Below are 144,179 nucleotides of genomic sequence, written 5' to 3'. Positions count from 1 at the left end.
GGAAGCCACTAAGTGATAGGTACTGGACCAGATTCTGGGTATACTAATACAAAAGCAAGATAGCTTCTTTCTTCAAGAAACTTACATTCAAGGAAAAAAACCCTGGAATGGTAGATAAAGAAGGGTATTTTGTTTTGGGAAATAATAGTGCTGGTCATTGGAACATTAAAGGAGATAAATGACATACCCTTCCAGAAGCAATCATAATATTGATGTGATTATTATTTCCAAAAGATGAAGTAAAAGGCAGGAGAAATGGGGAGATAATGTATGTCAGCAGAATAGAGAGCAAGGAGATGCCTGAATTGGATGCATATTTCAATTTAATTCAAAATTTAAGTTTAAAGACAGGCCTGTGAGAATGTAAGCTATTGGGATAAAATCTACTAAATGTCTTTGGAATAGGTATTAAATATACTTGTGTACATGTGTTTCCCTCCCTTCCTTCCTCTCTCCCTTCCTCCCTTCTTTTTTTTCCTTCCCTTCTTCCCTTCCTCCTTTTTTCCCTCCCTTTCTTTCCTTCCTTCCTTTCCTCCCTTCCTTCCTCCCTTCCTCCTTTCTTTCCTTCCTCTCTTCCTCCTTCTCTTCCTCCTTTCCTCCTTCTTCCCTCTCTTCCTTTCTCCCTCCCTCCCTTCCTTCCTCTTTCTACACTTCCTTACTTTTTTCTTTTCAGTGTTTAGAGGAAATCAGAGGGAGAAAAAATTAATTTTTGATAATTGAGAAAAGTAAACAAGAAGCAATGAACATGTTGAAGAGATGTAAGGAAAGATTTATATGAAATGCTGCAAAGCGAAATAAGCAGAATCAGGAAGACGATATACCTATACAATGACTATAATAATATGTATGTGTGAATATACATATACATTTAACTAGATGCTATACTGGATTCAGTGCTGGGTCTGTCAGGTAGAATCATCTTCCTGAGTTCAAATCTGACCTCAGACACTAGCTGTGTGACTCTGGACTAGTCACTTAATCTTGTTTGTCTCAGTTTCCTCATCTGTAATTGAACTGCAGAAGGAAACAGCATATCTCACCAATTTCTTTGCCAATAAAACCTCAAATGAGGTCTCAATGAGTTAGACACAACTGAAATAACTCAACATGCATGTGTATATGTGTGTACATATGTATGTATATGTATGTTATATGTGTGTATAAAACAAAAAACATAAGCAAAATTGAATGCAGTAAAATCATAATGATTAGTCTTAGCTAGGAAAATAAAGATGTGAGATTCCTTTGTACAAATGGAGATACATAAATGTGGAATAGCATATATAGCAACAATATGTTTTGTTATATGTTTGCCTAATTTTATGGAACTTATTCTTTGTTTCTTCCTTTTCTAAAAAAAATCCTTATTATAAATAATACCTCTCTTGGAGTGGATAAGGGAAGAGATATAGTAGAAAATTTAAGTGATATTAAAATAGAAATAAAATAGAAGTGATATTAAAATAGAATTAAAATTAATAAAAATTTATTTTTCAAAAACAGAGTTGAAGACCCAAAAATGTTCAGTCCTAACAATTCTAGCTTTTAACATATCAGCTTTAGCGTTGAGAGCTAGGAACATAAGAATTTCCTACCCAATTATTTATTTTCTTCTCAAAAATAAATTGTTATTGACATATTTTGTTTTTACATCACCTACATTTCCCAAGGTATCTACTCTTCTTCCTTTCTCAGAAAGTAATCCCTTATAACAGACATGGGAGGAGGGGAATCAGTTCAATAAAGCTAACCAACATCTAGCAGAGGTTGGTATTATATTCAAATATTTTATGTCTGTGGTTCCCTTGGATTGATGTTAAGTCTTTTCAGTCATGTCTGACTGTCTGCGTTTGAGGTTTACAAGCAAGGAGATAACTGATGAGTTAAAATCTTTCTCAGATGATGAGTACCAGTGTGACCCTAGGCAAATCACTTAGTCTGCTTGTTTCAGGTTCCTCATCTGTAAAGTGGGAATAATAATAATACATTACCTCTCAAAGTTGTTGTGACGATAAAATAAGATGATTTGTAAAATGCTTTGCAATCCTTAAAGCATTATGTAACTGCTAATTATTATTATTGTTGCTGTAATTATTTTTATTATTAATTCTAAAGGGTTTCCCTAGTAAGGGAAGTATCACACTTGATGTGATTTGGGTTCTTCCCTCAAAAGCCTGTCATTCATGTTGCTTCATACAGGTCACTTGTCTTCTTGGACCTAAATTTCCTCATGTACATCCTATAGTGTCTTATTTCTGAGATTAAGATTTTATATACATATATACATAATCTATAATACATATCTATGTTTGTGTATGTACTATATAGGACTAAGATGCATATATGTGTATTAATATACCTATACAGACACTGGCATTTTAAAAGGTTTGAGAGATATTTTTGGGGTAATTCAATCATTTTATTAATAATGCTAGCATTTTAATAAAGGGATGATCATTTGACTATCTCTCCCTTAGAACAAAGACAATTACAGCAGGAGGAAGAGTGTTTCTGAGGTTGGCAATCAATTCTGATTGATTAACAATTAATGAGGGGTGGACTTTACAAAGAGAAGTGAGATCACTCCATGAGAGTCTGAGAGTGACATCATGTCACTCTTGCAGAGATTACCCTATAACCCTATTATTCCCAGCCTTGGACAATCTAGACAAAGGATCTATATTCCTCATCCAAATCTGTATTAGTTGGGTGGAATAGCAATATCCAGAATGAGAATGTTAATCTCACCTTCTATCAATAATCCCTGTACTTGAGAGATTGGACAAGGAAATAGGACAGAGAAAAGAAGCCCGGTTCTTCCCAGTTTTAATAATTGATCATTAATATGATAGAGAAATAATAATTTTTCTCAATACCTTTCCCATTCTTAGGTACAAAATGAGTGTATCTGTCTCTATCTCTCTGCTTCTAGCATAACTTTCTTATACTTAGACTTTCATTCTTTCTGTTCTCTCTATTCTCTCTATCTCTGTCTCTGTCTCTCTGTCTTTCTTTTTCTCTCTCTCTCCCTCTTCCTCCATCCCTCCTTCTCTCTTTTTCTCCCTCCCTCTTTCTGTCTCTATCTCTGCCTCTGTATCTCTCTGCTTCTGTCTCTCTCTGTCTCTGTCTCTCTGTCTCTGTCTCTCTCTCTTTGTCTCTCTGTATCATAACTTTCTTATACTTAGGCTCTCTCATTCTCTGTCTCTATCTTTATCTCTGTCTCTCTCGTTTTGTCTCTCTCATACAGACACTTTGGCTATCTTTTTGCCTATCTCATCTATTTGCCTATCTACCTACCTACCTACCTATCTGTCTACTCATCTATCATCTATCTACCATATCTTCTCTATCCTGTGACACAATATCAGTCAATTATTATTGTCTAATTTTTTTTTGCTTATTTAAAGGGCTATTTTTATAACTGTTAATGAATTAAGAGTTCTATGTTTAAGCTTGAATTAGCCACCTGTTGGGTAAGTCCATGTGTCCAGTTCTAAGAAGTGATTTCCCCCTGCAATCCCCAACCATTTAAACACTACCAGAGAACTAGAGAGCGTTCGAAGGATTTTTTTAAAGCTTAATTTCATAAGTGTCAAAATTCTGATGTGGATTTGGAAAAAAATTTTTAGTCCTGCTGGAGCAATCCTGTATTAAGAATAATTACCTGAAGAAATGACCAGTAGGATGATTTCAGAAATGAGCAAGAGCAGAAGATCATTATATACTTCAACAACAATACTATATGATGATCAATTCTGATGGATGTGGCCATCTCCAGCAATAAGATGAACCAAATCAGTTCCAATAGAGCAGTAATGAATTGAACCAGCTACAGCCAGCGAAAGAACTCTGGGAGATGACTACGAACCATTACATAGAATTCCCAATCTTTCTATTTTTGTCCACCTGCATTTTTGATTTCCTTCACAGGCTAATAGTATACTATTTCAAAGTCTGATTCTTTTTGTACAGCAAAATAACTGTTAATTCATGTATACTTATATTGTATTTAATTTATACTTTAACATATTTAACATGTCATCGCTTCTCGGCCTTTTGGCTAAGATCAAGTGTAGTAACATATTTAACATGTATTGGTCAACCTGCCATCTGGGGGAGGAGATGGGGGAAAGGAGGGGAAAATTGGAACAAAAGGTTTGGCAATTGTCGATGCTGTAAAATTACCTATGCATATAGCTTGTAAATAAAAAACTATAATTAAAAAAAAAGAATAATTACCTGAATAATTTGGACTCTTCCCCTTCTGACAAATTATTATTGTGAAAGCTTTTAAAGCTTTTGTATATCTGATGTTTAAGGGTATATACCAGAATGTTATAGGGTATTTTGATTTGGTGAAAGTAGTTCTCCAGTGTTAAGATAAAAAGATTTAAGAAATATGAAAATATATTAATTAAAATTCTTTGAGAAAAACTTTAAATGAAATTTCAGTGAATGTGAAAAAAGTCAAAAAGGAATTCTTATGTATTTGAATGGAAATTCAAAGTCCACCTTAACATAATAATTCAGAAACATTTTCGATTCTGTTTCATATTAATCCTAATTAACGGATCAGGATTTGAACCTACATCTTCTTGACTAGAGATCTAGCAGTCTATCTCCTGTGTGACCAACTGTCCCCTTCCTTGCTAAGTACTGAGATTCTGCCTACTACTCTATATTGCAGTTAAGTTAGTGGTTTTTAAAACAGCTTAAAAGTTCAATTGCTTCTCATTTAATTTTTCTACATATAATCAATTTTTATTAATTTAATTTTTTTCCTTTCACATATTCCTGACATGACCAGCCTCCTAACACTGTCCAACAGAAATGTTGTGGAGGCATCATGTTCCAGGGAATTCTCTGCCTGTTTATGAACTTTGTAAATTTATATATCAAGGAGTTTATTTATTTTGAATATTTTTTCTATAAGAGAAATAAAGTTATCAGAGACCTTCCCTCAAATGGGCAGATGTAATTTTATAACAGTTTTTAAAATTCACTTAATTCTAAATTCATGCAAATCTTCTAACAGCTTAATTGAGTATTCAGTGTTTCCTTTGATGACCCCAAGGTAAAAGTATAGAAGCTCTCAAAAATAAAGCAGATCCTAAGAACTGAGAATATTTCAAAATATAATCACGATTAAAAAAATGAGGTAGTTATTTGGTGTTTAAAAGAAATTATTGGCACCAATATAATATTAAATTATAATAAATAGTTGTCACCATGGCACAAACTGAGATCATCTCTTGAGATGGCCCAAAATTGCCACTGTTCATGGCCTCTTAGGTAGCTTATGCTTCAGAGGTGCTAGATACTAATCAGGCACACAAAGTACAGAAGATAAATAGACAAGGGGAATTGGAATTATGATCAGTGATCCCTAGGGTAGTCTGGAGATCTACCAAATAACTGCATAAATTCTAACTCCTCCTCTATAGGACTGGGTTGGAGGTGATAAGCCCTTTTGGGAAAATGGCTTCATTTCTAGCTTCTTCTTTCCTCAAAAGATAGGAGAGAATTTACACTGTCGGGGGAAGTCCAAGTCTACTTTGTAAACTGGACAATTTGTAATTGCACTGGTAATAATACTGCTACTGCCCATTTTAGCCATGCAAAAATGAAACAAATCTCCTTCCAAAGTCTTTAATGCAGAAGCACCTCCCCCATGATTAGTGCAATGTTAACAATCCTAAATCAAAAGAGTGCGTGATTTTCTTTGAGGTAAACTCCCAAACCTGCATTTATGAACACCATTCTTTGACCTTGCTTTCCTGGTTCAATGAATACCCTTTTGATCTGGCTCAGGTGACAAAACAATCAAGCATATGATTAGAGGAAGTTGGACAGGCTGGAGGGAGGAACAAAGCCCCACTTACTAAAAGAGCTAGTTAAAGATACTCATTTTCTTAGCTAGAACTGTCTACCTTTGGGAGTATGTCCCAGTAGGGACTGACTGACTGGGAAGACTTGGTAAGATATGTGGCGATTTTCATAATAGGGTTAGTTTGGTCATAGCTTTGCTTGAAACATTTTTCCTTTGGTATTAAACAATATTGAATGTGTAAATTGGGTCTATACACCTGTTTATTGATCCTGAAAAAAATCAACAAAAAACAGATGGCTATAAGAAGTAGAGAGTGTGAAGAGGATAGAAATGACATAATGGCTTGCTGCCATTTTGGTATATTCTGTCATCTCTCATTCGGTTTTGGAGAAAGATATATTCATTATGTTCTTAATGTCCCATCTCCTTACCAATCAGCTAATAGACTTTTAAAGGTGAATCTCTCTATTAATTATATCAATAGCTAGATTTTATGTCGTGCTTTAAGATTTGCAAAGTAATTTATGTCATCTCATTTAATTCTCACAAAAATCCTGTGACGTTATTACCTCCATTTTGTAGATGAGTAAACTGAGATTGAGAGGAGTTAAGTGAGTTGCTGAGGGTCAAACATCTAGCAAGAGTTCGAAGCAAGATTTGAACTAACTTCCTGACTCCAACTCTAGCATTCTATCCACTGTACCACCAAGGTATCTATTACTTTTTTTTTTTTTTTTTTTTTTTTGCTGAGGTGATTGGGGTTAAGTGACTTGCCCAGAGTCACACAGATAGGAAGAGTTAAGTGTCTGAGGTCAAATTTGAACTCAGGTCCTCCTGACTTCAGGGTTGGTACTCCATCCACTGCGCCACCTACCTGCCCCAACTATTACTTTCTTTTTAAAAAATTTTTCTTTTTCATTTTCGATTCCAAATTCTCTCTTCTTTTCCCGATCTATACCCATTAAGAAAGGAAGAAATACATTACCCCTTATACATATATCGTGACTATTATTTTCTATGCCACATTTTATAAAACTTTTTCTTTTCTTGTTATTAATTTTTCCTTGGTATGTGTTATGATGATTATATGGCATATTGTATATGAATAAAATGTAGAACCAGAAACTTAGAAAGAGAAGAAAAGAGCTGGAAGTTTCAAGAGACAGTAAGACTTTAATGGACACCAAGGATGGAGAGTCTCCTGATTGTAATAATTACCTGATTCCATAGCTATAAACTAACTGAATGCAAACATGGATATTTGTATGGAAACAGATAATCAACCATATATTTGTACAGATAACATAAAATTTCTTGCAACAGTTTTAACTGAGAACTTGCTATATATAATGAAATCCTCTAAGATTATAAATATATTTTTGTCTATTCAACTGTGATCATTTTTGATCCTGGATTAGACACTTTTTTCTTTTTTTAAATGTTCTCATATGAACAAATTAATAATCCATTATGTAAGAGAAGAAGATGATTAGGGGTTTTACTAGTCTTCTCTGAGTGGTATTCTGAATATTAAATATATGCATGGTGGATAAAGAGGATCAGTGGTAAAGACTGGTAAATGATTGGGTGATTTCAGGATTTCCCCAATTTATTCTTCTCTGTTTAATTTCTCTTGAAATAGGGTAACCCCAACCTGTTTGATGATGGACCAAGCTATTATATGGTTTAATTGTGTTAAGCTTTCACGTATGAACTATTCTAAATCCTATACATTACCTGATATCAAATGGTCAAATGAGACCAAAGGTTAACACCTGTTAAATATCAGCCTATAATTCTCAGATCCAGACAAGTATCCCTCTCTCCTCCTAGAAAGTTTTTTTTTTTTTTTTGGTCCTTAAAGATATCCAACTGTGTATAATAACAAGCATTGGGGCAATTGATTAATTGGCAATACAGTGATGTCTACAAAGCAAGGCTAAGCCAAAAAAAAAAATTAGAAAAAACAGTATATTTAAGAAATGCCTGCTTTTGTTCTTACAAAAATGTCTTCTTAAAACTGGCTTTTACCCACATATATGTACAAATATTAACTTGCCTTCTGATGCTCAAGGGTGCAAATGTATAACATGGAGTCCATCAAGGGAAAATGACAATTGGACCTGAAATCCATGAAACTTAATGCACCCTGAATTTTGCTCTTTTGACTGCCATATTACTACTGACTCACATTGAACTTGTGATCCACTAATATACCGTCATATCTTTTCCAGAAAAACTCATTTCTAGCCCTGCCTCCCATATGATGAAATGGAAATGAAAGTGAACAATTTTGCATTTAATCTTACTGAATTTCTTATTTCACTCAACCTAACATTTTAGCCTCTTGAGATCTCTTTAGTTGATGATTGTTATCCAGTCAGTCAGCCAGTCAAGAAGCATTTATTAACTGCCTGCTCTGTGCTACATATACTGTACTGAGGATTCAAAAAGAAGTAAAAAACAGTTGAGATGCTAGGAGGATGAACAATCATCAGTCCAGGAAAGGATCATAACTTAATCCTGACAGGATAGGGGTCAAGATAAGAAGGTCACAGACAGACAGGGAGGTGAGGGGCAATACTCAAAAGGAAAGAGAATTATCCTAGCAATGATTAAGATAAAGCATCTGGAATTTATGACACAATGGAATGTAAAAGTTGTCAGAACGTCAAGGTTTTTCCTGAGTTCTTTTTTTTAAACCCAATTTCCAGTCCTAATAGCAAGGGAAAGGAGGTGGCTATGACCCTAACATATCCAGCACCCGACAGTAGGAAAAGTGAGATATTAATGCATTGTTGTAAAGTTGTGCACTGATTTCAACCATTCTGAAGAGCGATTAGGAACTATTCCCAAAGACCTATAAAACCATGCATATTCTTTTAATCTAGCAATATCACTACTAGCTCTGAATCTCAAGAGAGATTAAAAAAAAGAAAAAAGAAAACGACCCATATGTACAAAAATATTTAGAGCAGCTCTTTTCTGGGGGCAAAAAAAAAAAAAAAGGAAATTGAGTAGATACCCATCAATTGGGGAAAGGTTGAACAAATTATAGTAGTGATTATGATGGAATACTATTGTGCTATAAGAAATGAGGACAGGTTGCTTTCAGAAGAACATGGAAAGATTTATGTGAATTGATACAAAGTGAATTGTACCATATACAAAGTAACAGTAATACTTTAAGATAATCAGCTGTGAGTTTCTTAGCTATTCTCAGCAATGCAATGATCCAAGACAATTCTGAAGGACTTACGCTGCAAAGTGCTATCCATCCCCAGAGAAAGAACTGATAGTATCTGACTACAGATTGAAGCATATTTTTAAAAATTTTATTCTCCTTGAGGTTTTTTTCTTTTTTGGTTTATGTTTTCTTTCACACCATGACTAATATGGAAATATTTTGCATGTAGCCATGTATAACTGATATCAAACTTTTTGCCTTCTTAGTGGGAAGTGATGGAGATTAGGAGGGAGAAAATATTTGACTAAATCAAAGTTTTAAAAACAAATGTTAATAACTGTTTTTTACATGTAACTGGGGAAAAATAAAATACTAAATAAATTCAAAAAAATACATCTCCTATGCAATAACTATGATAGGCATATGATCTGGGACTTTTCCTAATTTTTGTTTATAGTTTGATCTTTAATAATAAGATCAAATAATCATTTAGCATGTATTATGGAATATGTTGTAAGGTGTTAGTCTATACCTAATTTCTTTCACACTGATTTCTCCTGAGTTTTTAATTAATTTTTTTCCTAGATAATTTGTTTTTTACTTTATCAAAGACTATTAAAATCTATTGTTAAAAAAAAAGTTCTTTGGAATTGTGGGGGAATCATCATATAGATCAAAGTTTCTAATTTTTTTTTCACAATTGATTATCTTTACAATATTACTGTTGTTATGTAAATTCTCTTGGTTTTACTCACTTCACTTTGTATCGGTTCTTATAAATCTTCCCAGATTTTTCTGAAACTGTCGACTTCATTATTTTCTATGCCACGATAGTATTCTATCACATGAATGAATATGAGTATATACCTCACATTGTATAAAAGTATTTATATGTATATATGGATCCTTTTCCTTTTTCATTGCCCTCCTTGAGGTATACATTTATTGGTGGTCTTTCTGGGTAAAAGAGTAGGCACAGAAAGCAAAATTAAAAAAAAAAATAATCATCTAGGTCAGTACCTGTTCATCCCCTCTCTACAATTCCCTGAGACACTGTAGGAATTAAGTGATTTGTGAAAGTCACATAGTCACTGTGTGAGTGAAAGCCATGTGAAATGGATAAAGAATGGGGCTCTCCAGCAGGAGCATTTGAATTGAAGTCGTGCCTCTGATATATACTAGCTATGTGATAATATGCTAGGATAATTCTCTTTCCTTTTGAGTATTGCCCCTCACCTCCCTGTCTGTCTGTGACCTTCTTATCTTGACCCCTATCCTGTCAGGATTAAGTTATGATCCTTTCCTGGACTGATGATTGTTCATCCTCCTAGCATTTCAACTGTTTTTTACTTCTTTTTGAATCCTCAGTACAGTGTATGTAGCACAGAGCAGGCAGTTAATAAATGCTTCTTGACTGGTTGATTGACTGGATAACAACTTTTCTTCTCTTTCTAAGTTTCTAGTTCTACATTTTATTCATATACAATATGCCATATAATCATAACATACCAAGGAAAATTAATAACAAGATCATTACTAGTTATTCATAGTGTTGCATATTTGAATGTTTAAGTCTTTCCTTACAGGGAAAGTATAACAGTACTTTTAAGTCATATAACTGCTTCATATTTTAAGTCTTTGTCAATGCCAGCTATGAGACTTTTGTGTTACTCATTATATAATTTTGTTGCTGTGTACAATGTTCTTTTGGTTCTACTCACTTTACTTAGCCTCAGTTCATATAAGTCTCTCCAGTCTTTCTGAAATCATACTGCTAATTGTTTCTTATAGAACAATTATATTCCATTACATTCATATACAATAACTTATTCAGCCATTCCCCAAGTGATGGCTATCCACTCATTTTCCAGTTCCTTCCATTACAAAAAGGGCTGTGAATAATTTTCTAATCTCCATTTTGGGGAGGCCTCAGACATGAGCCAAATTTAAAGATTTAAATAATATTCCCTGCAGTTCTGAATAGAAAAAAAAATCAGGGAAAAAGCTTTGATCTTCTTTTAAGTGATCAGACTTCCTTAAGAACGAATCCAGTGAATAAATGCTCAGTCTAGAGTTGAGAGCAATCCCTTAGTGGAATAGGAACAAGCACAGCTTCTAAGTCTCTTATGTTGCTTAATGTTTTTTACTGATAAATATTTAAAACAAAAGGATTTGATTATGCAGTCTACTTGTGTTCCTAGAAATTAGAGGGAAGGATAGCCAAGAACTAGAGTGATAATAACAAAGAGAAAGAAAGTAAACTTATGTAGTTAATTGCTAAGTAGAATTCTTAAATTGGTTTCTAATTAATTTTATATCGCATGTAATAACTTGCATTCATATTACTTATTAACATTACTACTTCAGTTGAGTCATCTTTAAAATGAAGCTAATAATATGGGCAGTAGCTCATAAGAAAATTGGGATGTTTAATATTTATAAATTGCTCTGGGAACTTCTGATAAAAGCATTATAGGATTATAGTAACTATTCTTGTTATATGGGATCTTGTATTTAGAGAGATCCTATAGGATCCCGTTAATACTGACTGAATCTAGAATTATTATATCACTCCCTTTTTAAAAAAAATCTTCCACTTTTTGGGAAAATCTACTATTATAGACTTTATAATTCTATATAATTACAGATTTCTGAACAAGTAGACAACAAGATAGCCTCTTCAAATTGTATATGTATGTATGCATGTGTATTTTCATCATAAGGCACAAAAACTAGTTGTGTAACCAAAAAACTTAAATAGAAAGGTGGTGATTATATAAAATTAAAATAACCTAGGACTATGGGCTTTGGAAAAAGCCACAAGATGTGGTTGTGGCCTTGCAATCAGGAGTCATGCAGTTTTCTATATAATCCAAGCCTCCATTGCTTCTATAAGATAAATTTGAATTGTGTATAATACATTATAGATTGCAAACATGTAAGTAAATATATTCTTATTTATAATTATTGAAAATAGCATTCCTATTGTTAGAATACCATGTTGATTTTAGTTAATAGCATGTTCTATGTTTGCAATAAAATGACCTAATCATTTTAAAAAGGCATAACCATACCTATTAAATGTGTGTCTATATACTTACAGAATGGAGGATGCTTTAATTTACATGAAAATAACCCTAAGTTTTTAAAGTCTATGACAGTGAAGTAGTGAGCTCTGAGAGGTTCTACCATGAAAGGAAATGAAACTACTCCTACTACTAAATAACAAATTTAATGACAGTATCTTTATTTTTTTTAATTTAAATTTTATTTTATTTAATAATAACTTTGTATTGACAGAATCCATGCCAGGGTAATTTTTTACAACATTATCCCTTGCACTTGCTTATGTTTCGTTTTTTCCCCTCCCTCCCTCCACCCCCCCCCCAAGATGGCAAGCAGTCCTATATATGTTAAATATGTTGCAGTATATCCTAGATACAATACATATTTGCAGAACCGAACAGTTCTGTTGCACAAGGAGAATTGGATTCAGAAGGTAAAAATAACTCGGGAAGAAAATCAAAAATGCAAATAGTTCACATTCGTTTCCCAGTGTTCCTTCTCTGGGTGTAGCTGTCTCTGTCCATCATTTATCCATTGAAACTCAGTTAGGTCTCTTTGAATGACAGTATCTTTAAAAGATGTCATAGTACTGAATTAAAATAATTTGCAAACTATATGGAACTAAAAGCTTTCAAAATATAGGAACCAAGAAAAAGAAGAAATCAAAATCATGTCACATTTCATCTGCATTGTTCTTTCTATTAATGAGATCATTCTGTCTATGAACCTACAGCCCCATACTTTTAGTAAATTTAAAAAAAAAAACTATTTTCTCTACCTGTATAACAGTCCACCAAAAATTAAACATAAAAGAATAATAATAGGATAGTGACTTGCCCAAGAAAAGTTTTTATCTGAATGCCATCAAACAAAATGAAAAAAAAAATGATGTGATGATCATAAACATGTTGTTTGTGATAAATTTGTATCATATATTAAGGATTAAAAAGCACTTTGTGTCTATTGTTTGCCTCTGGATTTTGAGAACTGTACTTAAAACAAACTAAGTCTGCTGTTCTAGGATCAGCTTGGCTAAGTACCAAGATATTCATTACATAGGCTGGCTGATAGGTAAGGAGTAAAATGTCCTTTAGTCCTCAATTCCTTTCTGTTTTTGCATTGAGATGGCAAAGTAGTAGAAAAGAAAGTGGCGAGGAATAAGAATCACAGTTTTCTGATTATCTGTCATCACTTATTTTATAAATACTCTAAATATGAGATACTTTACCAATGACCAGCAAACTGATGTTGAAAGGTCTGAATCACATCAATACCCATATCTTGTGATAAATTAAAATGGAAGAAAAAAGGAAATTGCATCTAAATAGTAGGTCATTCCATGCTCAGCTTATCATCAGGAGATGCCTTGCCCTTTGCCATATTTGGATGGGGCTTCAGAGCTCTTGGCCACAAGCAAAGTGAAAACAAGTCTGGCCCCAGCTGAGCCTACCCTCAAATACTGTAACATGCAGTATATATATATATATGTATGAGACTTTTGTATAGATGGCTTGGTAGAATCTCTTATCTCAAACACATACATCTCCAAATTATAAGGCTCTTGAGGCCTTTGATGAATCTAATATAACAAACAAACAAAAGTGTCATGATAAACATGTTTTTGATGCATATTATGCATTTTTGGGGAGCAGATTTGTGATTTCCTTAAAATAATCCTAATGCAGAAACTCCTTTTATTAATCTAGGTCAGTACCTGCTCATCCCCTCTCTACAGTTCCCTGAGACACTGGAGGAATTAAGTGACTTGTGAAAGTCACATAGTCACTGTGTGAGTGAAAGCCATGTGAGATGGATAAAGAATGGGGCTCTCCAGCAGGAGCATTTGAATTGAAGTCGTGCCTCTGATATATACTAGCTATGTGATAATATCTACTCTTTCCCACTGCTAAACAATTATTTTTTAAATCTAGTACCATAAAGTTTAAATAATCTCTTATTATTTGAGATCCAAATGCCAAATCCCCTTAATTCATGATTTTCTTCATTATTTCCCTGAGTATTATTGATGTTTTAATCTTTCATGTGAACTTTAAAAAAAAATTAGAGGCAATTGGGATTTTTGTCCAGTATTACATAGTTAGTAAGTGTCTCAACTGGATTTGAACTCAGGTCCTCCTGACCCTAATACTCTATCCACTGTGCCACCTACTTGCTCTTTCATATGACTTTTCTTTTTGTCTTCATAGGTTTTATTTATTTATTTAGTACATTTAATAGTATTTTAGTTTTTCCAGTTACATATAGTTTTCAACATTCATTTTTATAAGAATTTAAGTTCCAAATTTCCCCCCTCTTTCTCTTCCCTCCCTCCTTCCAAGATAGCAAGTCACATAATATAGGTTTATACATGTACAGTCATTTCATGACTTAAAATTTTATTTTATTTTTAATTTATGTAATGAAATATAGTATCTTTTTTCATGAAAGTCTCCAAATGGAAACTAAGTGGATATCTTTCTGTTGGGAATGGTTAAACACATTGTGGTATAAAAGTAGAATGGCATAATGGAATATTATGTCATTAAAAAAAAGAACTGTACAATTTTAATGAAAATTGGATAAATTTTTATAAACTAATACAGAGCAAAGTGAACAGAATTAGAATAATTTGTACAATGGTAATGATACAATGGAGAAACACAACTTTGAAAAAACTTTAGAACTTCTGATTAGTACAGTGATAAACTCCAGGTCCAAAAGAATGAAGATGAAACATGTCACGTATGTCACTGATAGAGAGGTGATGAATTGAAATGTAAAAAGAAACATATATTTTCAGACATAGCTAATGTAGGGATTTGTTTTATGATACTATACTGCTATGTATTGAAGGATTTGTTTTGCAAGTTTGTTTTTTCTTTTAATTTGCTCAGTTGAGAAATAGTGGGAATTAAAAAAAGATAAGTTAAAAAGAATTTTTATTTGAAAAATTTTTTACTTGAAAAATAAACATGACAAATTGTAAAAAATAAATGCTACTTTCCTATCTCCTGGATTTTAGTAGCATGCCAAATGATTTTGTGAATTTCACTGAAGCAATTGTCTCTATTAATTTTCTTTTGATTTTTAGTTTCCAAGTGAATCATATCAACATGTATCATGAATATAATTTTACCTCCTATTTGCCAATGCTTACTTGTGGTGGTCTTCTTTTTTATAATATAATGGTTCTCTCTGAGAGCAGGTTTCTTGGGGAGGTTCTCTGGAGGCAGCCTTAGTTTCAGTTCCAAGTAATAATCACCTCAAATACAGCCAGGTGTTAAAATCCAATCCTTTATTGTGTCCTTCAAAGTCTTGAGCTTCAGCTCTTAGCTTCCTCCGAATGTCTCCAGCCAGCACAAAGGTGAATATGGAATGAATCTGTCTCCACCTCCGTGAGTCCTTTTTGGCCCTGAGAGCTTCTTGCTTATATGTTGTACACTGAGTATGCACCAATCATTATATCACTGGGAAATCATTATTTGTTGTAGGATTAAATCACTTCTAAACTAGATTTAAACATTGTCTCCTCAATTCCACTTAGTACCTTGTTTCGAGTTCTGGCCCATAACATCTCCTTGTAGGATCAGATCAACCATACTGAACCATGCTAAATTAGATAATTATTGTCTCTATCAATTCTAATGACTTAACACTTTATAAGGATTCCAACATTTACTCACTAGATTTCTTTTTTTATATTATTTCTAATACAATGTCAAATTAACAATGACTCTGGATATACTTTTTCCTGATCTCACTGACAAAGCTTCCAGTAAATTTTCTGTATTACACATAATGCTAACTGAATGTTTTTATAGAATTGTTTTTGATCACATTAAAAAAAGTGTTCTTATTCCCATGCTTTTTTAGCATTGTTAAAATAAATGAAAACTGAATTTGTTTATGTCTTTTCTGCATCAATTGATAAAATTATATCACAGTACCCTGGTGCTAGGCCTAGAGGCAGAAAGACCTGAATTCAAATCTGGCTTTACACACTTAGCACTTACTTGACTTTGAGTATATCACTTAACCACTATCTTCCTAAATATTCCCATAAAATGGGGATAATAACACCCACCTCTCAAACTTATTGTAAAGATCAAATGAAATAGTATGTGAAAAGCACTAAGTATAGTTTCTGGTGCATAGTAAGCACTTATACATGCTTATTCACTTAAATTTTTTTGTTATTAATATGACTTATTCTTTGAATTTTTCCTAATGTAGAACTAGTCTCCAACATGGTCATAATGAATCATTTTAAAATATATATTGCTATATCTCTTTGCAAATATCTTATTTTAAGTGTTTGTATCAATTTTCATTAATGATATTGAACTATATAGTCCTCTTGCTCCACTTTATATCTCTGGGTTCTGTATTTCAAAACCATTGTTTATCTCATAAAAAGAGGTTAATAGAGTGACGATTTTCTCTGTTTATGAAAGAGTTATATGGAATCATTTTATTTCTAAAACACATGATGAAATTTCCTTGAAAATCCATCAGAATCTAAAGGTTTTTTGGGGGTAGTTCTATGATTTTCAATTTTTTCTTGATGTTATCTATGGCTTGATTTGGGGAATTTGATGTTTCATATTTTTTATAGACATTTATTCATTTTGTTTGGGTTTCCCATTTTATTGTCACAATGTTTGGTAGTAGTTTCTTAAATTTTTATTTATTTCTTCTTCATTTGTTGTGAATTCCTTCTTTTCATTTTTGCTTTTGACTTTCATTTTTCTTTTTATAAAATCAGCTAATGGGTGACCTTTTAAAGATCAACTCTTTATTGGTTCAATTGTTTTATCTTGTCTTTAATTTTATAAATCTCCTTGTGGTAAGAACAATATTTCCTAATATCCTGTCATGAGGTCTAAGGGTCTATATCATGAAGTCTAGCCTAGTTTTTCCTTAAAAGGTACTGAAACCACCCTCAGCATTGGCCCAGAGGATTAAAATTTATGACATAACCTCCTGGTGGCCTAAATTAAAAGCTTGCTTATAAGGATTCAGTGGTTCCATGGATCAGTACGGCCAACACAGAGGCAGGGAAGTTGTACTTAACTGAAACAAAGTTCTATTCTTGCTGAATATTCTTTTCATGCTGTAGCTAAATCAACTTCCTTTTCTTAACTGTTAGTTGACTTTTACAATGGCTCATTTCATTTCATTCTCAAGCCTGAACTACCAGAACAGTCTGAGGAATAAGGTCTAGCCTATACTGTTTGTAAGTTGTTGGATCTGAATGATTTTGGTAAAGTAAGAGAAGTGTGGTACAGAGGAAAAAGAACTTCAGAGGGCCAATAGTTTCTCATGGTGCTTCTGAGGATGTAGTCTGCATGCGTATTGTGAATCCCTCATTGACCTGAAAGAATTAAAGAGTAAACTGAAGAGAGATATGAAAGTTCTGCATCTTTGCAAACTGTGCCATAAAAGTAAGACCATTGAAATGTAGCTAGGAGGTACAGTAGATGGAGTGCCAAGCCTGGAATCAGAAAGACATCTTCCTGAATTAAAATCTAGCCTTAGATACTTACTAGCTAAGTGACCTTGGGCAAGTCACTTAACCCTGTTTGCCTCGGTTTCCCCATCTATAAAATGAGCTGAAGAAGGAAATGGTAAACCATTGCTATCTCTCTGTCAAGAAAACCCCAAATGGGATCACAAAGAATTTGATGACTGAACAATAATAGCAACAAATTGAATTTCCCTAATTTTTGCTTTTGGTGATGAGAGTAATCTCCAGATTAGTGCTCTGTATTGGGCCCAAGTCCTTCCTAAAACTATAACTTGGGGATTATTTCAGAACTATGATAAATGAAATGCTTGGGACTTTTTATATGACATCAAGAGATCTTTAATAATTGTACCACATGTACTTCATTGAAACTCTTTGATAAAAGACACTATAGGAGGTGCTTGAAAATATAATGATTGAGTCTTATTTCACCTCCAGAGATCCTCCTGGAATTGAGAACATGTCCAAAAGTGCCAAATCTACCTTAAATGATTTGTTGAAGACAGGCGGGTATATTAAATAGTTAAAAGGGAAGCGCTCTCACTCTTTATAACTCTACTGTTCTTTTTCTTTGAGACTTCTTGTGAAGGGCCCCTAAGGAATGGGCCCTAGCACAGGCTTCAGGATATATATAATGCTCATGTCCTAGCATTTGAGGAGGAGGGGAATGTTCTGATCCCAGAAGAGAGTAGAAGCACTAAGCATCAGCATAGTCCTAAAAGCATCAGATATCCACTGGTGTTAGATATCCAGTGCTCAGGCTTTGGCAAAAGCATTACTAGGTCCTAGAACAGGAAGACTGGTACCTTTAAATCCAGGCAAAGGCAGTCAGTGGCTACACCCATAGTAGCATTTTGTCCTAAGAGAGGGGGAGCAGTCTTCATGCCCCAGCATAGTAGCACATCTCTGAATCTAGAGATAAAGGGAAGAGGATTTTTCAGACTCTGATCCAGGAATAGCACAGGAATAGCAGCAGCGTCAGGGGGAATTGGTAAAGGCCTCAGAAGCAGCAAAAAAGCAGTGGCCCAATGGCAACCGATAGTGATGAGACCCGTGGCAGAGACATTACTTCAGCAGAATGGCATTGGCTTAAGCAATGGGAAAGGCAGGTTCAGTATAGTCCTTTGCTATAAATTAGAAGTAATGGAACCTCTCCACATTGCTACTACTGCAGTCACTGGACCATACCTTTCTAAGAGGGCTTTGTTAATCCTGAAATAGAACTGGGAAGTGGCTTGTTTTCTTATATTTCTGCTTTATCATTTTACTCTAAGTTTACTACTCCATTCTTTTCATGGATATTGTGTGCATTTGTGGAAGAAGTTTCCCCAAGTTTATGGGAAGAATGTTTTATACCTACCATTCTTATTATGCCATCTTAGTGCCTTCACTCAATGCTAATTGAATCTACTGGCTGATTGTTAATTAAAATCACATTGGTAAGGGCTTATGAGCTGGATGTTAGAAATGGAGGCCCACAAGGACTCCTTTCACAGATAGAAACAAATTAGAATAGCATTTAATTATCAAAAAATAATGTTAAAACAGAAAGGTACCAGATAGTATACTTCTTTCTCCTACCTTGTCCCAGGAGAGTTACTTCTCAACGTAGCCTATCTTTCTCTTTTCAGTAACAATCTCTTCAATTAAGACCTAGAAGTATCCCAGAATTTATCTCCTTTCCATAGAATAGTGTCCTGAAGTCTAGAGTTTTTGACTGAGGGTTGCCTATCCCATGTTTTTCTTATTGTATGTCCCAAGACAGTTATAACTCTGCCCATCATTATTTATACTTCTTGGATTAGTAATTTTATTCATATGAATGTTCTGCATAAATGGAAATATATTACTTAGTAGAAAGTCTTTGAAATTTGCTGGAAATTCATTAACCTGAGGCTAACCAAGTAATGAGACTATCTGAACTTTGATTTTTTTCCTCAACAAAACAAAACATCATCAGTCACCATCATAATCATCATTATCAATATTTATAGAATATCTACTATGTACCAAGCACTGTGCTAAGTGTTTTATAAATGACATCTCATTTCATTCTCATAACAACCCTGCATACTATTGGGTTTTCATTCTAATTTTTTTTCTTCTGCTTGGCTAAAACCTGTCAAAAGTTTGCTCACCTTTGCATCATTTAAGGCATTGGAATAGCTCTTTAGGAGGTTTATAATTTTTGATAAGTAAAATTCTTCCAATCAAGTGTTTTTTGAATATTTATTATGTACATAGCCTTAGGGAGAATAATACTGTCCTTGTCTTGAGAAGAATTTGTACTTCTTAGCATGCTGTTATGTGGTGCTCTTAACAGACAATGCCGAGTGTTTTTCACCATATATTTTTTTATTTGCTGAGGCAATTGAGGTTAAGTGCCTTGCCCAGGGTCACACAGCTAGGAATTATTAAGTGTCTGAGGCCAGATTTGAACTCAGGTCCTCCTGACTTCAGGGCTTATGTTCTATCCACTGTGCCATGTAGCTGCCCCTTTCCATAATTTTTAATAAGTTCTTCCTTCCCCAGTCCAGCTTACCAAAGTAATAGGTGTTCTGAGCATCCAATGTTACCTCAGAGAAGAGCAAGAGACAGAATAGGATTAGAGTTCATCCTTGGTTGTGTAGCAAAAAATCAGAATAACCACTAACTATTTTATTAATATAACATGCTTTGTGTTAACAGGGTAGCAGAAGCACTGGTCCAGGCACTGATAGGCAGAGTTCCAGCATTTCTTGCCTTCCCTTACACATTTCCTCCATGTTTGCTCCCTCTTTGGACTCCAGGGCCTCCAGTCACTATGGTCTTGTGACTATTATGTCCCTTTCCTGAAGCCTGCTATCCCACTAAAGCAGATTCCCTTCCCCACTCCTCTCTATAAACGCATTAACCTGAGAATCCAGAGTTGCTTGGGATAAGCGCAAGATCAGCAAGATGACAATCATAGGGAAAGCCACATGCTAGTCAATCCCTTGCTCTTATTGTAAATTTGGCCCTAGCCTTTCCCAGTTTCTATCTTCTTTTAAATCCCTTTCTACTTTGCCTTCTAAAACTTTTTTATCTTTAGCAAACTCTCCTTCATCCTAGATCTCTTCCTCTTACATTTCTTTCCTCTTCTCAAATTCATGAAAATCTAACTTTCTTCTAAGGACAGTAAGACGTGGGCATCTTCTCTAAGACTGACATTTGTTGTCTCCTTATTCCTGACATACAGAGTCATGTATACATGACATACAGAAATGTAGATTTTTATCCTAGAAGGGATATTAGGGGTGATGTGACCCAATCCTCTCATTTTACATGTAATCAGGCTCTGGTGCATGCACAGGCTCAGTTAACTGACTTGGCTAATGCAAATTTTCACAATATGGAAAGACCTAAGCTTGTTTACAGAGAAATGTTGAAGAATAAGAGAAGTGTCCTAAGGAGATTATGAAATCTGCATTTTACCTTCTGTAATTGGTTCTAATCAACTGTGACATACAGGAAACTCTTTGGCTAAAGAAACATTTAAAAAAAAAAAAAAAAAGCATGTTAGCCTTGGCCAAGGCTTTTGGCCATTTTCTCTTTAACTGCACTCTGCTGGTGTGATCCTTTTGTCCACAGACACTAAAATGTAGTAAGGGAAAAAGTCTTAGGGTATTTTTTCCCTCTGAGGCCAGTAATTTTGAGAAATAGGCCTTGGTCCTTGGCTCTGTTTTTCTTTTCCATTTTAGTTGGAAGGAATTGAAGTCTCCAGCCTTAAAAGTTAGAAAGATATGGAGGGAGCATCAGCAAGCTGGCATTCAGAGTCTGGCTTTGCAGCCAATGAAGTATTGATTCAGCCTCAAGGATCAAGGAAAGATTTTACAGAATTACTTTTTGCACCCAGACCAGGGATGAGATGAAGAATCATTTAGCAACTATGCTTCATCTGAACAGGGACTTGATGGTACCAGTGCTATAAAGGAACTATACTAAGTTTTGAGTGTACTCTTCCCCAGAGACTAAGATGATGATGATGATGATGATGATTTTTGCTGAGGCAATTGGGGTTAAGTGACTTGTCCAAGGTCACATAGCTAGGAAGTGTTAAGTGTCTGAGTTCAGATTTGAACTCAGGTCCTCCTGACTTCAGGACTAGTGCTCTATCCATTGCACCACTTAGCTGCCCCTAAGATTATTCTTACTTAAAGTAAGAGTCTGCCCTTGAGGGGTTGGGGCAAATGTTTGTACATTTTTACTTACGATTTTTAAAGTTAATATCTTTTTATAAAAGCTAGTTGATATAAAATGGTTAAAATGAATTAGTAAACTAGATTGGTATCTAATAATAGGAAAAATACAGCCAGTGGGGGCTCAAATCAATGGATTAGGGAAGAAATATGCTCCAACCCTTCAAGATACTCTATAATGCTGAATGGCCAATGGAGCAGTAACTGCTAAATATAATGAAGGAAAATGAAGTCCACAGGGGGTGGGGAAAAGATTTGCTCATGTTACTAAAGTTACGTGGGAGAACTAGGATTTGATCTGAGTTACCCCGACTTCCAAATCTAGTACTCTATCTCTATACTAAGCTGCCTCCAAGAACTAGTATGTTTTTTGCTCTAACTCAATGCTTTTTCATAAGCCCACTCTGCTATCACCAGTTAGCAACTATGTCTGCTCTTTTAAAGTTCACTCCTTCCTGTCTAGATCATTGTTGCCAATATCTATGGACCTTTATGCAAATGACTCTTTTCCTTCATAACTTCTTGGTTTCACCTATAAGTCCCATGACTCCTGTCTATTGATTACTTCAACAAGACACAAGAAAAATCCCACCTTAGAGGCCCCCTTTTCTCCTTTCCATCATATTTAGCTGATTTTGTCCCAAGTGCTAGAATTCCTACAGCTTTACTACTTAACTAATCCAGGTGTTAAATGACTGTTTTGTACCTGTGGGAAAAATTTTCAACTTTTGTTCTCTAAGTTTAGAAAGTGATAATTATTTCAAATGGTCCCATTAATAATCATCTGTCTAAGCATGCATAATAAAGGCTCTTTGTTATCTACGGTCAAGAACCCTCAAAAACCTGTTGGAGAGTTTGTGTATAAAAACCTCACTTTATAAACTACATGATCCATCCAATGTAATAGTCCTTTCCATCTCTTCTCATTTGGATGCACACTTGAAGTTTCATTAATTTGCCCAGTTATTGGTTGATGATTTTGAATGTGTGTGTGTGTGTGTGTGTGTGTGTGCATGTGCGTGCACATGCATGTGTATTTCTATGTTGGGGAGGGTAGAGTTTAGAAATAGGAATTTGATAAAGAGGGTAAGATTATGTCTTTGGGTAAAATGTTTTATTTGGAGGATAGATTAGAGGAACTCAGATCAATCCAGATCTACTTAATAAAATTACAACAGGTAAGTGGCAGATAACAGAGACAATGAGGGCTCTATTTCTATATAAAAGATTCAGAAAATTAATTTGAGGTTTGGAACAAACAATAGATTTGCCCCTGCTTGTGTTTCCTCATTCATGTTGGTAAAATGAAAAAATTGAGAGCTTAAAAAGTAGAAAAAGCAGCTATGTTAGTAATTAGGCTGAGGAATTAGTTAAGAGGAAAAGTTTATTATGGAGGAAAATCCAACTCTCAATAAAGACCTTCATCTTTTCATGGACATCTTTTGGAGAATACAAAAAAGGAAAAGAGATTTCTTTCTCCTTCCAGCTGGCTATTAGCAATGAATACAATACAATAGAAATTTAGGCAACATCCTATGGATTGGAGTACTGCTATGGAATCAAGCTGGCAAGAATTATGAAGCTGAGATCTTGCTAGGAAGATGGAAGCCAGGCTCCAGCATTGATTTCATTGTCACACTACAATCTTGAGAAAAGGAACAAAAGTGAGAGAGGGGAAAAAACCCCATTGAACAGAAATTTTTTTTTCTTTCTTTTTTCCCTTCCTTCTTTTTCTTTCTTTCTTTCTTTCTTTTCTTTCTTTCTTTCTTTCTTTCTTTCTTTCTTTCTTTCTTTCTTTCTTTCTTTCTTTCTTTCTTTCTCTCTTTCTCTCTTTCTCTCTTTCTCTCTCTCTCTCTCTCTCTCTCTCTCTCTCTCTCTCTCTCTCTCTCTCTCTCTCTCTCTCTCTCTCTCTCTCTTTCTCTCTTTTTTTTTTTTTGTATGTTTCCCGAACTAGTAGATCTTATATTAACCACCACTCAATTCTAGGACTGAATTCTCTGAATGAATTTTTCTGGGAGCAATGAAAACTTCATAAGTTGTGACATTTTAGACAAATTGAAAATTCTTTTTGTATTTTTATTTGGGGGGAGAGGTGTGATGTATTTTGATTCAGGCTTGGTTCAGGCTCAGAACTAGAACTAAAAGAGATACTGGTAGAAAACATAACATCTTACCAAAAAAATTACTAAACACTATCATGGAAAAGATATTCAGGAGAGTACTGAGGTAGCTAGGTGATGCAGTAGTTAGGGCATTGGGTCTGGAGATAGAAAGATTTGAATTTAAATATTCCCTCAGACATACTCTATGTGGCTCTAGGCAAGTCATTTAGCCTCCTTTTGAATCCATTTCCTCATTTGTAAAATGAGTTGTAAAAGGAAATAGCACATTACTACAGTATCTTTGCCAAGAAAACCCCAAATGAGTGAGACATGATAAAGAATTGAACAACAATAGTACTGATTCATTTCTTTTTTTTTCCTAGTAAATGCATTTATTATTTTGATACACATTACTTAATGAATCAGGAGAAAAATCACAGCAAGAGGGAAAAACCATGGGAGAGATTAAAAAAAAAAAGAAGTGAACAGAACATAACATGTATTGATTTACATTCAGTCTCCTTAGTTCTTTTTCTTTATTCAGATGACATTTGTTGTCCAAAGTCTATTGGGATTGCTTTAGATCACTGAACTTCTGAGACGAATCAAGTCTTTCATAGTTGATCATCGCACATTCTTGCGGTTATTGTGTACAATGTATTCCTGGTTCTGCTTGTTTCGCTCAGCATCAGTTCATGTAAATCTTTCCAGGCCTTTCTAAAATCAGCTTGTTCATCATTTTTTATAAAACAATAATATTTCATTACCTTCATTTATCACAACTTGTTCATTCCCCAATTGATGGGCATCTATTCATTTTCCAATTCTTTGCTACCACAAAAAGAGCTGCTTCAAACATTTTTATATATGTGGGTCCTTTTCTCTCCTTTAAGATTTCCTTGGGATACAGACCAAGTAATGGCACTGCTGGGTCAAAGGGTATGCACAGTTTTATAGCCCTTTGGGCATAGTTCCATATTGCTATCCAAATGGTTGGATTATTTCACAATTCCACCAACAAGGCATTAGTGTCCCAGTTTTCCCATATCCTCTCCAACATTTATCATTATCTTTTCTTGTCATCTTAGCCAATCTGAGGGGTGTGAGGTGGTACTTCAGAATTGTTTTAATTTGCATTTCTCTAATCAAAAGTGGTTTAGAGCATTTTTCATATAATTATAGATGGCCTTAATTTCATCATCTGAAAATTGTCTATTCATATCCTTTGACCATTCATCAACTGGGGAATGACTTGTATTCTTATAAATTTGACATTTAGAAATGAGACCTTTATCAGAAACATGGGTTATAAAGATTTTTTTCCCAGCTTTGATCATCCCTTTTAATGTTATCTCTGTTGGTTTTGTTTGTGCGAATCTTTTAAATTTAATATAATCAAAGATGTCTATTTTGCCTTTCATAATGTTCTCTCATTCTTCTTTGGTCCCACATTTATCCCTTCTCCAAAGATCTGATAGATAAATTATCCCTTGCTCTCCTAATTTGTTTATGGTATCATTCTTTACGCTCAAATCATATACCCATTTTAACCTTATTTCGGTATAGCATGTGAGATGTAGATCTATGCTGAGTTTCTGACATTATTTTACAATTTTCCCTGCAATTTTTGTCAAATAGTGAGTTCTTATTTGAGAAGCTGGAGATTTTTCTTTGGTAGGGGGGATCAAATATTAGATCATTATAGATCTTGATTATTGTGACCTGTGTATCTAATCAATTCCACTGATCCACCACTCTATTTCTTAGCCAATACCAAATGGTTTTGATGACTGCTGCTTTATAATATAGTTTTAGATTTAGTACTGCTAAGACACCATTCTTTGTAATTTTTTCCCCATTAACATCCCCTTGATATTCTTGACCTTTTGTTCTTACAGATGAATTTTGTTATTATTATTTTTTTAGTTCTATGAAATATTTTTTGGCAGTTTGATTGGTAAAGCACTGAAAAAGCAGATCAATTTAGGCAGAATTGTAATTTTTACTATAATAGCTCAGCCTACCCATGAGCAATTGATATTTTTCTAAAAGTTTAGATCTGACTTTTCTGTGGGAGACTGATTCATTTCTGTGCAGCTTTCCTCATCAGATCACAAGGGTGTAATGAACCTTAGTCCCCACATTTTTAATATCAAGGATGGTTTCATTGCTTTTTAAGGTAAAAATTTGCCTGCCCTTTTTGGAATAAATGCTGCTCCTATTACATTGTGTATGTTATAAGAACTTTAATACTTGGTCAGGGATAGAATGGTTAAGAGCCTTTAGAAATTATACCTTTTTGGCTTGCCGAAAGGCCAGCATTTTCCCAAAACAAACTGTTATCACTCTCCAATCTAATCAACCTAACCTTGTTTTAGTTATCACATGATATTTCACATTCTATCTTTGTGAAGGATGTTTCCCCAAGCCTCCTCATCTTAGCCTTTTAGGATTTCCTATAAAGTAAATCAAGAGTTTTATTACACATTTTTCATTACACATACAGATCTCATGAACTGCTAATATGTCTTACCACACACCTCCATGCCCATTCCCTTTAAATGTGAATTTATTTTGTTCCTATTGTTGCTTTAAACATATTTTTATGTTCTTGCAGTATACTATTTCCTCCTTTGGGATGATAAACTCTTTAATCCCAGGCACTGTTTCATTCTTTATCTTTGTATTATTAACACCTGGCACAATAAAATGAAAGTGTTTAATAAATGCTTTTTGATTGATTAAATCTTCCTATGGAGGCAAAGAAAAGATTTTCATTTTATAGGCAAGCAAACAGACTTACAGAGGTTACACCTAACTTGATCAGTTATTGGGAGGATCAAATGAGACATTTATAAAAAGGGACTAGCATATAGTCTGGCAAATAGTAGGTATTACATAAAAGTTCATTTTCTTCCCTCACCTGGCACATCTGAAGTCATATAACTAAAAGGATGATAGAGCTAACATATGGTCTTCTACTTAAAAACTCTGATCAGTGCAATGATCAATAGTGATTCCAAGGACAGATGATAAAGACTGGCTGCCCACTTCCTGCCAAAGATTGACAGACTAAATATGTAGAAACAGAAACCTATTTTTTAGACCTGGCCAATGATGGGAATTTATTTGGTTTGATTATGCTTGGGTTTTTTTTTTCCTATTAAAAATTATTTTTATTTTTGAATTTTTTCCATTCCCTCTTCTCCCCATTGAGAAGGCAAGATATAATACCTATTATATAATGAAGTTATGTAAAACATATCCACATTAGCTATTTGGGGGGAGGGGTAAGAAAAATGAAGTGAAAGAAACTATGCTTCAATCTGCATTCATAATTAATCAATTCTTTCTCTGGAGATGTCTAGCATTTGTATCATAAAATCTTTCAAATTGACCTGGATGACTGTATGGATCAGAGTAGTTAAGCTTGACTTTGCTTGTAACCAAGTTGTTGTTGTAGTTGTTGAGGGGTAAGGGGTTTAAAAAAAAAAAAAATGTTTGATAGTTTAAAAAAAAACATACCAAAACATAATTTTAAAATCCCAGAATTTCTGACTCTCAGGCTTTCCTAAGTCTTGTTTGTTTCCTTAACAATAAATGTTCTTGAGAAGTCAAATGAGGGTTTCCATTTCGACGCCTTCCAGAGATCTTTCTGGCTCGGAAATTCTACATTTCAAAAACCCCTCCCCTCCCCCCAACAAAAACTCCCCACCAAAACCAAACAAAAATCGGTGCACAAGAGTGTGGCGGTGCTGTCACATCATCTCCAGTGTCTACCTCTCTTGAACTTTATACCCAGGAAAGTAGTTTGACTTGCTTTAAGAAAGAAAGGGAGGGCATCCGTGGGCCGGGCTGCGAGGTGAGCGAGTCCAACTCGCCGCCCCAGGGCACCCCGCTCAGGTTTTGACTTAGCCAGGTGGCCCTGGATAGAAGGGGAGGCCCAGAGAGCTAGGTGAATGACGGGTGGCTCGGGCTGGAGAGGGCTGCCACAGAGTAGACGGATTCTGACGCTTTCAGTCCCAGAGAGGAGGGGGAAGAGGAGGGGGTGAGGGGAGGAGATGAAAGAGGGCTGGGTGGGGGAGACTTTAGGGGGGAGGGGGCTACTCCAGCTCGCGAGAGTTGGTTCCGAGGAGGCAGCTCTGAGATTCGGGCTCCTGCTCGCGAGTCCCCACCTCCCGGGGAGGCGGAGCGAGGGAGGGGGAGAGAGAGAGAGTGGGAGGAGGAGGAGGAGGGGGGAGCCTGGGAGGAAGTGAGCCGACTGGGAGACGAACAGGCACACGCACTCACACTCACACAGAAGCACACCAGCACCCGCACACACGCACGCACACACAGACGGCTGCAGTCTGAGGGGAGGTAGGAGCCGGCAGCAGCCGAGCAGCCTCCGAGGGAGCAGGAGGAGGAGGAGAGGAAGAAGGAGAAAGGGAAGGAGAAGCAAAGAAGAGGAGGAGGAGGTGAGTCCTGCAGAGATGCACACCTCGCCCAGTCCTCCAGCCCCTCTTCCCCACCCCACCCCCCACCCGCTCACGGCTGTCTCTCTCGTGCCCTCCCTTACTACTCCCAACTCTGCTCAGAGCAAGAAGCAGCAGCAGATTGTCTTTGTGTTTGTTTGTTTGTTTGTTTGCGGGGGGGTGAGGGGGGACGCCCTGAGAGAGCCTAGCCCATCCCTGCCAAGCTGTAGCTGCAGCTAGAGCCATGGTCCTTCCAGATCCCTGGGGGTGATATTGTTCCTGTCTGTCTGGAGAGGTAACCTGAAGGGTAAGGGAGGTATCTTTGTCCTTCTCTAATGCTTCTCTTGCCTCCCTTCCTCCCTCCTTCCATCCTCCCTATTCTCCGCAAGTCCCTAACATAAACAACAAATTTCTGTCCCCCTTCGGAGTATCTCCTCCTTTCTAACCTCCAGGCTTCCCTGTCTTCCCCCCCTTCCCCCGCCCCCGGCTGTTTGTTTGTTTTAATGGAGGGGATGGATAATAGGGATAGTTCCCAGTTGTGGGGGCTGCTTGATATGATTTCTAAAAACTGATGCGTCAGATTGCTAAACATTTCACTGATAGATCCACAGTTAAAAAAAAAAAAAAATCCTCGGGCTCCCAGAAGCAGCAGATAATGTCAAAGCTCGCTTAAAAATTCACCCCTTGATCCTAGAAGCTTTATCCTTTCTTTTTTAACAACACTTTCCAGCTCCTTTCTCTCCTTTTCTTACCTTTAGTAAAGGATAGGGAAGGAAGCATTTGGTTGGGGCAGGAGAGGGGAAAAGCTTGGATCCGAGTGAAGGAGCATGTCAGCTTTAAAAAGTTGCCAGATTGATGTCTATACGACAAACTGTATTCTAAAAGCCAGGTGCTCTTCAGGTTAGCCATGTTCATCTCTGATTTGTAATGTTGTTATGAATTATGTGTTTTAGAGCATTTGCAACAAAATAACAGGTTTGGGTGGGGAGAATGGATTGGACAAAAGTCTGTTGTTGTTGTTTTTTACAACCATGCATAAAAACAAAATCTTTACCTGTTTTTTATAGTTTGTGATAAGTTGTTGACTGAACAAACAATTTGAAAACGGCTTGGGCATACTACTTTTCCGTGTCTGATTCATGTTTTTTTTCTTTTTCCTCTTTCTAAACTTGAAAGTGGGAGATGTACTGAGAGATTTCTAGTGTTATCTTTTTCTGTGCTCTAGCATGTCAGGTCACTCCACTTAAAACTTGTCTTTTTGAAATGCCTAGTTTTATTAGCCGGCTGCAGGTTTTTGAATGTTCTTTGTCTAAAAACTGTACATGATACTGGAAATCCCTTTGTTTTTGGCTAGCCATTCTCTTTGCATGCCTCAGGATATATACAACAATTAAGCTTATTATACCTCCTTAAAGCCAGCTCTCTGCCTTTCTCCTCTGTAGCTCAGTAGGTTAAATAATCTCTTGTATGAGTTCAAAGTGTAACATTTGTCTAAAACAATTTATCTGCCCTTTGATTGGGAATATCTAATTCCATAAAAAAGTGGATAGAATTACTTTACTGTTAATCATTTAGAGTAGCAATAACTGATGAAACTTTTATTATTTTAATTTAGCACATATTTATGCTTTCCTGGTCAGGATGGCATTCCAGGTTAAGATGGTTGATGGTAGTTTTCAAACTAAGATTAAAAAAAATACATTTTTAATAATGCTATAAAGTTGGTCAAAGCACTTTACAAATATTATCTCATCTGATCCTCTCAACAATTCTATAAAGTTGATAGTAGGAGTATTAATAGTCCCATTTTACCGTTGAAGAAACTAAGGCTTAGAGACCTTATTTGACTTTCCTACGGTCAAAAAAAAAAAAAAAAAGTCTGAGGCAGAATTAGAACACTGGTCTTCCTGACTCCAAGTTCAGCACTCTTGGTACACTATATTGTCCTTTAAAAAAAGCCAAATGGATATATTTTTATTCGTTGATGTATTTGAATTTTTGAAAATTGCCCTGACATTAGAGAATGAAAACCATGGACTTCATAAAACTATATACTAAATAGAGGACAGTTATTCTTTTCTTGCTTTTTACACTTGAAGACTAGAGCTAGAATTTAGACTCATCCTTGGCATTGACTTATTTGATTATGCATCCCTTCCCAGTAGAATGTTGATTTGTCTTCATGCCTGGATCCTTGCTTTGTACCTTGTGCAGGTACATAAAAAAATGTTTGTTGAATAGACCAAATCACTAAAATGCTAAGCCTCACTTTTCATATCTGTAAAATGAGGCACTGCCAATCTCACAAGAGCATTGCCAAGGTCAAATGAGATACTGTACAATAAAGTGATAGATAAGTGTAAATAAGCTTCTGATTGTATAGATAATTTTTGTTGTGAAAACAAATTAAAAATTCAAGTGAATGGCTGGTAGTATTTGTGCAAGCATATCGTTTCTGCCCTTGCCAGTTTTTTTTTTTTTTTTTTTAATTCTGCTGACAGATTATTTTAGAGAAAGGGCCAGGCTTCAAGTTCTAAGCACAAAGGAGAAATTGTGATTTTCAGAAAACTATGTTTATTAAAACTATCGGCTCCATTCTGATTTTTGTCTTAGGTTAAGTGTGCCAGCATAAAGAGTAATGCAAAATCAAATGGTGAAATTACTTGCTATTTTATAAGAATCTGTTGAGGTGACCAGGTATATATGAGGCAAACACTATTATAATTTTAATAGTGATTTCATTAAAATGAATGGAGAAGGACCATATTTTGATTAGAGTTAACATCTTCAGAAACTGTTACTGTAGTGCTATTTTAAATGGGTTGGATTTTGTGAATGGATAATAAAGTCAGCTTTTAAGGCCTTAGATACAATATAACTTGAGTGTTGCCACTACTTAAAGAATGTAATACAAATTACTACTTTGTCTTATTTTCTCTTTTTTTTTCTTTTGCTAAGTTAAAAAAAATATTAAACAAGGGAGTCATGGTACTTGTTTAATTAAGTTTTTGTACAATTTAAAACCAGTATCCAAAGGAAGAGAGTTTTTAATTGACCAGATGAAATTGTTTCAGGATCGTCAGATGATAACAGATAAAACGGATGGTCTAATTCACAATGGTTAATCACATGTCTGTAGTTTTAGGGAGTTAGGTTTTTGCCATTATCCTGTTCTTAACTAAATATAGGAGCAAAAGGATTAATTTTCCATAAAGAAGCTTGAAACAATGAAAGCTTAGATAAGTAAATAATCTTTCAGGTATCTTCAGATGTTAATTCATTTTGAACATTGCTCTTTGTGGTACAGATTAAATAGAGTTCTTCCTTGGGATTTGTGAGATTTGCCAATTTGGATTTAAAACAAATAATTAGACTTGTTTGGGTATTAACTCTCCTACATCTACAAGTCTTAAGCATTAATTATTTTGACTCATAATTTATCAGATTATTGAATTTTAAGGATTTTTTTAGCTGCACTCTGAAGTTAGAATATTCTTAATAGGTATATATCATGCTCCTGATTCCTATTTAAATAACTCAATTTTTAAAAAGAACTGATAAAAGGTTTTGAATAGTTTCAGAACTTCACAAGTATAAAGAGAAAGTAGTGTATTTGTATTTAATTTCTGCTAACTTTTCTAAGTTCTTTCAGATTAAATATTTTATATTTTATTATTATTTCTAAAAGTTTTAGGATAGATTTTTGTTATTTGTAGTGTGGCAATAATACATTGAGCCATTGTGTGGGTGGGAAACTAATTGTGATTTTTTTTCTTCCTGAGTCTTGAACCAGAAATCAAGAAAACTTCTGTTCAAATCCCATTAATTTTGATGTGACTATTAGTTAAGTAACATAAGCTATCTTGAGACTGTTTACACAAAATGGGATACATATAGTACCTGTTTCACTGCTTTGCTGTGAGAAATGAGATAATGTTTGCAAATCTTATGTAAATATCAGTTATTTTTATAACAGTAGTTAACTATGTTCTTTCATGAGGAGTTGAAGTAATCCAGAGTCATAGACAGATGAATCTGTTGATCGTGGATTTTGGGGAATCACAAATCTTCACCGGAAAGGTTTCTTAAAAAGTATCTCCTCCAGGAAATTTCCAAATGTTAATACTAATTGTAGAAAGAACTAAAGGTAGACAGACTCTGAAAGACTTTGCCATTATCTGACATTCCTAAGAAGGGGACAAGAGGTTCTGTCATTAATCAGATATTGTGCTTTTATCATTGTTTTTGGCTAATACAAAGAAATGCAAGATATCTTAATAAATCTTCTGGAAACAAACTCAACACAATCAGCTTGGTGAGTGAAGGATTTGGTGAAATGGTCTGGTCTTTTATGGCATAGGTTAAAGCATAACCCTGTCTCAGGTAAAGGCATATAACCATTTAGACAATATCAAGTCTCTACCCTTGTGTATGAGTCAAGTCTTTCAATGGCCTGATTAATAGGGAATGGAGAAGAGGCTTCCCTATTATTGAGAAAAGGGCCAGTGATAACCTTGCCTGCAGTGGAGATGTGGGAATGTCACATTTGGGAAGAGAAAGGAAGAAATCCATGTCTGAGGATAGTGATACCTATACTTCTATCATCATTTCTACTACCAACAATGAAATATCTCTCAAAGTGTGTCATTAGATTGAATCCCACTGTTAGTGGAAGTGTTAAGACATATTGTGGGTCTTTAAAGGTTTGTATCCACTTAGGAAAGCATGGAGATGTAAAGGATTTTAGCAACAATATTAATCTGCTTCTCATGATAACATCTCAAAAGTTGCAGAGTTAGATTAGATAACCTCTGTGGTATTTTCTAGTTTGGAGATAATTGCGAGATGACACGATGGATAGAGGTCCTGAACGTGGAGTCTGAAAGATCTGAGCTCAGATGTGATCTTTCAGATGTTTATTACCTGTGTGCTCTTGGGCAAGTCACCTAACCTATACAAGTCTTGGTGTGCTCATTTCTGAAATGGATATAACAATAGCATGTACCTCTTAGGATTGTTGTGAGGATAAAATTAGAGTTCAAGGTCGAGGTGAGGAGCAAGTACATTTCAGACACGGTGGATTATTTGCACAAAGACAGGCACGTAAGCCTTGGAATATCATGGACAGGCAAATTTGACTGGAATAAAGTGTACATGAATGTGAATAATATGAACTAAGACTGGACTGGTATGTGGCATCAAAATTATGAAGGGCAGCTAGGTGGGTAAAGTGGTTAGAGCAGTGACTTGGAATAGGAAGACTCTTCTTTCTAAGTTCAAATCCAGTCTCAGACCTTTATTATCTGTGTGTCCTTGGGCAAGTCACTTATGTCTGATTGCCTCAATTCTCTCATCTGCAAAATGAGCCAGAGAAGGAAATGGCAAATGACTTCAGTATCTTTGCCAAGAGAACCCTAAATGGGGTCACAAACAGTTGCACACAACTGAGCTGAAAAGGTGTGAGGAAGCCCAAATTTTCAAGAGAGAAGTAGTGAGATAAGATGAGATATGATATGATCTTTTCTTCCAAAAAGCTGTTATTCTAGAATAGAGGATGATAAATAACTAACTATAATATAATCTAGAGCATAAATGTCAAAAAGAGACTAGATGGTGTGAAAAACTTGAGACATTAGAGATCATCTTTAGCTCATATAGTCATAAGAAAGTAGAGCTTAGTTTTCCTAGCCATTTCAGCCTGTTGATTGAATCCTTTAAAATGCTCTATGGGGACAGTTTGGTGGCTCAGTGGAATGAGAAGGGCTTAGGTAAAATATGATCTTAGACACTTACTGTGTGACTCAGCAAGTCATTTAACTCCGATTGCCTTTGGGGAAAAAAAAAAGACTATGGCCTTGGCCAAGTTACTTAATTTACCTCAATTTCCCCTTTCTGTAAAATGATGTCCCTTCTAGCTTTAGATCTATAATCAGATGAATTCTACTGAAATCTTTCCTGATTTCTCATCCTGCTTCCTGCACATAACATTTTATACTGTGGTTCTCAAATGCCTCATCCTGGATGATAATGTATATCATGACTATATTTTTTATTCTACTACTCAGCTGTCACCTCTAGGAAAAAGTCTGTTACCGCCTCCAGAATTTAGCACAGTAGGCTCTTAAAATGTTAGATGTTACACTCCTATGTTTCTTGATCTGTTTGTGGACTGGTTTTGTAGTCTTCTACCTAGTAGAGCAGGTTTCAGAAACATCTCTAATTTTGTGCCCCAAAATAGTGAAATTTAAAAAAAAATAAAGGTGTACTAGCAAGAGATGCTACTACCAAAAATTACCTTTGATTCCTCACATTGGCATCAGTTCCATTGGCCATCTATTTCATCATGTACTTCCTAAACAGTATTAAGGCCAAGATTCCTGGGTTAGTTTTTGAATTTCCTAATCACATTGATTTAGATTTAGCTCGACCATCAGAGGCAAAGATTCCTATAGCCTTGATCTTTGTAAGGATGAAAGTACTACACTTATGAAATACTATATGAAATTAATTGACTATACATAGTCCTTTTCTTCCAGCAACCTGTGTGCAAAAGTGGATGTTAAAATTCATATCTTCTCGCTCTAATGAGTTCTAGCAAAGGAGAATCAGATAAATATTATTAATAGTACAGATTTATTAAGAGATGTAGATTGTCTGAATTCATGAAGCTGGGAATTGAGTGTTGGGATTTGGCAATAAAAAAGGTAGTATTGGGGCTCAGAAGTGGTTATATTAGATATGAAAAATTCTCTCTTGACACCTGTGCTTTAGAGGAATCACAGATAGATTTGTTGTTTTTGTGTGTCTCTTTTAACTTCTTAAGCTTCAAAAGACTATTGTCATCTTGAAAAACAGTAACAAAAAAAAAAGATGAAGAAAAAAGAAAGAAATTAAAAATAGAAAGTCAGTAAAGATTTGTTGAAATGCTTTATAGTAATTTTTCTTGAGGTAAATGAGAGTTTTGTGTTTCTGGTTGTTTGTCCTTCATTCTTCAAGAAGACCAATGACATCAAGAGGGTGATATTTTGACATGCAAGTGAATTGGATTTAAGTGAGGCAGAGCTGTGCAAAGTCATCAGCCTCACTCTCTCTTCCAGTGTTATCAGAGTCCAGGGGCAAGACATAAGTCAAGACAACTGGTGATGGCCCAGCTTTATGCTACTGATAAGAAGTGGTAAAGTAGTATTACTTCCTGCAAGGCTGTGATCTCTCAAAGCTTCACAAAGTACGTTGTGTTATGGTGAGTCATTTTTTGTGAGCCCTTGTGAAATGTTTGTCTCTTATAACAACATTTTGTTTTTTGTTAAAGATTTTCTTTTTAAAGCAAGCTGACTAAAATTGTATCCTAAGATAAGAATCATAGAACTATTATCCTCTTTGTCCTTGTATTTGTTTATAGATTCTGAGCTCTTGTTGGTATTCAAAGAGAAGCCCCCCTTTCTCCCACCACCACTTAGAAACTTTTTTCTAACTTGACAATAATATTGCTCTATAATTTTTTTTTCTTTTTTAGTCTTAACCTATGATTGCATGGGTGTATGTTTATTCCTTAAAGATATTTTTTTCTCTTGTGGTGATTTTGGTAAGAATTTCAAGTACTTTGTTGATACTGCTGATGTTCTTAATAATTGATATAGCCAGAAAAGGTTGGTGAATCTAAGAATGGGCTGAAACCTTAAAGATCATATAATTAAATTCTCTTTCTCTGGGGACTCTCTTACCCAAACTTTGTATCTCCAAGATACTCTGCTTAGTAAATGTCTGTTGAATTAAATCAAATTGAATTTTTATAGATCAGGAAACTGAGGCCCAGAAGGGTTGTGAGCTTTCCCTAAGGAAATTATTTTGTATCTATTTCCCTCATTTTAAAATATGTTTATTCCTTCTCATACAAAAATTCTGTGGTTTTATTGGGTAGCATTTAATAGTTCTTGAAAGCTTTGGTGGAAGCTGATATTCGGCATTTTTCATATGGGTTAGAAATCCCTTAGCTTGAAGGTGGATGATGACATGATAAATTGCCTCTTAACTTTCATCTTTGTGAAATTAAGTTGAGAAAATACAGATTCCAGGAATAAAAGAAGACACAAATCTTATTTTAACAGTTTTTTGCATGTAATGTCTTTGAACTTTCTTTGCCAGATTTTATCAATACCGTTCTTCAATCTTTCTCCCATATCTTCACTTTGTTCCATTCCCACTGCTTACCATCTTGGTTCATCTTCATTAGCACTACCCCTTGTTCCTTCTCCATCATTATTCCAGTCCTTTCTTCACACAACTGCCAGTTAGTCTTCTCTAATGTTCTCATATTGTTCACTCATCAAAACTTTCTTTTTTTTTTTAAAATTTTTATTTAATAATTACTTTATATTGACAGAATCCATGCCAGGGTAATTTTTTTTACAACATTATCCCTTGCACTCATTTCTGTTCCGATTTTTTCCCTCCCTCTCTCCACCCCCTCCCCTAGATGGCAAGCAGTCCTATATATGTTGGATATGTTGCAGTATATCCTAGATACAATATATGTTTGCAGAACCGAACAGTTCTCTTGACATCAAAACTTTCAATGACTTCATGTTGACTACTAAATGAAATACAAATTTCTTATCCTGACATTCAAGGTTTGATTTATTTTTCCAGATTTTACTTAAATGCTATTCCTCTTCAATCACTTTTCATGCCAATCGTTTGTTTTCCTCATACATTCTTCTCCTACACTTGTATTCCCCAAGCTATTTGTCATATAGACTGTTTACCATGACTGGAATGAATTTCCCCCACAACTTTTAATTGTTGAGATCTTTTCCTTCCTTTACTGGTCAGCTCTTGTGTCATCTCTCCAATTAAACTTACTAGAGAGCAAACCAGATTAGCTGGTTCTTTTTGGAATAATGAAAAGCTGAGAAGAGGTGGGGACCATATAGTGAGGAAAGGATTGTCATGAGGCAGGGATCATAGTAGGTGTGGGTTTTAGTGGGAGTTGAATCATTTCAGGAAGGAGATAGGTGGTTAGTAGATCGATATACTTTATCAGAGCTTCAAGATTTATCTGGTGGATTCCCAAACTGATTGCTGCTGACATCTTTCTCTCATTATAAGCATTAATATGTATTAATGTAATATTATTGAACATTAATAAATGCTTAAACTGGCTGATTCTCCACAACATATTTTTGTGAAGGTGGGATGGCCACCAGCATTTCCTTCTACCCTCTGTTAGTAACTTATGTCCTGAAACATTACTTTTTTCCTCCTACTGACCTATTCAATAATAATGAGGCTATGAGGAAATTAAAAAATTAACTCCACATCAAATGTTGGAAAACCCTGGAGCTAAATCCTATTAGGCATGTTATAGTGTTGCCTTCAAGAAACTTTCTAGCTTCTCCCAAATTCTGTAACTATACTTAGAGTAGCTTCATCAAGTCTGTGTTTGATGAAGAAGAGGCTGGAAGGTGAGAAAGAGATGAATTTATTAGTTCAGGGAATTCTTAGTGCAACAAGTCTTCCATTGATGCAAATTGGAAACACCTCCATTACTTATAGTGTTTAGGCAACTTAAGTTGTTAAGGAGCTCCCTGGGGCAGAGTGATTAAACGACTGGCCTGTTAGTATGGTCATAAATCTAGTAACATTTTAGAATCAGGTCCCAAACTCAGGTCTTATTTACAGCAAGACTGTCCTCTATCTCCCTGTCCTTTAACTTAGGGAGGGTTTCATGCTGGAAAGAAACAGGGTAATTATCCCTATTCATTTAAGGACTGGGTGCCTGACTTCAGACCAGAACCTGCACTCATTCTAAGCTCGCCTTTTAGTCTGGAGGAGTGTCAGAATGATCATGCAGAAATCACTTGATTTTACTGTACCTCTGGTTCTTCATGTGAAAATGAAGGGAATTATTTCTGTGTGTTACATTCATCAGATTGGCAAAGTTGACTTCAAAGAAAAATGGAAAAATAACATCTCTTGGAGAAGTTGTAGGAAAACAGTAACATCAATACAATGTTGGTGGGACTTTAAATTGTTTTAATAATTCTTGAAAACAATTTGGAATTATGCTCTGAAATAGTAATAATAACAATAACAAAACCAGCATTTAGATATTATTTTAAGGTTTGCAAAATACTTCATAAATGTTATCTCATTTGATTCTCATATCAACCATAGCCTATTTTACAGATGAAGAACTTTTGGAAAAGAGAGGTAGGTTAAGAAGCTTGCTCAAAGTTCCAGAGGTAGTAAATTTCTAAAGCAGGATTCTAGTTCATTTCTTCCTAACTTTATCCAGAACTCTATACATTGCACACACCATCTAGCTGTCTCTAGGTGACTCTCAAAAAATTACTGATATTTGCATTCTTTTTGACCCAGCAATATATCTACTAGACTTGCCTTAAAGAGACTGAGAAAGAGGAAAGGAAAAATATTTATAGCAACTCTTTGGAGTACAAAGAACTGGAACCTAAGGTGGTATCCCTCAATAGGGGAATTGCTGAGTAAATTATGGCATATGAATGTAATTGTACCATCAATAGTGGAAGGGGGCAAGTTCAAAGAATTTTTATATTGTTAATTAGAAGGAAGTGAGCAAAACAAAGAAAATAGCATGCATAAGAATATTTTAAAGGCAAAAAATTTTGAAAGACATAAGAACTCTGATCAGTGCAATGATCAATCATGATTTTTTTTAATGGATTCAAGTCCTATTTCTTTTCTTTTCCCCCCTTTTTATTGCTTTTTTTAATGTTTGAACATGTACATTAATTTAAATTTTTTAAAAAACACATTTCTTTTTGAATTGTATTGGGAGAGAAAAATCAGAACAAAAGGGAAAATCCATGAGAGAAAAAAAATAAGAAAAAGGAAAAAAAAGTGAACATAGCATGTATTGCTTTACATTCAATCTACATAGTTCTCTCTCTGGATGCAGATGGTATTTTCTATCCAAAGTTTATTGGAATTACCTTGGATCATTAAACCACTGAGAAGAACCAAGTCTTTCAAAGTTGATCATTACACAATCTCGCTGTTACTGTGTACAATGTATTCCTAGTTCTAGTTATTTTGCTCAGTTTATATAAATCTTTCCAGGCCTTTCTAAAATCAGCTTGTTTGCTATACCCAGAGAAAGAACACTGGGAAATGAATATGGACTACTTGCATTTTTGTTTTTCTTCCCAGGTTATTTTTATCTTTCTGAATCCAATTTTTCTTGTGCAACAAGAGAATTGTATGGATGTGTACACATATATTGTATTTAAGATATACTTTAACATGTGTAACATGTATGAGACTTCCTGCCATCTAGGAGAAGGGAAAAATTGGAACAGAAGTGATTGCAAGGGACAATGTTGAAAAATTACCCAAGCATATGTTCTGTCAATTAAAAAAAAAAAAGCTAACAAAAGGAAATTTTTTTTAAAAAATCAGCTTGTTCATCATTTTTAATAGAACAAAATGTTCCATTATTTTCATATACCTTAACTTATTCAGCCATTCCCTAATTGATGGACATTTACTTATTTTCCAATTCTTTGGCACCCAAAAAAGAACTGCTACAAACATTTTGCACATGTGGATTCTTTTCCCTCCTTTATGATTTCTTTGGGATACAGACCCAATAGTAGCACTGCTGGGTGAAAGGTTATGAGCAGTTTGGTAGTGCTTTGGGCATAGTTCCAAATTTTCTCCAAATGGTTGGATTATTTCACACTTCTACCAATAATGCGTTAGTGTCCCAGTTTTCCCACATCCCCTCCAACATTTATCATCTTTTTCTGTCATCTTAGCCAATCTGAGAGGTATAAGGTGATAGCTCAGAGTTGTTTTAATTTGCATTTCTCTAATTAATAATGATTTAGATCAAAGGATACGAACAGACAATACTCAGATGAAGAAATTGAAACTATTTGTAGATGTATGAAAAGATGCTTCAAGTCATTATTAATCAGAAAAATGCAAATTAAGACAACTCTGAGATACCACTACACACCTGTCAGATTGGCTAGAATGACAGGGAAAGATAATGCGCAATGCTGGAAGGGATGTGGGAAAACAGGGACACTGCTACATTGTTGGTGGAATTGTGAATACATCCAGCCATTCTGAAGAGCAATTTGGAACAATGCTCAAAAAGTTATCAAATTGTGCATACCCTTTGATCCAGCAGTGCTACTACTGGGCTTATACTCCAAAGAGATACTAAAGAAGGGAAAGGGACCTGTATGTGCCAAAATGTTTGTGGCAGCCCTGTTTGTAGTGGCTAGAAACTGGAAAATGAATGGATGCCCATCAATTGGAGAATGGTTGAGTAAATTGTGGTATATGAATGTTATGGAATATTATTGTTCTGTAAGTAATGACCAGCAGGATGAATATAGAGAGGCTTGGAGAGACCTACATGAACTGATGCTAAGTGAAATGAGCAGAACCAGGAGATCATTATATACTTCAGCGATACTGTATGAGGATATATTCTGATGGAAGTGGATTTCTTTGACAAAGAGAACATCTAACTCAATTTCAGCTGATCAATGATGGACAGAAGCAGCTACAATCAAAGAAAGAACACTAGGAAATGAATGTCAACTGTTTGCACTTACCTTCTGAATCCAATTCTTACTGTGCAGCAAGAGAACTGTTTGGTTCTGCACACATATATTGTATTTAGGATATACTGTGACATATTTAACATGTATAGGACTGCTTGCCACCTGGGGGAGGGGGTAGAGGGAAAGAGGGGAAAAGTCAGAACAGAAGTGAGTGCAAGGGATAATGTTGTAAAAAATTACCCAGGCATGGGTTCTGTCAATAAAAAGTTATAATTATGAAAAAAAAATGATTTAGAGAATTTTTTCATATGACTATAGGTGGCTTTAATTTCATCATTTGAAAATTGTTAATATTTTTTGATCAACCATGATTTCTAAGGACTGATGATGAAGAATGTTACCAACCTCCTGATAAAAAAGACTCATTACAGGATACAATAGTTGACCAAATGTGGGAATTTATTTTGCTTGATTCTGCACATTTGTTATAAGAGATTCTCCCCCCTCCTATCTTCTACCCATTGAAGGAGAATATAGAAGGAAGAAATGAACAAATACCTGTTAATTGAAAAAAAGTTTAAATCAAAATAAAAGGATTTGAATTAGATGCTTTCTAAGTTTCCTTACAATTATTTATTCCATGATTCTATGAAACCTCCATTGTTCTCCCTCAATTCCATTTAGAGGGTCTTCAGCTACTTTGATCTCTTGACACTCAAATGTATCTCAAATGAAATAATATTTGTATGACACCTGGCATGTAATAGGCACTTAATGCTTGGTTTTTAACTAAAAAAAAATTTTTTTTTGGTTTTGAATGATTAAAGAATATTGTAAGATAGGCTGTAAATAGGCTGTAAATGTGCAGGTGCTACCTTCATCTATGTTGGGAGCCATTTGTTGATACCATGTTTATATTTAGTTTTGTCAAGAAATTTGTCAAGAAATACAGATGTATTTGTCTGCTGATAATTTACATCTGAATCTGAGGTTTACTCTTGCAAAAAGCATAGGAGATAAATTTTACTTGGCATTTTCAGTGTTCAAAAAAAAATAAACTAACCTTGATAGTTAAAATTCCTAAACTTGTTTATAAATCATGCTTTTAACTTTTTAGAATTAAGCAGATATTGAGTTATATTAACTTGAATTTTTAAATATTGGTAAAAGTTTCCAGCCTCATCTCTTAAATGCATAGAGGAAAATTTTTAACAGAAGATTTAACTTGTCGAGATGGAAATGGTAGACCTCTGGGGGAGTCTTCAATAGTTATAAAACTGGAGCTTGAGGCTATTCCCAGACTTCACCAAGAGTAATAAAAGGGAATTTAGTGGATCTAGAACATGTGAGATCTGGCTCAACTGAAGCCAGATAGTACCTCTTATGTTCCCTCAAAGCTGCTGCTGCTGCTGCTGCTGCTGCTTCTTCTTCTGCTTCTTCTTCTTCTTCTTCTTCTTCTTCTTCTTCTTCTTCTTCTTCTTCTTCTTCTTCTTCTTCTTCTTCTTCCTCTTCCTCTTCCTCTTCTTCCTCTTCCTCCTCCTTTTCCTCTTCCTCTTCCTCCTCCTCCTCCGAAAATAAGTGTGACTTCATTTTTTTGTATAGTAAAAAGCTCTCAATGAGGAGTATTTAGTGACAGATTTCTAAAGTGAGAAGCATTGCATTGGGGCTGTTTTGATGTGTTAAATCTGTAAAATACTTGCATTAAAAAAAAAAGACAAGCAGAAATTTTGCTTAATAAATGGGGATATTGAAACTTTGAAAAGTAAGATTTGCTCATAAAGAAAGCTTTGGGTTACTGTCCTTGTTTCCTCTTCCCATTGTTTTGTAATATTTGTGACTTAAAAAAAAAACAAACTTTTCCTACCATTTTCTCTTACAATGAATGGCTTGACAATATAACAAAAATAAACCTTAAGGAAAGTGGAGAAGGCCAACAGAAATTCTCCTACGCGACAGTAAGCTAAGCTTTGTAACAACTCATTGCATTAACTATCCAGAGCTGAAGAGAAGATCAGAGGTAACAAATAGGGATAACCTTGGAAGCTAGTCAATCCCTAATAATCTTCTTACTGAGCCAGAACAGACTGGACCAAAAGAAACCAGGTAAAATGGAAGTGTGAATTTGTTAGACAAGAACAGGATTAAAATGTTTCCCTAACCCCTGCAAGAAAGCAGTAACCTATAGACTTCATTATTCACTTCATCTAGATACCAATTTAAAACTAAATAAATACAATATTTTCATGCTTGGTGGCATATTGCTATTGTTCAGTCATTTCAGTTATGATTGACTCTTTGTAACCCCTTTTGGGGTTTTCTAATAAAGATCCTGGTACAGTTTGCCATTTTCTTTTCTGATTCATTTTACAGATGAGGAAACTGAGGTAAACCATTTACTTGCTTATGGTCACCTAGCTAATAAAGTGTCTGAAATTGGATTTGAACTTAGGTCTTCCTCACTCCAAAACCTGTGCTTGCTGTATTTGGTGGCTTATAACTCGTTCTCTGTCAGTATGCTACCTTTGGACACTATTGACTCACTACTGGAATGTGTACCTTAAATTTTTCCAGTACTGTATTGGATTGATTCAATCTACTTATATCTCATCTTCTTTATGACCACTTAAGCATGGAGAGAAAACAAGAAAATGGAGTTCATCTCAGTCCTGTAAGCAAGATGAAAGGAACTCTAGGGAAGAAGTGCAGCTATGTTCTATGATCAGAGATCTAGAACAAAAGGGGACCTCAGGAGGCCATTCCCTCCATTTCATAAATGAGAAAATTGAGACCAGAAAAAGTTAAAGGTCTTATCAAAGCCACATGGTATCTCGTGGGACTTGAACCCTTATTCAAGAAACAGGGATCACTAAACTGTCAGGAAGGATTCCTGCTGGAACATATGTCCTATTGTACTTTTATTCTCTTAAATATTCTCCAATTTCATGTTGGTATATATATCCTGTTGTATTTTTATTATATTAAACATTTTCCAATTTCATTTTACTCTGGTTCAGGCTTCACTACCTGCAGTGTGATGGACTCCTATTCTGTGCTATGCTGCCCCCCAAAAAACTTACCTTATTATCTTGTATTGTTTTTTACTTAGTCTCCAACTGGAGGTCTTTGTTTTAGGTAAACATGATAACCATTGTACTATAGAAAACTAAAACTAAAAACCTAAAAACTTAAAGCATTCAGTATTCCTAAGTAGTCTCCCATCTAAGTATTACATTCCTATTCTCTTTGGCTTCAGGAACGTTCAAGGTACAATAGTATCTTTGGAGCACTTATATTTTTCCAGCTGCTCATTTGATAATTTCATGAAAGATATAAGATGGCTGTTTGTTTTCTAGTACCACTTTTCTTCCATTACATGTATGTGTATGTATAAACACACATACACACACACACACACACACAGTGCTTATCTGAACTTTAACTTTAACTTTTAACTTTAAGGTCAAAACATAGAGGACATTCTACCACATGTAATTGTCTTATAGCAAGTTTGCAGGCATTCATCAATTTTACTGCTAGTAATGAACGTTACAAAGGCAAAAATTGAGCATTTCAATATACAAAGTAGAACACAAAAAAGAAAATGGAATATTAAACCTTGTATTTGAAACCATGTATAAGAAATCTTTTCCATTTTGCTTTCTTTTTTTTTTTTTAAAGTATTTTATTTTCTAAAATGTTACAATGGTCTGCTTTAAATTTTGTTCCTTTGTATTTTTGTCATCACCATAGCTACTCCCCTTCACTTTCACCAACAAAAGAAAATCAAAGCCTGTATAATAAGCATAGTAGAGCAAAATATATCCATATTATGACCAAAAAAATTTCCTTCTTCACATAAAGTCTGAATTCTCCATCAGGAGGTGAGTAATATTTTTCATGTAGCTCCCTTGGAGATCTAATGGTGTTAATAAGAATTCTTAAGTCTTTCAAAATTGTTTCTGTTTACATTGTTGTCATTGTATTGCTAATTCTTTTTTGCTCACTTCTTTCATACTTTTCAGGATTCTCTGAAATAATCTCCATTGCCTTTTCTTTTATTTTTCTCTGACCGCTTGTGTGCCTTTCAGAATTTCTATTAAGTACTGGTCTTTTTTTTTTTTTTTAAATCAGAAATGCTTGAAAATTCTCTTGAAAGTCCAATTTCTTCCTGTAGAATTTTAATCAATTTTATGAATAGGTTAATTTTGGTCGTCAGTTTATGTCTTATTGAATACCAAGATTTCTTCTCCTTATGAAGGAGAAGTTGTTAAGTCTTGTGTAGTCCTGATTGATTCCTTTAAAATTGGTCTTTTTCTTTTTGGCTGCCTGAAATATATTTTCTTTGATCTGAAAGTTCTGGAATTTGATTATAATATTCCTGATCCATAACATCTTGGAGTTTCTTTCAGGAGATAATTTTTTTTTTCAGGAGATAATTGATGGATTCTGTTTTCACTTTATCCTGAGGTTCTAATAGATCTAGGCAGTTTTCATTTATCATTTTCTGAGCTACTATCCAGGATTTAAAAAAAAAATACTGGTTTTTCAGGAAACCAATGATTTTTAAATGATCTCTTTTTGACCCATTTTCAGGTCATATAGCAGTTTCCATAACATCCTCTTGTGCTAATATTTCTTACTATCTTTTGATTTTGGTTTGATGTATTATGATTTTTGTAGAGTCCATTCTTGGACAAGTTTGTATTCCAAACTATTTACTTTCCAGTTTTTTCCTCCAACTATTTTATTGTATTTTTTTATTCCTTCATTTTTGTAAATGATCATTTAGTTCTTATAGAAGACCTAATTGCTTTCTATCACTCTGCTTAGGGTTAGGGTTGTTCATTGTTACTTTTTCCTTCTAAGTTAGATTTTTTTTCAGTATCTGGATCTATTATACATCTTTATAGTAATCTACATCTTCATGTGTTTATCCATCTTTTCAGGCTTAGTTCATGAACAAGTGCTTTGTTTCAGGTCTGCCTCTGCCTCCTATTGTACTTTTAGGTCGCCAAGACCCTTAAGGTATTTTTGTTTGGCTGATCTCCACCTTCTCAGTACATTGCACACTCCCCTCTGCCATCTTTGAAGTTCAGATTGTGGGATCTTTTGGGGCTTTGAGAATAATCCTCTCTGAGAGCTGTACATACCTCTTAACTGTAAGTGCACCATCCTGGTTGCTGCCATAATTTGTCCTCTTCCAAGTTTTGTTTGACTATGTGAATGGTAGTTTTCCTGGCAGCCTTCTTTCCTATTGCCCATGGAATTTCCTGGTGCGCTGTGTGTGTGTGTGTGTGTGTGTGTATGTGTGTATGTGTGTACATTGGCGCTTGTTCAGTTCTGGTGTGGAAGTACAGTAGGTCTTCATAAGATTACTTAATCAATATTTAAACCTTTTTCCTGGAGTAGATTTTTTGATTTGATAGACTTAGCTCTCCTAAGCAATGCAGTATTTAAAGACAATTCCAAAAGATTTATGATGGAAAATGTTAAGCACATCCAAATATTATGAAATCTGAATGTAGATTCAAGCTCACTATTTTTATTTCTTTTTCTTTCACAAGGTTTTTCCCTTTTGTTCTGATTTTTCTTTGACCATATAGGATATGTTTAATACGATTGTATATGTATGTTTTATATCAGACTGAGGGAAGGAGCTGGACCATCTGACTCCATTCAAGTAATCCAGCTAATTGAGATAATCTCTTAAAAGTTGGGGGGAAAAAAGGTTTGTTTTTCATTCACCTTTCTTTAAGTAAGTATCTATGATTTGGAAACCTGTTATAGAACATTTATGATTCAAGAGGATTGGTAATAAAAATCATAAATTCCTTGTTTTAAATAATCAGTTCAGAATAATTTAATCAAATTGGGTTTTATTCCCCCTCTATTAATTCTGTAATTTTGTTTACCATAGTCCTACAAGAATAAACTCCTTGAGGACAGGAAATTTGTCTTTTATATTTTTATATTTCCTTTAATACAATCTAGCATCCATAAACTTGGTTGTTATTTTATTTAAAACATTTTTAATAATTGCATTTTAGTGTAATTGGTTTCCTTTGTAATCCTATGTATTTTATGTTTTTCAAAACATTATTCTGAGAAACTTATGAAGATAAGTTTTGCTGAACTACCTAAGAGATCCATGACCAAAAAAAATTTGGTTTAGAACCTACAGTTTAGTACCTACTCCAATACATTGTCCAAAGTAAGAACCCAATAAACTGAATTAAATTTACAGAGTGAAGTAGACAGGATTAATGGAACAGTCTGTGGTCATGAGAATGAATGCAGGGAGCATATTAGTTATTTATGCCAGTAAGAAGCACTTAATATTTCCATAGTTTCTAAAAACACTTAAACTTCTCTGCCTTAATATCTTCATCTGTAAAATAAGGGAGTTGGACTCAATGACCTTTAAAGTCATGTCCATCTTGAAATCTGGATCTTGTGATCTATCTTTATGACTTGGATTCAAATCCTTCCTTTGACATTTGCTAGATATGTAATCATAAATTCTCAGCCTTGGGCAATTCCATATGACATCTCTTAAGTAATTGTTTGGATTGCTCTGCCATTGCAGGGCAATTCCCACACTTATGAAATCTTGATATATTGACACACTTGCTTGTAGTGAGAGGAAGTCACTTTTTCATATGTCTTAAAGTTAAATGACTTTGTTGATAATCTTTCAAAGTGTAATTTTCTAGGTGACAAGTGTGTCTAGTAATCTTGGGACTTTTGATGTAAGAAAAGAGTATTGATTATTTTACAACTGATTCCCAAAAGGTAACTCAGAATTTCAGGAGAAGAAATTGACTCAAAACAATCTTTCCCACTCCAAAAAGGGTTACATTTAAATTCATTGTTTTCTAAGGAACCATTTGTCTAGTATCATCTAATTATATTTTTCTCTGAAACTTTAGTCTCATTTATATATACATCTCCTATGTGGGGATAGGTGGAAGGAAAAATAGAATATGCTTAGTAAAATCATAGTAGGATTTTTAAGTACAAAATTGTCAAATAATAAGATAATTTTTAAAATGGAATTATAAAAAAATCCCAAAGTTTACATAGCAAATAAGTATTTAGTCCAAAACTAATTTATGTGCACTTCCTACTAATTAATTTCTAGAATACTTTTTTTCTTGGAGTTTGAATTTAATGTATTAGTTTGGCCTATTGTGTATTTTGATCTTAAACTGACACAGCTAGAACAAGATACAAAATTTCTTGCCTTTGTTTTTATCAATATTCTGCCTATGCCACATAACTGTTGTGTGCTTAGGATAATAAAATTTTAAAGAGGAAGAAGAACTTGAAGATCACTAAATCCAACTTCAATTTATACACACATAAAATGTTAAAATGATAACTGAGTTCAGAGATAAAGTCAGGACCTCTGTTCAAATCATGTCTGCGGTATCCCATGTGGCCTTGAACAAATCACTTGATTTACCTAAACTCCTGTTTCCTCAGCTATAAAATGAGGGTGTTGATCTTTATGACCAAGCTCTAAATCTTTGACCCTAGTTTCATTATTATGGAATTATTTTTTTCCAGAATTTTAACTGTAGAGTATTTCTTTTTAGAGTAATAACTATTTGGAAGCAGTATTATATTACTTCTTATATTTATATCTCCCAGTACTTAGCACAGCATCTGACATACAGAAAACACTTTTAAAAATGCTTCTTGATTTATAGGCTTAGCTTCCTAAGCAATGCAGTAATTAAAAACAATTCCAAAAGACCTATGATGGAAAATGTTAAGCACATCCAAAGAAATTACTATGAAATCTGAATGTAGATTGAAGCTCACTATTTTTATTTCTTTTTCTTTCACAAGGTTTTTCCCTTTTGTTCTGATTTTTCTTTGACCATATGGAATATGTTTAATACGATTGTACATGTATGTTTTATATTAGACTGATGTCTTAGGGAGGAAGGAGGTAAGGGAGGGAGAGAAAAAAAATTATGGAACTCAAAATCTTATAAAATGAATGTTAAAAACTATATTTTTGATTGGAAAAAATAAAATACTATTAAAAATTTTTAAAGATTGTTGATTGTTTGACATATCCAACAACTAATCATCCAACCTTCATTTGAAGTATCTCTTTGGTGGAGATTTCTGGAGTCATTCACTTTCATTTGAAGGTACCTCTTTCCTCTTTATATTGAAAAGAAATTGGCCTCCATCATTGCTCTTAGTATTGATATCTAAAACCAATCAAAATAAGTTTGACAGTTCTCCAAATATTTGGAGACATTTATTCCATCTCTAACCCATCCTCTTTATCTTGCCTTCCTCCATGTTTTCCCTTGCTGTAGGATAAACTTAGTTGATTCCTTCACTCCATTTCTTTACAACATGTTTTGTTGTTCTGATTGCCTTTCTCAAGAAGTTTGTTAATATCCTTTCTAAAATATAACACCTAGGCCTGAAAACAATATTTTAGATGTTTCTCAGAAATAATCGATAGTCTTTTCTTATTAAGATATATGACTTACATGAACATAAAAAAAGACAACATTTTATTATTTAAAGGACCGATCATTTATGATTTTTCCAAATCTCTTGCTTCTCTACCACCTTGCTGCTTATCTCTTTGGACCTTTCTTTGCCAATTAAGGGTTAGTTTTTCCTAGAAGCTTACAGTGACAAAAAGAAGGGAAACCCAAGTAGAGCATTCTAATTACTCTCGTACTTTAAAGATATGGCGGGGGAAAAAGTTGTTGGAAAAGGTCTTTGATCTTGTGCTTTGGTCTTTAATTTTTTTTCCATAGATAGTATGAACAATTAATAACTTATTCTGAACTGCTCTCCTTTATGAGAACAGTGCAATATATGCTAGTTTTATTGCTGGGTATACAGTAATTCTATAAAGTAAGTGTTTATGACATAGATAACACTTTTGGGGAGGAGCCAAAATAAGATTTATAGATGGATGGATAGTTAAATGTTTTCCTATAGTATCTAGGATGTAAAAATATCTGTTAATTTGGAGGAAGTAGTGAAGTAAATTATAAAATAAGTTATTTCTAGATAAATAAATGGACAATATTCACTTGTCAAGAAAAAAGCAAAAGTTCATTAATACCTAGTATGTCTTCCTAAGCCAGACAGATATCCTCATTTTCTCTCTCTCTTCAGTCTGTTTCTGTGTGTGTGTGTGTGTGTGTGTGTGTATAATAAGCCATTTAATGAAAGAATTGAATAATCTCCTTTGTAGGTTGTTCTTTTGACTCATAACTATCAAAGTTAACAATTCTACTTTTTATTTAACCTAAACCTTATTTCTTTTCTTTTTTTTTTTTAGTTAAAGTTTTTTATTTTCAAAACATATGCATGGATAATTTTCAACATTCACTCTTGCAAAACTTTGTGTTCCAAATTTTTCCTCCCTTTCCCCCTACCCTCTCCCTAGATGCCAAGTAATTCAATATATATTAAATCTTTACAAAGTATTAAGTCTTTAGAGTTGATAGAAACAATGCTTGTGTTTACACCTTTAAGAGTTTACACATTAGAGCTCACAAGTACAGGAGATTCATAAGTTACACCTCCTATAATCCCGCTGTCTGAGGAGGTGTCAACCTTTGAGTTTACACCTCTAAAAGAGCATAAAAAGAGCTGAGCTCAGTCAGGAGAAGTCAGTTAAAAAAGATTGAAAGCCAGAAGTCAGTGAGTTTGGAAGATTGCCAGGAGTCAGAGTTGAGCTAGAGGCAGAAGCTGGCAGAGGCAAAAGACTAGCAACAAGAGCTCTTGGAACCAAAGAAGGCTAAATGGGCTATTTTGGAAGAGACAATAAAAGACTATACTTAAATCCCTAGCTGTATTTGAGGTGATTATTACTCTGAACCGAAACTAAGGCTGCCTCCAGAAACCTCCCCAAGAAACCTGCTCCCAGAGAATGATCATATATTTTAGAGAAAGAAGAGAACACTACAAATATATGTTAAATATGTGCAGTTCTTCTATGCATATTTCCACAATTATCATGCTACATCAGAAATATTGATCAAAAAGGGAAAAAAAAGAGAAAATAAAACAACAAAAATAGTGAGAATGTTATTTTGTGATCCACACTCAGTTCCCACAGTTCTCTCTCTGGGTGTAGATGGCTCTCTCTTCATCATAAGATCAGTGGAATTGGTCTGAATCATCTCAATGTTGAGAAAAGCCATGTCCATCAGAATTGATTATTGTATAATCTTGTTATTGCCATGTACAATGATTTGGTTCTGCTCACTTCACTTAGCATCAATTCATATAAGTCTCTCCAGGCCACTCTGAAATCATCCTACTAATCGCTAAACTTTATTTCTTTTACCTTAAGCTCATTTCTCTTATTTAAACCATGGTTGAATGGAAGAACAACTGGTACTCATGCTCTCTACTAATATTTAGAATTATATTTCATTCACTTCCCTAAATACTTTCAAATGTTCATAGATATTGACCCTGACTAGCTGTTATATAATGCATAGAAATGGCATGTTTGTGCTGTTCATATAGGCCTATCAAAGACTTGTATGTCCCTATCCCTTTCTACGGAGTACTTGCTATCTGGATGAGTTAACTCTTAATCCATTATGTCTTGTTTTAAGGACTATCTGATCCTTAGTTATTCAAATGATTTTTATAATTTTTTGGGTGGTGGGTTTTTTTTTTTTCCCATTTGTATATTGGTTTCTTTTTGACTCATTAAAAAAGTTTCAGTACTTTAGGGGTGTATGTCTCAGTAAGATTTTCCCTAAAATATCTTGAATATACCTTTATAATTTTGCACATAGTAGTTGCTCTTAGAAAATGAGTTGCTAACAAGTGGTGGATCAGCCTTTTGCTGAAGCCTTGCACCTGAAGGGGAACTGACTTCCTGAGACAGCCCTTTCCACTTTTGGTCAGTTCTATTTGTTAGAAAATTTGTCCTTATGTTAAGCCCAAATATAGAGTGCTACAGCTTCCATCCATTGTTCTCTTAGTTCCCTGGGCCAAGCTGAACAAGCCTAATGCTTCTTCCATGTGACACAGCCTTGCGATACTTGAAAACAACTCTCTTGTCCTGCCAATGCCCCTTCTTCAAGCTTGTGTGACCCTGCTGGAAATATGATAAGTGTCAAATCCAATTCCAGATTCTCTTTACTGATATATATTTTTAAAATATGTTTTACTCTCTGTGGTGGTCTTTTGTCTCTATTGCTGTGATTCTTATCCAGCTTTTTACAATTCATCTTTGTTTGACTTAGAAATCTCCCCAATCTCTCTCCCTCCCCTCCTTTTCTTCTTAATCCTCTCTCTCTATCTCCCCCGTTCAAAGTCATTTACTTGATATTATTTTTCAAATTAAGTTATTTAAACTACTTTTTGGTTTACTTTTTTTTGAAATTTTTTTTGATAAACTAATAAAATCAAATCTGGAATCATTCCTCTGTTAGTTGTCTGGATAGCCTTGATAAATTAAAACTAGAGAAACAAGTTTTTCTTTTAAAAAAAAAACAAACAAACCTTGGAGTATTAAGAAAGTCACTTATATTCATTATCATTAGCTCCAAATGTAGTTAGCAGTGATATAGAAAATAACAAGAAAGATTACATTAAAAACGGTCTTCAGAAATATACTGCTGCCACATTCATGACGCAGATTGAGCTGCCTTGATGTTTTGGGGAAATTCAGATTGGTTATACCTAGGAGCCTTACTTTGTTTTTGGTTAATGGAAACTATCCACCCTTTGTTTACCTGTCATATGGGAAAATATTGTCCATTAAGACTGTTTGATGTATTTGATTGGCTCTAATCTTGAGAATGGGACTAGAGGACATCATAATGAAGAGATGGAACCCTATGTAAAACAACAATAATTAATGTGTTCAGTATTTTCATTTACAAAGTCTTTCACTAAGCCTTAAAGATTGCTAAGAGACAGGTCAATTCTCTGAGAACCTCCACAGCTGTAAATCATAACATTGAAGGAGTTTCAGGGCAGCCTTTGCTGACCCAAGTACTGCAGATTGGGAATGAGATAATTGGAGGCAGAGGGAAGAGGAGAGAGGTGAGGCAACATGATTGCCTCTCAGTCTCCTTGTATCATCCTCTCACACAAGGAGATCCATTTTGCAGGTCTGCATTGGATCTCCAGCAGTCACAGTCAGGTAGCTTCTGGTAGCACTACAAATATTATTATTATTTTACAAATAAACTGAGTATTAAAGATGTTGCTAATTAATTGGAGCTACAACTGAGATTTTTGTGCTACAAGTCATTAGTGGAAAGAGCAAGTTTATTTCTATAAATCAGGGCAATAGCAAAACAGGAGTTTAACATTGAAGTTTTTTTGGTTTTTTTTGCCAAGTTCATATTGACTGGTCTGAGGAGATATAATGTAGAAAATGGAATGAATGATACCTTCAACTTAGTTTATGAAAAGAATTTTTCTTTGGAGTAATCCACAAAGAAATTTATTGTTAGTAATCACCATAACACTTGATCAGGTTGAAGTTCTTTGGGATCCACAGATTGGTAACTACCCTGTCATTATATTACTATATCAATCACAATCAAATTTACCTTCTTGTTTCTTTGATAGTATTCATTTTTGGATATTAAAAAGAATGAATAAAGGTAAACTGAAGGGGAAAAAGAAAAAATAGTAATGAGGGAGTAGATATAGATAAGATATGTAGAACACAGTTCATGTCTTTATTAAATACATATTCAGGGATTTTAAGTAACTTATCATTTTTTGGAATATGGAAAAATGCTAATTAGTTTTGGTTTTAAGGTAAATATCTATATAAAGAGGGCACAAAGTGCTCATGGCTTTACTATTAGAACTGACCAAGTAAATCAATAAAAATATTCTTTTAAATTTTGTATTCAATGCAGTAGTTTTCTAATTCTAATGATTTTAAATTTAAAACAATTATTTTCATTGAATTGATTAAATAGGCATCACATTTGTTTCAAATGTAAATCAATTGACTTGGCATTTTTAAGGAACAAATTATAATTTATTTTGGGTAACTAACAAATACATTTTTCTTACAGTCTTCTAGCAAGGATTCCTTTTGGAGCTTGGTATATATAACTGCTGAGCTATGGTGCTTCCCTAGATTTTACTTTTCATCCCCATTTTCTTTTCTTCTATATGATTCTTATAACTTTCAAGTTTCTAAGTAGGTTGCCCATTATTTTGTGCAAAAACAAATTCCCTTATGGGTAGAAAATAATCATGGATGGTTAGTTTTTGTCTTTTTTTTTTTTTTTTTTTTTAAGGAATGGTTACTCCATATGTCCATTAAGGAAATGCTATTGTAACTTTAACTATCACATTCCCTTCAGTGATTGTTATATTGTGATTAGAAAGATTTTAGCCCATTTGCAGTGTTGTTCATTTAGCATTCCAGCATTTGAATGGCTCTTGTGTCCAGGATTTACTGTACATTTGGGGTTACATAGGCTCTTATAATCCTCTGTGACCTCGGAGGTCATCAAGTTTAACATCCACTTATCATTGATGAAGAAACTGAATCCCAGACACATTGATCAGAGTCAAACATGGTAAATGGCAGAGTCAGGATTTAAATTGATTCTCTATGACTTCAAATCTAACATTTTCCCCATGATACCATGACATAATGAGGGTGGGTAAAGTAATGGAAAAGTTTTCTAGCTTTATTATACCATTGACATATTAGATCTTCTCCTTTACTCACAATGAAAGGCTATTTGATTGCTTTTTCCCCCTTTGTATAACATTTTTAAAAGAGGGTTGTATTAAAAGGCTGTGTTTAGATCATCTTGCAGATTGAATTCCATATTTGTCTTGGACGGAAGTCTATATTTCGGTCTGGAGTGATTGAATCTGTACTTTGTGAGACTGGGTGCAACTTCCTTCTATTCAAGGGTGGGATCATCTTGTCAACAGGCTTTTGCCTTAAAAAATGAGGTCACTTTAAAGAAATGAAACCCCTTCCCCCTCATATGTAGTTTTGTTTTTTAGCATTTCTCCACCAACCCTTACTCCACAATATGGTGGGACTGGTACCTTGCACAGGTTGTAAACCTTGACAGTTGTAAAGTCTTGAGGATTCATTGTTAACACACTTCTTTGTGTATTGGTCTCCTGAATGCATCTATGTTGCTAATGACTGATAGGTAAAGGGAAGTTTTACATTCAAAGAAAAGTTGGGGAAAGAGGGCAAAGAGTTTTAAAAATTGGGGGAGGAAACTGATGAAAAACCCATAGACTACAAAACTTCCAATTTTTGTATCACAGAGTAGTTAAGCTTCATCCTGTATTTTTGTATTTAAGGTATATATATGAACCAGAGAGAATTTTGATGTGGCAGAATTTAGATTATTTGACTAATGTAACTTTTGAACTTCCTGCTTTGTACTTACATTGACAAAAGCATTTTGCATTTAATTAATTTCCTTATTCTTTGTACATGTTCTTGTATTTTTTTTTTTTTCATTTTTAAAGAAAAAAAAAGAGGCTGGGGTTTTTGTGATTTTCTAAAAAGCAGCTAGGTGACATAGCAGATAGATTGCTAGGCTTGGAGTGAGAAAGACTTATCTTCCTGAGTTCAAATCCAGCTAGCTGTGTGACCCTGGGCAAGTCATTTAACCCTGTTTGCTCTAGTTTCCTCAACTGTAAAATGAGCTGGAGAAAGAAATAGCAAAGGACTTAAGTGTCTTTGCCAAGAAAACCCCCAAGAGAGGTCACAAAGAGTCAGACATGACTGAAAAATGACTGAGTAACAAGAACCTTAGGATGGATACAATTTACTTTATGGAGTCTGCATAGCAGTCTTTTGTAAAAACTAGATAAAGTGTAGATGATGAAGGAGCTTAGAAGCAGTGATCTGGATTGTAATTCCAATACTGCCACTGATTTGGGCAAATTGCTTTGTGATGTAGTAGAAAGAGGACTAAACTTATATCAGGAGACAAGTCATTTACTATCTGAGTCTCAGTAAATGATATTAACAAAACTTCATGGATTGTTTGTGAGGATCAAATTTGATTATAATGTACATGAAGTGGTATGTGTACACGTGTTTATAAACACACACATATACATAGTATATATGTATATATGTGAGAGCTCTTAATAGTAACCTCATTGAGCCTGTTTTCAAAAATGATCTAATGCATGTCCTAGACATTTTATAAGATTGTTCTAAAGAGTCAAGTGAAAGAATGTATGTGAAAGCTTTTTGTGAAAGTTTCGAAATTATTGAGGAGTGTTTTTTGAGGTTTTATTGATGCCTTATCTTTTTCATACACCAGAAGGGTGTCCTATATTGTCTGACCAATACAGAAATCTTCTTTAAAACTACAAAAATTGTTCAATAAAATTTACCCTCAAAATGATACATCTCACAATAATTGGAACATTTTCACACCTACCTTTCTCCAGAAAAGAGGGAAATATTTCTTTATTATCTGTTCTTCTGAACCAAAATTAGTCTTAAAGTTTAACTGTTTTTTATTTTGTTTTTATTTACACTACCAGAATCATTATGTACATTGTTCTCTTGGTTCTGTTTGGTTTTGTATCAATTTATATATCTTCTTGTGTTTCCTAAAATTTCTTGTAGGGTAAATATGAAATTATAAGCAAAAGATAGTTGGGACTTTCTGCTATGTTCAAGTGTACTTTTATTTAATTATGAGGTTGTCCCAAAGGAGACCTTGCATGAGTTGGGTTTTTTTTTTTTTTGGGGGGGGGAGCAAGTTAAGTTTCTTGCCTAGGGTCACACAGCTAGTAAGTGTTAAGTGTCTGAGGCTGGATTTGAACTCAGTTTTTCTTGACTTTTGGGTCTGGTGCTCTATCTATTGAACCATCTACCTTCCCCTAGATGAATATTTTAACTTCAGATTAATACCAATTTGTAGTATACCTTTAAGTTTGTTATTAATCTCTCTCTACTTACCTGAATGAATAGGTAAGAATGAAGAATACTTTTGTTATTTGCTATTGTTATACATACGTTTAGTGTGACAAATTCTTTCAGTGTTTCTGTTGGGAAGTGGAATTATTACTAATAGTAATTTTAAGGATTAATACCACATTAGGGAGGGATTCCCCAAGCTTTGGGAAGGTTCTCCTGTTTGTGAATGACATCATGCAAGTTGTATTAAACCCTGAAATATTATGGAGTCCAAAATCACTCAATTGGCTTAACCTTCTACAGACAAAGAAAGAAAGAAAGAATGACTGGAGAATGCCTGATGTAAACATGAAATGCTATTAGAAGGAAGACTTATAGAGCTTTTTCATTGCTATTTATATCTTAAACAGTAGGATAAAACTTTAAGAGATTGTAGTCCCCAGTTGATGGGCCTTGATTTAAATAGGAAAATGAAAGTGGACTAGAATAGATTACCTTCAGAAAACTCTTTTAATGACCCCAGTTTATTGGAAACAAACATCCTTGTTTGTAATAGCACTGTTCATCCAAACATCATGTGGCCATGAGTTTTACAACTCTATAGGCTCCAAAGAATTAAAAATTATCACATAGAAAGCAATAGAAAGGTGAATTGTGAGTGTGTGTATAGAACAGATAAGGAATTTCAAGGAAGAATATGAGTAAAAGATGTTATCAGTGAAATATGTGACCAAAATAGAACATAAGACTGATCCCGTGTCAAGAACAAGATAATAGACAACCCACATACTTCACTTAATATTCTTGAAATATCAGGAGAAAATGATGAAGGGTGCCAAATGATGGGTGGACTTCTCTATAGTGAACCTAGATAAGACTCACAGGATGAGCAAATATAGATATGTTTCACCATTGTGTGGAGCTTCCATATTGATAAAAATCACAGCTCCATTTGAATAAGAAACAATAAAGATGATGAATTGAAAATCATGGTAAGAATGAAATCAAACGATCCTATATGGTAAGTTATAGAAGATTGCTTCCATTTGTAGGTGGGACAGAAATGTTTCTACAACTTAATTTCCTCTTTATTTTTTGCAGTTTTTTATTTCTTAAGTGCTTTTAGTATATTTATTATTCTTGATATATTTATTATATGATCAGGTCTTAAGGAAGTGTTTAACTAAATGGGGATTATGATGTTGTTGGTTTATTATTTTTAAAAAAATCCATACAAAACTTGGGAAAAGTAATAAGGGACTCCAGAGCCAAAAATCCTCAGATTTCAAGTGCCTCAAGCACTATACCAGTGCTTAGCAAGTATCATAGTAGACATATGATAAATTGAAAGATTCAAAGCTTAATGATTTGAATTGAATTGACTTTAAACCTGGATTTGAGTCCCAGTTCTGACATTTACTATCTTGAGAAAACTACTTAACATGCCCTACCCTATTTGGGTTATAAGGACTCTAATATTTGCATTATTTATTTACTCCACAGAGTTGTTTTAAGGGAAAGTGATTTGTACTTCTTAAAATTCTCTCTATATGTCAGTTATATTGATACATCAACCTTACAGGCTTGTGATCAGGACCAAATGGGATGACATGTGTAAAGTGCTTTGCAAATCTTAAAAAATGTGATATAAATGCCAGACAGCTGTTCTTATTAGAAAAACAGTCTCAGTTACTTTGGATGAGAGATATTATGAAAGATTAATACTTTCTACTTCAGTATCTATGTGCGGAAAGTACAATAAAAAGCCCAGATAATCAAAATTTAGCTCTCTGGCCTTTTGTACTTTCTTAAAGATCCATGCTAATGGTCGCTTTCAAGGTTGATTTTGTGTAGAGAACATCTAAGGATATTTATCTGTCACACCCAGATGTATTTCTCTGGTCTCCCCTCCTTTGTGCTTGTTACCAAGTTATCAATAAGAAATAATCATAGATCAGAAACTACAGATTGATCAAATGGAGAAAGTGTCTTACCATGTTGTGTAATCAGAAGCTAACTTGTACCTGTCATTGTCATGGCTGGGCTACTTTTTCTTCATGTTGTCATTTTAAAATTATCTGTTAACCAGAAAAGATGAGGGAGATTTTTATATAGCTTACTATTTAAAAAGAATTGGACTTGGAATCAGGAGTCCTTGAGTTTGGATTTCTGCAAAGACCCTTCCTGCCTGAGTGACCTTGGATAAATTAACAATCAACCATCAGAGAAACATTCATCATAAGTGCTTCCTAGGTATCAGGTGCTGGGCTAAGCCCTGGGGATACAAAGAAAGGGGGGAAAAAAAAACATGCTAGCCACCTGAGCCTGGAGCTCATATTTTAATGGGAAAAATAACATGCAAATAACTCTAAACATAGAAGATATATACTGTAAGGCGCTGCAGAAGTTAGGAAATAAGCTGAGTTGAAGAAAATCAGGGGACCTCAGAGGCAAAAGGAGAGCATTCTAGAAAAGGGTTACAGCCATGGAAGATGCTCAGTCTAAGGATGGAGTACTCTGTGAGAGGAGGATCAAGAAAGCAGGTGGCCTTGGATTATAAAGTAATATAGAGGAGGAGAGTGTAGGAAAACTAAAAAGGTAGAAAATGACCTAAAAACATCTGTGTTTATTACCTGGGCGTTGCTGGATCATAAAGTATATGGAGGAAAATAAAGAAGATTGGAAAGATAGGAAGAGGCCAGTTTCTAAAGACCAAACAAAGCATCTTATATGCATGCAGTTTTTGAGGTACTAGGGAACCACTGGAGTTCAGTGAGTATGGAGTAAAGGTTATTAACATGGTCATGGGGAAAAGACTTTTTTTTTTTTTAAACAGATTTAATTTCTACATCTGCATAGTTGGAATATTGGACCAAATGGTATCTAAACTCCCTTTGTTTGGTCATTTTTCAGTTGTGTCCAACTCTTCATGATCCCATTTGAGGTTTTCTTGGCAAAGATACAGGAGTGTTTGGCCATTTTTTCCTCCAGCTTATTGTATGATGGATGAGGAAACGGAGGAAGGACAGGGTTAAGTGACTTGCTCAGGATCACACAACTAATAAATGCCGGAAGCTGGATTTGAACTCAGAAGGATTAATCTTTTTTATCCACTGACCCACAAAGCTGTCCCCTAAGGTCTTTTACAGCTCTACATCCTACAATATAAAAATTTTACATTTTTTCAAACACTACACTCCCAAAACTTAGTTTTGGGGTTAGGATTCTATCTCATATTAGTTAGTTTTTTCATTTCACAGATTTTTTTTTCTCTGCCAACTTCCACAATTCTTTCTCTCTCTCTGCTCTTTCTGTTCCCTGATAGGCTATTAAGGCAAAGAAGGAAGTGGTATGATTGTAGTATAACGTTCCCTTTTTCTAAGTTACCATAAAACTTGCATAATTATACACAGTGTTCTAGGAAGATCATTTAGGTTGTCACCTGTGGTTTACAGATCTTAAAAACCCACAAAAGTCCTCCACTTATGATCTCTTGCACTCTTAGGTGCCAAGAAGAGTGGAGATTGCATACTTTTCTCCTTCTGAATGTTTGAAACATGGGATTGCCTTTCATCAGGGCTGGCCTCCAGTATTAGGCTGGGTTGTTTAGGGACACAGGAAGTCTCAGCAGAGAATTGTCGAGGGTGTTGCTGTGTAATCCTGTTCAGAATACTTCTTTAGTCTTTAAAGAAAAGCAGGGTTCATGGGAACATTTGTACTAAGGAAATTAAGCTGGAGCCATAGCATTGTTCTAGATCCACTTAGAAGCTTCTTTCACCTCATATGAACTCTCTGAACATTAGTCTCTTCATCTGTAAAATGGTATAATAGTACCTGTCATCTCTGTGGTAGTTGTCTTATAAGACAACTATGGATAGATAGGTAGCCTTTTCCACCTAATTGAGAGAAATATGGCAAAATACTTGCCCTCAAGAAGCTTACATTCTCTCAGGGGAAGCAAGTTAAATAAATGTAAAGTCATGGGGAGAAGGGAATGTTAAAGAACCAAAAAATAAGGGGATGCAAAAAGGCCTAGGACATGATGCTTTCTTGAAAGGAGTTAGGTATTTCAGGAGACAGAAGGAAAGAGGGAGAACTTCTAGAAATTACAAACAGCTTGAGCAAAGGCATGGAGACAGGAGATAGAATGTTATAAGTAGAACGTTTTGTTGACAATGTACAGTTTATAATGGGGAATAATGAAAAGTTATTCTAGAAAGGAAGATTAGAGCCAGATTCTGAAGGAAAGAGATAGAGATAGAGACAGAGACAGACACGAAGACAGAGACAGTCATTTTCTTTTGATGTCTTGATCCTCTTTAGCATTTCTGTAGAAGTCTACAGACTTTTCAGAATAATGTTTTAAATTACATACAACAAAATACATAGGATTAAAAGGAAACTGATTATATTGATATACAATTATCAAAATGTTAAATACACTAAGTTTACCTCTGTTTTTAGAGCAAGATCTGTTACATAGAAAGATGACTACTTTGATGGGAAGGAGTCAAACCTCTTAAAGACACCATAAGATTTCTTAAAACATTTTCCTCTGTAGAATTCTGGGGTTAATTCTAAGGAATATGGGGTACTTCTTGTATAGACTGTTTTTCAAAAATTAAAGCACTACATAAATGCTATCTATTTTTGTTATTCTAATATTATTGGTCCTAGGCCTTTATTTAGTATTTTCCTCCCACTATTATTGGACCAGTTTAAATATTCCTAATGCATTCTCATCAGTGGCTTTTGCCCCAATATCAGTTTTGGCTATTTCCTTTCTCCTCAGTATCATAACACAATAACATTAATTAGCTTTTAGCAAAGCATATTTATTGAGAAGATATAGCAAGAACTGAAATAACAAATACATGATCCTGCCCCCTTACACTTTGGTCCTTGAAGATAGCTGGCTCAAACTTAAAATGATTGCTATAAAATATCTCCCACTTAATGAAGGAGTACTTCCTGGCTCTGGGAACCCTTCTCTATTCAAGGACTTCCCCCTACCATGTTCACTTCTGATTAAGGCATAAACAAATGAATGAGTTGCTCTTTTGATTGCAGGACCTGATGACTCCTTTCTAGCCTAGATAGAGAAATCACTCTTGATACTGGCTTTTCATGGGCTTGCAGGCCATATCTAGCAGTAGACTCACCTGTGGACTCTGGAATCTAAGGATTCTTCAGATCTTTTAAGGCTCACCAGGTTATGACTTGATCTGTTCTGTGTTTAATTCACCTAAGATCAGGAAAGAAGAAATACAACAGAGACAAAGGCAAGTCCACATGGCAGTACAAGTAGGAAGATAAGGGACAATGTCCCCTGCTCATTACTCCACAACCATTTTTTTTTTCAAAAGCAACAAGGAAGGGGAGGGGGGGGAGAAACCCTTTCATTTGTTCATACTTTTTATATATGCTCTCAGTTCTGGGGTAAGCTTATAAGAAACAGTCATAGAATATATGGACATGTTCTGAATCCCTGAAGGGCTCCATTAATCATCATCACACATTTCCAGAAGTAGCCTAAGAAGTCTCCTCATAAATAGACAGAAGATAAAGAACACTGAGCATTCTCTGAGGACTAAGCCTATTGGCCAGTTTTCTTGTTTCACAATGATATTTCTTTACTTTTTCATTTTGATTTATAGCATCATAAGTTGTAGAGCCAGAAAAGACCAAGATCAAGTCTGGTCCACTTGTTTTATAGATGAAACTCATCCTAAAGGGATATGTTTAGATTCATTGAAGAGCAAGAAATATCATTAGGTTTTAAGCCTCAACTCTTTAAGTCTATATTCATTTCTTTTCCCATGATATCAGGTTGCCTCTCCATGATTACTCTTTGGTCAAAGATTATCTTCAAATATGAAACTTAGCTATGAACATATATTAAATATATCTTGATTAAAAATATAGAATGTGTATCCTTTTGAAAAAACAAATGAAATGAGTATTGTTTCAAAATGTATATTCTTTTTTTAGGGCATTTTTTTCCAAGCATTTTACCTGAGTATTTTCTTTCCAAGATCTTCCCACATCTAGACATGTTTTTCTACACAATTAAAATGATCGATAATTACCTTTAAATAAAATAGTTTGAATATGCAACCTTAAGATCACAAAGATAAGCTAGAATGGTAATTTTGTCTTTCCAAGGATTAGTAGGATTTTGTCTAAAACTATTCAGAAAACTATTTAGTTTTGTTCTTTAAAAAATATTTGAAGAAAGTGTTAGATTCTCTGGGTAAATCTTCACAATATTAAAAATGACCAAAAGAATAGGTGAAATGTCCTCAATTCATTACTCTCTTTAAATATGCTGCCCAGTGAATTTTGCAATTTTCATTGACTTTCCACAGAAAGTATTTCTTCCCTTTCATCTTAAAAGAATAATGTAACATTTTTTTCTTTCAAAAATAAATCTAGCTCTGTTAAAAAAAAATTCTTAGCTCTGAAGAAAACATCCTCTTCCCACAAGTAGATTTACATATTCAGTCCTGTGAACAAACTGGGTAAATTTCCATGACTCTGAAGAATTGGGTGGATCTTTTAGGGATGGGACTTCTGAGGAATGAGACATTTTAAACATTAAATTGGAAGAATGAGGTTAGTGTTTGAGTGGCTACTCCACAATGCCACTCAACTAACTTGTGCCATGAGGAATTTACTGATTTCTTACTGGGTCTTTCCAATGCTAAGTAGTCGCAGGGGTCCTCAAACTACGTCAGATGCGCCAGCTGAGGACGATTATCCCCCTCACCCAGGGCTATAAAGTTTCTTTATTTAAAGGTCCACAAAACAAAGTTTTTGTTTTTACTATAGTCGGGCCCTCCAGCAGTCTGAGGAACAGTGAACTGGACCCATATTTTAAAAGTTTGAGGACCCCTGCATCCTCAATATATTTGGTCATCCTATTCCACCATAAAATCTTAGAGTCACTGGATCTCAGAGCTTAAAAAGCCATTTTACTATTTATCTAGTTTTACCTTATATCAGGAGTTTGCTTTACAATATGTCTGACAGATATTCCTCCTGACTTGCTTGAATGCTCTAATAATCAAGACTTCATCATGTTCTTGAATGTCGCCATCTTTTCAGTTTTTTTTTTTTTATATATATATTGCATTCCTTGCTTAGATTGAAAGTTCCTTGAGCTCCTTTTGTTCTTTGTATGCCCAGTGCCTAGCGAACAGTAAGCATTTAATAAATGTTTGTTGATTGACTCATTGAAGGTTTTTAAAAATCTAAATGCTGGGCTTTATATCTAATGATCTTAAATTGCTATCACTCTAGACTATTGAGCTCCTTTTTGCATCTGGAGCGTTGGGAATTTTCAGTCTAACATAGTAACCAATTTCATTACTGGGCAGCCCTAATTATTTGAAGAATATTTATTGAATAAAAATCTTTCACCCTGTAATTTCTGGCCAAGTTGGTTAGTTGGTCCAAGTACTCTAATCTGGAGCCAAACAAAATAAATCTAATCATTCTGTCACATGACATCAAGTCTTTTAAATATTTGGAGTCAGCTATCTTATCATGCCTAAGTCTTTTCTTCTCCAGATTACATATCAGTAATTCACTTTCATTCCTATTAAAAGGGAAAGCTGGGGGTTTGGGTCAGAGGCTACTACTTTGCTTTCCTCAAGAGGAAAGCAAAAAAGATTTGAAGTATATCTATCTGCCATTCTGGAGAGCAACCATTGTTGAGATCAATATGGAACTATGCCCAAAGGGCTATCAAACTGTGCATACCCTTTGATCCAGCAGTGTCTCTATTGGGTCTGTTTCCCTAAGAGATCTTAAAAGAGGGGACAGGACCTATATGCACGAAGATGTTTGTGGCAGCCCTTTTTGTAGTGGCAAGAAACTAGAAACTGATTGGATGCCCATCAGTTGGAGAATGGCTGAATAAGTTATGGTATAGGAATGATATAGAATATTATTGTTTTATAAGAAATGATCAGTAGGATGATTTCGGAGAGGCTTGAAGAGATTTACATGCATTGATGCTAAGTGAAATGAGCAGAACCAAGAGAACTATATACAGCAACAACAAGATTATACAATGATCAATTCTGATGGACATGGATCTTTTCAATAATGAGGTGATTCAGGCCTATTCTGACAGACTTGTGATAGAGTCCTCTGCATCCAGAGAGAAGACTATGGGGCCCTGAATGTGGATCACAATATAAGATTTTTACTTTTTTTATTATTGTTTGTCTGCACTTTTTTCTCTTTTTTTTTCTTTTTGACCTGATTTTTCTTATGTAACATGGTAATTGTGGAAATATGTATAGCAGAATTGCACGTTTAACATATATTGAATTACTTGCTATCTAAAGGAGAGGGTGGAGAAAGGGAGAGAGAAAACATTTGAAACAAGATTTTACAAGGGTGAATGTTGAAAACTATGCAAGAAGTTTGAAAATAAAAAGCAAAAAAAAGAAAGTATTATTGAATGGAACAGCACTTCTTAAACTTTTTTCACTCAAAGCCCTTTTTCACCTGAAAAATTTTTTCATGACCCTAAATATATAGGTATATAAAGTAAGTATACAAATCAAACATTTACTGATAATAAGTCATAATTTTGCAAGACCCCATATGAAGTCATGAACCACAGTTTAAGAAGCTGAAGTCTAGGGGATATCATTGGCTTTTGTAAATTTGAGGAGAGTGAACACAACTCTATATCCAAAGTATCAAATATTCATCCCACAATGAACATATGTAATGAATAGCAAAGAAATCCATTTATCCAAATTGATAGCAAAACAACTCAGAAAAGATATAGGAGAATATATAATAGACAATATATAGTAAAGGAGCTCTCTCATTGAGAGCTAAATAACTCAACTCAACCAAGAGAAAATATCCTAGATCTCACATAGGGAGGAACTCCCTGAAATAGCTAGAATGGCAGGTTAGGAAAAGGAACATAATGGAGATTGCCAGTCCCATTCTTGTCTTTCCAGGGTCCTTCCTTTAGGCAATCTGAAGTGGAGTTGGCTTCTTCCACTTTTTCTCTTGAAACCTACATCGGGCTTGAAGAAGGCTCTCTTGGAAAGTGCCTAAAAGGAACTCATATGGGAATCTTGCTTGGAGAGTTCCCTGAGGGGAACTGGCTAAGAGCAAATGTTCTCTCACCAGGTACCCAACCCCTGCTTCAAGACAAGGCTTTCATCTACATCACTAAGGAGAGAATCTCTTGCCAATGGGCCTTGAGATAAGGGTTACATAACTATTCTTATGAAACATTGTTTAGAATCTTTTGACTAAACTAATGATACTTCTGAGGACTCTGTACTTTGTGCATGTTTCACTTTAAAGTATGATGTCCAGATCTGAAACATAATATAATGTAGTTGGATAAGCAAAAGAAAAAATGCTATTACTTTGCTTATTCTATAATACTTTTCTTAATGTTGCCTGAACTTGGAGTAAATGCTTTGTTGGTAGTCATTTTACCCTATAGGCTTATTGAGCTTGTAATGAACTAAAATTACTTGTCTTTTTTTTACAGAAAGTACTATTCGAATAGGTCTTCCTAATAATGTAATTGGTCATTTGCCATATTGAACCTAAGTGTAGAGCTTTATGTTTCTCCCTCTTAAGTTTCTTAAATTTGACCTAGCCTTCTATATTCTATTATTTTTCTTCAATACTTGTCATTCACAAAGTTGATAACTATGATTTCATTGGTAGAACTGTTGAACAAGGTAGATATGAGCCAGGATCCAGCCTTTTTAGGCATCAGAACCTTTCTTCTAAGGTTGACTTGGATTTTTGATAGAGAACCTCCCAAGAATGAGACCTTTGCTTTGCTTAAAACAGATAAAAGACAGGACTCTTTAATTTCAACATCAGAGTCTGTTTTCTTTGCCAAGCAATATGACAGAACAAAAATAAGTAACAAGGAAATGATATCGAAGATAAGTTCCTTTTTGATAGTATTTTTGTGCTATATTTTATACCATCATTCTTCTATATTTTCTCGTGGTTATATGTCTACCTTTAGAATGTCTTTTTTTAAAGGCTAAAATCATTGGCTAATAGGTTCCTTGGATATGCTCAAATATCATTCATTATAAGGAAAGTGTTAAAAGTGCATCCTAGTTGTTTCTTTTCTTTTCCACAATGCACTCTTCCTGTAGATAATTTCCATAGCAGGTGACATGAAATGAGAAGTGTATTCTGCTTTATGAAATTATGAAAAGATGAACATATGGAAGATATAAATTAGCAGATAAATTATCTATATTGGAAAAGGATTGATAAGTTTTTTTAAGTATCCTCTTCCTCCACTGCATTTAAAACAGTATTTAACATAAAAGTTCGTTTTTATATATCAAAATCACAATTATGTAATAAAATAGTTATACTGATATTAATTATGTCACTCATTGAATTGAGTGACATAAAAGTGAGTTTGATTACTTCATTGATCCTTGTTTTGGGGATCACAACCATATTTGTCTCAAAAGAAATTTGTTAGGAATATAACTAATTTTTCATAATAATGGAAATATTTGTCCTTTGAGTACTTGATAGATTTTGCTTGGTTTTTATTTTTCTATTGTTTTCCTTAATGGCTTATTCAATTTTTTTTCTGTGATTAAAATATTAAAGTTTCTATTTATTGTTCCATTAATGTAAGATTTTTGGGGTACTTTGTAAATATTCAGTTGATTTACCAAAATTATCAGTTTTTTTTAGCTTGTAATCATTTTGTTGTGAGTCCTTTTTTTATTAGTTTATTTTTGCTTTTCTGTTTTTTAAATTGCATGCCCAATTAATTTCTCTGTTCTTTCTCTTTTAGTGATGAAAATGTTTATAGATATACATTTTTTCTCTAAGCTTTGCTTTGACTACATTCCAAAATTTTTGCTGTGTTGTCTCATTTTGTCAGCTTCTTGGATGAAATTATCTATTGTTTCTGTAATTTATTCTGACTCACCAAGTCTTTAAGATTAAATTATTTAATCCATCCAAATTTGAATTTCTACTCTGAATGTTCTTTTATTGAATATTTTTATTATAACGAGGTCATTATAGAATTAATTTAATGTTTCTACTTTTCTGTAATTTGTTTATGAGATTTTTATGCCTTTGTATATGATCCATATGACTAGTTTTTTCAAGGTGATATGGACAGCTGAGAAATATATATGTATTCCCATTCTGTTATTCGCAGAGAGCTATCATTTAACTTTTCCACAATTATTTTCAAGTCCTTAATGCTTTTCATTTTATCCTTATATTAGATTTGTCTGCTTTTGTAAATTATACATAGTTGAATAATTGTATTTTACTGTCAGTTTCTCCCTGGATTTTGTTTTTTCCCTTAAATATTTAGATGCTATGCCATTAAAGGAATACACATTAAATATTGATATTAATTTCATGATCTTCAGCTCCTTTAAGCATAATACAGTTATTCTGCTTAAAAAAAAAAAAAACATTTATTTTTACTGTTGTCTAGTCTCATATCATGATTAGTATCCCTGCTTTTGAAAATGTACTTGAAGCATAATAAATTCTGATTTGGACTTTTATTTTAATCCTCTATGAATGTTTCATGTGTTTTTTGAATACAGTGTGATTCTAATTTCTAATACATTATGCTACTCATTTACATTTTATGTAAGTTCACTATCCATCCATAGTTATTACTGTTAATTGTGTATTTCCTTCAACATATATTTATATACCTTTTCTGTTTTCTCCACATTTCCTTTTTTGCAAAGCAGATAAAGAAAAGAAGGAATTTAATCAACATTAGTATTTACAGTTAGTCTGTTCCTACTATTCCTTTATCTCTTCCATATCCTGCATTTCTGTCTACTTCTTATATTTTTCTTTCTTCCTTCATTCTCACTTCTGATCCAACTTTCAAAGTTGGTTTGTTTTGCTTGTTACCATTTTATCTGTCCTCCCTTTTAAACTTGCTTCTCTCCTTCCCTGTCCCCACTTGTTTTCTTTGTTGATTTTAATGTAGTTACTCATCAGTCAATAATTCTACAAAATCTGTGAATGTATGTGTTTGAGCATTCAGCCCTTCTTTATTCAATTCAGTTAAGAAGGAGGATCATTACTCCATATTTGTATACTCATCTTTGTTACAAGATCGTGAGAGGAGATTTCTGGCTGGAAGTTTGCACCCTTTAAACATAATTATCACCTAAATAAATGACTTTGTCTTCATCTTTGTTATCCTGATTTGAAAGATTAGACTTGGAGGAAAATTTACCTGCCCCATCTCTTTGCTTGCCCAGATTGGACCATATTATTTGCTCATCAAGATCCAGTGATTCCCTTTTGCCTGTAAGATAAAATACAAAATCTTTGTTTGGATGCTTAAGCCTTTTACAATCTCTCTCCAGCCTAGTCTGATTTCACATACTATATATTCGGATTTAAAACTGCCTTATTTGTTGCTTCTCTTATGTATGACTTTGCCTAAACTTGGTACTCTTTCCCAATGTCTGGAATTTTCTTTATTCTGCATCCTAGAAACCCAAGCTTCAGATCTCAGCTCAGATTCTCCTTCTTGTTGTTTCTGGGGGAAAAGGTACATATCTTGAGATCAAGGAACTTTTCCAGTTTTGTCTCTCTTTAGCACAGTAAATAATAGATACTTAAATGCTTTTTTGAACCCTTTACGTCTAAGTAATTTTTCCAATTAATAAAAAAAATTTCTAATTAATTAATAAAAATAATTAATAAAAAATAGAATCATTGAATTTAAAAGCTCCAAATAACTAGAGAGTCAGAGTAAACCCCCCATTTTGTAGATTAATATACTGAGGTACTGAGAAGTCTTTCCCAAGATCTTACAGATGACAAGAATGTATTACTTATCTCTAAGAACCAAAGATTGACAAAAATTGAGGTAAGCTTTTCTAAAACGTGTTACATATTTTCTACTTTTATAGATAGTATAGTTAACCTATTTTCGTTGTCTTTTTTGATTAGTCAGTTATTAGGGTTTGTATTAATTTTAAAATTATATCATGTTCACTTCAAAAGTGTCCATTTATGTAAGACTTTAATCCATTCATCAAAGTTCCTCAAATTGAACTAGTATTCTAGTAGTTAAATTTAGCCTTCTCATCAGGAATTACCCATCAAGGACTATTAAACAGCTGAGCTTTTCTTTGCTTCACCATTAGCTGCTGCCTTTTTCCATACTGTTTAAGAAATTTGGGTACTTCTATGTTGCTTCTAGCATCTCAGATAATTCTTGATTTCATAGTCCCCATGTTTGCTCTCAAATAAAGTACCAGGAAGGAAAAGAACAGCATCTGCTAAGCCTCCCTTCTCCACTCCCACTATTTGAAGGCAATAATTTGTTTTTCACAGTTTCTCATAAAGAAAAATAAAACAATGTCCTCTGATGTCTAACTCAGACGTTTTTAAAAAGCAATACAATTCTTAACTTGTTAATAGGTTTCAACCAAGCTGCTCTAGCTATCTATTCTTTTCAACATTTACAATTACCTTAATGGGAAACTTCTTTAGAAACTTACATGTGAAAAATTCGATATCTCTTAAGGAAAGAAGGATATTTTCAGTAAGATTTTTGAGTTAGTGATTTTAAATGATTTCATTTTGCAGTTTACTTGATCTGTTAATTATTGATAGTGAAGTGAATAAAGATCTTGGTTGGTTAAATAATTTTCCAACCATTTACAGATATAAATAAACTAGAACATTGAACTCAATGAATATTAAGACTTTTGATCACTCAAATGAAGAGAAAAGAGAATGAAAAAAGTGAGGAAATGGGGCATTTAAAAAAACATGTAACTGTATTGGACTACCTGCCATCTAGGGGATGGGGGAGGGAAGGAGGGAAAAATTTGGAACAGAAAGTTTTGCAAGGATCAATGTTGAAAAATTATCCATGCATATGTTTTGTAAATAAAAAGCTTTAAATAAAATTTAAAGAGTAAAAAATAAAAATAAAAACATGTATCCTAGATTTTTGGTGAGCAAATTTCAAAGGGTTCAGAGATAGGACAGGAAGGATCTTGCTGAGTAAAATTCTACAGAGGAAGTTAGCTTAGAAGGAACAAGAAGCACCCAAGAATGAAATTCTAAGGATTCAAAGAGAAGCTATTTTGATGAAGAGAAAAAGGAAATTTCTTAAAATTTCATATGAATGCATAGGGACTCCTGAGTTTAATAAATAAATAAAAAGTCCTGAAGAAGGAAACAAATACAGGTAGAGAAGAATGATCACATAGCATGACAGCACCATAAGAAGTGAGTCAGAATTACTGAATCTCAAAATGAGCTGAGATTGGGGAGCTTATTATTAATAAATAAGTTTTGGTTTTATTCATTGTAGTGGGGAAAGAGGAGAATAAGAAGAGGAACTGCTGCTTAGGAAGGATAGAACAATAACATCTGATGTATAGAAGGTAAAATTTCTCAAGACTTAATTTGTTGTTGTTTCTCTGCCAAGAATGATCTTTGGACCAGAAAAAAAAAAGGGTCTTAATAGGATGTTTATAAGGATAGGAATCAAAAACTGATTTCACTGGTTCTCAGTTCATTATGTCATGCTGTAAGATAAAAAGGAATAGAAGTTCTCTAGATAAGTTCAGTTCAGAAGGCTCAGATAAACCATATCCCAGGGTAAAAAAAAACCCAACATTTGTGCTTGGTAAGTCCTTGTCATTTGTTGGTCAGTCAGTTGTGTCACACTTTCCACGACCCTATTTGGAGTTTTCTTGGCAAAGACACTGTCCAGATCATTTTAAACATGAAGAAACTGAAACAAAGAGAGACTTGCTCAGAGTCTCACAGCTGGTAAGTGTCTGTGACTGGATTTGAACTTAGGAAGATTAGTGTCTTCTTGATTCTCAGCTCCATGCTCTATCCATTGCTCTACCTACTTGCCCCAAGTCCTTGTCAGATGTTCTTTAAAAGATAATGGAGAATGGTAACAATACCATTGTGCTGAAGAGAGACAAATGTTTATCAGATTAAGAGAAAAAAAAAGTGGAGTCTACAAGCTAAAGATGAGTGCACTCAATTTTTTAGATTTCTGTAAAAAGTCTAGATTGTTGCTAGACAAAACATCTGGGGAGAGGGGGGGGAAGTGCATAGAAGCAACACGGTTTTATCCCAAATAGCTTATGCCAGTCTAATCTAATTCCCTCCCCCCCCTTTTTTTTCCTGAGGCAATCGGGGTTATGTGACTTGCCCAAGGTCACACAGCTGGGAAATATTAAGTGTCTGAGATCAAATTTGAACTCAGGTCCTTTATACTTCAGCACTGGTGCTCTATCCACTGCACCACCTAGCTACCCCCATAATTTTCCTTTTTGATATCATGACTCGTAGGTTGGGAGTCTGATTTTATTTCAAATTAATGTAGATATTAACAAAGAAAATCAAAAACAGTCCCTTTTCTCAAGAAGTCCCTCCTCTCTAGTAGGAAGGGATAGGAGCATTTCAACATACAAACAACTCTACATATAAAATGTATATAGTGTAAATGGTGAAGTATTCTGAATTTAAAACCTTTGAAGAGCTATCTTCACCCTTCCTTATCAGACTTATTTTACATTATTTCCCTTATTTACAATAATCCCACATATTTTGTATTCCAGTGATTCTGGTTTATCTGGTCAGGAACACAATTTTCAATTTCCTGCCTTTATGGCATTTCACACCCTGTCCCACTTTCTGCACTTTACCTTTCTGCAACCCTTTGCTACCTTTACAACTCCATGTAGGACCTATCTCTTATGGAAAGCTTTTCTTTGAATTCTCTAGTTGTTGAAGGTTTTTTTTTTTTTTTAAATTTCTCCTCAAATTACCTTGTATTTACTGATCTGTATAAATGTTTACTTAAGTAGAATGTATGCTCCTTGAGGGTAGGGAATGATTTTCATCTTATCTTTAAATCTCTAGAACCTAATACAGTGCCTTGAATAAGGGATGCATACTAAACTGTTGATGAATGAATGAGTCAGTAAGTAATAGGGACAAATGTAAACTCTTATGCAGTTGAACAAAATATTAATAATAAGTAGAAGCTCAATAAGAGTCAGCAGTGTAATATGATATATGCAGAACAACTAACTTGGTTAAAAACAATTTGAACTTAACAAATACCAAATTAAATGAACATTTCTATATTTAAAGTTGAACAGAAAAGAATCATACTTGAAATCAGTCATTCAATCAATAAACATTTATTAAGTGCCTGCTGTGTGCCGCACATTGTGCTAAGCTCTAGGGATATTAAAAGCTAATCTTTGCCCTCAAGAAGTTTATAATTAAAGGAAGAGACAACCTAGAAACAATTATATTCAAAGCCAGCCATATACGGGATAAACAGGAACTAATTAACAGGGAAAACACTGGAATTAAATGTAGTTAGGGAAAGCTCCTTATAGTAGGTGGGATATTAATTTCAATTTAATGGAGGTCAGTAGATAGAGTGGAGGAGGAAAAGCATTCATTCTGCTACTCTTCTCTCTTCTCTCCCCATCACTAACCTCTTTTCCCGCTTTTAACTTCCTCCTCCCCAAATTGAAAGGAGCTAACTTTCCTATATGCCTTCTCAATGAAGGGGGTCAGAGAAGAGGAGAATAGAGAGAGAAGAAGGGTAAGAACTTAGAACTCAAAGCTTTAAACACAAATGTTAAAATCATTTAATTGGAGAAAAAATAAAATACCAAATAATTGAAAGGCAATAACTTGATAGTAAGATGCATTGAGAGGCTTAATTAATGTCTTTAACAATGGAAGTGATAGTCCTAGAAAACTCAGTTCTATTCAGACCATATCTGGAGTATTATTTTCAGTTTTGGTGCCATACATAAGGACAATATTCATAAGATGGGAAAACATCCAGAGAAAGATTATTGTGACAGTGAAAGGCTTCCATATCATGCCATATGGATTTAAATTTCATTTGAAAAAAAATTGGGCTATTTTTTGTAGTGGCAAGGACCTAGAAACTTGCTTTCATTAGATGGAAAAAGGCTAAATAAGTTATGGTATATGAATGATGTGGGATATTATTTTTCTATGAGAAATGATCAGGATGATTTTAGAGAAACCTGGAGAGATTTACATGAACTGATGCTGAGTGAAATGAGCAGAATCAGGAGATCATTATACATGATAACAGCAAGATTATATGATGATGGACTGGCTCTTTTCAACAGTGAGATGATTCAGTCCAATTCCAATAGACTTGTGATGGAAAAAGCCATCTGCATATAGAGAGAGGATTATGGGGCCCTGAATGTGGATCACAACACAGTATTTTCACCTTTTTCATTGTTGTTTGCTTGGTTTTTTCCTTTCCTTTTCTTTTTCTTTCTGTTTTTAATAATAATTTTTTATTTTCAAAATACATACAAAGATAGTTCTCAATATTCATCCTTGCAAATCCTTATTTCATTTTTTCCCCATTCTCTCTCCTAGACAGCAAGTAATTCAATATAGTACATACAATGCTTCTATACATATTACTACAATTTTCATGCTACACATGAAAAAATCAGATCAAAAAGGAAAAAAATGAGAAAACAAAAAAGCAAGCAAACAACAACAAAAAGTGAAAATGCTATGTTGTGATCCACATTCAGTCCCCAAGTCCTCTCTCTGAATGCAGATAACACTCCATCACAAATCTATTGGAATTGACCTCAATCACCTCATTGTTGAAAAGCCAAGAACATCATCACATAACCTTGTTTTTGCTGTGTACAATGTTCTTTTGGTTAACTATTTCACTTAGCATCAGTTCATGTAAGTCTCTCTAGTCTTCTCTGAAATCATCTTGCTGATTGTTTCTTATAGAACAATACTATTTTATAACATTCATATGCTATAACTTATTCAGCCATTCCCCAACTCATGAGCATCCACTTAGTTTGCCAGTTTCTAGTCACTACAAAAAGGACTGCCATAAACATTTGTCCACATGTGGCTCTTTTTCCCTTTTTTATGATCTCTTTGGGTTACAGACTCAGTAGTGTCGCTGCTGGATCAAAGGGTATGGCATAATTTGATAGCCCTTGGGTATAGTTCCAAATTGCTCTCCAGAATGAATAGATCAGTTCAAAAATGTATTAGTATCCCAGTACTCCCCTCCCCCCACATCCTCTCTAACATTTATCCTTATCTTTTCCTGTCATCTTAGCCCATCTGAGAGGTGTGTAGTGGTACTTCAGAGTTGTCTTAATTTGCATTTCTCTGATCAATAGGGATTTAGAGTATTTTTTTTATATGACTAGAAATGTTTATAATTTCTTTGTCTGAAAATTTTGACCATTTATCAAATGGAGAATGACTTGTTTTCTTATAAATTTAAGTCAGTTCTCTATATATTTTAGAAATGAGATTGTTATCAGAACCCTTGAATATAAATTTTTTCTTCCTTTTTGAAAACACTTATTATTAAAAAAAGAAGAAGAAGAAGAAGAAGGAAGGAAGGAATGTTAGGACTGGAGAAGATATAATCCTTCTCTTCAGATACTTGATTGGCTAATGTCTTGGAGAGGAATTAGTCTTAGCCAACTTTTGGACCAAAAGGGCAAAGATCCCAGCAATGGAGTAGAAGTTGTAAAAAGTTTTGTGTTTTGGTGTAAGGAACATTTCCCCACAAGTTGAGCCATAGTAAAGTGAAATAGGCTGTCTCTCTGTATGCATGTATTCCCTTTCTCTGAGCAACTTCAGGAAGAGACTGGATGACTATTTGTAATTAATAGAAGGCATTTCTCATATACAGATTGAATTAAATAACCTGAAATCCTTTTAAACTCTAAAGCATGTAAGTTAGGAAATCTTTAATAGGAATAAGTGCTAGAAGAAATAATTTGGACATTGATGACCTTGCAGCCAGAAAAACTGGACTCAAATTCTGGCTCTGACAGACATCTGCTTTGTGACCTCGAACATATCATTTTACCCATTTAAGCTTTACTCTTTTCACATATAAAAATAGGAAAAATGGATAGAGCACCAAGCTGGGAATCAGGAAGATCTGAGTTTAAATTCAGCCTTAGACACTTAGTAGTGTCTAGTGTGTGATCCTGGACAAGGACTATTCTTATTTGCCTTAATTTCTCATCTGTAAAGTGGAGCCACGATGGAGGAAGAATTGGCAAACCACTACAAAATTTTTGCCAAGAAAACCTCATGGACAAAGTCCATAGAGTCACATAGAGTCAGACACTGTTGAACAGCAACCACCATCTACTTTGCAGGGGTTTTGTAAATAAAAAAGGCTATATTTAAAAAATTATTAATTGTTGTTATCTGTTAGCTGCACTCATACTTGCCTATGCCTACCCCACCCAAAGATACCAGATAACACTACCAATAGCACCAAATAAGGCATAGCCAAATGATAACAGAATATCACATAAGATAAATTTATTCTTGTCAGAGCAGCACTCTAAGCTTTTTATTCAGTGTAAGAATCTAGTCTTAAGAAGATACAGTTTTTGGTATGATATCTTAAGTTTCAGAGCAGCATTTGTATTTAACTTTCCTTTGAGTTATATTAATTTTAAAATTAATTTTCTCCTCTGCCAATTTCAAACACTACATTCTTCATGATAATCTTTTTTTTTTTTTTTAAATATCTTGATGACTTTTTTTCTTGTTGGAATGAACCTCCAATTTTGTCATGGAAGGATGAAAAAATATGATTTAACTCATAGAGTTGACTCATGGGCTATGTCCAGTCTACACAGGGACATGTACTTTAACAGGAAATTGAAGTCAAATAGAACTCTTTTTGGAAGTATTGAAGAAACTATTAAAAGTTCCCTCCTTCCCCCAATTTTCTGATTTCCTTTTGGTCTTGGCTACATTTGTTTTAATTATGTAAAACCTTTTTAACTTGACATAATTGAAATAATTCATTTTAAACATAATTTTCCTTTTGTTTACTCATAAATTGTTCACCTATCCATAAGTCTGATAAGTACTATGTTCTATGATCTTCTAATTTTCTTAAAATCTCCTTTATATCAAGGTTGTGTATCTATTTTGATCTTACTTAGTAAATGTTGTAATATACTGATCTATACTGTTTCTGCCATACTGCTTTCCAGTTTTCCCAACAATTTTTCTCAAATAATGTATTCTTATCCCAAAATTTTAAGTCTTTACACTTATCATATACAGGGTTATTATGTGTCTTAGAAAGTTTTTTTCACAATTCATTTTATGCACAAGCCATGGAAGCCTAAGGCTACATTTATTTGTAGATCTATCTCATGGTTTTATTTATAGAAACAATGCTACTTCTCTTCAGTGAAAGTGATCTCAAAAGGTAATTATTCATTCAGGAGGTACAAGGTCAAGTTTTTGCTTCTGGGAACTTGAACAATTAATTTCTTTTTTCCCCTCAAAGTATTAGGCTGAGTTCCTATGTTCACTAAATATATAGAAAAAGAAAAAGGAATGGGTTTAAATTTCAGGAAGAGAGATTTGGGTTAGATGTAAGAAGAACTTTTTGATTGTAAGACAGCCAGGCAGATAAGAGGCATTTGTTTGCTTCTACCCAGAAACAGTGCCAAAGGAACTTTCCCCTCCTGGACTTCCATGGCTATTTCTGGATTTTTGTGACACTACTTTGGTATGATGGCCTCAATCCTGAATGTGACTCCTTAAGAGCATCTTTTTCAGGATCTCTGACGGGCAGTTAGTATTCATGAATTTTTTCCTCTTTTTTTGTTCAACAATTCCTTTAACTGGGCAGGCAAGAAATATTTTTAAACTGTTTACCAAAATTACTGCGGGGATTATCCAAGTAAATCATGGAACTCTTTGATTATCCTTTTTTTTTTTTGGATACAATGTGAAAGTATGACCTTGGGTAGGTCATTTAAAACGAGGGGACTGGGTTAGATGACTTCTAAATCTATGAACCATTAGATTGTGATGATTTAGGTAAAGTTTAGATAGGAAGATCCCTTAAATTTATTTTGAGTCTAAGAAGTGTGTAATTTTGAGTGAATCATTGGGTATAGTTAAAAGATAGCATGAGTAATAGAACTAGAACTGACCTCAAAGTAAAGAAAATCCAAGTTCAAGTTTTGCCTTTGATACATATTGGCTGTATGACTCTTACCAGGTAAAAATCACACCTACATAAAGAGTCTTTTCTGATATCTCTTAATTATATCTTTTTTCTTCTGTTGATTATTTCCAATTTTTTCTATACATATCTTGTTTGTACATAGTTTTTGTTTGTTTCCCCCTACTTCTTAAGAGTGGAATTGTCTTTTTTTTTCCCTTTCTTTGTATTCCCAACATTTAGCCTAAATTTAATATTTATTGGTTGACTGACTGACTGACTTAATCTCTCAGTCTAGAGGTGTTAAACATGCAACCTGGGGCTGTATACAGTTTGCAGTTATACCAGAATATGGCAGAACCTGATTAAAATGTAATTGGGAAACATTTAACAAAATGAATAAACTGATAACTTTTTTTATTAAAGTTTTTTTTATTTTCAAAACATATGCATGGATAATTTTTCAACACTGACCCTTGCAAAACTTTGTGTTCCAAATTCTTCCCCCTTCTTCCTATCTCCTCCCCTAGATGGCAAGTAATCCAATATAGATTAAACATGTGCAATTCTTCTATACATATTTCTACAATTATTATGCTGCACAAGAAAATTCAAATCAAAAAGGGGAAAAAGTGAGAAAGAAAACAAAATGCAAGCAAACAACAACAAAAAGAATGAAAATGATGTGTTGTAATCTACCCTCAGTTCCCACAGTCCTCTCTCTGGGTTTAAATGGCTCTTCATCACAAAATCATTGGAACTAGAATGAATCATTTCATTGTTGAAGAGAGTCACATCCATTAGAATTGGTCATTGTATAGTCTTATTGTTGCTGTGTACAATAATCTCCTGGTTCTGCTCATTTCACTTAGCATCAGTTCATGTAAGTCTTTCCAGGATTCTCCAGAACTATCCTGCTGATCTTTTTGGGGTTCAGGACATTTATCAATTAAAAAATAGCTTTAATTCTTATAAATTTGAGTCAGTTCTCAATATATTTTAGAAATGAGGCCTTTATCACAACCCTTGAATGTAAAAATTGTTTCCCAGTTTATTTCTTCCCTTCTAATCTTGTCTGCATTGGATAAACTGATAGTTTTAAAAAAGAGAAAAATATGCAAACATATGTAGTTTACAGTCAGTATACAGTTTGCAGGAATCTTTATTACAGTTTTGTGTCTCTTTTTTTTAACACTATTGTTCCATACAATTGTCTAAGGCTATAATTTTTTTTAAAAAGTGCCAACGGTGGATTGGTAAAAGGAATTCCCTAAGACATTAAAATTAGATCCGATCCCTGTCCCTTGAAGTTAATACCTGTATATGCAAGCATCAATAGAGAAGAGGTTTTTCTACTCTCTTTTTAGTTCCAAAAGATCAATTAGATAAAGGATAATTGTTCTCTTTATTTGTCTTTAGAAAGTAACTGCTCTATCTTTCCCTTTAGCTTTATTTAACGAAATGTTATAGAAGTTAATTGTCATTTTCTAGGGGAAGGCCTCTGAACTCTGAGGTTTCCTGTTGAAGATTAAGTTGATGTCTTGAAAAAATACAGGATGATTGAAGTTGGAAGGGACCTTAAAGGTCATCTTGTTTAATCCTCTCATTTTATAGATGAGGGAACTAACAAAGCTCAGGCAATGTAATTTGACTTGTAACACATTTTCTCCTCTGATGATGTCCTAGCCAAAATCAACTTTCTGTACACTTCATCTGAGGCATTTTTCTCTGGTATAATGTGGTCAGCCCCTCTCATTATCAGCTTCAAATCCTTCCTTTCTTTTGACTCTTTCCTTGCTGCCTACATTTCTAGGATAACTTTATTATGTATTTTAAAATAATAGCAAGTTGTATATAATAAATTTGCAGTTTCATGTGCAGTTATCTTTTTTTTACTTCATTATGTTTATTTTATTTTTTAAGTTTAATAATAAAATTAAAATTAAAAAAATATATTCACTTTGCCCTATCATTCAAAAGCTGTCAATTGATAACATCACCTCATTTTGACAAACTCCTTTAAAAAAAAAAAAAAAAAGCTTGTTTATATTCATGGCCTTGCCTTTTTTTTTTTTTTTTTTTGCCTTAACTACTCTTCATTCCATTGAAATGGCTTTCTCCAAAGTTAATACAGATTTCCTTTTAAAAAATTATTTTATTGATAACTTTTGTTGTATCAAATTCATTTCCTTACTCTAACCGCACACTTCTTTCCACTACAATATTTCTAACATCCATCCTGATCCCTCTACTTACATAGCCACCATCCTAGTTCAGACTTTTTATCACCTCTTGGCTGTACTATTCTAAATGTGCTCCCTATCTGAAGTCTCACTCTATTCTTTTTTTCTGTGAACTTGCCGATGTAATTTAGGAAATTACATTTTCCTAAATTACTAAATTTCCTAAACCACAGATCTGATTCAATTCCTTGATCCAAGTGAATCCTAATTTTTTATAGAAAAAAATATAAACTCCCCTGTTGGACATCTAAAGTCATTCCCCATCTAACTTTAGGCCTAAATTTTAAGATCAGTTAAATGGGATAATAATTCTCTTTCACACATAAACTCAGTAGTTTGGCTAAAAGGGGTTACTTGCTGTTCCCACAATCAAATCTTCCATCCTTCTTCTCTATGACTCTTTGATACTTGAAATGTATGTACTTTCTTCATACCTCAACTCTTTTGAAGGAAGCTAGAATCTCTAAACTTCATTTAAAGACCAAGTAAAAAATTCCTCCTATTCGACTCTTTCCCCAGTTGTTAGCATTTTTTCCCCCCGATTACTATGTGAATATGTTGTTTCCCCCAAGAAAATGCAAATTTTTAAAAGAATTTGGACTTGTGTCCCTAGGACCTTGCATGGTGTTTGACACAGTAGTTGTTTAATAAATGCTTTTTGAATAACTGGTAAATGGCAAAGACATAATTTGATTCTTCAGACCTCTGTCTCCAAATCTAGCCATTTTCTCAATGTACTGACTGATGATTAAATAAATTAATAAGGTCATCAGTTTATACTTTTTTCTTATTTTTTGTTAGATTTTGTGATTTAATCTGCCTAGGGACTTCCCTTTGGAACATCTCAGGAATTTAGTCTTAGAAAATTGCCTGAGGCACCACTAAGGGCTTCTCATATAGATAGTATGAGTCTAAAACAGGACTTCAGCAGAGTTCACCTGAATCTAAAGCCACTTCTGTCTCCCAGTTCTGGTGTTTTTCAGTAAGATTAGGTCTTTCCAATGTTCTTTTTTGTTTTGAATAGATCAGAGTGAGTTGCACAGGAAGAGTGGACATGGATATGTAATAATCTGCTCTACAGATCTTCCTAAAAAACTTGCGCCTTTTCCAAACTTTACTCTTTCTGTTAAGAGGGACACCATTCTACTAGTTACCTACATTTAACAATGTCGCTCTCAGATACCTTTTCTTTCCCAACATATCCACATAGTTACCAAAGCACAAGTGCTCTCTATCTCCCTATCTTTCACATCTGGCACCTTCGTTCTATTTACATAGCTATCCCTTGTTCAGGACCTCTTTAGTTCTTACCTAACCTATTTTGGTAACCTTCAAATTAATCTCCTTATCTCTCCCCACTTTAGTCCTTCCTTCACATACAAGCCCAGGTGATTTTTTAAAAGGTCAAGTCTGACCATTTCACTCCCCCCCTTACTCATTAAACTCCTTTGGCTCTTCGTTGTCTCTAGGATCAAAATTAATCTCCTTTGTTTGGCATTTAAATACTTGCATAGTTTGGCTCTAGCCTACCTTTCCAGCTTTAATATATACATACATACATACATACATATATATATCATTCCCCTTCCTCCTTCTCTTTGTGGTCTTGCCAAATGGATTTTCTTACTGTTCTTCACACTGATACAAAAATACAACTAAAATAATAAAATATTGCTAGGAAATTAAGGTGTCATGCCATTCATTTAGCAGTGACCTTGACCTATAATAGTTGTTTAATAAATATTTATTGACTATGGAAACTCAGCTGAGTTGAAATCAGAGACAGTTTAATTTGTTGTTTTGTATTATGTGTGATCAACATGTTTACCCAGAGAAAAAAAATATTTCAATTGAAAACCTAAAATTCGGTGACTGTTAGTCTGTTATTTTGTTATTATGTTTTACATCCTTTATTTTAAAAAGAAATTTTAAATCGCCTATTTGGCAAACTACATTGAACAAAATGCCTGAATAATTTATTACTTATTACTTAATAATTATTATTTAGAAATCCATTCTATTTTCCAGAACATACATGTGATTTTTTTAAAGTAATGAAACATACTCAATCACATAGTTCTCTCTAAAAAATGTAATTATAATTCTTTTTAGGTATAGAATCTGAATCTGTGATTTCATTGTTATTGGACTTCGACTTTTTAGTCTCTATCCCTTTTTTCTTTTTTTTTTAAGCTTTTGTTTCTCAAAAAATTTATACATAGATAATTTTCAGCATTCACCCTTGCAAAACCCAGTCTTCCAAAATTTTTCTCCCTTCCTTCCAGCAAGTAATCCAATATATGTTAAACATGTGCAGTTCTTTATTTCCACAATTATGCTGTACAAGAAAAATCAGATCAAAAAGGGAAAAAAATGAGAAAGAAAACAAAAAGCAAGTGAAAATATTGTGTTATGATCTACACTCAGTCCCCACAGTCCTCTCTCTGGATGCAAATAGCTTTCTTCATCATCATTCCAATTAGAAGTAGCCTGAATCATTTCACTGTTGAAAAGAGCCATGTGCATATAAGATTGTTGCTATGCATAATGTTCTGTTGGTTCTACTCACTTTATTTAGCATCAGTTCATGTAAGTCTCTCCAGGACTTTCTGAAATCATCCTACTGATCCGATCCCTTTTTATAATTCTTACCATTTATTTGAGGATACACCAAAAAACTTTTCTTTATGTGAGTTGATATCTATTGATATTTATTATATTGGAAATTTAAATGTCTTAAAATAGTTCTTAAAATTAATTTTATTATTATTAGTTTAAAAAATAATTTTGACTTCAGTGACTCACTAACATCTTGGGATATTGCTAATAAAGAGAATTCTCCGGTGAGTTCTTCCAATATGAGTTATAACTTTCTCTGTACCTTACAATCTTAGAAAGTTGATTAGTGCACAGAGAGGTTAACTTGGTCTACACAGCCTGTAAATCTCAGAAGTAAGACTTGAACCTGAATTTTCTCAGCTTTGAGGCTGTCTCTAACTACTTTGTCTATTATTCTGCCCCTCCATTCATAACTTTATTAAGAACAAAGTGTTTCAGTACCATTAATAAACTAAATTAGTAAATAATTTAAAAATTTTTTATTTTATTTGATCCTTTTTATATTTCAACTTTATGTATGTTTTATGATACATAATGTAGCACTGCTACATGTTTAATTTATAAAAATAAATATCAGGTTCCCTTTCCCCAGTTTTTTTTTAAATGATGGGGTATGCAATCAAAAAAAGTTGGGCTTTACCAGCTATGCTAGTCCTTTGTCTACTGTGCCATGCTACTTCTTTTCCTATTTATTAAAAAAATTACTTCTGTAATTTTAAGTTTAGCTATTTTGGTTTCTCTCTGTCATTTTTACCTTTTGTGGGTATATCTCCATTACTTCCTAGAGAAAAGTATTATTGTCACGGTTAGATTTGATTGTAAACATCATTGAAACTACTCCTCTTTTCTTAAGTCATAGAAATAGGAACCCCTTTGATGATGGTTTCATGGTTCTTGTAAGTCAAATGATGAGACTCTTCACAGGAACAAACTCTTAAGAGTTTCATGAGTCAAACCTTGATCTTCACTGTCAAATAGAAAGTAACTTCATATTTTTAGAAACTATACTTCTCAACTGCCTTTTCTATTAGTTAAATTAAATTTGAAGTTTGAAATACTCCAGTAAGCTGCCTAGGGAAAAAGTGAAGAGAATTCATAGGCTGAATTTGTAGGAAAATTTGTCTATGTGCTTTGACATTGAAATAAAATATTCAATTTTTATTCAAATTTTATTCCATGCATGTCTGAATGTGATTCCCCACCCCACCCCGCCCTTCTCTCATGTATCTGCTTTCTATATAAATCTGGCTGTTCTAAAGATTTTTAGACAGTGAGATATAGTGTATTCAGTCAACTTGTCATTCAGGTCTTAATAATGGTAGAACTCAACATATATTTCTTAGAATTGTAAGATAAATGTTTTTGTATTCTTCTGTGTCTTCTGTGCTGAATGAGATAGATAATTTTCTGGAAAGATTTCCCATGGTTTTTAAAATCAGGTGGTTTTCATAACATTTAGGACAAACAGTGACTCACATAGCTGTGTCTGCTTCTGGTTGTGAGTAGTTTTCCTCAGAGACACATGATGGTCAGTCAACCCCCAGGGAGAGTAATAAATGACCCTGAAATAGCTAAAAGGAATCTATAGCTTCTCAAATCTTAAATTATCAGCCTACTGATGTCATTAGGGATGCCTGACTTCTGCTAATAATAAAACTAATCATGTTGTATAAGCAAATAAATTTGATTGATTTCCTCATTGGGCTTTATTTGAAAGCAAAGAGTGAATATATTACTCCAACATAAAATTTTTAAAAATGAAATAAGAAGATTGATTTGAAGTATATATATATATGCCATCTTTCTTTTCTCTTTAAGCAGAGGAAGAAAAAAGAAATGAATATTCCATAACTATTAGTTCTTAATATTATTTATTGTTGTATGCTAAAATTGACATATACATTTACAGATAAGAAAATTAGCATACATATGGTACCTACTATTTGCCAGACATTATGCTTTACAAATAATATCTAAAAAGTTTTTGTGTGAATTTTATAATTTCCCTCCATTTCCTCCTCCTATAATTTTATATCTTAACTCTCTGTGAATTCCCCTCCCTCTTTAGACTCTTTTCTGTTTTTCCTCCTACTCACTCCTCTAGTTTGTGAAGTAAGTCTACAAAATGGTGAAATTTTTTATATTTGGGCAACTAAGTGACTTATGTTTTCAAGTCCCTTCCACAGTTTATCCAAAAGCCTGCTCCTCCCCTTTCCTTTACTAGCATGTCACACCACCTCATACCACTAGCCTTTTTGTTGTTGCCTTGTTCATTCATTGGTAGTTCTAGTCACCCTGATCTCTCCGCCTTTTGGTATAAAAAACATTCTTTTTAGCTTACTGGTTTCTTGCTTCTGGCATCATTTCATATACGAAATTCTAGACACCAAAGGAATAAAGGGTGGGGATTTTTTCATTTAAAGCTATGAAGCTCTGGTTTTTTCCTTTCCTTTTCTGTTGCTTTAGTTTTTGTGGGGGAAGGTTGGGAAGGTAGGGAGTAGGGATAAGTTTGGAAGTAATTTGAGCTTCAGTGTATGTAACTCTGCATTGATTCTCTATTTTGCCATTGGTTTTGATGTGAGGAAATTCCTGTGACCAAAGAAAACAAAATACAGGGTGATCCAAAAGTGTTTAGTTCAGTTTTAAGTTAACTGCACATCCTATTACTTACACACACACACACACACACACACACACACACACACACACAAACACACACGTGTATTTAAACTTTGCTGAGATGAGTTTGTGCTTGACTATGTATGTTCTGTGTGCATACAGGTAAAAAGAGATTCTGTAAAATGTTTTTGTTTTGTGTTTTTGTTTTTATCAGGTATATATTGGACTGAGACTGAAATTTCCCTCAAAATTCCCCTTGTAAAGCTGTTCTTCCTGTTTCCCCTTAGTTTGGTATCATGACATCATGGTTATTCTACTGCTGTTTGCCATAAACTACTAAATGGAAATTCAAGGTTTGGTTCTAGGAGAAAAACACTAGGCACAGTATTGTCCACAACATATGCTGGAAGGCAACTTGTATTTGGTGAGCACTTTTCAGATGTTCCTAGAAAAATAGACTGCACATCATCATCTTGGTAAGGGGGTTTGCCAGTTTTCTTTTAATGTAAGCAAGTGGAAATGCAAGTACATACAATTAGCTTGTAGGTATAGCTACAAATACTTAGTTTTTTTAAACTTCTCAACCAAATAGTTCTTAGTTTTATAATATAATAGGATCACAATAATGGCAATATTTTGAGAAATTTTTGTCTTGATAGTGGAAAGTTGAGTAAGCTATGGTTTTATATTTTAAAAGGGTGGATGAAGGTATGATATGGGGTTCCTAAGCACACTAGAATCCTGCTGACAAAAATTTTAAACATTATACCAAGACGACAATCAGTGAGTTTTCAGGGCTTTACCTGGTAGTACATTACCCTCGCCTGTATCCCTATCACTTCTGATACAATTTGGTCTTTGGAATTACAGCAGACTAGATCCATAATGTTACATAGGTCTTATACATTATTAACTTGTGGTATTAACTGAAAACTCTGCCTGGCAATCTTTCTCCACAATCCTCCCTACACTAAAGGGATTCTGTCTCCAAAGACTGACTTAATGTTGATAAGAACCAGAGCTATTAGCTATAGGAAATGGCTTTTTTGATTCAGCAGTATACTCTGGGAAATATGTCTTTGATAAAGTAAGCCTTCTATATACCAGCATTTTTTAAAAATTTCTGAATGTTTAACCACTTCAATTATTGATCATTTCAGTGCTGTAGTGAGCCAATATTAAGAAGTTAGAACTGATTCCAAATCCAATGTTCTTTAATCATGGTCTCTAAAATTTTTTTTATCACATGTTCCTATCAACCTTTTTTTCAAGTTAACTACATCCAAATTTTTATAAGTTAAATACATGTATCAATTGTACATGTTATGTACATTTTACAATGTACATTATAGCTATACAAAATAAATACTAAAAAGGATTAGATAAAGATGAAATAAATCCTAGAGTCAGTTGTAAGTAATGGAGTTTGAGGCAGAGAGTGACATAATTTGAGTAGGCATTCTTTATAGGAAACTTCCTGTGACAGGATTGATTGAAGTAAGGAGAGACTTAGGGCAAGAAGACCAAAAAGGAAGCGATGTCTTCAGGTGAGAGGTAGTAACCTAAACATAGACAAGAGTACAAGTCTGAGATACTTGACAACTGATAAGTGACACGAATAAAAGTGAGAATAAAAGTAATTAGAATATTAATGTTTTGAAACTGCAACTTGAAAGATAGTTGTGCCTTTGCCAGAAAAAGGGAAGTTTTGGGGGAGAAAAGTAAGACAATGAAAATTGCAACCTAATCACCCGTGCTTATTCTGTACAATTCATTGTACCATTCAGAATGTGAAAAGAGAAGGGACAGGATTCTGCTCACTCTTCCTAACAACTGCCACACACTATCGAGCACCCCCTATGTCCCTTCCCAGCACTTGTCAAAACTAGAGGTTATGAGAAGAGGAGGGGGAGGTAGGGTATGGTTATTGCCGGGAGGGAGAATTTTGCTGGTGCAGGTGTTCTTGTCTCAGTTAATATACATATGCATTATACATGCAGTGCATGTGGTGCAGTGGATAGAGCATCAGCCCTGAAGTCAGGAGGACCTGAGTTCAAATCGGGTCTCAGACACTTATCACTTCCTACCTGAGTGACCCTAAGCAAGTCACTTAACCCCAATTGCCTCAGCAAAAAAGAAAAAGAAAAGAAGAAGTGATCAGAGAGAAATTCCTGACAGCAATGGGACACTGCTTGGAGACGTATTGATCATTAAGAATATTACCTAATATCAGAAAGCAAATCTGGGTTCTAGAACCAGAATTCCTTAATCTTTAATTAAAAAACAAAAGTTCCTTTTGGGGACCTCAGACCTTCAATATATTCACACACACACACACAAACATACACGTGTATATATATACACACATACACACACACGTTTATAACAAAGACTATAGACATATATATATAGTCTTTGTTTTCCCTAATTTCTAATTAAAATTTAGCATTTCCTTCCATTATAAATGTAGGCAATAAAACACTCTGAATAGGGGGAAAGATCTATACATAATCTTCACTTGTCTGACAATAGGGATCCATTTCACATAAAAAAAGTTAAGAAGTTCTATTCCTCCTGGTGGCATTGATCAGTTGTAAACTATTATACTCTCAGATCTCTTTTACTAACTGACAGAACAATGGCCAGGGCAGAATAAACAATTATTCATTTCCTCGAATTTTTCAATTTGGAGTAGCTTATATACTATGTGGGAATTGTTCTAGTCCTTGGGGATTTTATTATGCAGTTACTGCTTTTAGTGATATGTTAAAAGTAAAACAATTATATGTAGTTTAAAAAGTTTTATTTCTCTAGGAAAAAAGAAAAAAACAAGTTTATTATATTAAAGTCACCAGCAAAATATTTTAAGGCCTGGGGAAAGATGGGAATTTGTCAAGTAGAGGATTGAGAACTGATCCTACTGGGGGACAAATAATGTTATAATGCACATCCTCTAGGTAGCAAATAGGGATGGGAAAAAGAGAAACTATGGAAAACAAAGCCAAATATTCTCTGACAATCATGCAGAAGGACCCTGATTTACAGAAAGAAGATTCCTTGAAAGTCATCTGATCTAACCTCATTTTATAATTGAAAAAATTGAGGCATGAAGAAATTAAATAACTTCCTCAATAAATACAAAGTTAGAATCTGACCACTCTAATCCCAAATCCCAGGTTTCTTTCTAGCACACAAAATATTTATACAGAGGTATTATCAGCCCTTCTTCAGCATCATTGCCTAATGGATACTTTTATGAGTGCTAAGGTCACTTAATAAGGACTATCAAATAGTTTCAGATTAGTAGCCAATGCCACTTAACTGAAAATTAACTGAAAACTCTATGGATTTTATCTTTTTTTTGAGGGGGGCAGGGGAGGGAAGGAAGTATGGGCTAAAATAATTTAATGGAAAAGTCCCTACATTTGGGGTCAGAGAACTTCAGATTAATTTCTGGATTCTGCTGTTTATTCGTTCTTTGATCTTTCATGAATCTGTCAGGGTCTTGGTTTCAAAATGAAATCTCTACCATCCTTTCAATTCTGAGTTCTAATATTATAGGCTTGTGTTTTGTTTTGTTTTGTTTTTACCAATAGTAGTAGTGGCGGTGGTGGTAGTGGTAATTAGTATAATAATAATACTTGACAGTATTTATAGTGCTTTAAGAGTTACAAAGCACTTTATACATTTATGAACTCATTTGATCCTCCCTAAAACCCTGTGAAGTATGGGCTTTTATTATTTACCATCTTATAGATAAAGAAGTTGAAGCAGAGAGCAGAGAGACTTAATCTCTTCTTTGACACAGCTAGCAAGGAAGAATTGAAATGCAAGTCTTTCTGAGTCCATGGTCTTTTCTGTTCCTTGCATAATTAACATAAAGAGGTTTTAAAGATGTTTCTGACTGTTAGTGTCATCCCTGCCAGGAGACTTCTTAACCAAATATGACTTGGTGATTTCATCCCAGTAGTCCACAAAGACCCATAAATTGAATGTGTTAGTGATTCAGGGTGCAGAAATAGAATGATTCCATTATGTAAATAGCATGTTGTTGGGTGGATTCTTTCCTGGTTATTTCCAAGCATGGGGTGGCACCTTACCTAAAAGTTCACATTTAATATGTTGAGATCAGCAATGACTATTTTTAGTCAGTCCTGAACTGAGTCTTAAAAGGGCACTTATTTTTCAGCTTAGTTATTTATATTTGATTGATGTCTGCTTTTTTTTCACATTTGAAATTTTAGGAATATTTAGAAGGTTGTTGTTGTTTTTAAGTGATTATTTGGATTAGTATAATAAATTGTTCAACATAGCATCATTATAACCAAGGAAGCATTTGAGGACCCAACCCATGAAAATATTTGTGGCAAGAGGATGTGAAATATATTCCAAAAGGATTTGAAGGATAAGTGATCATTTCAAAATTTATTATGCCCAGCACTTTTAAGATTATGCTTTTGAAGGCAACAAAGACTAGAATATTATATGTGACATTCCTTCGTCTAAATTAACCATAGGTCATGCCCCAAATGGAAAGAAAATTCCTTGAAATAGTAGACAAAATAATGGTGAACACAGCAAAATTCTTCCCTAATGTATAAATCTCTCCTGAACTAATTTCAAATGTATGTAAAATCTCAGGGTGGGGCAGCTAGATGGTGCAGTGGATAAAGCTCTGAAGTCAGGAGGACTTGGGTTCAAATCTGCCATCAGACATTTAACACTTCCTAGCTGTGTTGACCTTGGGAAAGTTCTTAACCCCAATTGCCTTACCCCCCAAAAAAGAAGAAAAATAAATTAACTAGTTAAAATCTCAGCATCAAAACTAAACAGATAAATTATTTCAAATGATAATACTTTACTCTCTTATTCCTCAATCACTTAATGTCTCTTAGCAGTTTCCTTACATAGAAAAGAAAGATAATAATCCTAATCTTGCCTACTTCACAAGAGAATTAAGTTAGAGCTAGTTTATTCAATCATGGAGAAAAGGCTGGATCTGTAGTCAACACCCCCTTGATTTAAAGCTTGAGTTTGAGTTTTATAAGATATGACAGCTTGGTAAGCCACTTAACTTTTTTTTTGTTGTTGTTGTTCCTAATTTTCCTCATCTGTAAAAAAGACACTTACTGATGAGGAAAAAGAGGAACAGAAAAACTAACTGACCTGCTATTAAGTATTAAATAGCATTATTGTCTAGTGAATGAAAAATTGATGTGAGTTATAAATACCTGAATTCTAGTCCTGACTATGATATATGCTAATGGTATGACAATGGCCAAATTACTTCTCTTTTTAGGACCCCTTCCCTCCCTATTCTTATTCCAAATTTTTAAGACTAATAGCTAACATTTATATGGCATTCAACATGTGCCAAGAATTGTGCTAAAAACTTTACAATAATTTATGTCATACTTCACATTCTTGTTTTAAAGATCAAAAAAAATTTTTTTTCAATCTGATACCTACTAAGTATGTTGGTACCTGTTAAACACCTCACAACAACCCTAGCGAATAAATACCTATTCTTATACCCATTTTATAGTTAAAGAAACTGAGACAGACAGATGAAGTGACTAGTTACATAGCTAGTAATTATCTGATTTCTTTTTGACTCCAGGCCCAGAGCATCACCTGATTGCTCCAGAGCCAAATAAGACATTTCACCACTCAGATGTTCTATTTTTCTGTTCACAAGTAAACCTTTGGAGTTACCACTTCTATTTATAGGTCATTGCTTTAGTGCCAGGTTTGTTATCGCCTTTCTTCAGGCTTAATAAAATCAAAGAATTTTGGACTTAAATCCTGGTAATGTCTCTTCTGGTGAATAGGAAAGTATGGACAAAACACTCGAGCAGGAAATTCAAGAGAACCCAAAGCTGTTTTTATCAGTTCAGGAACACTAGACTTGCAAATTGTATCCTGTTCTTTTCTGGCTATAGAAAAGCCTTTATTAAGGAAAGTACAATGTTAAATCCATTAAGGCAATATAATAAGTGTCACTCAGCTGGCTATTCTGTGGTTTCATTGTTTCATTCTTTCGAAATCCTTACTAGGGTCCTTATAAGGTTCAGTTACACTAACTTAATGGTAAATCACCTAGAGTATGACTGTACGTCTGTGGCCATTTGATTTTTTATTTGTTTGTTTGTTTTTTGCTTAAACTCCCCAAATACCATTTTGAATAGCTGAGACTTTCTTGAATTTTTGTATCTGAAGATGCATTTTGCTTCTTGAAAGTAGGTCTGTAACTTCAGTCGTTTGTTCTAACTTAATTGCCGGAAAGTGACTTCAATATATCCAGATTTGAAACCAATATGTCTACAGGAAAATGAACCATTGAGATTGGTTTGTTTGTATAAAGCAGATTCACATGCTTGTATAATTTTTATTGTTCAGTTATTTCAGTTACATCCTACTTGCCATGATCCCATTTGGGATTATGGGGGTTTGGTTTGTTTATTGTTTGGAGTGATTTGCCATTTCCTTCTCTAATTTGTATAATATAAAAGGCATAAATATGGAACCTTGTACCTGAATACTTACTACATTCTACATATGTTGTAATCATGTGGCAGATACTTCTGATTTAGAAAATTGGATTTACTTTGTTCTCTTTATTGATTGTATGCTTGATATTTATAACTTTTGTTATCAGTACTTACTGTAAATAATTCACTTCCCTCCATGCTTCTTTCCCATTGGGGAAAAAAATATATAATATGAGGCAGCTAGGTGGCATAGTGGATAAGTTCAAATGTGGCTTCAATAAATATTTATTAAGTGCCTACTGTGTGCCAGGTGAGGTGACAATTAATAGCTGTGTGATTCTGGGTAAGTTACTTAATGTCAGTTTGCCTCAGTTTCCCCTTCTGTAAAATGGGAAATGCAATAGCATCTTCTTTCCAGGGTTGTTATAGGATCAAATGAGAAAATATTTGTAAAGTATTTAAAATGCCTTGGATAACACTTAACACCGTATACCAAGATAAGATCAAAATGGGTCCATGATCTAGGCATAAAGAACGAGATTATAAATAAATCAGAGGAACATAGGATAGTTTATCTCTCAGACTTGTAGAGGAGAAAGAAATTTGTGATCAAAGATGAACTAGAGACCACTACTGATCACAAAATAGAAAATTTTGATTATATCAAGTTAAAAAGCCTTTGTACAAACAAAACTAATGCAGACAAGATTAGAAGGGAAGCAACAAACTGGGAAAACAGCTTCACAGTTAAAGGTTCTGATAAAGGCCTCATTTCCAAAATACATAGAGAATTGACTCAAATTTATAAGAAATCAAGCCATTCTCCAATTGATAAATGGTCAAAGGATATGAACAGACAATTTTCAGATGATGAAATTGAAACTATTACCACTCATATGAAAGAGTGTTCCAATTCACTATTGATCAGAGAAATGCAAATTAAGACAACTCTGGGATACCACTACATATCTGTCAGATTGGCTAAGATGACAGGAAAAAATAATGATGAATGTTGGAGGGGATGCGGGAAAACTGGGACACTGATGCATTTTTGGTGGAGTTGTGAACGAATGCAACCATTCTGGAGAGCAATCTGGAATTATGCCCAAAAAGTTATCAAACTGTGCATACCCTTTGATCCAGCAGTGTTACTTCTGGACTTATACCCCAAAGAGATACTAAAGAAGGGAAAGGGACCTGTTTGTGCCAAAATGTTTGTGGCAGCCCTGTTTGTAGTAGCTAGAGACTGGAAATTGAATGGATGCCCATCAATTGGAGAATTGTTGAGTAAATTGTGGTATATGAACATTGTGGAATATTATTGTTCTATAAGAAATGACCAGCAGGATGAGTACAGAGAGGCTTGGAGAGACTTACATGAACTGATGCTAAGTGAAATGAGCAGAACCAGGAGATCATTATATACTTCAACAATGATACTGTATGAGGATGTATTCTGATGGAAGTGGATTTCTTTGACAAAGAGACCTAACTAAGTTTCAATTGATAAATGATGGACAGACACAGCTACATCCAAAGAAAGAACACTGGGAAATGAATGTGAACTATTTGTATTTTTGTTTTTCTTCCTGGGTTATTTTTACCTTCTGAATCCAATTCTCCCTGTGCAACAAGAGAGCTGTTCAGTTCTGCAAACATATATTGTATCTAGGATATACTGCAACATATTTAACATATATAGGACTGCTTGTCATCTAGGGGAGAGGGTGGAGGGAGGGAGGGGAAAAATCGGAACAGAAGCAAGTGCAAGGGATAATGCTGTAAAAAAATTACCCTGGCATGGGTTCTATCAATAAAAAGTTATTATAAAATAAAATAAAGAAAGAAAGATTAGGAAGGAAAAAAAAAAAGAATGCCTTGGATATAGTAGGGGCTCTATGTGAATGCTTTCCTTCCTTTTCTCCTGATGTAGTCATTAAAAATGAATCATTTCCCTTTTTTATTGCTTGCTATTTGTTCACAGAAAGATATATATTTTAATTTTAATGATTTGAAGTCAAAATTGTCCCATGACTTTTATCTGAAATTAGTGGCCTTTTAGCCCTGTCTTCACTTAAAATATGTATGGTTTTTTTTTTTTTTTTTTTTTTTTTTTTGGATTCGGCTTTGCTCTGCTTCAGGTCATTTAATTCTTCCTATATTTCTCTGAATTTCTTATATTCCTTATTACCTATAGTATAATGGTCAATGTCCTATTACATTATATAATATTTTATCTAACCAGACCTCTCTTGATAAGTACATAATTTATTTCCACATTTTTGATATTATAAGTGCTATTATCAATATTTTATTGCATGAGGTTTTTTTTTTTTTTTTTCTGTCATTAACCTCCTTGAGAGATTAGGCATAAGGTTAGTAGCAGGATTACCAAATCAATGGGTATGAATAATTTAGAAATTTTTCTCACATAATTTCCAAGTGTTTTTTAGATGATAAAACAACTCAGCCCTACTAGCAGCAAATTAGTGTCTTTACCTTCCCTTAGCATCATTGGCTTTTCCATCTTCCTTGCCAAAGTTTTAATTTACATTTATCTTAGTATTAATGATTTTGAAAAGTTTTTCAGATGACTAAAAGTTTACATTATTTTACAAAGCTAATCATATCTTCTGAAGTCTTGTCTGTGATACATAGGTTTTCTTCTGCCCTAATCTATATTTTTTCTTCATATTCTATTCATTTTATTTATATTCTTCATATTCTAAGACCACAAATTTAGAGCTGAAAGGGACTATCAAGTCCTTCATTTTACAAAGGAGAAAATTGAGGCCCAAGGAAGTTAAATAATTTGCCCAAGATCACAGAGTTATCAGAAATGGGATTTGAGTTCAGGTCTTCTGACTTTATTGCTAGTTTTCTTTCTATGGTTTCTCAGTTATTCTGTCTCCTCATGGCGACTTGTGAAACTTTCCTTATTTGCAATTTTAAAACCTTTACTTTTTAAAAAATTCCCCTCATAATGGTTTTTTAAATTCGTTAAGTCAAGAAATCTTTCCCAGGTAGTGTGTATGTTCTTGAATTCATCAAAAACTAGATTTCATTTGCTTCTATTTATTGCACTTATTTAATTTTTTTTCTTTTTTCATTAGATTAATTTATATTTATAATTTTATTCTTTTAAAATACTTTTTGATATGACTGCTAATCTCATTTCATTCCTATTTTTTTAAAATAATTCTTGTCAGCATTCTTGACCTTTTGTTCTTCTTTATTAATTTTATTCTAGTACCACAATTTAATTCATAATTTGATTGGGATTGTCCCAAATCTGTAGAATAATATAGGTAGTTTCATTTTTATTATATTGGCATATGTCAATCATGAATAGTAAATTACATTTCTAATTATTTAGACCTCATTTATTTCTATAAACCTTATTTTGTGGATATATTTATATCAATCCTGCATTTACAAGGAGCTTGTATGGATTTATTTTGCATCTTGCTACTTTTATTTGTTGCCTTTATTCATTTTAGTGGTTTTTTTTTTTCTCTAAAGTTCTTAGGCAGTTATTCATGCACTTTTAAAACATTTTTATTATGATTGTTTCAATAGAATTGATTTCCTTTGTAAATCCTATGTATTTTATTTTATACATTTAAAAATATTTTGAAGAAATCAAACCATTCTCCAATTGATAAATGGTCAAAGGATATGAACAGACAATTCTCAGACGAAGAAATTGAAACTATTTATAGACATATGAAAATATGCTCCAAATCATTATTAATCAGAGAAATGCAAATTAAGACAACTCTGAGATACCACTACACACCTGTCAGATTGGCTAGAATGACAGGGAAAGATAATGGGGAATGTTGGGGGGGATGTGGGAAAACAGGGACACTGATACATTGTTGGTGGAATTGTGAACACATCCAGCCATTCTGGAGAGCAATTTGGAACTATGCTCAAAAAGTTACCAAACTGTGCATACCCTTTGATCCAGCAGTGTTTCTACTGGGATTATACCCCAAAGAGATACTAAAGAAAGGAAAGGGACCTGTATGTGCCAAAATATTTGTGGCAGCCCTGTTTGTAGTGGCCAGAAGCTGGAAAATGAAAGGATGTCCATCAATTGGAGAATGGTTGAGTAAATTGTGGTATGTGAATGTTATGGAATATTATTGTTCTGTAAGGAATGACCAGCAGGATGAATATAGAGAGGACTGGCGAGACTTACATGAACTGATGCTGAGTGAAATGAGCAGAACCAGAAGATCATTATATACCTCAACAATAATACTGTTTGAGGATGTATTCTGATGGAAGTGGATCTCTTCAATAAAGAGAGCCTTAATTGATCAAAGATGGACAGAATCAGCTACACCCAGAGAAAGAACACTGGGAAATGAATATAAACTGCTTGCATTTTTGGTTTTTTTCCCGGGTTATTTATACCTTCTGAATTCAATTCTCCCTGTGCAATAAGAAAATTGTTCGGTTCTGCACACATATATTGTATCTAGGATATACTGCAACCCATTCAACATGTAAAGGACTGCTTGCCATCTGGGGGTAGGGGTGGAGGGAGGGAGGGGAAAAATCGGAACAGAAGTGAATGCAAGGGATAATGCTGTAAAAAATTACCCTGGCATGCGTTCTATCAATAAAAAGTTATTTTAAAATATATATATTTTGAGTTTTCCCAGACTTTGCCATATTTCTAAGGTGATCTATGACACAAAAAAAAGATTTTTTTAAAAATCCTGTCCTAAGATCTTCCAAGTGAACCATTATATAATCTACTTCTAGAGATAGTCTTACCTCCTTTTTGCCAATTCTTATCCCCTTAATTTATTTTTCTTATCACTATACTTAGCATTTCTAGCATTCTACCAAATAATAGTGGTGGTGGTGAGAAAATTTTTCTTTCACCTTGATCTTATTGGAAAAGCTTTCAGGATTTCTCAGTTACAAACTTTTCTAATAATTTTCATCATTTCTGCTTCATTCATTGTAAATTTGTTCTCATTTTTCATTTCATTTTGCCTATTTAATTTTAGAGTCAAGTTTACTAATGGTTTGTCGATTTTCTAAGGCTTTTTAGAAAATGGCTCTTTGTTTAGTACATCAGCTCAAAAGTCTTTTTGTTTTCGATTCAATTTCCTTTGTGGTTTTCAGTTTTTTTTCTTTTATGCTTCTTTTCAGATTATTAATTTTCCAGTTCTTAATTACATGCTCAATTCATTAGTTATCTCTTTTTTTTCCCTTTGTTATTGTAGTTTCAGAGATGTAAATTTTCAGAATTGCTTTAATCTCGTAAATATTGGTACGTTATCTTCCTGTTTTCATTTACTTTTGTGATTTATTTATTGATTCTTTGATCTATCCATTTTTAAAATTAGATTATTGTACTTTAGTATACATTTTAGTCAGTATACATTTAGTATACCTTTAGCTCAGTATCCCAGTACTTACCCCAGTGATTGGCACATAATAAGTAAGCACTTAGTGACACATAGTGTATATTTTTATGGAGTTTGCACATAAGAGAACTATTTGTTCTCTTAATGATCTTAAGACAAAGTAAGACTTCTAAAAGACAATTGCCTTATTTCTTCCTTTCCCCAGTGAATGTGGCTTTGGATTTCCTCCCTCTCCATTTTCCTACTTCTTTATGTCAATGACCTTCATATGTCCTATCTCATTATTAAAAGTATGGCTTCACTTCTTCCTTTTATTTCTTGCTTCATCTGGGATAATTTTATCTGTTTTTACTTTTCATGGAGAATATGACTTTTCCATAATTATTTTCTCCTTGTTCTTGCTTTTACCTTTTAGATAAGGTAGAAGTACTAGAAGGCAAAGTAGCTTTATCTTTCTTTTTCTTCTTTTTTTCTTTTTTCTTATTTTTTTTTTTGTAGTTTGCAGATATTATGTCTTCTTGATTTATTTATTTTTGCCTGTATAAACTTGTTTACCTTTTTTAAAGTTTGTTTTGGTGAATTTATATTGCCAAAAGCCTTATTCAACTTTGTTTCCTTTCATTTTTCATAATTAGCATATAGCTTTGCATGGTTCTGGCTGGTTTCCCTTGATTTGTAAGACCCTTAGTTGTTTGCAATATTTTTTCTTTTTGACATTCTAGCATTTGGTTAACTGTATTTCTGGGTTAGTTAAATTTTTAGTTCTTCTCTGACAGGGTCAGGTATACTTTGCCTTCTGGTATATTTTCTTCTAAAAAAATACTTTCTTACTACGTCTGTGTTTGAATTTTAATTTCAATTTTAATCATTTTTGTTTTTTCCTAAGAAGAAATTTTAGTGATTGGTCTAAAGGATTCTAGAAGCTCAGGGGTTTAAATGTACTTAAGGTAAACATAAGTGTTTTTTGCTAAAAATAATCATATTTTTATTTATGATTTTTAAAAAATCTGTCTGAATTAAAGATAACCAGAACTATTTTTGATGACCTATGATTTATCTAGACTAAATCTTCAGTGCTCACAATAATTCAAATATATATGAACGTTAAAATATTTAATAAGAGTTTACTATTTGATGAGTACTTATGTTAGTTACTAGAGGTACAGATCCAAAAAGTAAGACAGTCCTTGTCCTTGTCCTCAAAAAACTTAGATTATAATAGAGAAAGAAAACAGAGAGAAATGAGTTCAAAATGAATGATATTTTAGTCTGAAAGATCAAAATAGCATCAGAGGGGTATCAGTTGATATGTCTTTTTTAGGAATGGTAGTTTTTTATTGCTTTGATTGCTTTTCTCAGACTGAGTGGGGTGGATGATGGTGTTGAGGTTGGGAGGGAAGCATCTCAAAAGTTTGGGGTCCTAGACTGGTGTCATGAGGTGTCTCAAAAGAATTTGCAGATTTGAAGGAGATATATTTATCCAACTTGCAATCATAGATATGCTAATTCTATGGCTCATTGGTAGAAAAGAGTGGTCTCTGGAATTTGGTTCTCTTGACCAAATTATTACTGACAAGATTACCAGGCAACAAAGAATTGAGAAGTGGTTTTATTCTTTATTGTCTCAGGAGTTTGATCTGTGAGAGTTTCTGAGACCAGAAGCTATCTGACTAAAAAGTGGTCAGAATCAGATAGACTGGGCGTGGGAATTTCCTGAAACAGAAAATCTAGAATCACTACTTATTGCCAGAACAGAAGCTCCACTAAAATCGGAGGACCACAAAATCTTATTATATCAAAGGAAGCTCAGAAGGAAGAAGTAATGTGTATGTAAACAATTGTATGGCAGAAAGATAACTGAAATATAGTATGGTGAAATTGGGGCTATGGTGGTATGGTTAACTCTTAAACTAACAAGTCTGTGAGGATAGCACAATTATTACTTTATAACAAAAAAGGAGATTTAAGACAAGTTAAATGAGTTACATGAGATCAAAAAGCTAATAAGTGATAGAGGTGAGACTGAACCCAGGTGATCTAATAAAAATCTAGAATTTTTCTCCTTATGCCATCTTGATTCTACTAGCCTTATGAAAATTTAATGAATCCTCTTTTCTTTGTTACTTTTTCCATTATCATCCTGATATTTTTCTTGTTTACTTAGTGATCCAAACTACCTCATCTTTTTTTCATATTCCTTATAAAAAGCCATGTCTTTCTCAATACTAAGCTACTAAGAATCATGATTTGGGAAAGAAATTGAGCCAAAACACCAACACAATATGTCCTATTTCCTATATCTTGAATTCAAAATTAGGAATATTTTTTCTATAGGCATCAAAGTTTATTACCAGAGTACTAGGGGGAGAGTTTGTTGTATGTCCTCATCACCTAATGATGCTTGGTAAGTGTTTAACAAATGCTTGTTGATTTATTGAATGTAATATGATCCTATAGTATAAGCTTATCAGTACAGACTAATTAATAGCATATTTCATAGAATTAAATCCATGCAAAGACTTTTGGGACATCCTGTATAAGGTTCCTAGTTTAATGACATTTCCCCTATACCATGCTTCATTAACATAGTACTCATTCTCATTTAAGATGTTATTTCTGCTATCATATTTGTCTCTGAAACAGAAAATTGTAATAGCTATTGAAATGGACAAATGGCCCACCTTTCCACTGTACTTCAAGGGCTGCGGGCTAGCAGAAGAAAGTTTGCTCAGCTAGATTAGGAGACTTCTTTTGCACTTCAAAGGGCCGGCTCAACAATGCTCTTAAGGGTATCTGTTCCGGGAGGGTGGTAGCTGAAACTCTCTATCTATGTTAAAACATCTGCCCAGGTGGGATTCTCTTCTTATCCTGTAAAACCCCCATCTTCCTGTTGTAAAATGCGAATCACAGATTAAAATGTAACAAGCCGAACAAAAAATGCTTATAAGGCTGTCTTTAGTTCTGTGAGGCACGGAATTCGATCAGAACTCCGTCCCAAGCTCGGTACCAAATAAATTCTAAATTTTACTCATTGGGGCTGTCTTGAATTTTATTGCCTGGGCTATTTCACTATTGAAGCTTAAAACTGTGTGTGTGTGTGTGTGTGTGTGTGTGTGTGTGTGTGTGTGTGTGTGTGTGTGTGTATGTAAGAGAGAGAGAGAGCCTAGACTGTCTCATTCATGTCTTTGTATTCTTAGCTCTTACAATTCTTGAACTCATGGTTGATGTTTATTGATTGAGACACAGTGGATCAAGATTCCTTTTTCTTCTTCATTGTGTTTGTGACTCTGGATATGTCACTTAAACTTTTCTAAATGTAACACTTGATCCATAAAATAGGTACATTTTTTTTTCTGTCTGACCTTTCCCTTCCCCAGTTATGAAAAGTAAATGAGATAATTTATGTACATTATTATATAGATACATATGCTGTGGTTTGATTAATTTATTTTCTACTAGTACATTACTGGTCTTTGTTTCACTTTTTTTTCTGTTTGGGGTATGACACTAATTATTTTATACCCTTGTTTTATTACAGCAGGCGAGTTACTTGAAAACAGTACACTTTCTTGCTTTGCCAGCTTGACATATTTTTTTTGTTATTATTATTATTAAAGCTTTTTATTTTCAAAACATATGCAAGGATAATTTTTCAACATTAACCCTTGCAAAACTTTGTGTTCCAATCTCCCTCCTTCCCCATCCCCTCTGCAAGATGGCAAGTAATCCAATACATGTTAAACATGGTATAAAAATACATGTTAAATCCAATATATGCATACGTATTTATGTAATTATCTTTGGCATATGGGGGTTTTTTGAATTAAGGAAGCTGAATTATTATTTGTCCATTTGCAAGAAAGCATCTGTGGAATATATGTAATAATTAATGTGTTCTCCTTGATGCTTTGTTATTGTTCTTTGCTTTGTTATAGATCATTCATCTTTATTATTTTAGATGTGTGGAAAGTACATCTTGCTCCACTAGTTTCATATAATTTTATGGTATACTTAGATTTGCTTAACTGTTCAGGGTAGAGCTGTCTTCCAATTAAAGTTAAATATCTGGAGTTTATCAAGAAAGTTTCTTCTATTGAATAATTTCTTATAATATATTCTGTTTCAGTATCTGTTACTATGGCAATGACTGCGGGAACTACAACAACTTTTCCCATGAGCAACCACACCCGGGAAAGAGTGACTGTAGCTAAACTCACATTGGAGAATTTCTACAGCAACCTAATTTTACAGCATGAAGAAAGAGAAACCAGGTATGGCCAAAACAAAACAAAAAACTAATCCAAGTCAATTTCTTACTTAGTTTGGACTGTTACATTGATTGGTTGGAGTACTAGCATGTTTTCCATTAAGAAATTTTACAACATGGAACAAACCATACCACTTCTGAATAACCTACAATTAATGTAAATTCATTTATTCATTGATTTGGTTTCAAAAAATGCTCTTTCAAGGTATATTCAATTTTGATCAAACAAGTACCCACATCACCCACAAACTAAACACACATAAAGTTTTCTAGTTAGGAAAAATGTTATACCTCTGTAGTGTTTTTTGTTTTGGTTTTAGTAGACAAATTCCTAAATTATTTTTTAAAAGTTGGCATTACCCAGCATTTTAAAACTATTTTGAAATTATGTATATGGCCTTACAGGGTTGCTTACGCCAACCATCTTCTTCTGTATCTTTTGTATGTATTATTTAAGATTAATGTATAAATTAATCTTCTTTCTTCTGCATATATTAATTCTGTCTTAGGATACAGAATTAGTGACAAAAATAGTAAATTGAGAAAATTTATCTGTTCAAAGTAGTAGCCATGTGGTACTTTGTAGGACTTAAAAGATTTAATAGATTACACAAGAACAAAATTGTCTGCTGTCATTCTAGGTATTGCAAAAGGTATCTGTTAGTATTAGCTTGAGACATAGAAATATTCAGCAGAAAATCAGTTCAACTCAAACAAGATCTTCTCCATGAAGCCTCTGATTCTGTCTGTCAAAAGTAATGGCATAGTATTTTGTACTCCTTACCTCTCCTTGTTAAATTGTCAGCTTCTTGAGGGCAGAGACTGATATCTTATACATCTTTATATCCTATATACCATCTAGCATAGGACGATATACAATTATAACATTCAATAAAAGCTGGCTATAGAGTACTATTTTGGGAGTGATTATTAAATGTTCATTGAAACACAAGCTTCTCAAATGAAAACATTGTACCATCTTATTGCCTAAACTCCTCATATTTCTACTGAAACTTGCCCCCTTTCCTGTTTTCCCTGTTTTGTTGTTGTTGTTCTTGTTGATTATGATATTGTTAATAGTATCACTACTCGGGTCTTGCTCCATCTTTGACCCTTTCTTCTTCTTCTTTATTACCCCCTATCAATCAGCTGTCAGATCATTAATACTTCTTCACCATATCTCTTTCATCCATCCTCTACTTCCCCCTCATACATCTAGCAACCTATTTCAGGGCCTTATTACTTTTATCCCGAGTTATTATTTCTTAATTTGTCTTCTATCACCTAGCATCTTCCCCTCCTCTTCATCCTTCACACAGCTGCCAGAATAATACAAATAATCCTTACATAGGTGTGAGCATACTGTGCTTCTGCTCACAAACTTATTGTCTATAAGATAAAATACAAATACTCATCTGGAATTTCAGACCCATGCTAAGACAGCTTCCTCTTATCTTTTTAATCTGATTTTATTACTACTTTCCTTTACATATCCTATGATACACACTCAAAAACCAATGCTTTTCTTTCTCTACATTTACCCAGACCTTCCCCATGCCTATGAAATATGTTATCTCTTTACTAATGCTGCTTGAAATCCTTCTTTTCCTTCAAGGCTTAGCCCTTCTTTGAAGTATTATGTTATTCCTCTCATCACCCCATTGTTAAAAATGATTACTAGCTTTTTGAATTTTCGTGAAGCACAATATCTGGTCTTTGTCTTGGCATATAAGACACTTTTATTTTGCACTTTTTTGTTTACAAGCTATATTCCCTTCTATCAGACTGTAAACTCTGTGTGGAGAAGACTGTGGATATGTGTCCCAAATACCATACATAATACCTTTCACATTAGCAGTTGCTTCTTAAATTTTTGGTAATTAAGTTCTGCTTTACAGTACATATCATATATTATATATTGTTGTGTTATTCACTTATTCCATTAGTGTCTGACTCTTTATGACTCCATTTGGGGTTTTCTTGGCAAAGATATGGAGTAGTTTGTAATTTCCTTCTCCAGCTTCTTTTACAGATGAGGAAATTGAGGCAAATAGGATTAAGTGCCTTGCCCAAGACCATACAACTGAGATCAAATTTGAACACAAAGACTATATTGAGGCACAGAGAGTTTGTTCCTCACCCAAGCAAGATTTGAACCAAAGCCTTTCCAACTCTAAACCTGGTTCCCTCTCTATTACAATATACAGCTATCATCTACATTCTTCCAGATATCAATTTGAATAGAAAGAAAAGTGATTAAATTATTCATACCTTTTAGTCCACTTTGTTATGGAACTTAAGATCCTAGGAAAAAATAGTTTTCATTTATGAAGATTACAAATTAATATAGCATGCTATAGTATATATTCGTCTATAAATGAGTGGATTGATTTTTCCAATCCTTTTGAATAAAAGTAAATTAGAGAAAAAGATCATTTTCTATAAGGTTTGATGAAGGAATATCCAACATTTAGACTTGCTTTTAAATCATAGAATTTAAAATGTTCCTACATGTTGTCAATTGCCCAGAGATTAAGTCTTTAGGCTTGCCTTCCACATTGTGTGACATTTTCTACCATTTGAGAGAAAAATCATACACTCATTTTTAAAAGAGAGGTGTTCAGAGATAGTCTTCCATTCCTGACATCTTAACTATGTCTGTTAATCTTTTCTCTCCTGTCCACCAAACAGAGGGGAGAGGAAAAAGTGGGTATTGCCATTGTTAAAGACATTCTTAATCATTTCTGTGTTGTCATGTCACAAAAATATATATATTTCATATAAATATATTCAAAATGAATATAAAATTGTCCCTGGCCATTAAAACTTATAATTTAAGAGAGTGCTGATGATGGCAGCATTCTTAGCAAGGACATAGAAAAGTGGACAGGTATAAAAGCCTGATAAAATATATTAGGAAGATAGTTACTTTTATGGGGTAATAGGGAGTGGGATTAAAAGTTTACCTAAGGTAGGCCCAGAACAAACGTCCCACATTGCTTCCAAATAAAGATGTTTTCGTGATGCATGTGGGATTTTAGAAAAATTTTTCATGAAAGAAGAGTACTTGGCAAGATTTGGGAAGTGGCTTGAAGGAAGACTTGGACATAATAGGCTAATTATACACGTGGGTAGATTTGCTTATTACAGGTTTATTATTCCATGTATTACTTATGAGGATAAAGTCAGGAAACCTTAACAGCAAACTTTAAATATTTCAATCATAGATTTAAATTTATAGAAAACCAACATAGGTGACTGAAAATTTGGTTCAGAAGGAGGCTCTTATGTCATGAGTCTTCACAGAGATTCATGTGACTGCAAATTGCTTACATCATTTTAATGCAGAGGCCAGCCCTATTTTAGTACATCCTAACACTTATTGGTACAAGGTATTCCAGTTTTTCCTTAGACAGTTGTACAGTAAAACTGTTCTGAAGTATTTGCTTGGAAATTTCAAAATTTCCTCCTTCCTTGCTTCCCTTATGCTTCCTCATGTCCATCCTCAAGGACATGAGCACATTTGCACGCACGTAGACACAGATACAGACACACAGTACTTCCAGTAACAACAAAAACATCAACAAAAGTGCCTCAGGTGGCTTTGCTTGATTGATGCCCTTCACACATTTTTCATAAATAGTTCACTTTTGCTCCCTCTAACAATAATATTAGCATAAATTTTATGTTATCTGGCATGATAGCAATTAGGCTGTCATAGCTAATTGGATGTTTGGCTTACAAAAATACATAGATACCATCCTCTTCCAAACCCCTACACCTGCTCTCTTCATCTGAACCTGTAATTTCTTTAGTCTAGAGAGCTACCTCTGAGGAACATTTCCTCTACCATGAAATTCCAATTCTTCTCCATTGCATACAGTCTTAAGGGAGTTTCCTGTGACTTGAAAGGCTGATTCAGAGTCCCCTTGGTGTTGGAGTTTAGTCTAGAACCAGATCTTCTTCATTGTGAACTCAGCCCTCTACTACATCATACTGTCTCCATGCAATTATCAGATAATTAAAATACTACAAAATGCTTTAGATACCTGACAGACTGTCAGAGTTGATCCTAGAACCAGATCTTCTTCATTCTGAGGTCAGCTACCGCCATAGTTTTGTTATTATCAAATAATTAAAATACTACAAAATATTTTTGATGCCAAACTGTTTTCAGCATATTTTTTCCTTGATGATTTAGAAGGCACTTTAGGACCTTATCTTTATTTAGATTTTCGTTATAAATGCAATATGTGCAAACAGTCCCATATTATAATGTTTCACACCTTTCATGTGGACATGGGAACGTCAGCTTGTTTTTTGGGCTGGCTTTCTCCTTTCCAACATACCATATACGGTCCTTTAGAGAAGGACTAAATTCTCTCAGGATCTCTAAACCACAGAAGTGACACTTGAATTGAACTATAAGAAAGTTTAAATGCTATGGAATCTATGCTTTTGAACTGTGGCACTGGAGAAGAATTTTGAGAGTCCCTTGCACAAGAGGGAGATCAAAGCAGTCAAAACCTAAAGAAATCAACTATGACTATTTGTGGAAAGGACAAATATTGAAGCTGAAGCTCAAATGCTTTGGCCACATAATGAGAAGACAGAGCTCTGATGCTAGGAAAAATTGAAGGCAGAAGGAAGAGATAGCATAGAATGAGATAGATAGTGACCATGGAAGCACTGAACATGAGCTTGAAAAAACTCTGGGCTATAGTGGAGAACAAAAGGGTTTATGCTCTTATCCGTGGGGTTACAAAGAATCTGACATGACCGAATAACAACCACAACAACCTTAGGAATGTCCTATTGTCTGCATTTCCTACTTGCCATTTCAGTTCTTGAGCTCCCACCAAATCACTTCAATTACCAGTTAATTAATGATGATATTTTTAGATCTTAAACATAACTGTTTACTTAGCAATAAGGCAAAAAGAAATAATAATAATATTATGTGTTAAAGCAAATGCAAGAATAATAACTACATTACAATCTTCACATAAACCTGTGTCACATTCTACCACCAATGCCTTTGTGACTGGAAGGGACTGGAAAGAAATAACATGAGAGAGGGAAAAAATATGTTCACAATAACTCACACATCTATAGGCTTAGAGATCATTGGCTCATTCAGGAACATCTATACTACATAAAACTATTTCTATTTTGATTGCTTATCCTTACTAGTCTTTACCTAAGCAAACCTTTTTCTATTCTTAGATCAACATATAGCATTTGTTAAGTTCTTTCAACTTAAAGTCACTCATAAAATGACATTGAAAATACATTAGCAAGATTGAATTGGAGTAGTTCTGATTTTTAAGTCAAATAACTCTCAAACTCAGCTGTTCATGTAACAGAATCATGTGTTGTCTTATCAGTTCAAATAACTCCTCAAATAAACCTCAAGAGTGAAAGGATCTCAAATTGAATTTCTGAGCAAGAAAAACCAAACCTGGCCAACTTTTCAGTCTCTAAGATTTAGTGTAATCCAAGTAAATCTCAGCATCTCTTTTTGTACAGTAGAACAATTATATAACCTGTCTTTTCTCTCTCTCTCTTTTTTGTTTTTGTTTTTGTTTGTATTTTTAAACCAGAGGGGCAACAAAAAAGCAACAGGTCCTTCTGAAAGGATGCAGGTTTTTTAAACCCCAGGTGATATTGTAGAGCACTAGCTGCTGGAATTAGAGTTTTCTTCCAATGTGCTTAAAACTATGTTTAGACAATCCTAAACTAACACCTGAAGCTTTCTTATCATGTAATTATGTCTATGCTTGCTCTGACAAAACTGTGTTTCTAGGTGACTTTTCACCTGAAGTTTTATTGTCTTTTCACCAAAGTACCTACTTGGCCTCAGCTTTATAAATCTCCAGTGGTTTTTATAGAATCTTCCAACCTAAAGTATCACCTTTCACTAACTAGATAAAAATTCACAACATTTTCCCGATGAGCTCAAAAGTCCTTATTAAACATCTCTCCTCAAAATGGTTACATAATTTAAAAACTGTAGGTTTTGTTTTTTTGATTGTAAATACTTTTAGTCAAGTAAACTAAGGAACCATAATTCTCTAAAGTTCTAAATTCTCAAGGTAGTCTTCTGTATCAGTCCATATTTTTTTTTAAATCTGTTCTTCACATTCGCATACTGTTAGTTATTTTTAAATTCAATTTTATTTTCAATTCCAAATCTTCCCCCCAACCAAAAACATTACAAATATATGTGTTATACAAAACAAAATTCTGCATTGGCTGTATATTATTACTTCAATAAGTAAAGATTGTTTTTTTTTTCTCTGCCTCTTTAAACCGTCACACTGCTCACATACAAAGCAAGCATCATTCTACATCCTTCAAGTTAAGTTACATCTCATACTTATTCTACAACTCATTTTCTGATCTAAATTGCTCAAATGTTACCTGATAACTGTATTTCTTTCATGTATATTTTAACTTTTTAAAAAATTAAACTTCCCTCTTAAGTCTTTCAAGCATTAAACTAACTTCATTGTTGGGGGGAGAGGGAGGAAATATCTTATACCCTTTACCATTTGATTTAATTCTTTTTCTTCTTAAGACCAAAATATTTTTCCTCTAACTTAGTACATAGTTATTTTATTTGAAAAATTTATATGAAAAAATCAGTACTTTAAAATGATACTACTTTACCTAAGCAAGAATTATTATTGCATTGAAAAGGAGGTAAAATAGTAGTTAATTGAATTCTGATTACAGGATATGAATTTACTATATTTTGGCAACATTCACATTGATTAATGAATAAGTCTAAGTATAAGTAGTAAGGTAAAAAAGCAAATCCATAAGTAAGTTAATATTATTTAATTATTGTCAATATTAGTGAATTAAGTCACAATTGATAGTGTTAGATGGAAATATATATCCGGGATGAGATAATAAATAAAAAGAAAATTTAAAAATGAATAAAAATTGTGTCATAGTCTTACTAGCGCTGACTGTTTAAAATTTTCTTTTTTAAAAAAATAAATATTTTATTTTCCTACAAATTAAACTGTTATCTGGACCTCTCCCCTTCTAATTTAGATGGAGGCTCCTCAAGATGATTATAACCTAACTCCAGCCAGGGACTTATAACAACAGTTTACTCAGGTCAAACTCTCCCTACCTCCAGTGTATTCACACTCATCTCTCCCTCTCAGTAATTATCTCATTTATGTAGCAAGTAGGAGTTCTGAGCCTATGAGAAAAAGTCTTACTGTACCATGTCTTTTTTTTTTTTTTTGTGGAATAGGGTGAATCCCAAAAGATCAATAATTATGGATAGATTATATCTATATACAGATCTTAATATGTCTCTCTCCCCATTAAAAAAAAAAATCAACTGCTTCTGAACTTATCTAATTTATGTTGAAGATGCCACCATTTTTCCAGTTATCCATGTTCACAAATTCAGTGTCATCCTTGATTTCTACTTCTTCCTCAACCCACAGATCCTATCAAGTTTTCAGGATTCTACCTCGATAACATTTCTCACATCCATCTCCTTTCTACTCACACAGCTACCAGCTATCCCTTATTTTAGACCCTCCTTACCTTTTAATTGCCCTACAACAAGAGCCTTCTAACTGATCTTCTTGGCATCTAAACTCACTCTTCTCTAATCCAGCCTATTCCTAAGGGCAAGTCTAACCATGCCATTCTTTTATTCAGCAATGCTTTGTTTTCAACATTTCTTGGGCCAGATTTGGTCATTAATTATAATTTCATGGTCTACTGTATTTGGTTGCTTTTGTTTTTCTATTTAGGATCATGACTTTGTAGCTCAAAGAAATCTCAGGGGATTTTTTTTATAATTTTTATTTTTTTAATACTTTTATAATTTTGTAAATTAAAAATTTATAATAAATTTTATTTATAAAAATAAAAATTATTTATAAATAATTTTAGGAAACTAAAGTCTAGAGAGAGTGCTACTTCCCAAGATCACACGGATAATAAATGTCAGAAGAGAAATTGAACTCAGCTTTTTTGACTCCAGAGCCAGTATACATGATGTTTCCTATGTTGTCATTGTGTAAATTAGTTCTATATTAGTATATTAGTCTTGGCAGAAATGAGTGGATGAGAACTATTTGTTCCAATGGAGTCATGAAGGTGGCTGAAGGAGGCTGTAGAGCATTTGGAGCTTGATCAGATGTCAAAGACCTTCAAGTTATCACCCTGGGCCATTGTTAGTTACCCTTTTTTTGTCTTGCATTGAACTTTGATGGCTCTGAAAGACAGTGGTACTGGCAACAACTTTGTGCAACTCTATCTACCTCACTTAAATCCGATCCAAGTGAAAGTCAGGATATTATTCCATGATTTCTTTGTCTTTTTCATAAAAGGATGAACCAACAATGGAAAAATATGAATTTTTTAAAATTAAAGTTTTATATTGAATTGTGAACTTACTTGTAGCAAACAAATATATAAGTATACAATGAAGAACAAAAAAGAGTGGGAAATGAATATAAACTGCTTGCATTTTTGTTTTTCTTCCCGGGTTATTTATACCTTCTGAATCCAATTCTCCCTGTGCAACAAGAAAACTGTTCGGTTCTGCACACATATATTGTATCTAGGATATACTGTAACCTATTCAACATGTAAAGGACTGCTTGCCATCTTGGGGAGGGGTTAGAAGGAGGGAGGGGAAAAATCGGAATAGAAGTGAGTGCAAGGGATAATGTTATAAAAAATTACCCTGGCATGGGTTCTATCAATAAAAAGTTATTTTAAAAAAATGATGAAGTACAAGCAAAAAAAAAAGAAAGAAAAGAAAAACAATTTAAAAGTAATATGGTTAAATGACATGCAAGGAGCTTATAAGAATGTCAAATACCTCAAAAAAAAAAAAAGAACAAAAAAGAGACTATATAATAAACTGAACTTTTTGTCTTGTTGAATTTGTTTTGGAAGAAGTGTATTTGTTTATTATATATAATTTAACAAGGTAAATATGTCTTCCTGTGCCTCTCTGAATTCAGTGTATCCATCATTTTTTGTGATAAAATAATATCCATTATATTCATGTACCAGAATTTGTTTGCTATTTCTCAGTCTATGGGAATATGATCTGTTTATAGTTTTTTGTTTACTCCTCCTCCCCCCCCAAAAAAAAGGTTACTATGGATATTTTAATGTATGGTTTTTCTTTCTGTGTATGACCATTGAGTTTCAGAGAACCTGATCAACTCTGGTCTTTTTATTAGAAATGTTTGAATGTCCTCAATTCCATCAAAGGTCCATTTTCCACCTGTAGAATTATATTGTTTTACAGAATAAGGTATTTTTGGTTGTAAGCCTATATCCTTTGCCTTTGGGAATATTATACATCAAAATCTTCTCTCAGTAATGGTAGGAGCAACTAGGTCTTTGTGATCCTGATTTTGGGTCTTTAGTTCTTGAACTGCTTCTTTCTGCTAACTTGTAATATTATTTATCTGTTGTGGAACCTCTGGATTTTGGCTATGACATTCTTTGGATTTCTACCTCCTGGGATTAGGACTCCATGGATCTTGTAGATTTAGAGTGCTAGATATTCAAGTTGCTCTCTGGAAGTTCAAGACAGAATGCTAAACACTCAAAAGTCCTTAGGCTATCCTGGTCTGCAGTAGTTGGGAGTGGGAAGAATAGCCCAAAATGAGACATATATCTATGGCTTGCCTTAGGTTCTTTGAAGCTGCTAGCTGGTGTGCCTCTGCTATCCCTGGCTTTGCTGGTGGCCCCCTTTCCTGCTGCCAAATGGACTGCTGGATGATTTTTTAATAATTTCTAGAGTTGAAGAAGCCATTTTTCTGTAATTTCTTTTTGGATCTTTTTAGTCATTTATTTCAGAGAGAATTCAAATCTGCAGTAGGTAAATGAGAAACTGGGCTGCTTGCCACTGTTCAAATAGCCATTTTGGCCATAAGATTTGGAATAATCTTTAGTGGTCCATTACTGTATGTAGATGCTGCTGCTGAGAGGTGAATTCTATAAAGAGTTGGGCCTGTAGTCAGGAGTACTTGAGTTCATATCCAACTTCATATATTTACTACTTTATGATCTTGGACAAATTATTTAACTGCTGTCTGCCTCAGTTTACCCAACTGTAAAATAAATAACAATTATGTCAGGATTGCTATGAGGGCAAATGAGATAATATTTGTAAAGTGCTTGACACATAATAAGAAGTTAATAAATGTTTCCTTCCTTCCTTTCAACATAAACTCTATAATAGTGAGAACAATGATAAAATGTGCCATTTTCATATTTTGAATCCAGTCTTGGCTTAGATTTATAGCAGACTCTCTCTCTTACTGGAAAAGTTTCTTTAATATAATTTTGGCTATTATCTAACCAAGAGACTTTGTTCTTTGCTTGAATTATTTCACTGACAATACATTTTAAACAAGATTTAAGGCTACTTACTAAGCTTAGTTTTCCCTCTTACATGTTCTCTATAAAAACAATTTAAAAATCTCATGTAACTGTTGCAGTCCATATGACCAATCACCTCATTATTATCTTTGTAGCATTTCATAATTCAGGATGAAGTCTAAAATACAGTATATCCCTATATTTCCTGGGAGTCTTAAACTGTGTATGTCTGTGACAATGGTCAGTTGATTTATAAGGCTCTATTCCTTAGTCTTACGTAACTAAAGTAGCAAATGTGAAAGCTTAATAATTGTCAACCAGGAGTCAAGGGCGTTCTAAAAACAAACATTTTCTTTTCTCTATACAGGCAAAAGAAGTTAGAGGTAGCTATGGAAGAAGAAGGATTGGCAGATGAAGAGGTAAGATAACTTTTTGGTTTGTCGATATATGTCATGGATTTTTACACTTCTAGATGATTGCCTAGTTTAGAAAATCATCATTTGACTTATAGATTTATTTTCATTACTTTTAGTCATAAATGTGTTAAAAAAAGGAAAAAAGTCAATTTACTACTTGTATAATTTTCCACCACCATTTTTAGCAGTAGTCACCAAAAGGAAGATTCAAGCATTACTGTTCTTTTGTAAATGAGATTTTGTAAAATACTTTATAAGTATTAATATCATACATAATATGAACAGAAGCAGTTTATTTCATTTAAAATAGAAGTGGATTGATTCATTCAATAAATTTGATTTACATAGCCAATCAGGAAAACTCATTTCCCCCCCCTGCCTATACCACTCCAAAAAATTTTTAAAAAGGTTTCTTTGATTTACTTAAGGAATCTATGAGTTCATTAGTTTGGGTTGTCCCTTTTATCAAGGCAAATTTCAATCCTTCCAAATCAGACAGTTTAATTAACTGTCAGAAACCCCCAAATTCATTACCTGCTGTTAATGGGTCTCTCAGAAGATACATAGGCTGATCCACAGAGTTGATAGGCTGCTTGGTAAAATGTGCCAAAATTTGAGCTCCTTTAAAAACTTCTAGTTCGATATAAATTAGTATCAGAGGAGAAAGTAGAACATTATCTAACCATGATAGATCTTCCCAACTTATTTTATTTTCTGACTACAATTATTTATAATCTTGACATGTTTGAAAGGAAATGGCTTAGTTCTATAGGAAAACAATTGGAAAAATAATAAGATTAATGGAGCCCATACTTTCATTTCTACTTAGAGCTAATAAAAGCTTCTCTCTATATATAAAAAAATCTAAAACTTAGAAACATATGCAAAATATCTCTGCATATAATAAAATCTCTTTAATTGGTTATTTTCTACAGTACTGTTTAGTTACTCTTCTTCTTTTTTTTGCTGAGGCAGTTGGGATTAAGTGACTTGCCCAGGATCACACAACTAGGAAGTGTTAAGTGTTTGAGACCAGATTTGAACTCAGGTCCTCCTGACTTCAGGGCTAGTGCTCTATCCACTGTGCTACCTAGCTGCCCCTAATTACTTTTCTAAATAATAATCTAATGGAGAAATTTCATCTCTTTATATTACAGAGTTTTACAATTGAAGGGGAATTTTAAGATCAATTAGTCAAAGTTAGAAAACAAGGATTCAGAAAGTTAAGTGATTTATACAAAATCATATAGCTCATTCATTAGTGGCAAAGTATCTGGCTTTTAATCCAATCTCCTTGGATGATAATTGTCATAGATCTGTTGTATCTTGTTTATAAAGCTATTTTTTTTTAAGTTACATAAATAGTAATGGTTTGAACACTATAAATAATCAAAATATATTAGCATACAGTTATGCTTTAATGTAAAACATTAAAATTCATCTTAGATAAATTACTTAAACTGATATTTAAGTGAAAATTATTTTTAATCTACATCAAAATATGTGTGTGTGTATATATATATACACACACACATATTTTGATGTAGATTAAAAATATATGTGTATATATATATATATATATATATATATATAAAATTTGTATATGTATGGTGTATATACTTACAGGCATTTGTAAAACCAAAGAAAACTATACATTCCTTGCTCTATTTTAGGAAAACTTAACCACACATACAATAAGCTTTACTTATATGGAATGTTAATAGTAGAGATTTTAAAGGACTACTTGTTCAAATTTAGAAAGATGGAGTAAGACATCTATTCATTTTAGTTTTTTCCTTCCTTGAATAGGACATTGACTAGCCCACAAAAATGCTTGAACTAGCTTTTCCTGAATATTTAATCTGTGATATAAATAGTAAGCAAATAAAATACATATTCATCATTCCTAGGGTTTTTTTTTTTAAAGCATATCTGTTTTAGGTACATAATTACAAGGCTGGTTTTGAGTACATGACTTTGCTTCTAGGTCACTTAATTGATGGTATTTACAGCAATGTAACCTTGTGTTACATTTATAATTTTGTATTTCCAGAATTATTATGATCTGTATATTAAATATTTGTGCTAAAAACATGAGTTATTTGTTGTGGAATGTAATATAAGATTTCAGATGGGTAATGCTGCTATTTTCTCTTCCTTTTTGGAGGGTAGGTGGAGAAATAGTTGAAGACTTTCCCCTCTGTTCTGATTAAAGCAGTTCAAGTTTTCACAATTACATCCAACTGCATTTAATTTTATAGTATTAGAGACAAACCAGCAGCTGCTTCAAATAATTCTTACATTGATTCATTTCTGAATGTTTTAAATCCAAAATATTTAAAGCAAATGGTTCTATGATGCCACCTTGTGGTTTTTGTTGATATAGTCAGAAGGATTCATAATGATTTAGTAGAGTAGCCATTTATAGAGTTAGCATTCTGTTGTTTACAAGCAAATCAGTTTTTGAAGCTAACCCAAACTAGTGGAATGTGCCTACATGAACAGAATGCCTAATTGTATAGTACTCATTTATCTTACCAGTTGATTTTCATGTCATATTCAAACTTTTAAATTTCCTTATTTATATTTCTTGGCAATATACTTATATAAAGCTTTATAATCAGTATAAAAATATGGTCAGTGAGAGAGAATATGGAGTAGGATATGGATATTGGAACAAAGATTGTTTCATTTTGATACTTAAATTTTATCATCACTCATTATTAACCAGTTTATTGATTTTATAAATCATTTAATTTTATCTTTTGATATTTGAGTGAGCAGCATAATTTAGCTGGACTAAACTGCAATTGAATTAGTACTTACATCAATTTTTACCATGAACTTCTTAGATTATTTATATTTAAATCTAGCAAGATATATTGAACTATGGTAAGTGCATTTTGAAATCCTTGACTCTGAAAATGATTTTGACATTTATTTCATTAGTTTAAATTTTATGACAGTGTGTATTATATCACATTGAAAAGCTTAGGGATAATGTCTTACTCATGCTTATTTTCTCCATACTACTTTGTACGTATATAGAATATGCTCAATAAATATTTGTTGAATGAAGTTTCAAGTGCTTACCACAGACTTCTCTGATAATGTTCTTCTCAGTTTATTTTGTTGTCAGGATTTTTAATAATAATATCCTTAATAGAGCACACTGGACACTTTAGGAATTTGAGTGGAATAGATTTCCTAAGAGAATTCAAATTGATGGTGGAATGCTATCAGTTAATAAATAAAAAATAAAAATCAGTTAATTAGGAAAAAAAACAACAACAGAGGTCCAGCATAGGCACTAAACCTATCATTTCATTGATATGGGGAAATTCTAGATAGGGAAATGTCCTATAGTGTAAGGCTTATACCAATGCGATCAGTCAGCTAATGAACATTTGTTAAATGCCTATAATATCCCAGGCACTGTGAAACATAATGTTTTTAATTTTTTTTATTTTAGTAGTATGTTATTTTTCCAATTATATGTAAAGATAATTTTAGCTTTCATTTAAAAAAAAAGATTTTAAGTTCCAAAATTTTTTTGTCCCTCTCTTCCTTATCTTCCCCTGTCCCATGATAGCAAGCAATGTGATATAAGTTATATGTGGACATTCATTTTAAATATATTTCCATATGAGTCATGTTGGGAAAGAAAAATCAGAACAAAAGGGAAAATCCATGAGAAGGAAAAAAATAAAGGAAAAAAAAGGTGAAAAGTAGTATGCTTCCATCCTCATTCAATTTCATAGTTTTCTTTCTGAATGTGGATAGCATTTTCTATCCAAAGTTTATTGGGATTTCTTTGGATCACTAAATTGCTGAGAAGAATTAAGTCTGTCATAGATAACCATCACACAATCTTGCCATTACTGTATACCATGAAATATAGTCTTAAACATGTTCCTAAGAGCAATGAGATGTCGTGACAACTCTAGCATAAGTACTAAAAGGTAAATGAACTGATAAATAAGCTTAAGAAAAAATGTTGCCAATCAGATATATAAAATAATATACTATCTACAACTTATCTACTACACTTATCTAAAATAATAGAACTGTGGTGCAAGTATTAGAAATTACCTGATTCAATTCCCTCTGGCATTAATGTGGTATTTTATACTATAAGCCCATTCAGTGATTGGAGAATTAATTAATTTTTGAGGCATTCCATGAATATGCCTTCTTATAACTTTCATTTATTTGTCTTAGAACTTTCCTCTGGAGAATTCTAATAATTCTATATGATAACTCTTTAGATGTTTGAAGATTACTGTAATATTCTTAGTAATTCTCAGCTATTCTTTCAATTTGTATAATTCAAACATTTTCTAGTCCTTCAATTCATGTAATAAACATATCAGGCTGAGCAGAGGAAACTCATCTGTTGGATGGAAAATTGGTCTAGTTGCTTCCCAAAGCTCTTAAAGGAGTCTGTGAATAATTAAGATTTTAAGATAATATATTATTGATTTGTATTTTAGATTATTCATATTTTATCTTTTAAAAAGCTGCTGGCTAGGTCAGATCTGAAGTATTGTGTTCAGATAGTTTCATCATTCTGTACAAAATATTTTAATGCTTCCAGCATTAAATTATTAAAAATTAAAATTTAAACATTTTTATGCATCCATTAATATAAAAATTTTTATAGAATATATGCCCAAGTCTCCCATACCTCATAACTGTTAGTGAATTCCTTTGCCTTTTTTTCTCTCTGACTAGAATAATAATGATTAATTATAATATCTAACATTTATATAGCGATTTAAGGTTTATTAAGAGTTAACATATATTATCTTATGTGGTCCTCATAATGACCATTATAATAAGTCCTATTATATTAGCCACTTTTTAGATAAGGACACTGAGTTTTGGCAAATGTAAATAATTTGTCAAGGGTCATACAGCTACTAATACTTTGAATGTGGAGTTAAATCCTGGTCTTCTTACTTTAATTTACCATATTGGTGATATGCTGCAACACTCCCAGTGAGGCCTGAACTAGAGTATTGGAATTGGGAAATAGTTAACAAAATAGATAAATATATAACTGAGCTTCGATTATGTTAACATGTGGTTTTTTGTCAAGATGCAGGGAACCTCATGTTTATAGGCCTCTGTCTCTTTTTGAATTTAACGTCTCAGCAATATACTAGGCTGAAAGAAATTTAAGTGTCTTTTGAAATTTAGATTTTCCTTTTGGATTGATTCAAATAACTGCACATTCCCATAAGCTATCCAGTCTATTAACTCCCTCTTCTTCAGTTATACCTCTAATTCATTATCCATTTGTGTTGCCTTCTATGACATGTTTGGACTGATTGACAAATTTTGAGTTATCTGTTCAATTGCTTGCCATAGTTTTCATCCACTTAGTTTTTTTTCTGGGCAGAGTTAGAATGAACTCTTTTGAATGAATTTCATATAGAATACTTTATAATATTACAGAGCTTAATGTAAGCACCCAGAGGACTTCACCATATATAGAAAATCCTGATTTGATTTAGATTCTACATTGCCCACACTCAGTGATATTGTCAGACATGTTTCTGTTTTATGGCTATTAATATTAATAATTAAAGGGTCACCGAACAAAGTCATTTTTAATTGTTAAGAATCATGTATAATTTAATCTATATGTGAAATGTCATGTGGGACAAGAGCCATTTTTTTCCCTAGCAAATCAAGGGTTTTTTTAATCAACAAGCAACAAAAAGAATCTTGTATTCTTATACACTTTTCTAAAAAGTATGATTGTAAATATCTGGTGTACAGCTGACTATAATCTTTAAAAGTCTGACTGTTGCCTTCTTAATAATTCATCAAAAATTATCATGAATATTTTGTAGAGATAGGAAAGTAGATCTGTGGATTAGTTTTCTTGGTCTGTAATATTTGTAAGTCTCCTTTTTTCATAATAAGGACTGATTTTTTTTCCCCCCAACTCTTTTAGAGTCTTTGAAACCATGCCTTCAGAATCATGTCACCCATCAGCACGTTCCCCTTTTTTGTATGTTTTTTCTAGTTCAGTTGCTTTTCCAAAACATCTTTGTTTTTTTCAGTTCCATTTCTTCTTACTCTAATAAGATATAGATAGAGTTTAAACATGGTAGAACCTCTGTTCTTGGAGTTAAAGAGGATTTAAAAAAAAAAAAAATCTTGACAGATCTTTTCCATTTTTCATTTGATTGCTGACCTTCTTCCCCTTAAGTGTCCGAGAGATGACTTTTCTTGGTCTTGAAACTTGTTTATCTTTCAAAGCTTCTTACTATACAGAAGAACTTTAGCTCATATTTTCTCATATTTTCTAAATGAGCTTATAATTTTTCAATTCACTAAACATTTATTAAGCCCCTGCTATGTCAGGTACTGTGCTAAGTACTAGGGAAAGGAAAAGTCCCATACTAACTGTGTATGTATTATCCGAGCTTCCTAAAAACTCTGAGATTCACCATCAGGTTGCCTTTATATTTATAAATATTTTGCTCATAGGCAGTCCTACAGACTGTGTTGTAAATGGTGACAGTGGATGGAGCATTCATATCTTTGAAATTATAATGTTAAAATATTAAAACAAGGATTAAAAAGGCCAGATGGCATCAAATTACAGAGGGGCCTTGATTACTATTTAAAGGAGCGTGAATTTTATTTTGCAAGCAATAGGGAACACTGAAAATGTTTGAACAGAAGAATGAAGAGCCTGACTGGACTTGTGCATTAGAAAGCGTAGTTAGTTCTATAAAATGAAACAAAATATTGGTGTTAAGGAGAATAGATATAGAAAGACTTATTAGGAGGTTCTTGCAATAGTCCAGCAAGTGATAATGAGGGTCTATTCTTCGGTACTTATGGACAAAAAGAAGAGAAATACTAAGGTTGGCATCTGAAAATTTTGGAGATTTATTAGATAGTGTCACTAATGTGATAGGACTAGAGTGAATATAAATAAAAGATGATAAAATTTTTAAAAATTTCACAGGGCATGATTATCTTGTTTTCTTCTTTTAACTGAAAAATGAATAATTTTGTAAATATTAGAAAATTATTGTAAATTTATAGTATTGTAAATTTTATGTTGTATAATGCACTATTGTTGATTTACAATAAAAAGTTATTTTATTCTGTTGTTATTATGACTTCTTTTGTAACTAGGATTAAGGAGGACACTGAAAAGTTTAGTGAAATGAAGGGAGAAATTGAAATCATCCTCATCAAACAGGAGGCTAAGTTATCCGCAATAACTGTGAGGACTATTGAAATTATCCTAGCAGCTTTAGAAGAAATTTTTAAAATTCAGAACATCAGTTTGACAAATGAAATAAAGTCAGTAAGAAGAGTTATTGAATAGTATTGAGGGCTCAGCTGATGTTATATACCCTACATTTGTAGTCTTATTTTGCACTGGGTGCAGAGAATATGTTGTTGGTAATGTTGTATTGTGCTGGGCGAAAAGAAAACATAAATGTCAGAAACTTCTTAAACTTTACAATCCTATCCATTTTTAACACTTAATGCAGAAAAGACATGTAGGCTTGTGCATTTTTAGAACTAGAAGGAGAGAGGAGAGGGTTTAGAGAGCAACTAGTCCAACTCCATCTTTTACAAATAAAGACATTTGGGTCTCAAGAAGTTAATTTGATTGCTAAAATTACATAGCTAATAAGTGACAAGGATAATAATCCAGTTATCATAAATAAAAGTTCTATATATTTTTATTATAAATAAAAATTATTACAAATAAAAGAATTTTTATGTCTAGATTTATGTTGTAGACCTTTACAAAAACAATTTTAAAAATAAATCAATCTTGTAATTTAATTATTCTTTTTTTTTCCCATAGAAAAAATTACGGCGATCACAGCACGCTCGCAAAGAAACTGAATTTCTCAGACTCAAAAGGACAAGGCTTGGCTTGGATGACTTTGAATCCCTGAAAGTTATAGGGAGAGGAGCCTTTGGAGAGGTTCATGTCTTTCCTTAAGTCCTGTCTTGATAATTCAACCCATCTTTTCTCCTGAGCCCCTGATTTGTCTTTTGGTATATTTATTAATCTAATATCATGTATTTCATCTTTTTAATTTGGGAAGTAAAAATATTGTATTAAAACACAGACTTTCTGAAATTTCAAATGTTACTTTTTTGCAGTAATATAATGAATTTTTATCATTTTAAGAGTTTTAGAAGAATTTCTAGATTTTTTTTTGATGTGTTCTAGGAAATTATAATAGAAAAGAAAATGTTACTTCCATTATTTCTTTCAAATGGGCATGTTGCTTAGTATGTGTTCCTGGGAGAAGATATATCTGATATTCGTATATCTATTCAGGTGTATATATATTGCTTATAAGATTTGTGATTTAATTGATGTAGAGATCTTCCAGAGAGGAACTTCTTCCAGTGGATACCAGGGCCCTCATTGCCATGTCCTGAAGGAGACCATTTAAATTGTCCAGGGTCACATAGGCAATACAATCCAAACTTAGAATTTCTTGATTCTAGAGCTAGATTTGACTATCTACTACTTACAAAGCCTTTCAGGAAATATGTGATCTCATGGAGTAGTAGCCTTAGAGACAGAAAGAAATGTGTTCAGATCCTATCTCTGATACTTAAATAGTTGTGTGATTATGTAGAAAACACTGAAACTCTTTGAGCCTCAAGCAATTCTCCAGAACTTTAAATTATAGAGGAGTTGAGATCTCAGTAGATGGAGGAAATCCCATCCTATGTAATCATGTTATTAACATATTATCATCATAATAATATCATATACACACATACCAACTAGCTTGATAAAAATGAAAATAATATTATTGATGGCATTCATAGAATATATTTTATTCTGATTTGCTCTTGAATTAAATTAATAGCTATGTGTTTCCCATTAGATAGATAATGTTTTGGTGTATGCAGTAATAATTTATCAAAATAAACTCTTGCTATTTAATTAAACTCTGCTTTCTAAAGAGCCAGTTTCATGAATTTATCCAGGAAGAATAATATACCTTTTGTTTCTAGGTACGCCTTGTCCAGAAGAAAGACACAGGCCATATCTATGCAATGAAGATATTGAGGAAGGCTGACATGCTTGAAAAAGAACAGGTATGTATTGTATTGTACAACATTTATAACCATCTGAAAGTATTGATTATATATTGCTTAGATGCAAACCAATAACTGATCTGGATTGGTAGAGGGAGTTTCCTCCCTGTAATAATGAAAAAATAGGTTTGAGGATGGACACATACATGCATGCATGCACACATGTCCACACAATACGTTTCTATTTTGTCAGGTGTTCAATTGTATCCATGCAATGCCACTGTATTCAGAAGCAAAATACTGTAACCTGATCTTTCCTGTGATACTCTGTGCTCCTTAGCCTTTGGATACCTTTGGAGGAACATAATTTCTAACTTGGCTTTGAGACATTTACAGATAATCCAGACATTTTTATTCCCACTGATGTAATAATTTCCTGAGCCTATACTGGGTACATTTTAAAAGTTTACCATTTTTCCTTTATTTATTGTCTTAAGATATTTTTTTCAAAGCTTAGAATTAAAAATTCCCACCCTTGCTTTATACTTTTGGTAAGTAAATTCACTTTATCTAGTGCCAGGAAATTAGGTTACAGTTAAGGATTTCTCCTCTGATTTCCTGTGTTTGGATTTAAATGCTCTTAAATAAACTGAATAATAAACTGTTATTTTCAAATGTGATATTTTAAAGAGGTCACTAGGTGTTTTTTTTTTCCTTTTAATCCTAGAGCTCCTTATTACTGCAGGAAAAGCACTAACTCACTAATTTATCAAAATTAAACATTAATGTGTATTGTATTTACTTTTTAAAATTAGGTGGCCCATATCCGAGCAGAGAGAGATATATTGGTAGAAGCAGATGGTGCCTGGGTTGTGAAGATGTTTTATAGTTTTCAAGATAAAAGGAATCTTTATCTAATCATGGAATTTCTCCCTGGAGGTAAAAACAAACACAAGAGCAGTGACAAACCAATATAACCATGTCATTTTTATGTTTGATGATAGAAAGTACAATATTAATTTATATAGAAGTTGGCTTGTATACTTTAGTTATTAGTTACAGAATTAATGAATCAGGGACCTTTTATGTCCTAGAATCATTTCTAGCTTGAGATGGAAAGATTTGGTTCAATGAATATCATTCCTACTAATTCAACATAATTCATATTCCTTGACCATGAAAATATTCTAGGACATTAGTTCTCAAACTTTATTTTTTTTTCCAGCACTGGGACCCTCACTTTAAATAAAACTTAGTGGAACCTTGAAGTAAAATTTTAAAAAATATTTTTTAATGCCTGACAACAATGGCCATGTAGTAAAATAAGACTATATAAAAAAGAAAACCTTCTTTTGAATCTTAAAGCATCTTTGATCTGCTTACATAAGAGAATAAATTCCAGAAGAGTTAGGCAAAGCCTGATTTTTCATTTTAGCCATGAGTAAAACATAAAAAGATAGTTCTCTAAGAATCAGGGTTGTTTTCTTTCTTAAACATTCTCTTCCATGAGTCCAGTGAGAGGACCTTGTCCACAGTTAGAATGGCTATTAATCCTGTCAGAATATAACAGAAAGAACAAAAACCAGTTTTATCTTTCTCCAAGATTCAATGAAAGAAGAGACAATAATAGAACTTTAAAAAAAAATACGAATAGAGGCATCTAAGAGATTTTTTTTTTCTTCCAGTAGAATATAATATTCTCTGGAGGAATGTAAGCATTTTGAGGGACATTGTTATTTTTATCTTTTTTTCTTCTGTGGAGTCCCTTGAATATAATAGGCACTTAATAAATGTTCATTCATTTTAATTCTGGATTTCTTTCTAAATTCTCTCTAAGAGAGGTCCAAGAGACCACAAATTGGAACACAAGGTCTGACAACTTTTATAACATAAATTCAATTCAATGAACATTTATTAAGCATTATTCTTTTCAAATCACTGTGCTAGGAGTTAGGATACAAAGACCAAAAGGAAATAATTAAAAACAAAAAGTCTCTGGTATAGAGTAACTTACATTCTTTTAGAGATACTAGATAAATCATAGATCTCCACAAGGGAGGAAAGGAAAAAGAGAAATCCAGGTAAAATGTTCTGGGAATAGCTGAGGAAGGAGAGAAACCTTTGATTTGAAGACATCAGAGGAGGTTTTGGAGGATGACACCTACATTGAACCTTAAACTGAAAGATTCTAAAATAACCACAAAGAAATATATCTGGGGCTTGGGAGCAGGGGATGTGATGCAGAATTTCAAGAAATCCAAGAAAGATGTAAGTTTGAAATTATCTGATATGTGAAATAGATTTAATTCAAACATTTATCCTGTAACATGCACTCATAATATGCAGAGTACTTGGCTAAGTGCTAAGGATATATATATATATATATATATATATATATATATATATATATATATTTTCTCTGCTATTAAGGAATGTGCATTTTACTGCAATTATAGGATCAGAAGCCAGATTGTAAATGGTCAGTGAGTTGTGAGAAAATAGAGAAAAAATATAGTTTATTCTTTATAGGAACGTAAGACATAAATATAGGACAATAATTTGATGGACATTGTTTTCCTAAAGGTTTTTATTTTATTTTAGTGTATATATAGATTACTTGAACGTCCTGGAAAATCTTGAGTGTGGGGTCTTTGTACTCAAGTAATAGGTAATAGAAAAACAGAAGGAAATTGGACACAAGTAAATCGAGGAAGTTGTAAAGAAAGGCAGGAAGCTAAAGAGAAGGTGAGACTCCCAGAGATGAAAATTTGAGCAGGAAGAGAGAAAGGAAGAGAAGCAGCTCCTCACTTGGGGCTTCAGAGAGAAGAAAGCAATGCTACAAAACAGAGCCTGAGAAATAAGAACAAGATTTAGAGCTCCCAGTTTTTGCTTTCAGGCTTACCCCTTGAAGTAGAAAGCTATGAATAGCCCCAAGGCAAGATAGGAAACTGCATCATTGTCATTATTTTACTGCCCATTTCTGCTTCAATCTAGGGAGAGTTTGAGGCTTGAGTGAAGGTTTTGTTCATGAAGCCATTCTTGGGTTTCCTGCCCTTTTGATGTCTGTTAACTAGGAACCTTGACTGGTCTTCTACAGCTTGACTCAGTTTGGCTGGGTCTCTGAACTTAGTATTAGCTTGAATTCAAATAGTCATTGAAGCTCCAAGGTGATGGTGGGTTTCTAGGAACAAATCCCTACGGTGTTTATATTGTAAACACTTTCCCCCAGATATTGAAGATGTATAGAACTGACATTGACTACAGAATTCTACAGAAATTGCACATATAGGACCACAGAATAATAGGATCGTAGACTTAGCAATATAAGGGATCTTGGAGGATACTCTCTAAGTACAATTAATTCCCTTTTTGAGGCATTCCATATAACATGCCTCTTAATTTCCACCATTCAGGAGACATGATGACATTACTAATGAAGAAAGATACCTTGACAGAAGAAGAAACCCAGTTCTATATTTCAGAGACTGTTCTGGCTATCGATGCAATTCACCAGTTGGGGTTCATTCACCGAGATATCAAACCAGACAACCTCTTATTGGATGCCAAGGCATGTGAATGAACTGATAAGCTCTTAACCTGCTGGTTATTATTTGGTAAAGAAATGGAGCTGTTGGTTTTTTCCCCCTTAATGTTTTTATTGATAATAATGGTCTTTTCTTTTTATATTTCATTGTCACTTCCTGATGACTTTCAACCCCACCTGCAAATGTTCCATAGCACTTTCTCCTATTAAAAATAAGTATAGTCAAGCTAATAGATCAACACATTGGTCATGTCTGCAAATGTATGCCTCGTTCCACACCTGTGGTCCACCACCTCTCTGCCAAGGAATAGGAGGCTGTCCTCACCGTCAGTCTTCTATAGTCATGATTGGTCACTGCATTGATCAGAATTCTGACATTGTTTTCCTTTACATTGCTGTTTAAATTGTTCTTCTGGTTCTGCTTACTTTGTTCTTTAGGAAGACTTCAAGATTTTCCTAATTTCTCTAAATTCTTCATATTTACTATTTCTTATGAGGAGGGGAAGGGAGCATGAATTTATTAGTTGCCTACTGTGTACCAGGCACTGTGTTATGTAGAAGCTTTACAAATATTTTCTTAGTTTTATTGCTCACAATTCTGTAAGAGAGGTGCTACTATAATTCCTATTTTTATGGTTGAGGAAAGTGAGACAGGTATCACAGGTATCCAATAAGTGTCTGAGGCTGAATTTAAACTCAGATGGTTCTTGATCCCAGCTCAGCACTCTTACTTCTGTACCACTTTACCTGCCCAATATAGTACTCTTGCATTGTATTCATATGCCACAATTTTTTTTAGCCATTCCACAACTAATGTGCACTTACTTTGCTTTCACATCTTTGCTATGAAAAAAAATGCATTAAACATATTCTTATATATCAAACCTTTCCCTTTGCCTTTGATGTCCCTGGGGTATATGCCTTGAAGTGTCACAATATATACAAATTAGTAACTTTTTAAAAATATAATTTTGATTTGTCTTCCAGAATATCTGGCATACTTCACAGTTCCATCAACAGAGTATTAGCACGTCTTCCATAGCACTCTCACTATCCCTTTGTTTACCATCTTTCTTCTTTTGTCACCATTAGCTATAAATTTTTCCAAATGGAAATGGGCAGATTGAATTTTTATTGAGAATAAACCATTTTATTTCACAGAATCAGGAAGCTGGGGTAGGAATATGAGTGATATGGCATCAAGAATCTAAATATGACAATATTAATATGTTTGAGTATCTAGCAACCTTATAAATCATGGGTCAGCAAATCTTAACTTCTGGATCAAACCCAAATCCTGTTTTATCAGTCTTCACAGCTAAGAATGATTTTTGCATTTTAAAACAAATCTAGTTTAAAAATTTTAAGCCATTCTTAGCCTCCAGGCTATGCAAAGACTTATTTTATTCCTTAATTTGTAGATCCCTACTGATTTTTACTATTATATGGGATTCTACTCTCTCAGATCATCATACAGGATTTAATATCTTCATATGTATTCATCTTATACTAGATATTTTACAAGGTATATTTCCAAATTAAATCTACTAAAACAAATCAGTCACAAAAGGTACTCTGAGATTTAACCAGATCCTTTTTTTGTTTCAGGGACATGTAAAGTTGTCTGATTTTGGCCTATGCACAGGCTTAAAGAAAGCTCATAGGACTGAATTTTATAGGAACCTTACACATAATCCACCAAGTGATTTCTGTAAGTTTTAGAGTTTTTTAGTAAACAAACTGTATTATTTTCAGGAACTTGATTGTTACTGTGTTAAGTTGCTTTTCAAGATGAAATTGCTTTAAGTTGTAAAAGTTTATATTATTAGAATGAAATTGCCAAGTCAAAGCTTTGTGTTCAATTTTTTGTGTCTTTTTTTTTTTTGGCTCAGTTTTTTTCACTGTATCTTCATTCTTTGTTTTATTGAAATTAGCATTTCAGAACATGAACTCAAAAAGAAAAGCAGAAACATGGAAGAAAAATAGGAGACAATTGGTGAGTAGTTTTTAAGACAGGATCTTTATGCTATCAGATTGATTTCACCTTGACTGTTATAGTTGTGCTCATTGAGATTATTATAGAATAGGGTTGGTTTTTTTTTTTTTTTTGGGGGGGGGATTCCTTCTTTTTTAGCATGATCTAGAGAGATACTAGGGAAAGCTAGGCATCTCAGTATACAGAGTACTGGTGATGGAGCCAGGAGGACCTGAGTTTAAATGTGGTTTCAGTCACTAGCCATATGATCCTGGGCAAGTCATTTAACCTGTTTGCCTCAGTTTCCTCAACTGTACAGATGAGCAAATCATTCCAGTATCCTTGCCAAGAAAACCCTAAATACCTCATGAAGAGTTAGACACAATTGAAAATGACTGAATGATGAAAGGCAGATATTCCCTCAAAATCTGATGGTGGTTTTTTTTGACCACAGAAATTCTTGAATTACTATGGTTCCTAAAATATGGAGAGTTTATATTTTGCATTTATGGAAAGAATTTGTTCCATCCTTGCACAGGAAAACCAAGTTCATTGTACAGTTTCTTTATGTATTAGGTAGTAATGGAGAGATGTAGTATGGAGATGGAATAGAGAGACTGCATAAAAAAATATAAGTCTTGGAATCTGGAAGATCGGATCTTAATTGCACTTCTAACACATTATATGGTGGGATGAGTCATTTAATCTTTCAAGGTTCCAGGCAATTCTTTTAGGATTTCAGGTTATCATGGGCTGCCCTATAAATATCAATGGAAGTAATCTCTATATTAAGAGTATTCTCCCTTTCCTGCTTCCTGACTTCCAAACTAAAATACTTTCTATGGGAACTGTTCTCCAATGACTTTTACTTACACACACACACACTCATACTCTCTCTCTCTCTCTATGTGTGTGTGTATATGTGTGTGTGTGTGTGTGTGTGTATATATATATATATATATATATATATATATATATATATATTTTTTTTTTTTTTTTGCTTTGTATATATTTGTTTGCATGTTGTCTCCTCCATTAGATTGTTAGCTCTTTGGAGCATAAACTGTCTTTTGTATTTTTTTAATATTCCCAGCAGCATAGTGCTGAGCACAAATACAGCCACATAAAAAAATTATGCTATCTAATTCTTAATGCTTATTAATCCTAAAAATGCCCTCTTCTTCTTCCTGATGTTTGTAGTCTGGTCATTTCATTAGCTTCTTCACCAAAAGATTAGCTTTGTTCCTTCAAAATATACTGAGTACCCTACTATGTGCAAGCAGTTTATAATTTTAGCTGTTTATTATTACTTTGGATAAAAGATTTGATAGAGAAATTTGATTCTTTTGCCTTTAATAGATTTATTATCTCATTGATGTGGGATTTTCCTACTAGTGATATAGATCAAAAGCCTTTCATATGTATCCATCTTTGTACTCCAGATACTCTAGCTCTGTCTTGTAAAAAGTAAATGTTGCTTGAAAGAATTTATAAGTGCTTTTCATTTTAAATAATACTTATTCCAAAATTTTCAAAGAATATTAGGAACATTGTTAGTGTATCTTTGACAAAGTCTTTTCTTTCAGGCATATTCCACAGTTGGAACTCCAGATTACATTGCTCCAGAAGTATTCATGCAGACTGGGTACAACAAATTGTGTGATTGGTGGTCGTTGGGAGTCATTATGTATGAAATGCTAATCGGTATGACTTTCATTATTAATTTCAATCTGCAGTACATAAATGTTCTTAAAGGGCTCTGACAGAACATACTTAGTATACATCTTGTGGTTTTTGTTTTTAGGAAGTTATTAATTCTATTTTTGTTTCTGGCAAAAATAATAATAATAGGAACTTTGGATATGCATATTTTCAACATATTTAAGTGTTTTAAAAGATGTTAAATGTGTTTTAATATATTCATCTATATTTTTCTGAGAATAGAGTTTAGAGATATGTTCATACAATCATTGTGGTAAAATGGAGATAGAAGTACTTTTTTAAAGTCCTTTATATATATTGAGAGGGGCAATGTGGTATGGTGAATAGAGAGTTAATCTTAAAGCCAGCTCTAAAAGCCTGAATACGGCACATTGGCCATTAATTGTCACTACCTCTAGCTGCTTTGTGTTACAGAGAAGTGATAAACTGTCTGGAAATTCTCTATAGTCAAATCAAGTCAAGTGAGCAAGCATTCATACCAATGAAATGATGGGTCTAATCTCTACCTATCTATACTTTATAACTTTTACATATGTTATCCAGTACCTATTCTCTTTTAAAACACATTGAGTTAGGTTATGTAATTGTGGTCCAAAGAATCCTTTATTTTACTGGAATTGAATACATCATTTAGTTGGTCTCTTAATGGCTACCTGTTGCCTCCAGGATAAAACAAGAACTCCTCCAGCCAGTTCTTATGGCCTTTTATATTATATTTACATTATATTTCCTTTTAGCCTTATTTCACATTATTTACTGTTAAGCATTTTTATTCTACTCAAATTGGGCTATTAGCTATTCCCCAATTCAGTTTGTCATTATGTCCCCATCCCTCTCACTGGCTCCTCCACCTAGAATTCCTTCTTCTGTGCCTTTCAGAATCCTTATCTTTCTTTAAGATTCAGCTCAGGGGTCACATTCCCTGACCCTCTCTCTGCCAGGGTATAGTGACAGATTTGGTATAGTAGTATAGTAGAGAGAACTAACCTCAAGGCCAAGTCTATATCCCATATATATTTGTGTATGTCTTGTATTCCCTTGGTAAAATGTTAGCTCCTTGAGGAAGGGACCATTTTGTATTTGTCTTTTTAATCCCAATTCTCTACATTACCTGTAGATGGTATGTGCTTAGTAAGAAGGGAAGAGGATTTTTTAAAAGCACCTATTATGTGCCAGGCACTGTGCTAAGTGTTTCACTAATATTAGGACTTGATTATCAGCTGTAACAGCAATATCATCATTTACTTTCCTCACAAAAATTCTTCAAAGTAGTGGAAGTATTTTTAAATTTTTTTTATTCTGAAGTACACAGACTAAAAAAGAATTGCCATTGCCATATGCAAAGTAGAACAAGAAAACAGGATTGAACATAAAACTGTGAATCTCTGTCACCTGCAGCTTGCTTTTCTTTTTATAGCATATAATAAATTTAACATGTAACTTTCAAAGGTCTTCTGCTTGTGCTTCCTTCTGTGCTTTTCTCTGCATTTAAAAAAAGTGTTTCTAGGACCCTCTTTTCTCTTTTTCTCTTTTTGAGAGGCCACCCTAACACTCATCACCCACCACTGATAAAAAAAAAAAAAACACTATGCAACAAATACACAAAGTTTTAAAACAATTTAAAATTCCCCCCATTGTCTGTGTTCAAAAATATATATCTCTTTCTTTGCTGAGAGTCCATTATCTCTTGGTTCAGAGAGACATAAGTAAAATACCAATTTACTGATAATGAAACTGAGGTTGAGGGCTTACATGCATTTAACAGAATACATGAATTCTTGAAAGTAGTCACAGTTCCTGACACCTAGAACGTACATAATAAATGATGACTGATTGATTGACTTCTCCATGGTCACAGAGATAGCCTTCAGACAAGGACTTGAATTCTTAAATTTCATGCTTTTCTTGTAGACAATAGTCTAGAGGTTTTCAAGCCACAAGCCAGATTAACTACTTATCTGAGATATACTAGAGAACTATTTAAGAAAGGTGGGACTAGATAAGCAATAAGGTTCATACTAACCTTGAAATTGTATTAATTCAATTCAACAAACATTTCTTAAGTATTTAATGGGTGCAGATCACTGTGCTAAGAAAGATCTAAAGTTAGATAAGATTGCCTTCATAGAGCTTATAATTTATTCAGAGAATTTGATATTTATAATATTTGTAAATGGATATAAAATAATGTATGTTAAGTTAATAATAACAGTTATACCAAAGTGACACATTAGTATCAGTGGAGTAAAGTCCATTTCCGATTGAGGAGAGTAGGGGAGATATCTTTGATTAGGAGATATTTGAGGTAGTCTTTAGAGAATGGGTAAGAATTGAACAGGTGGCAAGGGTTATTTTATTTCAGGCATGAGTAATAGGTTGGATAAGGGCATAGAACTGGAAAAGTACAAATACCTACCTGGTACTTAGGAGAGGTCTGCTTTGACTTCAGTGGAGAAGAAGGGAAGAGAAGCAGTTTTGTATAAAACTGAAAAGGTAGAGTAGTATTAAATCATTAATTAAACCAGAACAGAGAAGACAGAGAAGTTTTAAGCAAAAAGTAATATGAACTGAGCTATAGTTAAGAAAATACATCTGACCAGCCATGTATAAGAAGGATTGAGTGAAAAGCAGAGGCAGAAATCAGAAAATAATATAGGAAGACAGCAATGAAGTACCATCTTGATGTGAGTTCAGTGGGAATAGAGGAAAAGAACTGAACTTAAGAAGTATAATAAACTAAGTGTATATAAGCTGAAGAATAGAAATGAATCAGTTAACACTAAGATTTTGTGCATCCCAGCTTGCTTCTACCCTACAGAACCAAGTAGATTAAGTCTATTATATCTTCCCACATGTCATGACTTTTATAATTCTTATTGTATTTGATCAAAAAATCAGATGAAACTTTGTTATCTTTGATATGTAGGATATCCACCCTTCTGTTCTGAAACACCACAAGAAACTTACAGGAAAGTTATGAACTGGAAAGAAACTCTAGTATTTCCTCCAGAAGTACCTATATCAGAGAAAGCCAAGGACCTAATTCTCAGGTTAGTGCCAAATCTATATAAATGACTCATTGAAATCTTAAAGTTGAATAATTAAAATGTAGCAGAATATTTTAATCTGTTAAGCAATTCTAATAGGGATTTAGGATATACTGATAAAGAATGTACCTTCAGCAACAACCTGTTCTGTCTCTTAATTGGGATGATAAAAAACAGTGATATTTTAAATTTATATATTCAAATTTGAATTTGAATATATGTATTTGAATAATAATGTAAGAGCACAGTGTATACTGTATATAGCTACAAAAACAAAGACAATCTATCTTCAAGAAGTTTACAGTTTCATGGAGGCAATGCATATACTTTACAGTCTGAAGGTGAGACAATGTATATAAGAAGTAGTAAAGAGGGAGGGATATTTTTGATTTGGAAAATTGCAAGGAATCCTAAAGGAATTAGATTGATACATACTCTTTCTAGGAGCAATGACAGAATAAATTTGATTATGTTTACAGAATAAGATTGGGGAGGAAAGGCTAGTTAGGGAGACAGAAAGTATACACCCAGTTATTGGAAAGATGATCACAGAAAGAATTGAAGAATGTAATTTTCCTCCAAAATTTACAAATATAGAATCTTTTGTACTCATCAGTTAAAGATGAATTACTCCAAATAACTTATTTGATAACTTTTTCGAGCTATCTTGATTGTTATACTAATAACTTGCTTCAATATTATAGATTCTGTATTGATTCAGAAAACAGAATTGGAAACAGTGGAATAGAGGAAATCAAGGATCATCCTTTTTTTGAAGGAGTAGATTGGGGACACATCAGGTATGTTTAAAAAAAAAAAAGAAAAAGAAAATTGACCATATGGCTAGGCTTCTACCCCCGAGTTTAAAGCTTAGCACATCCTAAGCTGAGGTTCCTATCCCTGCCCCAGCCATGCTCAAAGGCAATAGGATTCCTTCTCTAAAGCATTAGGGATGTGGGGAGATTACCTGGCTGAAAAATTGGAAGGCACTGTTGTGGGGGAGGGTCTAGTGCTATCACAGAGGTAGATGTCACCTTCCCATGGAGAGAGAGGACTGTGGATGTGAACAGCAGTGTCCAGTTAATCCAGTTGGGGAACACACACTCAATATGGGATGTTCTCTAAGCCGCTGGGGGAGCCCAGCTTTAGGGAAGCATCTGGTAAAAGTTAGCAAGAAAGTCATTTGGTTTATTTACATTTTCCTGTTGAGAGATTATCATATATAATAAGTTAAAAAAATAAATAAATGCTAGAGATCAGTTTCATCATATCCTGTTAGAACCCTGATTAAAAAGTAATTTCATTGTGGTAGTAGATAGTTGATGTTTTTAAAACATGAAATCCATTTTTCATAATTACTTTCACATTAGCGTGTGTAACTTAAAGCTAATTGACTAACTTCAAAGTGTCAATTTCAGCAATTAAAAAAGAATTTGAAAATGGACAATTGTGTCTCTGTTGAGCTTTTTATGTTTAAACCTTTTTTTTTTTTTTTTTAGCAGAGGCAATTGGGATTAAGTGATTTGTCCAGGGTCATACAGCTAGGAAGTGTTAAGTGTCTGAGGCCAGATTTGAACTCAGGTCTTCCTGACTTCAGGCTGGTTTAGACCTGTTTTTATTGATTGACATAAGAACTTTTGCTTGATCAAAACTTTGAGCATGTGAAAATAATATGCATGTCTGCTGAAGAATACAGTGGAATAAACATTGAATATAGTAGCTGGAAGGACCTGTGTTCAAATGCTCACTCTGATTCTCCCTTACTTGTGTATTAACTTCCCTGGGCCTCATTTGTGACATGAGGTCACTGGATTAAAGGGTTCTTTACCAGATGTAGAACTATGATGCTAAGTTTGCATTTTGTTTTTCTGTTTCATTTTTTTAATTGTTTTATTTTCAGTTCCAAATTCTCTCCATTCACTTCCTATAAGTTAGCATTTTTAGCAAACAGATATAATCAATTTCTTTTTTAAGAAATATTTTGTAATCCCTTTTCTCTTTCCCCTATACTACCCTCTCCCCTATAGAGGTGGGTAGTGAAAAGACCACTCTCAAGTGATCACTTCTGATTGCTTGTTAAGGGATAAGATCACTTTCCAGATTACAGAATGTTCCAATCTTGGCTAAATCAGATTGCAACTAGCTACTGACATAGAACACAAGACACAATTTGATATTGTCTAGATAAAGGATTCTTCAATTTTTGCTGTAAATGTATTACTTTCTTCCTCTATTTCTCCTTTCCTTCCTTGGCAGTAGGTGAGACTGAGACAACAGTTATGAAAATAGAGTACATGATAATATTGAGTTAATATTAAATAAAGTTTTTTATTTTAAATTGCAGGAAATCTTTTGTTTAAATTATAAATTTAAAATACATTTCTCAAACAGACTTCCTATTATTCTTTTGTAATGCCCAGAGAACAGCATGCAGAATTCTGAATGGGATTTTTTTGTTTGTTTGTTAATGGACAACTGGAAGTATATTTCTATTTACCCTAGCTTCGGATGCTCTTCTTTGGCATTTTTAGGGAGAGACCAGCAGCAATTCCCATAGAAATCAAAAGCATTGATGATACATCAAATTTTGATGAATTTCCTGAATCTGATATCTTACAACCAGGTAAGAAAGATACCACTTTAAACTTTCTTGATTTTATAAAGACTACAGAAAGACATTCTCCTTCATGTTCTTCTCTTTTATTGTAAAAGTTCTTTGGAATTCCTTTGTACACAGTTAACTTTCTCTCTCTGTTTTACAGTGCCAAATACCACAGAACCGGACTATAAATCCAAAGACTGGGTTTTTCTCAATTATACTTATAAGCGGTTTGAAGGGCTTACTCAGCGTGGTTCTATCCCTTCCTACATGAAAGCTGGGAAATTGTGAATGAAACTCACACATTGCCCACACCCCAAAAGAACTCAGGTAGCTGCATCACCAAGGCTTGCTTGGCGTAGATAACAATACACTGAAATAAATATTCCCAAGGACGGTGGTGCTCATCGACTTCAAGAGGAAATTCTACAGGATTAGGATTTCTAAGACTTCTACAGGAATTAGTTGGCAGTGCCAGCTGGATTTTTTTTAATATTTGACTATTTTTGTTAACTTTATTATACAAAGGTACTGGAATAAAAGGAGTGTACATCCCTTTGTAACTGCACTGCCTTCGCGCATATTACGTCCATTCTGCCTCTGTGTACTGTGGCTTTGTACTGTAACACTTCTAATCAATTCAGGAGAAACACATATCATTTAAAGCAACATAGGCTAACCTGTAGGTCATGGTGCAGTATTGCTGTTTTCTTGCAAACCTTATGGATTTAGATAATCAAGATAAAAGCCATCTTCCATAGTTGTTGTTAGAACACTTGCCCTATTGGTTTCAACATCCATAGAGCATATATGAAGACAATTTAAATAATGATTTTAATAGAAATAGGAAATACACTGGTTATTTAAAGTTAATTAGGTTTATCATCAAGTTATTGTGCAGACTCCACCATACAGGGTGACAAGCTTATGAGCCGGATAAGGAAGTACAACACCTTCACTTAAAAACAACACTAATCCATTTGCTTTTCATCCAGAATTACTGTTGACTTGTACACATCCCTGTGTGTACTCTTAGGGAGATATAATTATATAATATAGAGATCATCCAGTTGCTTTCTTTAAGGCAAAAGGATTTGTTTGGTTTTGGTTTTTTTGTGTTTTGTTTTGTTTTTTTACAGAGAACATGGTATTATTTTCAGTTAATTATAGCAAGTTGGTTTTAAGAAATGACTATGAGGACTGCTTATATGTAGAATTTGTGTATTTTTATTAAACTATTTTTTTAAATGTCAACCTTCTAAACATGATAATGTACTTACAGAAATGCCAAGATCTCTTTATTTTTGGCTTTCCAGAAAGATAAAGTTGGTACATATCACTCTTGTTATTTTTTTCTTTCATTGAATGAAAGTCTCTTCTTTGGTAGTACTTGTGTTATTGTGCCATTAGTCATTATACTCCAAATGTACCAAAGATCCTGAATTGAGTGGGTGTTCATGACTAAGAGGAATTTTTATTTTCCATTGGGAATGATATATTAGGATGTGAAAGGGTTTTGATTGAGGTTAACTTATTCAAGGGCAATATTATTCACATTTAGTTTTATCACTGTGGTTTAAGTAGATGGGTTCCACGAAGTGAATGTTGGCCAAGGTTTTTTTGGATTGGGTGGGGGGAGGGAAGTAAGAATTCATTCTCAAATCCAATGATGTGGCCAGTGAATTTGTCTTGCCTGAAAGTTAGATAATCTTTTATAGCTCTATATTTTAGTTCTGAAATGACTATCTGAAGTTTTCGCATTTCATAGGGACCTAACAGTTAAAAGAGAAATCCGTTATCTAAGAATGCCCTAATAATTTGTCTCCAAGCAATGAAAGCAGTCAATTACTACAGTTATTGTAACTGACCTTTTTCCAGAATCTAGACTGATGGTTTGCTCTTAGGAGGTTTCCTGCTTTTGAATAGTAAAAATTACATATGAGCATTATGCAAAATGTTAAAAGCTTTTATAGTTATTGCTGCTAGGTAACCCCACATCTGTCTCAAGAACATTTGCTTTTACTTTTACCACCTAATGTTCAGTTCCAATATTTGAATTTCTGTTATGTGTTCATCCATGATTTCATCTTTCTTTTCCATGTTTCGTTTGTGTGATTGAGTGTCCTAAAGGCGAAAGCTATTAAAATTTTGATTTGGGTTATCTCAATTTGACTAACTTTCTGATTTTTGAAAGCTATGACTGCCTTTTATAAACATTTTCAGCTTCCAGGATTCTTTACTAGATATGCTGGTTTTTTAAAGAGCTATCCTAATAGGATAAAGGTATTTTGGTAAGATTCAAGGAGATTGCAACCTTATCCAATTCTTAATTTCCCTCCTCCCCCCTCCCCCTTTGCCTTAGTAACTAGTACAGTAAAACATTGTTAATTCAAGATACAGAAGGCCAAATAAAATAGTAATATCTAGTGAAAGGAGCTGAAATATCTACTCTTTCTTTTTAATTGCAAGGAAGCAGAAAATTTAGCAAGCCTGCTTCTGTCAGATTATTTCATGGAAAGAATGTAAAAATGTTCCTGATTCCTCATTAGTGGAAGTCATAAAAAGTTTATTTTGTTTAGATCACTTGTCACTTTTCTCACCTTCACAGGTTAACAGGGTGATTCACAATCCATCAGATCATTTCATCAAAAGCATTTCTTAAGTGCCTATCTAAAAGCAATTAAAGACTCTCTGTCCGTTGTGAGCTTACAATTTGATTAATGATGCAGGTTAAATAGATGATTTGCAAAGTACTATTGAGACTGAATTTTCACTATTTCTCATGTACCATATTTCAGGTAAATCACATCATTTAAATGTCAAAACACTAAACAATGGGGTAATAGCACTTGCTTTGAAATTTGCCATGATTTTGAATTAACAGAAGTTTTACTATAAATTATTTTTCCTAAATATATATGAAACTGTGTAACTCAGATTTCTTGATATCTTGATTTTAATGTAGACTTTTGACTTTTTTATTGAAAAAACCACCTTTATATTAAAGTGAATTATGTTATTTTTCTTTATGTACATTTCTTATTAATACAGCTTTAAATCTCCTTTAAATTTACCAAAATATAGAGCTGTCAGAAAATACTGAATTGCTTAGAAGTCATATGTGTGATTTCTTAGCAAACTAATTTTAATAAAATTATTTGGTGATGATGGGAAATAAGAATTGTAAAATATTGGAAACATTCTTTGATCTCCACAGATCATCATAAAACATTAATGAAATTAAATGTACTGGATTATTTTGGGTTTTTTAACCCCTACATATATTCCTGGGAATCTGTATATTTTGAAACTTTTTCCATATGTAAGTACATTATTTTAATGCTTATCTATGGAAGATCTACAGAATATCCGTATTCTACTTTGTTGGGGGTGAAAAAAAGAAAATCAGTTGTCCAGTTTTTTTTTACAATTTCCAAAGAAAGTAGATCTCTATGTTGATAAGCTGAGATCCTCTGCCCCTAAATATATTCTCTTGTCTCTCTAGGTGAATATTTTATTTTTAACCTAATATTTTCACTTTATTTTTATTTAAAGTTTTTTTTTCCTTGTCCCTTTAGAAGTGCACTTATTTCTGAAAGATATACATGAGAATACTCAAAATAAACTTAAATGAAAAGACATTCAGACCTCTAGAGGCAATACTTCAGTTTTCTATGAAAGTTTAATATTTGAGGGTGATACTGTTATTTTAAAATAAAAACAAGGTTACAAACAGAAAAATAGACCTCCATTCTTAAAAAAGCAATCTAAAAACATAGTTTAGTAATTGTGTAGAAAACTAATCATCAGAATATTGGGTTCTGTGTTCAGTTACTAAGATTTGTAAATGCTGGTTTTGGTGGGGCTTAGATTTCTTTTTCAAGAGTCAGATAAAAATAAAAAGCTATGTTTACAAAATTCTTTCTGATGAATGGTGGTTTGTTTTGGGTTTGGGGGAGGGCAGTTTATGCTGAAAAAAATGAGTTCAGATTGAAATTCACAGTAGAGATTATTTTTTAATAACACTTAGGATAGTTGCATACATATGTGTGTGTGTGTATACACACGTGTTTATGTATGTATACAAACAATTACATACAGGTCATTCCAAAAGCCTTAATGCATTTTTAAGCTGGAACTCCAAGAAAGTGATTTGAATTGATAGTCATCTGCATTGAGGTGATGCTTAAAGCTACTGAAATGAATGAGATTACCAAAGGGGTAAGTATATAGAAGAAAAGCAGGAAAAGACTATTATGACATGTAAACAAATAAGTATATCAATACTAATTTACCAAAAAAAAAAAAATTCATTAACTCAGGGGATGAGAAAAGATTTCTCAGAGGAAATAGCACATGGACTGAGGCTTAAGGTAAATAGAGCCAGAGATAAGAAGGGAATGACTCATTCTAGGCATGAGGGGGACAGAGTATGCAACAGAGCTAGAAAAGAGTGCCAAATTCTTGTCAGTTCATCTGGAACATGCAGCATGTGAAGGAGAATAATATAAGATCTGCCTGGACTGTTAGGCTGTTGTCAGATTGTGAAGGATTTTTAAGTGAGAGTGTTGAAGGGTTTGTCTTTTATCTTAAAGGCAATAGGAAACCACTGAAGATGTTAACATACCAAGACACATTCAGAATTTCTGTAAATAAGACTGTAGAACACTTTTTTGCTAGAATAGAGAAAGACAAATAAGCTTATTTTTCTGTATTACTCTGCACCAATATAATAAAAATGACTATATACCCTGTACTGAAATGAAATTTCAGGTTTAATGCTATAGCAATCAGATTGCCAAGTGGTTATTTATAGAAAGAACTGAAATAAAAACATCCACTTGAAGGAACTCAAAGTGGTCTTTCTGGGGCAATTAAAGGGAGAAGTAGGAATGAAGCAGAAATATTATTAGCAAATCTCAAATTACATTTCAACACAAGTGTTTGGTACTGGACAACAAAAAAGTAGATCAGTGAAACAAATTAGAGAAACAATATTTAAATAAAAACAAGGTCACAAACAAAAATAGACCTCCAATCTCCATATGCATTTGAATATAACAACTTACATATTTGTTAAACCCCAAAGAGGAACCACTGTGGAAGAACTGTATTCAATAGTTAGAAGTACTGGAAGTTTGGCAGAAATTAAGTTTAGGTTAATATCTTTCACTTTTTTCCCTTCTATTTTTTTGTTAAAGTTTTTTATTTTCAAAATATATACATGGATAATTTTCAACATTCACCCTTTCAAAACCTTGTGTTCTACATTTTTTCCCTTCTTTCCCCTAATCTCCTCCCCTAGGTGGCAAATAATCCAATATATAAAATCTTTTACTTCTGAAGAAGTGGCTGGGCATTAGGGGCAGTTACAATGGATTGAGGCCTGGACTGGGGGTCAGGGTGAACTGAATCCAAGGACTCAGACACTAGCTGTGTGATCTTGAGCAAGTCATTTAACCCTGTTTGCCTCTATATGTTCAGTTCCCTCATCTGTAAAATGAAGATCATAATAGTAGCACCTACCTCCCAGGATTGTAAGGATAAAATGAGACAGTATCTGTAAAATGCTTTGCAAATCTTAAAGTATTAGTACTTGATTCTTGACATAAATTCCAAGTGGCAGTTAGGTAGCAAAGTGGATAGTGCTGAGCCTAAAGTCAGAAAGACTCATGGTTCTAAATTCAAACCTGGCCTCAGACATTTATTAGTTTCGTGACCTTAGGCAAGTCACTTAACTCTGTTTACCTTAGTTCATCCATAAAATGAGTTAGAGAAGGAAATGGGAAATTGCTCCAATATCTTTGCCAAGAAAACCCTAAATGGGATCATGAAGAGTTGGACACAGATTTTTTTTTTTTTTAATGACTGAAAATAATTAGCCCTCGTGCAAAAACTAATACATGAAGTGAACCTTTTTCTCTCAAGAGTTTGACCCATCAGTCACTCTACATACTAGTTCTTTCCCTGGTACCTACAAAAATGCTCAGGTCTACTTCATATTTAGAACACCTTTACTTGACCTTGCCATCTCTTCAAACCATTGTCTTGTATCTCTTCCTTTTCATTTCCTGGAAGGAACCACTGTGCTCCTTTCTTCATTACACAATCCTTTACAATCTGTTTTCTGAACCAAGGACTCAATTGTAGGTTCCCTGCAAGGTTACCATTAGTCAGCTCAGTCTGTTGATTTATTACATTTTGTAAAGCTTTCTTCAATTCCATCCCTCTTTCTCCACCTTCTGATAGAGTTGATCTCACTCTCTCAAAAAATCTCTTTTGATTCCCATGAAACCTCACTTTCCTGTTCTCTTCATTGATCACTCTTCAATCTCATTTGTTGTAGCATCATCCCACCTTCTGCCCCTTAAACATGTGTATTCCTCAGGCTTCCATCCTGGGCGTTCTCTCTATATATAGTGCATATATGACTCAATACTCATATAACTGCCAAATGTATATATCTAGATTTAGCCTTTGTACGTTTTTTGTTCAGTAATTTCAGTCACGTCCACTGTTTTGTGACCCCATTTGGAATTTTGTTAGCAGAAGGACCTGCAGTGGATTGCCATTTCCTTCCCCAGCTCCTTTTACAGGTAAGGAAACTGAAAAGACAGGATTAAGTGACTAGTTTGTATCTGAGGCCAGATTTGAACTCAGGAAGATGATTCTAGGACTCAGGCACTTTAGTCACTATGTTACTAAGCAACACAGGTTTAATCTGTCAAGTCATACATCACCAACAGCCTCCAGGATGTTCTGTGGGCATCTATCTCAAACTCAGCTTATCCAAAATGGAACTCACTTTTCCATTAAAAAACTTACCCTTAGGGGCAGCTAAATGGTGCAGTTGGTAGAGCACCAGTCCTGAAGTCAGAAAGACCTGAGTTCAAATCTAGTCTCAGATACCTAACACTTCGTAGCTGTGTGATCCTGGGCAAGTCATTTAATCCCAATTGCCTCAGAAAACAAACCAAAAAACCCTTACCATTATCAAAATTCCTTATTTTGATTGAGGGTACTATCAACCTGTCAATCACCTAGTTTTTAATCTGAAGGTCATCCTTGACTTATTTCCCTTTCTATTCTCACTTGCAAGTTTTGTTGATTTTACCATGAGTCATCTCTTTCATCTGTCCCCTTACTTCCAGAGTCACTATCCTACTCCATTATCTCTAGCCTAAATGATCATAATACTTATCTAATTGCAGTCATTATCCTCATTAATTCATTTGCCACATAGCTGCCAAAATAATGTTCATAAGGTACAAATCAGACCATGTCATTCCTAATGCAAAAATCTGCAGTGATTTTGTTGCCTCTAAGATAAAAGACAAACTCCTTAGCTTACTTGTTGTGATCTAGTTCAGATGGATCTGAATCGATCCCTGTTCGGGCACCAAAATGTGGTGAGCTTTTTCTTCTCAAAACGCAGCCAGGTGATAAAAGTTCAGATCTTTTATTATCTCTCTGCCTTGGTTCCAAGAGCTCTCTCCGAATGTCGCCAAATCCAAAGGTCTGGTCCTTCAGCCTCTGCCTCTGCTTTCTTCAGCCTCCAGCCCCAGCTCCATTCTTCATGTCATTCCAGTGAAATCTCGACTTGTAGCTTCTTCCTCTGAAGAACTTCCTCGACTGGCCCATTGAAGCTCTATTTATGCTCAAGAGAGGGATTATGGGTTTTCTCCCATAGTGCTCTCTGGCCCAAAGAGCTTCAAGGGAGGTGTGAATTCATTGAACTCCAATGAGTAAAGGTGTGAACACAAGCCTTGTATTAATTAGTTCTACTTAGTACCTTGTTTCAGATTCTGCCCAAAACATCTTCTTGTAAGATTAGATCAACTCTAATTAGTTAGCAGTTAGTAAGGATTCCAACACTTACTTATTATTCTAACATCCTTCACAATCTGACAGTAAAGGAATAGGCAGTTATATAGCAGCTAGGCACTGTGCTAAGCACTTTTTACAAATATTATTTCATTTGATCCACACAGCAACCTTACAAGCCAGGTGCTATTATTATCCCTATTTTGCAGTTGAGGAAATCAAGGCCAATAGATTTAAGTCCAGAGTCACACAACTATTATGGGTCAGACTGGATTTGAATTTAAGATTTGCTGATTCCAGGCTTAGTACTCTTCTCTGTGCTATCTAATTACCTAAGACACCACTTTAATGACTCTGCTTCACATAATAATAAACCACCAATAAAAACTTCTAAACTCACATACATTAAGTATGTGCAAATGCTGTTAGGTGCTAGCTCTTGGCTCTTGGCATTTCCTCTAGCTGATCCCTAAGCCTGAAACACTCTCTCCCTCCTCTCTGGCAATTAAATTCAATGACTTTGTTTAAGTTCCAACTCCAATCAATTCTAGTGCCTTTCCTCTGGTAATTATTTCCCATTTATCCTGCATAATAACTTCCTTTGTGGATATTTGTTTGTAGTTTCCCTTATTAGATTGTAAGCTCCATACAGGCAGGGGCTGTCTTTTGCCTTTTAGTTTTCCTAGTGCTCAGCACAGTGCCTGGCACTCAATAAATATCTGTTGATTGATTGAGCCTAATCTTCTAGGGGAGAATAATTCAATATATTAACTATCCTTTCTCTCCTCCTAAGTGTGGGAATTTACTTCCCAATGCCCAGCACAGTGCCTTGTAAAATGTAGTTCTCCAAATATTCACTGGAATAATAAGCTTTATAAAATCTAGATGGAGGGAGAGAAAGGAGGAGAGACAGATACAGAGACAGACAGAAGGAGAGGGAGAGAGAAAGAGAGAAGGAGAAGGAAAGGGGGGAGAGAGAGAGAGAGAGAAAGAAAGAGAGAGAGAAGGAGAAGTGGGGGAGGGAGCAAAAGAAATATTTCCAGCTTGGACAAATCATTATTACTATTTGCCTAGCTATAAGAACCAAAAAAATAATAAATCAACTAGCTCCAATAAGGTGAGCATATCTTTCCAGAAGGTACTTTATACTCTTCTAATAGAAGGCCTGTTCTTCTGTAGGAATGTAATGCACCTTCTAAGAGGTATTTCTCATTTAATTTTTACTGATAAATGAATCCTTTTATATAGAAAAGCTGCAGAACGTAATGGTTAGAGATAATGGTTCCTCAGTGCAAATACAAGTATTATATACACTCTAAGCAAATCACTTAACCTCTCAGTACCCAAGGCAACTCTTAAAATTATAAGAGGCAGAACAGTTGCAGATATTCAGAGATGCCAGATAGAGAGAGTTTATTCACCAGAAAGTCTCTATCAATGAAATCACATATCTGAAACCAAAAGATCATCAACCCTTATGTCTATGAAGGAAACATAAGAGCCAATCACTTTTTAGAAATAAGAGATCATGTTTCTGGAGGCAGAGCCAAGATGATAGAGAATAGCAACTCACCTGAACTCTTCCCAAAATCCCTCCAAACACCTTTAATACCATAAATCAATTCCTGGCATAGCAGAACCCACAAAAGAACAGGGTGTAATAAATTTCCAATTAAAGACAATTTAGAAGGCCAGGAGAAAATATTGAAGGCCAAGAGCAGGCTTTGGGAATAATGGAATGAGCGGTAGTAGCAGCTACTTTTAAAGCTCAGTCCACAGACAGGAAGAAGGTCTAACAACTGATCAGAAGGAGATTACAGGAGTTTCTTTACTAGTGCTGAGACAGAACTCTTGTTGCTTTGCCCATACTTAAATCCACGTTGCAGTCATGGTTGGCAGTCCCAGGGCAAGGAGCAGCACTTGCACACCAAAGCTTATGGCCACAAAGGATCAAGGACCCTCATCGCAATTCCAGGACAGAAAAGGTTGTTTGTGTTCACTCAAAGACCAGAGAGCAGGAAACATACTTCTCCTTAGATCCTATCACCTTA

At 33.8% G+C, this 144,179-nt stretch overlaps 1 protein-coding gene and 1 pseudogene across 2 annotated transcripts; both read left to right on the top strand.

The window, feature by feature from the left end:
• The first annotated feature begins 4,040 nt into the window (after positions 1–4,040).
• LOC127539532 (uncharacterized) lies at positions 4,041–4,107 on the top strand (annotated as a pseudogene).
• Positions 4,108–28,185: 24,078 nt separating this feature from the next.
• STK38L (serine/threonine kinase 38 like) lies at positions 28,186–138,222 on the top strand. Of its 2 annotated transcripts, XM_051963349.1 has the most exons (15): positions 28,186–28,386; positions 35,481–35,623; positions 101,421–101,565; positions 112,315–112,366; positions 120,216–120,338; positions 121,394–121,477; positions 122,233–122,356; positions 124,831–124,985; positions 126,570–126,672; positions 126,896–126,957; positions 128,523–128,640; positions 131,585–131,708; positions 132,410–132,505; positions 134,237–134,328; positions 134,468–138,222. In XM_051963349.1, exons 3-15 carry the CDS (start codon positions 101,432–101,434, stop codon positions 134,593–134,595), a joined length of 1,395 nt encoding a protein of 464 aa, XP_051819309.1. In that variant the 5' UTR covers positions 28,186–28,386; positions 35,481–35,623; positions 101,421–101,431; the 3' UTR covers positions 134,596–138,222. The 2 variants fall into 2 exon arrangements, with proteins under 2 accessions (XP_051819309.1, XP_051819308.1); XM_051963348.1 differs by lacking the exon at positions 35,481–35,623 and having other exon boundaries at positions 28,187–28,386.
• Positions 138,223–144,179: the final 5,957 nt, after the last annotated feature.

Source organism: Antechinus flavipes, chromosome 5 (assembly GCF_016432865.1).
Source record: "Antechinus flavipes isolate AdamAnt ecotype Samford, QLD, Australia chromosome 5, AdamAnt_v2, whole genome shotgun sequence".
In the NCBI taxonomy this organism is placed as follows: domain Eukaryota; kingdom Metazoa; phylum Chordata; class Mammalia; order Dasyuromorphia; family Dasyuridae; genus Antechinus; species Antechinus flavipes.
Note: the sequence above shows the minus strand (reverse complement) of the source record. Positions and strands in the feature narration are given on the sequence as shown.

Bases quoted from the DNA above. Each gene is read 5' to 3' on its own strand.
- STK38L (XM_051963349.1), top strand. From the start codon at position 101,432: ATGGCAATGACTGCGGGAACTACAACAACTTTTCCCATGAGCAACCAC. The intron at 101,566-112,314 runs GTATGGCCAAAA...TTCTCTATACAG, and splicing joins CATGAAGAAAGAGAAACCAG to GCAAAAGAAGTTAGAGGTAG. The intron at 126,958-128,522 runs GTGAGTAGTTTT...CTTTTCTTTCAG, and splicing joins AGAAAAATAGGAGACAATTG to GCATATTCCACAGTTGGAAC.